Genomic DNA, 121,896 nt, shown 5'->3' on the forward strand with positions numbered 1-121,896 from the left:
GTGGCTCTACTGGTTCAGAGTGATTGTCCTCATATTTGAAGGCCATGAAATAGTCAGTCTTAAAAGTTCTGTTATTGTTAAACATGTTAAGATTTCATATGCTATTACTGTGAAGATATTTGCTTAATGGATGAAGTCTACTTGGACTTTTTGTTACAATAATGCATATTTAGTCACTGATGTAGAACAATTAACATTTGCTACCTACAGCAGCTACTGAGGCAGCCTCAGGCCTGAGTATCATTTAAATGTAACTCAACAGAGAAAAAAGCAAAGTAACTGAACTTATTGGTGTGACATCCAGAGTGTGTGCATTAACTTACTAACAGCAGTCCTGATATACACAAGTATCCTTCTGACTGCCTGATCCTAGATAGTAGTGCAGTTGTCAAAAATATTTAAACCAAGTGTATGAAACTTGCAGACATCAAACACTGGGCTCTATAATGGAATACATTTAATGGATAGATTCACATTTTTTCAAGCCTGTCTTAAAACAATATTCAGGAGACAAAATGAACATTGATCTTGCAGTCATCAGTCCTTCATACTGGCCAATAGAAAATCCCTTCATAATGCACTTACATTGCAAGTGATGGGGGCCAAAATCTGCAATCTTCAATCTTTGCCCAAATGTATTTAAAAGTTTATTTTAAGATAATATGAAGCTTTAGCCATCTGAGTTAGTTCAGTTAAGTGGGTGTTTTTCAAAGTATTTTTAGTGTAAAATCTTCCACACACAATGAACTGTGGTATAACCAAAAAATGGAAATTTGGCACTAAAAAGACTGTAACTTTGAAGAATATCCAATTCTCTACATAATAGCCTCAGTTAAACAATTTAAAAACATTTTGTAACAAACAAGGATTGTAGATTTTTCCCCCCCATCACATAAAAGCATTAGGAAGAGATGTGTTAATGGCCTGTATGAACAGGATAAATTATTAAAGCTAAAAAATTATTTTGATGTTCAGTTGGGCTCCTGAATATTGTTTTAAGACAAAAAATTGTGAACCTATGCTTTAATGTTCCCCTCACTTTTCCCCATTATGTGACTCTCATAATATTAAAACTAACATATAAAAAACAATAAGATAAAATAAATTATTACAGAAAAAAATAACTAGCTGTGATTTGAATGTGTATGTATTGTAGCCCTCTTAAGGAAAATAAATTGTATCCCATGCATGGAGAAGCACCTGAAAGTAGTGCAGAACCATCAAAAACCTTCCCTATCAAGATAATTGTTGCTGGTGTTTGCTTTACTGTGATGATACCTGCACAGTAATTGAAAATGTGCACAAACTCCCCACATGGAACAAGCACATCTAGCAGCTCAACCTTTAAAAAAACAAAACAAAAGAGAAGTTGTGTCAAAGTTAAGCTATCTTGTTTAGTTATGGTCCCTTGTAACACCTATAAAGTAGATCCCCTGACCTGAATGACTAACCTTGTTCCCCTATGGCCAGCACAGAGTCATGACATGGGTCCCATTCAGTCACCTCACTGTGTCAGCTCACTTTTTTTTTTCCTTTTTTTTTTTTTTTTGTGTTTTTCTTTTTGTTTTTGTTTTGTTTTTTGGCATAGAGCTCATGTTTAAATCGGAGCCATGACTGAACTGCTATTTAAATCTGTAAACTAATTAAAACTACAATAATGCATTAAAATAAAATAAAAATCATTAAATAATATAGTAGGAAAATAAATATCATTCCAACAAGGCTTTGTTTTTTTTAAATAGTCACTCAATCTTGACACTGGAAGCCAGCGTGTATGTCACATTATTCACCTCAGAGAATGATGATCATCAGTCCAAGAAGATGGCTGCTCTCAGTCTCATTGGTGAACGTGCTAATCAGCTACTGCACATACACCACTGCTTCACACTCAGTTAAGAAAATGGATACAGATCCCACTAAACATGGTCCCACATATACTGTAGAGCTCAACAGTCTTATGCATTACAAGTGTCTGGATACAAGATATGTAAAATTGACTTTTTTACTGATAGATAGACTTGGCCATGTCCTGGACAATCGTCATGTGCAGGATGATAATTTTAAACACATTTCAGTCGATGACCATGGCTACATCTGCCATCAAAAAGGAAAAAACAATTAGAAGTGCTATAGCTATACACTATTTTGGTATTTCATGAATAGCATTCAGGGCAGTTTGAAGTTTTTTGGTCAGTTTAAGGTAACCTTTCAAAGGTTATCATGAAACCTATACAGACCTCCCTCCTTATGAGCGCTCTATTTTAGAGGGCTAACTATGGCTGTCTCAGATAACTTAGTATACAGTACATTTAAGTGTTATGTTAGTGTCAGAAAATAGATATGAAACTCATTTCCACATCTCATGCTCAGAATTAGACTGGACAATTTGACATCTACCGATAATTTCCCATTCCTATCAATGAATGAATACAACTCCGACAACTAATGTCTATTAATGAACAAATGTCAGGATTGTGGTTTTGTCTTTTAAAGTACTGACTTGTGCTCTATGGCTGTTTTTTTGTTTTTGTTTGACTTCTTCAGGATTCATCTCAGTTGGAGGAGGTGAAGAGGAGCGAACAGGACCATGTTGCACAGATGCAACCGCCACATGTTCAACACTAACTGCGAGTGGACATGTTTGAAATAAGTCGATGGAAGGGGGGTTCTCTCAAGCCTAAAGTGTAGGATATACAATATAACAACAATCAAACTCTGATATCAACTCTATGGGCGTTCCGGCATTCCCTAGAGGTGCATGTTTCTGTAACTTCCAGTCTAGTGGAGGAATGGATTTTGTCACCCCTAGGGAATAGAGGAGCTTTCATGATTTGTGTGTGGAGTGTCTGAATCTGAGTGGAAGTTAGGAGCTGTCACTGGCAGAGCGCTTTTTGCCAAAATGACTGGCAGAGTCTCTGTTTCGCAGATTAGGCTGGATCTTGTACATATGGGGACCCATGGACCAGCGCCAGCTCCCACGGCCCTCCACTCCAGTTGGGATGGCGGCAGCTGCAGCCACAGCAGTGGATGGGCAGGGCTTGTTCTGCAGCAGCTGAATAAGCATGGTCATCTCTGGGCCCAGCCGCGACACCATGCTGGTCCTAACGCGGTCCACCGTGTCCTCATCACAGTCCATCAGGCTCTGTAGCAGCTTCCCATAGAACCTAAAACAACAAAAAGCATTACAGAATGTCTTTTTAATTTCTAATAGACATAAAAAACAAAAAGTGCGGCACGCCAAAATATATTCCTGCTGTACTGTCTAATGTTTCGAATCCTCAGATTGCATCTCCCTGTGCAGTATCTGCACACGTGCTGTGCAGTCTGATGTCATCCATATGGGAGTGACCATTCCTACTCCAGTCACTACTAAGCCTCCACCCTCCTTCCCCTTTGTATCCACTCCCAAACTGCAATCCTACATGTATTACAACAACAATAGGAACAAAACATGCAAACTTGATATTCCTGTTTAATTTTCTTTCACTATTTAATTAATGTCTAAAGCAGATGGTAACCAAAACACACAGAAATAAATACAAATTGAGCCATCTGTTATGCTACATTAATCAGGGTCAAAAGATCATCAGCTGAACAACACAACAGTATTGTATATTTGCAACACCAACAGCACTTGGTGTCATTTTTAAAAAGATCCAAACACATCTAAGAATCTCTGTCACATCAAATTTAATTTAATAGCAAATATTTGAACAGCTTGATTGACTATTTCCAGAGATCTGTTGAACATCACAAGGTTTAAACTCTGTAATGACTGATATTTTTCTTCAGAGGGCCAGCGAGCAAGCCATTCGCAATGTTCAATACTGTAACAATAACCCTAATCAATTTGTTTTTAAAGTATTAAAGCATATACAGAAGAGGACATGCTCACCTATTGGGGAAGTGACTTGGTAGCTGTGCCACTTCACCAATAGCATCTGGATTAGATCGGGCAACAGTGCAGATATCCAGCTTGCTGTAACACTCCTCTTGGACTTCAGATATCATTCTTTGGAAGGTGGAGCAGCGGCGGATGGTGGAGAATGCCTTCGAGGTGATGCCATTGGCAATGCACTTAAGGCTCTCCTTCACAAATGCTTTACCCTGTAAAAAACACAAAAAAACAGCAGTGCTTCACACATTCTTGTCCTGACAGTTACACCCAAATAATCCTGTGCAGTCCATGTTCATGTAGAAAATGCAAAGAAAATAGCATATGTGGTGAAAAGAGTTATAGTGTATACCTGAGTGTCAAATTTAGCAGCACTGTATAGGAAGGACTTGCAGATGTCATGCATGCCATCTGTGTCACAAGTTGAGTTTTCCAGGCAGGCGAAGGCTCCGCAGCCAACTTGGAGGGCACTGTTGAGACAGCGCGCCACATCTGCTGTGGGCACAGAGAATGAACCATCAGCAGGGGAGCCAACAGTGGGTTCACTGGGAATCACTGCACACTCACTGAGCTCATTACACAAGGGTTGCCAGGGTTTCAGCTAAAAAATGCAGCGAACAAAGGAGAATTTTCATACTTTGGTGATTCACAAAAGACATACAGCCACTCGGGGCAAATAGTGACTTGACTGGAGATTGGACACCTTACAACTCTGAGAGTCTCAGACACTGTTTGGCATTACTTTGCTTTTCTCTTGGCATGGACCTATATTCCACTGTTCCACGATTCTTTTCAGCAGAGCTTGGAAGAACAGAACCAGAAATACCAAAGAGTTTCCTGAAATTGTTGGCGTGCCTGTTGACACCCATAAACATACACGTGTACTGCTGGCACACACACACTCTCACACACACACACAAAAATGCACGCTGCCACCAGACTGTCTTCAGTTATTTTACACAAGTCGTCAATGTCATGCTGAATTTGAGGACTCTGCCTCCAAATCACATAATATTCTTGACTATAAACTACACACATGTCACAGTCCAGTTACGTATGGAGGCCTGATGCATGTATACATAATGAAATACACATTCAGAACATGCCGCCATATTTATTTCAGGAGCACCACATGAGCATCTCACACACACACACACACACACACACACACACTCATATCTCTTGTTAAACCTATGAAACAGCTACCCTGCAACAACATTCAGTCAATTTGCCAAACATTGATCTTGGCCATAAGGAAAGGAGCTCTAAGTCCATGCAACCGACTTGAAATTTTACACTAAGACAGAGCTATAAAACATAATCTGAAGATCAGTGTATCAGATAGTTGGCTTTTCTTATTCTTCATCCAACAATCCACTGAGATGGGAAGCAGCCTGACTCAAATCCTTTCTAATAACCATTAAATAACCATTAAGAAATGTCACTGAGAAGCCTGGGCCTACTTGGCAGACTTTGAATCTGGGGCCCCATGTTGACCTGCAGATAAAGTCTGTCTGCCATTGGGGACCAGAGATTGTTCTCAAAATACAGCGAGTGAGCTGCAAATGATGAAGCAATTCCTGCAGAAGGGAATCAGCATCCCAGTTACCTACAACCTTTCATCACTGGAGCATACCTTTGTGTAAAAAAAAAGGGGGAAAGTCAACATTTGAATGAAGCCATGCAGATTTATGCTCAGCAGTTACATTTCTTGATGGGTATTATAAGTGGTTTTGACTCGGGCCCTGCACAGTGGATCATTTGATGAATAGGGGATGTGATGTCAACTAATAGGGTTACATTAATTTGTCCAAAAGGCACAGCTTCAGTGATAAAACAGTGCAGTGGCTTCTCCTGAGGCATATTGAGAGAAAGAAAAAAAGGTGTAGCCCACTTCTTTTACTGACTTGAAGGCTTACACAGGAACTGAATCTTTATATGTTTTATGCACTCAATACCACCTTTACTAAGTCCTTATAATGCTTAATAGTGAGACCTATGCAGCAGGCAAACCATGAGAAAGAGACTATCAGCATGACACAGCCTGCACTCTCAGGTGTCAGCAGCAAGCACCGTGCTCATCTGTTGCCGGCAGGACACCGGCAAAAACCACAGCGTTAATCCCGCAGCCTTCTCCGTGAATCAACGCGCTCGTTTGGACAGAAAAGGCTGCATAGGCCAAAAAAATGTATATATTATGAGAAAAGAAATGTCCACATAGTAAGCGAGCAAGGTACGGCTGTGCATTGTGGAGATCGTGTGTAGAAAAAATAAAAAAGCAAGCAGTGCACTCTGAGATATGCAGATGGAGGCAGCGTGTTACTTACAAGGGCTATTGGCAGTAAAGCGTGCTCTCCTGGGCGAATAAGACTCGTTTTGATCCAGTTCATATGCAGATGCGTTCAGCACCATCAGGAGAAAAAGTCCGGTCCTCAAAGGCATCGTCCTCTCAACACAGATGATACAACTAAATGTAAAGAGACGGCTCCTGGTTTGTGTGTAATTCATAAAGAATCGCGCTCCAAAAAGCTTCTGCAGCGCCGAAACAGAATAAATGTGAGCTATGACAAGACAGGCTGCCAGCAATGTCTCTACATTGGACTCCTCGCTATCCTTTAGACTTGTATGACAGATAGCGGCGATGGCAAGTCTGCACGGGTTTATATAGGAGCGCTGAACATTACGAGCTCTCCGTTTGGACCAATGAGAACACAGCATTCAGGACGGTGGTCCTGGTCTCTCCACTACTAATTGATAAAATCATTTAGCAGCTGCCAACACTGTAGATCATAGAGCTCAACATCAAGGTTTGAAGCATTATTTACTGTAATGACCCTAACTAACACTTTCCCCCCTCTATTTCAATCATTTTCCTTTTCAACACCTCATCTTTTAGTTATTTGCAGCGTGTGTTATAGATTAAACATTAGAGGGTATTGCTATGAAATAAAATAAGAAAATAAAATGTTCCCCTTTTGTTATTTCAGTCCTTCCTCAATATGTGAACTAAACTGTCATCGGGTGATCCCTGACTTAACGCTTTCAGGGTATGGATCAAATTGCTGGGGGGGCACTGGCAGCTTCATTACCACAGACACTCAGAAAACAACCATGCTGGAATAGAAATACCTGGCTTCAAGGTTTATATCCATTATTTTGTGAACATTTGATTAAACACAACTTTGCACCTTGTGGGCCTCACATAAACTAAAATCATTGAATGAACATGAACAATGCCAGAAGGTTTTGTAATGAAGGCTCTGTGTATTGTCTTACACTGAATAAATAAATAGGATTTACCATGACTAGCTGTTGTTTTTTTTCTGGTTTTGACTATCCACTTTATCAAAATGCCACCACAACTCCATGTTGTCCCATATGCAGGTTGACATGTAACGATGCTTGCACAATAGGCAAAATCAACAAATGTAAAAACCCCAACGTGTGTTTTAGTCAAATGTGGTACGCACTTTGCCAGACTTAAACAGCTTTGTCTAAATATCAAGCCAGAATATTCAAATGACATGTCTTTTTTATCACTCTGGCATTTTCCTGATCCGTGCTTAATGATGACAGCACTGTTGCTTTAACTTAGGAAATCGACTACATATGGAGATAAACTACCTGCAATGTTGACACAAAATGCGGATAATGATTGCTGTTGACCTAATTCCTCATTCTCCTCTTCCCAAGACTGTAAAATGTTGGCTCCAAGTCCACCAACTTGCAGCTGCACGTGCCGGCACACAGAGGATGATGTGTGGGACTCTAAGCTATCATTTATCACCGAGGCCTCACGCCTCTTCACCCAGTGCAGTGCTCAACCATTGCAGACAGAATCAGACATGAGAAATGGAAGCTAAATTGTCCCAATAATAAGGCTTTGAAGAAGAAAGTGTTTTACAGTGACATGATAATCCTTTGCTTGACTTTGACACACAGAGGAAACCTATTTATTTGTGTGTAGTTTTAACAGGGTTAACCGACAAACGTAGCACATGTTCTCGAAATTGTTTCATTTCTTCTTGTTGTCAGATAGCTTGGCAGGTGTCTATGTATGCCAAGCATAGATCAGCCCACTGCCACCCCACAATGACTTTTCTTTTCCTGTGCTATTTCAGCAAGCAGAGAGAGCCTCTTCATATCTCTCTGCTCTGCTCTGGTTGTCTTTGGCAATCATTGTGCTCTGACCCTAATTTCTCCCAGAGCATTGTCAGGAGTTGGGCATGATGTCAAGCTGCTGGCACCTTATATCTGCTGGGGAATTCAAATATGGGCCCCTGCCAGCTGCACCACTAGCCTCTGAAATGGAAAGATAATATGAAATATAACAGCCTAATGAATGAGCTATTATCTACTGTCACAATCAATCACTATCAACATCCTAGTCTTTGGAGGGCATATGTTTACATGATATTCACATCATTTTTGAGAATTGAGAAATTTTAAACTTTATTTGAATATCGATGCCTCCGTCAAAAGAGACCAGGTATAGGCGAGGTTTCCAAAAAGAGACGGAACTGTTCAATGTCAGTCTTTACTTTTCAAATGTTCTTTATTCACTATAAAGGAGTTTCCAGGAGTGTCAACTGGTTTTCCTCCCTTTAAATTAGGTGTGGAAAACAGCATGTCAGAGGCCAGCCTGCTTGCTTATTAGTTATGTTCATGATATTCACGCTTTCCATGAATATGATGCTGCTCTTGCATTTACTGCTTCCCTATGTTTTTTACTAAAGTGGTGGATGTTCAGTGTGCCTCAGCTGAAACCCAAGATGTGAATTGAAGGTTTATTCATGAGTTTGAAAGTTGTTCTCGTCCTTGTTAGCACATCACTGCAGACTCTTTCCTTTTTGGAGCTGAGCCATACCGCAAACACATTTGAGAAGACCACTTCTGCGTCCTTTCGGGGAAGGATAATGAATTCCTTTGTCAGGTAGAAGAAGGTGATTCACCTTGTTTTAGAAATATAACAGACAACATTGGCATGGCAGTGAAGATAGAGGGCAGAGTTCACTGAAAGGACAAATCTGCTACACAGAATGAACATACAGCAAGAAGGCCTGCTGCAACGTGGGCGTTTTGCATTCATTTACATTGAGGTGGATGAACTGATTTTCTGATTAGAGGTCACTTTGCATCTCGGTTGAATTTTGCCCTGGGCTTATTGCTGTTTGCCTGACAGCAACTTCCTCCATAATTATAAGATTATAAGTTTGCTCATTATTAGCCAGAGATGTGAAATTAGTCTTAATAAATGGGAGGTTGCTCTTTTATCAAGCACAAGCAAATTCATCACAAATACCACTAATATCTGCTCACAAATGTTTGAACAAATTTATTTAACTAATTATGTAAAATCACTTGTAAGATGTCACCTGAAGGACAGTGCTAGTCTACCTGCGTCCACAAGAGGGACTTTTTGACAGATGTTACTGGCTTACATGAGCTATTACTGTAAAGCAGCATCTTCAAACCCTGGTGTTTTCATACACTTTGAGAAGTGTATGAAAACAATGCCAGACATCCTTTAGGGTTACTTACAACTAAGTGATCCACATGTACAATGAGTCAATGATGATTTATTATAAAGATTTAGATTCTGTTGCTTAACATTTGGTCAGGCAATCATGTATTTTGCCTTCTGGCAACAGATGCTTGTGGTGCTCACATGATAATAACACTTCATTTTTGAGGAAATTTTTTGTCAGTGCTATCAACAGGAGGAGAGCAGCTCTGTGCAGTGATGACAGACTCAGACAGCATGAGCAACTCCTTATTACACACAAGCCCTAAACAGTAACATCAGCTGTCAGAAAACTGATAGACACATAGGGGAAAAAGAGAGACAATGTCACTTTTAAATGTAATTTTCACATCATTAAATAAACACTAATCTATAAGGCTCTTGGGAGGCCAGTTAAATGCCAGTGCTTTTCCTAAATTGAATCATCTCATGCAAATGTTGCTGAAACCACTGTTATAATGTGTATTGTAAAAGATAAATCTATTGAAATAGCAGAAGTGGAGCAACCAAACTGAGATTTGGTGTCTGTGGGAATGCTCAACAGCTAAACCCATTTACTATTGTCAGTGGCATTCACTACTTGGAAAGGCTGAAATTAGCAGACCCCACTGTGTATAGAGCCCTCATTTTGTTACGGCCCTGTGGAGGGCATTATTCACAGAAAAACTACAATTTTGACCAACAAAATACTCACATCACCAGAATAATTCCCCAGTAAAGGAAGGTGTATTGTTTCACTTTGTTTTCTTCACAGTATTGAATTCTTTGTCTGTAATATCTGAACGGATGGCCTTTTCCCTCAAACAGATGTCTGCATGACTTGAACATAGCGCAAAAACTCAGGGGACCTGCATTCCTGAATGTGTATCCAATACAAGTAGCATAGCAGCGCTATACATCTGGAGGCTGGAATGAAAACACATTGCAGCTCTGCAGCATGAAACATTAGGACCAAAACATTACATTAAGAAGTGAATCACTGCAAACGTTTTCATGTTTTCAAGGCGCTGTTGAGCGATAGAGTAGACAGGTGACTCTGCTCTGAGAATTAAGAGTGTGGGAGCCAGTTTTACTGACAAAATGTACCTTCTAAAGCTGCTGCCAGTAGAAACTGCAACTTGCTGGTAGTTTTTATATGAGTTGTAGGGACTCTAAAGAAGCACATAGTCACCTCTCCTCACTTTGAAAATGTGTGCTCACTTGGTGAAGGACTTGCTTATGTTTGCAACTGCAGCTGAAGTGGCAAAACGTTTTGTTTTGTAGGTAGTGATTTTATTCAAAAAAGACATAACTAGTAATATCTGGACAATACATACAACCATACTGTTTAATTTAATAAGAATTCATAAAATGAATCAGTTAACACCATGTTGTTCTTGTTTTCTGCTGCTATCAGATATTTTTTGAATGATGTTTTTAAACACACTTACATTGGGGAAATGTATATTGTGATATTTACCAGACTCCTTATTGAGTTACATTGAGTTTGGGTCCTGCCAAGTTTCCTACCACAGTTCTGTCATCCACAGCTTTCAGCATGTCATCTCTTAACATTGGTAAGAGATGGTGAGGTCAGGTGTCCCGGAGCAACATTCAGAATCCATTGGTGCTGCTCTGTTGCTGACCCTTCTCCTCGACCTCCCTGTAAGGCAACTGAAATGACTGATTTCTCCTCGGGTACTTAAAAGGATGTTGCTCACCAACAGTCAGCAGTTCAAACCTATTTTACAAGGGCAAAAAAAAAGTGCGGTTTTGATATTGTGTCTGCTTGTTGTGTGTGTTGCTCTAGTTTTGTGTTACAAGCAGCAAAATCTGATTGGAAACATTCTTAATGGGAATGCTTTTGAAGTAAGACGGTGGAAAAAAGTATTGTCCACTTGCGTGAGACATGCTGTTAAAGATACATTTGAAATGCATTAATTTATCAGACCCACACTATTTCCCAAAGGGTACAGCTGCTCAGAGCTCTGTGAAACACTAACTGTACAATATCATTCCCAGAGTTTCTCTCCTAATCATGCAGTGACGCTAAATGAAACTTGAGCTAAATGTTCATGTAATTTGAGTCTTTTAGTTAACAAAGTTCATGACAGTTCACCAGAGCCTTTACATTCACTCTTTTAAATTTCTGCCATCTGGGGTTTTTTGTGTGGGTAATATCCTCTGGTACACAGGTGTGTTTTGCTACAACTGTTTCCAGCAGCAGTAACCATAATTTTATAAGGAAAAAAAGATGACTGACACCTTTACGTATTCAAACTCTGTCAACAGATTGTTTAAGGAAACTTGCATCAGAGAAGTAGACGGTATCTGGCAAGTGGCCTCTGGAATGTGCACTTTCAAAATCCAATAAAATACAAAAGGCAGATTTCGAGATTTGCAACTTTTTTAGTGATTTATTCTTTGTGTCAGAACTTTTTAAATCCAATGTCATGGCTCTTCAGTTGAACATCTAATGCTGGAAAAGTCCAATGTTTAACATGTCTGTTGCCAAAATTATCTGCCAGAATTATACAGTAGATTTTTGTTTTGTTTTTATGCAGTGTTTTAATGGTATCTAAGTAATGTACAATATGGGATTTTTCATAAATTTTTCCAGATCTAATACAAGCTGGTTCAATAAGGCAATAAAAGTTCTGTAATACCTCAATAAATGTCATAGAATGTTTTATTTTTCATTGTGTGGATTTTAGAGAATTAGTGCAATTCGTCTTTACACTCCTCCACCAGAGCACACACTTAAATAAACATACACACACCAAGGAAAAAAAAAACAATACTGTGTCTGTACCTAAGTCCGTATGTATGCAGCATGCAGTAGTACCTAGGCTATGTTCCCCTCACCCAGCCATCTGGTTTCATTTCAGACCCATCTGGATCTGTCTCCAGCCCAGGCATCTCAGGAATACATTTTGGAGGGGTGCCCACATCCGTTCACACAGACAAGTGTTTTCAATTACTCAATTTTAAATGTCTCTAAAACCCAAGTGATTGAGCTTTTTTTTTTAGGCGGCAGTGGTGGTAAACACTACTTAAAAAGAGTTGCTTCAAAGGGGAACCAGTATGTAAGACTGAGTTACACCTTGATGACTGGTAGGAGCATGTCACCGCTCAGCTCTGCAAGCTGAAACCCTGCCACAGCCCCCAGACTCCTGGATCACAACACATACTTGTTTGCTGATTTCAGTGCACTGGGTGAGCTACAGCAAATATCCTCTCAGCCAATGTGAAGCAACTAGAGAGCTGAGATGTGATGAGAACCATGCAAAGAGCTCATCTCATATTTTAACTGACAGGACTGCTCCACCAGTTCCCACACCAAAAGGAACGAGTTAGCTTTATGTGTAGCTGAGGTTTGTGTCATGAAAAACAGAGGAGATTTTAGGTTTACAGCAATTAATCACATTTATGCAGGCCTTGGGCTCACATTAAATGATATTGATGCAATTCTGATGTATGTAACATCAGTTACTCATTTCTCACAATTTGCAATTTATGGCCACTGCTCTTTCCAACTGAAATCCATTGCATTAATAGACATAAGCCAACTGCATTTTCTGTCACTGACAAATATGTTTCTCATTTTCTGTACGAGTTTATGTGTGTATGTGTGTATATAATGTGTGATCTATCATAGGCTAGATTGGGGGACGAATCTCAGACTTTGGACAATTTGATTGTGGACAACTTGCACAACTTGAGTCCCCAATTGGGAAAAAGCTGATTTCTGGGTGAGTGGTTAAAGTTAGGCTAAGTTGTAGGGTTAGGCAAGTACTGGTAATAGTTAGGATTAGGGTAAGACTCCAGGAAATGGATGTTAGTGTACAGTATGTAATGTCCCCAAAAGTGACCATGGGCTGATATAGGTGTGTGTGTGTGTGTGTGTGTGTGTGTGTGTGTGTGTGTGTGTGTGTGTGTGAGAGAGAGAGAGAGAGAGAGAGAGAGAGAGAGAGAGAGAGAGAAAGAGAGAGAGAGAGAGAGAGAGTGCATGCATGTGTATGTGTGTGTTACATTCCCACACATTAATCCATCTCCATGACTTCTGCTGTGTCAAAGTGACACTTGTACCTGAGTCTATTTTAGATTGGACCACCAGCACATTTTAATGACTTCTATGACTAAACCAGTGGAGACCTTCCTCAAGATGCCCATGGGTATGTACTCATACAGCTACAGTATTTCACATGGCTCTGTGATAAGGTCTATAGTGTTGCACTTATACATTGTCACAAGCAGTGGCAGTTAATCCAAAGGAAATGCTGCCCCTTTTTTCAATTTGCATGCTAATACCATTCCTGATTTAATCTGATATGAGCTTCACAGTGGTAGCCCTCATATAAGTTCCCCATAAGGCATCCAGTCCCCATCACATCTATCTTGTATTAGTGCTGCAGCAGCTTTCAGCGTCCTATTCATGTTGTAAGGCCTCCTTCAGACCGACAATAGTACTGCTTCACAAAAAGTCCTCGTTCAATGAAATTACTGCATTGTCATAGAGAGGGGCCTGTAAAAAAGAGAAAAAGAAAAAAAATACAGATTAGTCCAGGGAAAAAAAGTTGTTCCTGGTTCAACTTTTTGCTGCAGCACAGTGCAATGTCATCTAGCAATGCACTTTGCTTGCCGATCACTTGGACAAATAGCAGCACTTTCAAGACCTAGATGCACATAAAAGACTGAACTCTGTTGCATCGTCAATATATACAATAAGAAGCTGAATTAGGTTCTATCAGGAGTCTACAGCCATGCTAGCAGCTCTGTGAGACTGTATTTATGCATGTTTACCATGTATCAGCATGTTAAAGTTGCCAATGACAATAGCACTTCACACAAGCTCAAACTGAAGCTGTGTGTTATAGTTCTGCAGGTGCTTGGTCATAAACTAAGGTCAGCTATTGGACAAATAAAAATGTAGTGATCTGATGATAGCACTAGAAGAGAAGTTAAATGACCACTGCATTTATTAATAATTCATCCTGAGGGGAACATGAATGTGTATACCAAATTTTATGGCAATCCATCCAATAATTGTTGAGACATTTCACTCTAAACCACAAACCCCCTGGTGGTGCCAGAGGAGAAGTCAGAATTCATCCTCTTTGGCCCAATCATGTCAGTACAAAATGTAACTGCAATCCATTCAATAGTTGTTGAGATATTTCCATTTGGATCAAAGTGGTGGACTTGACTGCCATCCTTACAGACATGCCGCTAGCATTTTACCACTATTATGAAGGTATTTCCAGACTCCCAAATGACTCTTCGAACCAGCTGGGTGAAGAAAGACATTTATTTCCTAATCCAAACAGAGATGGTCGCCAGAAATGTCATAGTTTATGACCTGTTTCAATTTGTGTGAGAATAAAATTTTATTATCACATATATTTGTCTATAATGATTTACTTTCCATTATGCAATATTTCTTACAAAATAGCTAAAATATTTGTCATTATGTCATACAAAACAATGAAGAGTACATGTAATTTTTTTTTTGACATGAGCAGTAAAAAGAGGGAAATGGGTTAAAATCATTATTATGGTGCAGTTGACATTTTTTCATCCATGTTGTTGAAGAGTCTTTGAGGTTTCTGGAAACACATTCAGAACAGTGTTAAGTGTTATTAAATGACCATGAGGGTTTGTTATAGATAACTTCTCACAAAAACAGATGCTTAACTCTTTGACCCAATTGTAATGAAAGTACACAAGAGACACAAACTGAGAGTAGGTCGGTTTGAATGGAGCCTAACTGAATTATATGTAATATGGTAGCAATATGTAGGGCTGGTATAGCTGTATGAAGCTTTTCGGCATACAATGTACAGTATGATAAAGAGTTTGTACATTTCTGTTTGCAGTCAGTGGATAAACTGATGTCCACTGAGAACCAATTGTATGGTGAAAACAAAAGATAAAACACGGTTTATTGCATTACGTTTTCTAGCTCTTGTTGTCTAGTGTTTTAGTGAGTGTGTACATGCATGTGTATGTGTGTGTGTGTGTGTGTGTGTGTGTGTGTGTGTTGACAAAAAAGTAAATAAACTCTTAAAAATCCCCACATTTACCAGCAAGCCATAATTCTCACTATTACACTAATTCCCATGTTGTTAAATGTGTTTTATACACAGTTTTTTTTCTAATGACCAGAACTGAGAAGAGCCTGAAATCTGGAGGATCATTGTGGTTTTGATTTATGATGCTGGAGTGTTTCTCAATGGTCTTGCGGTATTCATCACATCTATGCGTAATACCTAATCAGGGTTATGTACATAGCACTCCATCAAGAACCCCTCAACATTGCTCAGAGAATGTTGACTTGGTAATTGAATTTGAGCATAGCTTATGATGGGAACATAAGCCAGATGCCAGGATGTTTATGGCGTTGTTGCTTTGTGGGCAGCAGTGTACACAACCTCGTTCTCTCGCCACAGCCAGATTTTCCATGCCCAGTGCATCCTTATGGTTAACAACATCTCGCACAATTTATAGTAATGAAATTGGTGTTCGCAGCGACATGCATCATGTACATAAATTACTGCACTGTGCTAGATGCTGGCAAAGAAAACATGACTGATTATTGTTCTTGCTCAAATTAACTTCTACTGACAAATTAAAAGAAAAACCTAAATAAATGAGTGAAGACAAGTAATGGATGCAGATACATGAGGGTCATCAAATGTCAAAATCTTTAAAATCAATGTGTCTCAATTCAAATTAGCAATGTGTTAGATAGCCATCACCATCATCAAAACATTAATACACCAAATGATGGATTATCTTTTGGCAGAAAGGTGTTCATCCTGCCAGTAGAGTTAAACAGGCTCGTACAATCTCTGCCAAGGAGAGGTGAAGCTGCTCTGGAGGCTTCTGGTGACCCAACACCTTGCTAATTTGTCAACCACCCACCTCACGATTTACATTCAGTGCCAACGTTCGGTGCCAATACAGGAAGTAGTGTGTCCTTTATATAACAAGATGGAAAGTAAGGGTGTGGAGGCTGAGGATGGTGGAGTTTCCATTCTGTCATAGATCTGCAATTTATGTTGGCCTTTTCATGAACCAAAACCTCAATTGAAGCTGCAAACCACAGATATCGGACAAATCTGAAATTTCAAAAATGTTAGTATTAGACATAAATAAAACATTTTCTTGAATGAATGCTGGGGTTTTGCAGAACGTGCAGTAACTGCATTCTTGTCAGTAAGGTTGGTTATGGTTTCACTATTAAAAAGTTGATTAACCAACTGTGGAAATTGGGAAGTAACTCTTGCATAAGCAACTTGTATTAAAGACAGAATTATCCACTGAAGGGGATAAATACAGTCTTTTAAAAAGTTGGTAAAAGGTCTTTATTTATAGGAGCTGTAACTGATTTAACTACACTTGTGGTACTCTTATGAACACCCAAAAGCTTTGTGCTTCTCCTTTGTGTTTATCTTCAAGTCAGTTCATGTCAAGTGATATGCCATGTGTAGGTTTCTTTTAATATGAACTAATACAAAATAATGCATACAGCCTGCTGTGTCAAATACACTGATGTTATGAAATGTATTTGATGAAAACATACATAACAGCACCTCAAAGATACTGTAGGTATTCTCCTGCCAACCATCATGACAACCACAAATCAAGCCAACATTACTGCAGTTTAATTACAGACATTACATGTGATTAGACCGTAATAAGTGAGGGTCTCTGGTGATCGATAAAAGAATCAAAGTAATCAAATGTTTAACAAATTTTCCAGCCACAAATGAACTGGACGCAAAACACACAGGAACCACTTACAACTTCTAACCCTTGGCTCTAAATACAGCATCGACTGATCATGCACACAACTCTTCAGGTTGTGAGGCCAAACCTTGTCCTCGGCACCCAGTTGTGTGTTATTTATCTGTTGCCTTTAACAATTCTTTGACACTTCTCTGTTTACAATATGTATCTGAGTTGTTTGAGCTAAATGTGTGGGTTTCACTTTCCCAATGTTCAATTAAGATTCATTACATAACTTGTTTTGGATTATGCCTAAGTGCTTATGAGAGGAAAATTTCATAGTACATAGAACAATGCTGGTAATGTCAAAAGGACAATTATTCAACAACATGAGTCCAATTTCTACACTGCCACAATGATCTAGCTCTGTACGGCACAGCCTTGACCTGCCTTTGCAAAACTGAGCTTGAAATGAAAAAAAGTGAAAAAACGAAGCATCTTACCAAGCCACAGCCCACTAGTCTCATGGCAGACACCCTAACCACACAACCACTGCGATGGATAATGGAGAAAGCAATAGGATTTGTAGTAAATGCGCTGTGCATCCTCACTGAAACACAGCGCCTCGGCAGCTTGGCCGATCACTGTGAGTGAACGCAGATGGGAGAGATGCCCAGCAGTGGAAAACGGGGGGATAAACTAGCTTAATGAAAGCATCATGGCACAGTGAAAAGCCAGTCTAAGCCATCAGTGAGAATGCCCCGGGGGTAGAAAGATGGGCTGGTGTGCGTGCTGGGGGCTGGAAGCGTGCCTAGATCCAGGAGCTCTGTTGGCCCTCTGTGGGCTCATGGCAGTCCACTCCCTCACTACACAGCCCCTCCTGGGTGCAGCCAGAAAGCTGATATGCCATGTTGCAGGTTAGGCCCCGAGGTACAAAGTACCATATCAGAAAAATTAGATGCCTAGTTGAGAATGGCAAAGGCCCAAGTTTGTCTTTTACAGATGGAGCTACATCTGCATTTGGTGACCTAGATGGTGACAGGAGAAGAAGCTCTGAGGACTCATGTTTTAATCTTCATTAGCGAATAGACACACTACCTTTGTTCTTCTAGTGTTACAGGATTGATGTTTGCCATCAGCTGTAAAGCAAAGGACTTCATCAGATTTATTTCCCAGCTGTTCAAGGTTGTGGGCAGCAATCGTAGCTTCCAGGCATATTGTAAATCATGCTTGAGTTGAACTGAATGTTTTAAATGTCACCTTTGGAAACAGTTGGGTGCCTCATGTAAGCTCTTCTGTTTTGTGGACTCTGTGTTTGTTTAAACTGCACAAATTGATATTTATTAATAATGGGTCAAAAGAGTAATGTGTTAGGGATTGCTTGTAATAATATCCCCACCCGACACTAAAGTTTTACTCAGCTCTAAGAAGAATTGGGGCATTTTTCAACACATTCACCATTCACCATCTTTACTACTTAAGTTCACTCCCCTCTCATCAGCATTGCATGCTGCAGTTGTTTTCTGCTACTTGCCCAGCACCAAACCACAACCAGTTAGCAGCTAACAGGTGAGAATGCGGGGGGGGGGAATGTTTATAGAATGTATTCAATTTCAGATATATGTGACAGAAACTGTACCGTCTACTTAGCCTTCATCCAGCCAGCCCACTCCTTTCTCCTCAGTCCACTCATCAATTTTTTCAGGGGAGTTATATAATTTTCATTCACAGTCATAGATAAAGATCTTATTCAGTGGAAAAGTAAAATAATTAAACATCTATTTGTTCCGTCAACAGGCTTTTAATTCAGTATTCTCAGCTTTAAGTTATTTTTTTCTTCTTCTTCTTTTGCTTCTCTCATTGACTTTCATTCCTGTGACTATAAATAAAGTCTATCAATAGAGACCATTTTTCCTCTCTACAAGGTGAGAGCAACCTTCATGATGAAGTTATCTTCTCCAAGGTTCTGCTATACAATGCTACCTATTCACTGCTAGCCGCTGCCTGTCTCTGAAACATGTCTATCGGCTCAGCTTACCTCATCATCCATCAATATACACAAGAAAGCACAAGACTGTATGGTTTAACCTGAATTTTGATCTCAAATCACCCTCACAAAATATATACATGTCTTGTAATCTAACTTCCCATCACACAACCAGAGGCTCTCCAGCAGCATAGACACACTGATCATGTGTTCATATGAATGGACACATACAGTGTCTTAATTTGTGGTTCAGGGAAGGGACAGAAGAGCATTGTCTTGAAAGCACAGAGTGAATGTAATTCAGTTCAACAAAACATCTGTTTTGTAAGAGTCATATGTGCAGAAAATATTAACATTGTCCCTTTATATATCTATGGGCAAACTTGACTATTATTCCAAAAAGCTGCAGGCTGAATTCCTGCAAGAGCCAACTTTGTGTCCATCGACGACCACATGTCCTGTCAAAATGTCTTTTGGAGCCAGACAGTGCTTTTTTCACTCTTAGTAAATCACTCTGTATAAGCTAAGTCAGCTAGAAGTCTAAAATGTAATAGTGGCTGTCTGTGGTAAGTATGGGGAGTTTTTCAGTGTCTATTCAGTGTCAACTGTACAGACAGAAAGGCCACTTACAACTTCCAAATATATCTTCATGAATCTGTGTGCAACTGGCAAAGACGGTGAAGTTGGCATGCACTTTCCATCGATCCATCAAGAACTGGATAAAACTGTGAGAGCTGGGGAAGTGCAAACAAGGCACGACTGGGTCACAGCCTCTCTTCTTTGTCTCTGTTAGCAGGAGGGCGGATATGACCACACAAAAAGGAGATAAGGCAAATAAATTAAAAGGTGACACAAAGAGAAAGGAAAGACAAGCTTAGTTATTATTTGTCTCATCACTCATCTCTACCAAAACAATTATTCTTAATGAGATTATGCATGGTGATAAAAGTAAAGCACATATTGCTGCAAAGATTAGTGTCAGTTTTACAGTTGGACTTAGAGAAGTCTACACAGCATTGATGTCTTAAGTTAATGAAGTGAACATGTTAGAAAGTTGCCTATTTATACAACCAACAGACAGAGAAATGGGTGATAATTCTTTGCTAATTCATCACTATAACTGACACTTCATTTTATACAGAGACAGAGTCTGCAACCATGCTGGCAGCTGATGTTAACATGCCAATATGCTCAAAATGTTGACGCTAGGGGTCAATTTATGGTGGATTAGAACTGCTTGGAACATGGTGTTGTTGGACAATGTAGGAGATCCAAAATGTTTACAGTTCCAAAAGGCCACGCTCAAAGGCAGAGTAAAAAGCCAACCCTCATAGAGAGGGAGGAGACATGATATCATTATCAACAGCCCATATTATAGGCAGTCTCTCCTGGAAGGTATCCATTGTGTTGCACTATGCTGGTCACATTAAAAGTGAATAAAATGGTTGTGTCATGGATGTAAAAAGAGAGCTTTTAAAACCCTGACAACTTTTTCACTTGCACACAGCAGGTGAATCATTGTGTGAGGTGGGTATGAATGTTGGATTGTCAGTTTTTGGAAACTTGCAGCAAAGGGCTGAGTGATATTCTCATCCCCAGTGTACCTAAAAATATTGACTAGTACTGCTAGTACTAGCACTAAGGTTTCAGAGGAAGTTTTTAGACTTCTAACAACATGCAGAGGGAAATGAAGCACATACAGTCGTAATTAGTGAACCAAGGGACTTCACCATTTAGAGATCTTTATTTTTCAGCTTGTACCATGTCCACCAGACATGCTTGATCAGGAAGTTAAAACCATGAGTCCGACCGCCATGGCACATGTTCACAACATCGTCCTTTCAGTAGACCTGTTTTGTAAAGTTTTCATCCTGTTTATTCCTTAATGTTCACAATCATTAGATGAAGAAGAAAGTGGACAAGAAAGGTATTTTCTTGTGTGGCGGGTGCATATGTATGAGTCAAAAGGAAGTAAATGAGTGGTGTTTTTATGACTCCTTTTTTTTGTAGCACTTTGGTCTTGTGAGTTTATACAATATAAACCACATCGAACACTCGCGGTGAGTGGGACGACAAACGAAAACAAGAGGGGTCCTTGTAACGTTTCATGTAAGCATTCTTGGCTAATCCATGCTCACTTCCCTGAGACATTTTAAATTTCAGCTGCCCAGTTGGAGAGCTCTTGAAAGGACTGGAGCTATGATGCATTAATTGGCACTTATAGCTCAGAAGTAACTTTAGAGTACTCCAACAGTCATAGATTTGGGGCTGTTATGTGAGTGTGGGCTAGGAATAGGCAAGTGTGTCCTTTCTGTACTATCAAACAGCATATCAAACAGCCAAAATGATTTGATGAGTTGGTTTAAATCTCATGGTGCAAATGATGATCTTAACTCTGACCAAACTCTGAATGTGTTGAAAGCTTTGGTTAATTATTAGAGTTCAACAGACCCCACCAGTAATGTTCACAGCCTTCTCTCCTGGTATTTGTTAGTGAGTGTTTGCATTCCTGTCTAGGATGACAGATAAACCAGCTTTGCTTGCATGGAAAGTAGAATTGAAGAATGGCTTTGTGCACGGGGGGAATGCATAAACCGCAGTGTCTGCAAATGTCCTCAATGGACCCCGGTGAGGTCTTTCGGGTCCCTGCTGTTTCAAGATGTTATGGTTTACATATACAGCTGGCAGCATGGTGGGCCATCATTCATAGTTATATTTGATTTGAAGCAAGTGGATTTTCTTCACGTTATTTATGTATGGCTTTTTATGTGCTTGGTTGGAGGCTCTGGTTATTATGGTATAATGATAATAATCCCCTAACTTTCCTTTCAAACCACAAGAGGTTTATTCTGTAGTAACACAGCAAATATCATGATGGTTAAACATTTGTACTAGACCAGACAGGCAATAGAAACATTTTGTAATGAACTCAAATTGATTTCAATTTGATTTTTTAAAAGATTTTTTTATTGTACACCAGCATGTAGAACTGCATGTGGAACAAAGCACAAAGTTTGACCAGGCGGTCATCTTCCTGCTTCTCTTTAAATATAATTAGTGCTGGTGATAAGTAAGCGTCTCTGCTTTTCTCTGTTTCATATCGCTGTGCTGAATACCTTTGGGTTTTAAACTGTTAGTAAAACAAAATATGACATTTGAAGACATCACCCTGCTGTCAGTGAAATTGTAGTGGGAAGTTTTCCTTTTTTCTGATTTTATAGACAAAAATGTATCAAGAAAATAATTGGTGCTAATGCAAATACAGATTTACCACAAAGTTTATACTACAAATCAGATTCCTTATTCCCAGAGTATAATACTTGAATTTGTAACAAAATCTTCCTTGTATATTTATTGGCTGCATGGATTTGAAAGCAAATGCTACAAAATTAGCTGATGTCTCACAATCTGAAAGCAAAACCCAAGACCAACAGTATTTGAAGATAATAGTCATGCCTGTCTACATTTGTCTGTCTCTTTTGAAATACTGCATTGTATCACTGTGAAAAGTGACTTTGTAAACGCTAATGGGAAAGTATTTAATTCAAATAGCATATAATAAGCTTTTGATTGGTAGCCCAGGCAAATTAGTGGTACAGTTGTTTCAGCTTGGCCTTCTCTTTAGTGGTTGCAACACTGTTGAGTTCAGGAAAAGTAAAGCAAAAAATAATTTTTAACTTCAGTAAATTACATTGCTGATGAACATCCACTCGTAAAACTTTTAATGAAAGTGAAAGTTAATGAAAAAAAAAAAAAAAAAGAAATTCAATTAAGTCTAACAGCATAAAACAAGTATAAAATGAAATAATGCGACATGAGGAGTAGTGTAATGTTTATTTTTTTGTGAATTAAAACAGATCTCTGGGTTATATTTCTTCTTCTTATCTTCTTCCTTTCATGTCTGTAGGAGACATGATCATTCAAAAGAGGATTAACTGAAAACTTAACTGCACAATTTAGAGAAAGCGGTTTTATGTGGAAAAGGAGAGGTGTGCTCTTAGTAACGCATCCAACAACACTGGCGGTGGCTTTGTTGGGGGTGAATATTTTCCATTAAGAAATTCATGAGCTTGTAAACAGCTCAGGTCCTGGGAAGCATAGTTACATCTGGGATGATAACCAGCCTGTTTGGAGAATTACTACTCATTTTGTTCACATCATACCCTTCTCAGTTTTTCCTGTGCAATAATAACTTCCAGCTCATTTACAATATGCCTGACATGAATCCTGTAGGAAAGTCTGTAGAGGCTCCAGGCCCAATGTTCACCTCCCTTTCAAACACTTAAAGTTCATTTAGATCTTTTACAGTAGATTTTAGCTGACGTGTGTGTTGGTGAGATTTTGCATGCTCATGTCAGCCTTTGTTTTAGTGCTTTGCAATCCTCTGTGTGCACGTGAGCTGGTGTGAGCATGCAGGTGCACACTGTGCTGTGTGCTGGTGAAGATGAGTCAGTACCAAGTCACTTAGCAGCTTTATAGAGGATGTTTGTAAACTTTAAAGGGCCACCTGTGAGCAGGCCATAAAGCTGCCATTGTGCAGCCGTGTGTGAGCTGAGTCACATCATTTTGCCATGCTCCGCTTGTGTTTCTCATGTCTTCTTTGGCTTCAGCTCTTTGAGGTGACACTGCTAACTGTGACTGATGCATCATAGTGAAAAAAAATCCCCTCCTCTCTGGTGGCGTCATCTCAGCTCGCACGCAATAGATTTTACATTTGAAACATAAAATAAGACAATCAGAATTTTGAATCAGGGATAGAATAATTACCAAGGTCATTCAGTGCTAATGTACAATGTGTACTATAACTAAGGCATAAAACAATGCTAATTAACAAAATAACAAAAAAAAAGTTGTCCAATAAACAGCTTAAATAGGTTTTACCACAGCCATAATGCTTACAGTCTGAACTGTAGTGAAATACATTGTAGGTTCATTAGAATATAGCTCTACAAGGCATGATAACACAATGTCTTACTCTGGATCCAAAACAACTCTGCATTGCAGAGTAATTACTTATTCTAGTGGATATTTTTATACTATATTTTATTTCTTTTTTTATACCTTTAATTGGGTGCAAAAGTCTGGCATTCATTTTCTGTTCCCTCATCGCCATGTGTGGTGCCAGAGGTTTTTAAGTTAACCTTCCTGGTTATTTTGCTTAATATGAGGCCTGCTGTTATTCACTTAAGTGCGTCGTCTCATGCACTTAATTTGCGTTTTCTGGAAAATCTGAGTTTTATGATCGAAAATAAAGATGAGTTTTGCTAAAAAAATCTAAAACATTAAAAAAGAAGAAGGAGGGGCACTCATTGCAAACCTGTAGGTGAGAAAATAAAAAAGTGGCAATGAATGAACCCTTCAAAATGCACATTAAATGGCAATGTATCACATTGTTATGTTTGAGAGCATTGCAGACAAATGTGCACAAATACCAAGAAAATCGAGCCATGAACGACTGCCCTCTCCAGCACTCAGCATCATTAACACCAATTATTCACAACTTGAACAGGAAGCTGTGCAGCTTCCTTTTCACTTGACTTCATTTCCTCCTGTTGCTGTTACTGTATTGTTTATACTGTGTTTCTTCCTCTACGTACTCTGTTCACATGTAGATTCATACAAGCATCCGAGTTGCCTCTCCAGGATAGAGCCTATCCATCATGAACACTTCAAACAACTTGCCTCTCTGTCTGAACTAAATAGTCTTTCCCTTTTACACTTAAGTTGGTTCCCATGTGTTAGGGAAGCAGCTCAATCCACACTTGCTCATAGTGGGACTCATCAGCATCTCAGAGTCCTCTCTTCGATGTTCCCAGGATGCACAGCTGCTTTTCTGTGCTATGCTTGTTGGAAACACTATCTTTGTACAGATAATATTAGCTACATCCCCTGTTTACTCAATGCTGAAGTGAACCATTGTATGTGGAGCAGTCAGGGTCCCTGGTGGCTCAGAGTCAAGCTACAGCAGTGTAAAGGACGCAGGATTCCCTCAAAGATGAAGGATTACACAGTGTTACATGCACAGTTATGAATGGCTGGAGAGTGACTGCAGAGAAGGGCTGAGATCCATGAGAAATACATAATAAGACAGACACTTCACTTTTTTTGTCAAAAATCAAGTAATTTACTTTATTGACTAGCTCTCTGACTGAGCATACAGTTGGTATAAGCTAAATAAATGAGTTGTGTAAATGAACAAGACTCACAAAATTAATCTAAGGATTGGTATTAGTGACTCAACACATTGATGGATTTGCCTTCCATTAAATAACATGACCTCTCAAGGCCAATATCTACTCAGCAAACTTGATTATAAAGTAGTCCGTCAGCTTCAAAAAAAAATTGAATAACGAGCGATTGATTGCAAATGTATAGCAATATTTATTGATACTGGCAACAGAAAGATTTTTGGCGATTAGACTCCATTGATGTGAAGTATCCTTATGAAGCGTAGGCCTGCATGAACATAGGAGATAGGACAGGATGCTGGTGGTGGTGGTCATAAACAACATGTGCTGATTGATTGGCTAGAGGAGCGCAGGCAAAAAGACCTTTGCGCAGGTATGGTGACGTCAGAGTTGTGAATGCAGGGATTTTGACAGCGTGGGAAAGCGGAAGTGACTGCAAGAAATAGAACAGGAGGAAATGGCAGACATTTACCCGTAGTGGAATAAAGGTTAGGGAAGTGATCTTCCGTCTTGAACTTTCGCCAAAGCTGCATCACGGGCATCGTCTCAACTTTTCAACAGCAACAAACTTCACTCCTGCAACATTTTATTGATCAGTAAATTACGTCTTTATCATAATCATGATGTTGTAGACTTTCAAGGTAGATTAATGTGTCAGGTGCTAATGTTTCCTTTAACCACAAGAAGGAAATCCTGACTGCTTTTGTTGAGTTGTTTGGCAGGGAGCAACGAGGAGCTGTTAATTTGAGCATTCACCACTTTCACAATTGTGGCCCGATATGAAAGTGTGTACGCACATACAGTTGGGAGCTTACTTTATCTTGGTCAAACATGGTTTCCAAGAAAACCACAATGAGATATTTGTGGGAAATATCCTTCCCTGTTGCTGCTTTGTGACTCAATATGAATGAGGTGGAAGTAGTACAAGGCAACAGGGAACGGTGCTTTCCTCTGAGTGCAAAAGTTTGGTGTGTGTTCTTGTTGAGTCACAGATCCTTTTCCAAACCAAACTGGACTGGGGCCACATTACGTCTTTAAACTGCTGTACAAATGAGATTCATAGCCTTGCGAAAATCTTTGTACATGCCCCCACCCACCTTGCAGTTCTGTATCACCTCAGTGTTGGAGTGAACTCCAGAGCAATGTTTCCATTTTAAAGAAGCATTAACCTTTGACACTAAATGGAGAGTGTTGCTCTATCACCTTCCGTACACTCAAGCTCAACAACATCCTTTGTGATAGCCGAGGAACTGAATGCTTTGCTTGGCATCATGTCATACACAGAGATATTTTTAGGCTGTCCTGTATGAATTAGGCAGTGTTCAGTGTTCTCTCTGTGGGGCAGTTCAGATCTACCTGATGCTAGGGTTGCTATTAGTCCTTCTAATAAAGGCCAGATTGTGGGAAAACTGGTAGTTAATGTGACCCGGCTGTGGCTTGCTGACAGACGTTCCCACCAGCAGTGTAGGACAGAGGCTGCTCCATTTTCCTATCCACAGGAAAAATGCTATCAGCTCCCTCAGTGCTGCAGATGCTTTTACTTGCATTATTTTCCCTTGAGAGATTTAATAGCCTTCTATCTTACTCTTGACATCAGCTGCGAGACTCAATGAGTTCATTTTCAATATGAGTCCATTCACTGGGTCCGTGGCAGAATGGCAAGAGCAAATGCAACTCAGATATGGACACAAAAAGCCATATGTCATATGTCTAGATACCACTGAAAAGTGTTTTATCATGCAGATTATCTCCAAGGTCTCAGGCTTTTAGAGCCCATGTACACTCTTGATTAGCATCAAAGTTTGCAGTTACTTTAACTGTGTCTACTAAGCAACAAGAACCCACAGCTCACTTCAATGGATCTGGGTTGATATGATTGTCTGGAGGTGGAGTTCCGCTACATGAAAGAAGTGACAAACAGGGTCCATCATCACCACCCCAGACTTCCTTGCTTGTACATGTTGGTGCTTGCTTGAACGGTATATACTGTGCCTGGACTGTCTCCTTGGGGTCTGGGTGTTATCTCACACATGATGTTCTCACAGCTCACATTAGACAGAAAAATATTATGGAGAAAATTATCCATAATATGAGAAAAGGTAGAGGGTGTCCACTTTTCAGGGCTTGGTAGGCTGCTTGGTTTTTTGTTTCAACAGTGTTAAACATATAAAGATAGAAAGCCACATTTTAAATAACAATTTTATAAACATCTATAAAAACTATATATACCAGTAGGTTGCTGGTTGTACAGATTAATCCATGCTTGATGCAGATTAATACAGTAATTTACCAGCATGCCACAGTCTATACCCCCTAACCCCTTTATGCTGTATCACAGTTCACTTACAATTATTACAGGTGACAGTTGAACCCGTCATTGTATCCTCTATGAGAAAGTCAGATGGCAGTAACTTACCACTCCAAGAGAACAATGCTACCTTTATTTTTTATTTATAAAGCCATGCTAAATGAGCTACCACTATTTTTATCATCATCCTTAACAATTAGAAATATTAAATAACACACTTGTTCACAAGGATGCATTACCTTGGATATCCCTGATATGAATACAGAACTGGGAAAAACACTCATCTACTATGCTCCTCATAGGTAGAATTTTAAAAAAAGAAAAAAGACAGCTACTGCTTCTTTCAGGTTGAATTCGTGCATACTACTTGTATTATTTTTACAGCGGGGGTGATTTTTTTTTAATGGCCAAAAAGACCAGAGATCTAAAATGTGCTAGAAGTGCTAGAATCCAGCAGGCGAAATGTGGGTGGTACATTGTTGTTTATTTGATAGACTCAATAAACCAGAATGCAACACAGCACAAGACGTTAAAAGTAACGTTTACATAAACTCTCTGTTGTAAATAAAGCCAGTGTGAAAGTTGTGAAAGAAATGTGTGATTATGTGAATAAACTGAAGGAAACACACTCCACATAATAAAGCTAAATAGCATATAAATGACTTTTTCTTATGACCAGTTCCACACGTTGCATTACTTTTGATACATTTTATGCCGCTCTATGCAGACTCCCACACTCTCTCTCTCTCAAACATCAGATCCTTTCCACTTAAATCACATTACAAAGCCTCTAATTGGCATCCAGCTTTGTACACTAAAACTTCAGACACGACAGGAGCATGGTGGAACATGCCTGTCCTCTGTTAATGGAACAAGCTTGTCTGCATGAGACCATTTAATTCAAGCTGCTGCGTGATAATTTCTTCTGAGTCTGCTTGGTGCCAGGCCAGCAGGTGAGGACTACACAGCCAGAGCATCCTGCCCTATTATCCAGAGGACCTTGACTCTGGTTCCCACAACTTTTTTTTCTGAATACTCTAATTTGACTCATTGTTAGAGCTCACCTCCAATATACAGGTATGGACTTATTTTCACTTTTCACTAACTTTTCTATTTCTGATTTCACAAAGTGTATCTCAGAGAGTTAAAGGTGTTCTACAGTATGTGCTTCATAGAAATGAAGGGAATGTTGTCTTTTTGGCTTTCTGACTACGCTGTCTAAACTGAAAGAGGGAAAATAACAAGACATTTCAAACTTCATAGACACTGCAGCACTAATAAACACAAATCAAAATGGTTACTTATGCTTTTGAAATGATTTTTATTTCAACAAAAAAGATGTAACAACTGTGTGTTTCATCTACGTATTTTATTGTATCACACTCAAATCTTTTTACTTTTTAAAGGACAAAGGGAAGGATAAAGATGAGGCAAAGACCGTCAACAAGGAACAAACAAACCACACCACTTGTACATTATACAATATGTGCTGAGCTAAGAGGGAGCCAAAAAGTCACAGAACCTCATAAACAACTCTCAGCATACTGCCACAGTGCTGATGCTCTTTAGTGGAGCTGAGGCACAAGCTTCCCTCCTAGTGGGACAATGTGCTTGAGGATAATCAGCTCAATAAAAGTACATCTGCCTTTTACACTGCATACTGGGGCTGCACAGGGACACAATGTCCTGTTGTTGTTGTTGTTGTTGTTTTTAATGTTTTGCTCATCTTGAAAAATTATTTCACGCTGGAGGATCAACATTAATCTATCCCTCTGTCCACAAGGATTTTCTCCTCCTCAAAGCAACACATTTATTGGTCATAGCCTGGTTTATTAAATCAGAATGCCAACTTTCTGAGTTTTGTAAGTTATTTTCATGTTCCCAGCTCTGTCTCTGTTACCGAACTAAAGCTCTGCAATGATGAAACTTAAATATGCGTGGAAATATGGAAGAAGTAAGGTCAATATGTTTTGCATTAAAATGCAACAAAAAGTAACAAACAGAAAAACAGAATAAATAGAATATGAGAAAACAAAAAAGAAGACAAGGAGATTTAGAAAAAAAAACATCTAGTAGTGTTTAGAGTTTTTAGAGCCTCTTGATGCAACTTGTGGCCTTCTACTTATTTTCATGTTACACAACTTTACATTTACATTACTTTACATTTACATTACATATAGGTCGCATGATGATAAGTTAACTCTACCCAGCAACCCAAGTCATTTCCAATGTAAATAATTAACCTTTAAGCTTAAAATGATAATTGCAAAATCTGTCATAGATATGACATCACTATCAATGTAAAATAAATACTGGATGGATAACTTTTACAACTGTTGTTATTACAGTGTCTTCAGGCTACATGGGTTAGGGTTAGGGTTAGGGTTGATTGTTCCTAGCTTCGGTATTTCTAAATTATTTTTAAGTTTGACTTGATGGAAGATTTGGGTGTTTCAAATAAGTCACAATGAAATGTGCAGTTACTACAGTCTGTTCAGGGCAATTACTTTTTATAGACATCTCTTGCTTAAAGACTGGTGTTGAAAAGTGAAGATTCAGCCCCTGCTGCAGAGGATTTACTCACTGTGTGTGTGTGTGTGTGTGTGTGTGTGTGTGTGTGTGTGTGTGTGTGTGTGCGCGCGTGTGTGTGAGTGAGTGACTGAGTGAGTGAGTGAGTGAATGAGAGAGAGAGAGCGAGGGAGAGAGAGAGAGACCTGTGAGTGCAGACAGGTGTGCTGGAGTCAGAAACACACCAGCTGCACCTCATCTCAATAATCAAGACCTCTACAAACAGCCCTGCCACTTCTACTCTGCCTGGTCGTAGCTTCTGCACCAGTCTTTCCTGGGGCAGCCAAGTACTAGCATCCAAGCCTGTTAGCGCCCAGAAGCCAAGCTATCCTGTTTTTCCCGAGCCTGTGACTGCAGTCTCTTCCACATTTCGTCCTGCATCCCACCCTTCATTTGGGTCGGTTAGGCTTAGGTTTGTGAGGCTGCTACCTACCTATTCGGAGCTGGTTAGTTCGCTGTCTAATCCTTACTGAACCCCCAGGAGCCAAATGTGGATCAGCTAAAGAGTCACCCTGATATCCAGCGGTCACCACTTGAAGAGAATGACTTTGCCATTTTCACAGGGTACTGTGGTGCCCATGGCTCCCGAGGCCACACAGCCCCAGCAGACATTCCAGCTTCCTGCGCCTGTGCTGCAGCAGTCCCAGCCCCCTTGTTCCTGCAGCTGTCTCCTGTTCCAGAGCTTCAGCAGTCCTCTGTGGCTGTGCTTCAGCAGCCTACTGTTTCCCTGGCTGCACCAGCTCACCTGAATGTCTCCCAGGTGCCAGACTCCAGTTATGCAATCCAGCTGCCAGCTCCTCCAGAGCGGCCCTGCATGTCTGGTCATCCAACATCGACCATCTATCCTGTCTTCCAGTTGCCCTGCCCTGTCTTCCAGTCATGGTTTCCAACCCCTGCTTCCTGGATCCCGCCCCTTTTGCTTCCTCAAACCTCAGCTCCTGGTTCCAACCTTCCACCCCAAGTTCCAGCACCAGTTTCCCAGTTACCAGTCCAAGCTTTCTCAGGCCAGCATTCCTTTTCCCTGGCCTTCTAAATAAATACCTTGTTGCTGTTATGTTCCTGATTTCCCGCCCTGAGTGTCTGCACTTGGGTTCACCTGCTCCACCCCACATTAGTGTGCATGTGTGTTTTGTCAAAAAACTCTTTTCACTTTCACGTCTGTTGCTGATGTCAATACATATCTCTGAATAAGGAAAGGAAGAAATACCAAACTCTGTAATTTGTCAACTAATTTTGTACCATCAAACCTTTTTTAAAGTTATTGAATTAGCTCTGGCCAGACACACTGTCTTGACACAGAAGATAATAATTTTACTGAATTATTTTTGGAAAAAAGCTGTAACTATTAGCATGTAACACTGCAGATGTCAGGAGTAGGACTGAAAATGACACTCCATAGTCCAGAGTTACAGATATTTAAATGAAAATGAATGTATCAAAAGAAGAAGTCCCAAGTCTGACAGTGATTTATGTTGGTAAAAAAGAAAAGTTGGACCTATGACCAGTCACGCAGAGGATGTTGGATCTCTGCAGCCCTAAAGCATTTTTTTCTATCAGACTTGCCCACTTTGTTCATTGCGGTCCTATGTGTCAGCCCTATAATGGTTAATATAAATATCTGAGCACAAAGGCTCTCTCAGAGTATTTAAAACAACCCCAGATATTTGATTATACAGCAGCAGACCAGATTATATAATTACACAACAGAAATGGGAAAGAACTTTTCACTTGACTACTGTATATTTGCACTTCACAGTAGTAATCCAGATGACACCACATATGAGGTTCCCAGAGCTGAAACAATATTTTTGGTGTTTCCTGAGTTTTGCAGTGAAAAATATTTTAGTTCTCAGAAACTAATTTTATTCGTGAAAACACTGAACAAGTACATTTGGCAAGTACCTATTTATATCAGGGACTTGTCATCTCCAACATGACGCTCACAAGTTACCATTAGCTCGCTACACGTGTCTGAGAGGCTTGCTAAAGGTTCAAAGAATATGTCCCTGTACATATAATTGATAATACAAAGTCATTTGGTAAACCTGTTCAAATTTCTATCCAATCAAATTCATATCCCACCTCCTATTGACACAAAATGAGTTGTGCTACAGTCAAGCTTGGTTACGTCAGTGACATTGTAACATTAGGTGACGTTAACAGGCTTGCAAGCACATACCAGATTTGACAATGACCAAAGAAAAAAAGACACAAAAAATAGACAATTTTTTATGAGGATTTGGGAAATAAAGTTTTTTTTTTTGTAAGAATGTGAATAACAAGTCTGTCTCATTTGTGGTTTGGACGTTCATCAAAGTGTAATCAAGGCTTTCATGGAATCAATGGAGGATACCACCCTGTTGTCTGATCCTGAGTGGCTACTTGATCTTGTGCTGCTGATGGATGTAAAAACTAAATCACTGGAGCCTACAGTTACATGGTAAAGATTAAAAATATATGATATGATCAGTGCTGTTAAGGTGTTCAAAAGCAAAATTGGTTATTTTACATTCACCAAGTGAAAATATCCTAAGTAATCCTAAGGCTTTGTTCACACCGCAGGTAAAAGTGACCTGAATCCAATTTGTACGCTCAAATGACCCATATCTGATTTGTTTCTGACAAAGGCTGCGTTCACACTGCAAGCCAAAATCCAATTTTTAGCCAATCTAGATTGGAACCAGATGGCTCTTATGAAGTCTGAACAGTCATAAATCACATGAAATCCGATTTTTGCAAACCAAATGGAAACCACTTTTAGGAGGTAGTTTCAAATTGCATTTGGACAGATGTGTCTGAGTCTGAACAGCTCCAAACACTCAAATTGGATTTGATCGTCCGTGATGTCTCTCTACGTCTCTACTCTACGTCACTCTATACAACACCAGACCCACGCTTATTCCAGTTGTTGTTGCTATAGCTGATATCACTGGAGGCAATGGAGGATGTCGAAAACATCAGTCTTTGAACAGAGGACGAAACCAAATTCTTAATCTTTGGGGAGATGGCTCCGTTCAAGCGAAGCTCGAGGGTTTGTTGTTGCTGTCGCTGTCGCAATTATATGACATCACACAATACACGCTAGATGACGCCTCCGCTCTGACTGATGGTCATTAATGTGGCCCAGTCTGAACAGAGCCAAATCCCATTTGGACATTTGCTAAAAACAGTGTGGACAGTCAGGCCTAAAAATTTGGATTTGAGAAGGAATCAGATTTGTATCAGATTTGCCCGCAGTGTGAACGCAGCCAATGTGAACAGCACAAGTTGCATTGAATCTGACATTTCCAAATCCGATTCAGGCCACTTTCAAATATGGTACGGAATCGGATACATATTGGACTTTCCGCAATCTGAACAGTCAGGTCTCATATAAAGTGACTTTGACGTTATTCTAGAGCAACACACAGCTAATGCTCTACATAAAGACATCATCAATCAATCAATCAATCTTTATTTGTATAGCGCCAAATCACAACAAAGTTATCTCAAGGCACTTTACACATAGAGCAGGTTCTAAACCGAACTCTTCAGGTTTTAACTTTAAAGAGACCCAACATTCCCACATGAGCAACAGTGGCGAGAAAAAACTCCCTTTTAACAGGAAGAAACCTCAGGCAGAACCAGACTCAGAAGTGGGCGGACATCTGCCTCGACCGGTTGGGGTAGAGAGGAGAGAAAGGAAGGATAGAGGAGAGAGGCACAATGCATCATTAAAGTATTAATTTTCTTTCTCCTCTTCCTTCTTTTTAACATCACTCGCTCACAAATTTGCCTGCTGCTGCCACACACTGTTTTTAACATTAGACCATAAATGAGACTACCAGTAACTTCACCAGCTGTTGCTGTTGCCATGCTCGCTTCCGTTCTGTGTTCGTAAACACTGTTCTGTGCGTGACGTCATTAATGATCAACTGAGCATGCGGGTCACTTCAGGAGGCCACATTTAATATGTGTAATATGAACAGCCAGGATTTGAGCAATAAATCGGAATTGAGCATTAAGGCCTGCGGTGTGAACGTAGCCTAAGTGTCAACAATGTTTGAAAGCCATGCAGGTGCAGCTGATGTTTTGAATGTACACAAGTATTATTATACCTACTGTTGAAACTTGAGTGTTTGCCGATAAATTCAGTTACTTTGAGAAACTTGAGCCCAGTGTGACATTTATTGCCAACTTCTCTATGAAGGTGGACATAGGTGAACTATTCTGTGTCAATCCTACGAAGTCCGAAATTATGTGCAAATCTCAACAGCATTCACAGCATTTCTGGAACCTACCAGAACCATAGAAACTTTACCAAGCTCTGAAAATGTCTGGTTTGCCTGGGTCTACCTATCGTTGAGAAGCAGCTTTCTCTGACATGAATGTCGTAAAATTTGAGTTTAGAACAAGACTGACAGAACATTGAAATGACCACATGCAATTATACTTATACTCGTAAATAAGAACAAGTAAAATAAGTAATAACATTATTTTGTTTGCTATGACATTAATATACAAGTTTAATAGTGTGAGCTTGACACACTGAAAATATAAAGAAATGCATACAGAAAAGAACACACATGATGCTGAATTGAAAGGTTTTGATACAAATGTAATTTGTTGACACAAATGTAACTTATTGGGCTGGTTTGGGTGGACATCAGCTATGTGAATAAATGTTACTAATAATATAAAACAAAAGTAGCTCTCGGCCACTTTCATTTTGTCAAATTATCTCTAAGAGGAAAAAAGGTTGGAGACCCCTGATTTATATGTTATGCATTAAGCCCACTGCGGAAACTAACAATATTGGCCACCCCAATTTTGTAAATTACATGGCAGAAAGTACAAGGTCTTAAATCTAAATTTGGTTGTTTTTGGCTTGGGTGAACATGTTTTGGCAGAACAAATTGTAATAGTTTGTTTTATGAATACAGTTTTCAGGACATGGTGCCTTGGGAGAAGAGAAGAGCAAGTAAGCTCAGGCTGTGTGGGCGGTGAAGGGCCGACCTCAGGATGGGGCAGAAGGTCTGAATGTGCTCCAACATTAACCACTATACAGTCTATTTGAACTGATACTGTAAATATATATTATGGATGCATGATATTGGATTTTTTTTTTTTAATATCCGATATGACGATATTTTCCAACTCGTTTTGGCTGATTGATTATGCCAATGCCAATATATGCCCATACTTTTTCCCACCTATTTGCAGAGAACATCAAATCTCTCATGTAGCCAAATGGACATATTATTACTGTATGTCGGTTCTTATCATCATGGCTCACTGGCAGATGCAGACATAAAATACAATGCTTTAGGCATTCATTAGGCAACCCCCCCCCCCCCCAAAACTTAAGTTAGGTTACATGTTAAACCTGCCATATTTATTTTTATGTAACATTTTTCAAACAACATTAAGATTCTTTAACAGGATGGATGATGCTCTTTCTGAAACTATCCTGACAATAGCCACAATCAGGGAAAATCTGACCTATTTCACAAGTTGCCAAAGAAGTAAATAAATGCAATCCATGTCCACAGGGATCGTGTGAAAGTAAGTACACTGTTCAAATGTACAGAAATTAAACCCTACTGAAAAAACATAAATAGACACAGTTTACTCTTTTTTCACATTGTTGAATGAAGGAGCCTAAATAAGTGGGTTACTTATGCTTTACAGACTGTAGACAACAGCTTGTAACTTAAGTAAAGCCACATCCGAAAATTGAAAAACGCCTACAACCAGGCATTGTGTAGCGTGGCCCAATGTGTTCCATACATCTACAGAAACCGACATCTTTAACAAACAAAAAATGGCTGGTTGTCCAAAGCAATACACTCCATGAGCTTCTGAGTGATGCCTTTGGCCCTGTGGTGAGGTGGTTATATTTTTGGCATTATTAAAGGACTGGAAAAGAGGCTTCTTACAGTTTTTTGTTTTTTTTTCGCTGGTGACTGTTGCTCTTTGTTCCTCACAAAATCATCATAATGATTGGGAAGACAGCTCTTAAGATGGGCAATTAAATTTGTAGTTTTGAAGGAATGCACTTTGGCTCTTCCTTGCATGACCGATGCTGAGCAATCATTGCAATCAGCAACTTTGCTCTCCATTTCGGACACTATAAATATTCAGCATGAAACAGTGATTGATTATTTCTGTTCTGCTGTTTTGTATTTTGGTTTGTAAAATATATAAAGCATAACAAATTTTGCTTTGTCTGTGAACTGAAATGGCTGCTAAATTTGATGTATTTAGCATTGATACTTTAGAGAACACACAGTGCAATGTGGTGAATATCCATTTATAGAGGTGCCACTGCCATATTTGTAGCATATTTGTGCCAATTCCTCAGAATTTCTGTTATGTGTGGAATAGGACTGAGTATCTTTTTGGTTTATTATTTTTTGCTAAATGTTTCTTTTGTAAATTTGAAAGCCTTGCCTTTAGTGAAAACCGAGATTTCTTATAAGTTACTCTCCATAATTGGGGAAAACTAAAGATTCCAACTAGCAGAAAAGAAAAGAAAGTCCTCATGAAACATCATTTGAAGTTGTGTGTTCTATTAATCCACGTTTCAAATCTTAGCTACCAGGAGTGGGATTTATTTTTCTTTTCGACCAACTCTAAATTTGGACAGCAACAGTGTGTACAGTACAGTAAAATAAATACAGCAGTGGTGAAAAGTGGCCATGCGGCAGATCCCAGGGGACAGAGATAGCCGTGTCTGACAGTACAAAGGACCAAGGAGATTTCCACAGGGTGCTGGTGTGTTGGACCTGTGGAGACAGACCAGACAAGGAGGGACCAAGGCTTGTGGCCGGAGAGGACAACCAAGCTTACCAGACGGAGCAGACATCACCCAGGAACGTTAGTTGAACTCCTGCAACAAACCTATCCTTTGCCTGTGCAATACACACAACTTGAAAGACTGCATTGTGGAAAACGGGTGGAAAACATCAACCCAAGGTGAAGACAGTACAGCTGAGTATGGACAGGGGAAAGGAAATAACCAGCACACTGGGTCTGAGGATAAAGTAGAACAAGTTGATGTACAACAGCAGATTAGCAAATTAGATTTAAAAAACAACAAGAAATCATGACCACTATATCCTCATTGAACACTGTGCCTCATGTGTGTTTGTGCCTAGAGAGCAACACATTCCACCATTAAGTGAGGATACTGATATAAGTAGAATTAACTGAAGAGGAAGAATGAGTTCTGTTGCTAGAAACAAGTCCCTAACCCCCCTAACCGTAACCCCACCTGAACAACGTGATTTTGTGATATCACACAGACAAAGCACGTTTACACAAAGATGAGGAAACTCACCAAGTAAGTGACTTGTTTTGCTATCTCGGACAAGCTTTTAGAGATGAATGCAGAGTCTCTCAGCTGCTACAGAACTTCCTTACCTGCTGACAAAAGGAAGAAGAGGACAAATGTGACTTCTCACATGCCATATCACAAGCACTAAGCTCAGTAGTGAAACATCATCTCTGCTCAGTTGCTAATGATAAAGTGGCATTAAGGGATCAGTTTGCAGAGGTGGTAGGAGTTCCTTCATTGAGATGAGAGCTTTGTAAATAAGTCAGAGCTGCTGTATAGCGGGGGAAAGCGGTCATCCCCACGTCCTTCCCCTACCTGTGAACGTCTGCTCACCAACTGGTACGACATCCTGGATGAGTAGGACTTTCCCCCACTGACAGCTTCAGCAGCAGTGTGTGGCCTCTGCTCCGTCAATCCCTCTGGCCGCTCCCTCAGAACCAGCTGGTGTACATGCCCCCCAGGCTGTAAGCACATCTTCTCACCGCTAGCCTCTACTCCACAGTACATCTCTGATTTTCAGGGATTCCGTCATAAGACATATGAAATCAAAAACTGCAGTGATCCATTGAATACCTGGTGCTAAAACTTTAGATGTAATGCATTAGATCTTGGCCAGCAAACACCCATATGTCCACTGTGTTATTATTGATGTTTGTATGAATGACACCACTAAGCAACAGTTTTAAAACAGGATTTTGATGCTCTTTTTAACAAACTCAAAAAATGGGAAGTCTGTCTTCTTCTCAGGCCCTCTCCCTTCGTTGGGCCCGGGGTACAGGACATGGTAGTCAGATGTTCTCTCTGCACACAATTTACATTCATCATCTATCGACAACTTTAATCTTTTTTTGGGAACAAGCCTCCTTTTTCAGCCAACATGATATCCAGCCCAGCTTTCATAGCACACATGCACTTTCAGCACACATTTTCCATGTAGTAACTACTGCCTCACATCACTGACTAACTGCTCTTTGCTCCACAACAGTTCTGTATTACAGACCAGTCACTGATTACTCCTTTGATGAATGACTCTTCATCAAAGGAGATGGTGATTCTTCGCACCAGTGACCTCTTCACCTCCTGTCCATACCACAAGATCCCTCTGCAACCCATGGATCGCGAGTCCAACTCATTTTTGTCATATTCCCTTGGGTTTTAAAAGTCTAATAGTAATAGATGATAGCCGGCTTGACGATCGCAGAAGTGGTGTTTAAAAACAATGAAATAGATAATAATGACTTGGACTGTTTGCTTACCACAGAAGGAAGGAAATCAAAGGGTCATAAATTCCGATTCAGAACAAAACTATTCCTACAGTATGTTCTCACTTATAAATAGCATGGCTTGCTGGTCTGGAGGTTATGACTCAAATTCATTTTAGCATGCAAAGTTTTTTATATTGCATCACCTGGGAATTGTTCAGATGAACGTGTAGAGAATTATATCTTAAATAGGTTACTTTAAAGTCTGAGCTTAAACTCATGCTGATGTTTGTCTTGGTAATTATAGTGTTTTTGATGTGATTGGCTTAGAAAGGGAGGAGGAATTATTTTTTTTTTTTTATCATCATCTTAAAAAAAACTCTGCAATTAATTCAATCTCACCCAGCCATTCAAACAGATTTTTTTTAAATGTCAATAAAGGCCAAAAGTTCAGATATTATTTTAACCAACAGACCTCAACGTTATAAATCTAGTGGTGTTTTTCCTCTCAAATACAGTGATCACTGCCAAACAGCATGCGTCCATGACACAAAATTACAGATCCAAACCACGCATTGCTGTCAAAAGGAATTTCAAACATGTATTTTTGTTTGATTTGGACTATAGTGATATTGAACATGATGGTAATATCCACATTTAGCCTTAGGTTGTTTTGGAAAAATATTTAATTCCACTGCAGACAAGTTTGCACAAGTTTGAAATGTACATGAAAGGCAGTGCTGCCTGGCACAAAGCACAAACAATTAAATCATCTTGATTGGCAACATTTTCATCAACAATGTAATAGGTGTCTCACTGTTATTTGAAATGCCAAATTATTTCAAATGTTAAATCATTATCACATAATCCACTTTATTGTACTTATTGAAAACTTTAATTGTTCAGGTTGTTTAAAATGCTGGATTTCCTCCCACTCTCTCTGAAACAGTGCACCTTTCTGGGCAAACAAATGAGGCACTAAAAAAATTTCATTGAAGTCTTTTACGAACCTTGAAGTGTTTAATGCTCTTTGTTCTATTGACACAAAAAGCCCACTGGGTCTGAACAGTTAGACTAGAGGCTTTTATTATTAGCAGCTCCATCGCTAGTTGAATGCTTAACTTATATTTTTAATCTGACTATGTCAACAGAGAGCATCCCTGACCTTTGAAAGACTCATCCTGCCTTTGCATAAAAGTAGGATGTGCCAGTTTGTCACCATTTCTGTGACGTGTTATCTGTACTGGAAGAGTGCTGAGTTCCTTTTTTGTTTATTATTTTTTGCTAAACGTTTCATTTGTAAATTTGAAAGTCTGGCCTTCAGCCAAAGACAAAATTTCTTATAAACTACTCTCCACAATTGAGGAAAACTGAAGATCTCATAAAGTACTGTACCAGACGATGGGTCATCTCAACATGAAATAGCATTTGAAGTTGTGTGTTCAGTTTATCTCAACTTCATTAGAAATTCTCTCAAAACAATTAACAAATTGTGCATTGATATTCGTTTCCAACAGCATATCTATCAAATATTCAAATACTCTTTAGTTATCTTAGAAAAAAAAACACCTGATGATCATTTTATTTAGTAAAACCATTTCCCAATTCCTGGGAAATTTAATGACGGGAAACTGGAATAAATATGATTATTTAAAAATAAAAAAACACAGAACATTGGTGAAATATATTCAGAAAATGTAGGTAGACAGTTTACTCACATAAAACATGCAGCACATATGTGTGTTCGCATGCTGTGATCTGGTAAAACACAACACAGCCTATCAATTAGTATAAGTAGTATAACACACTATGATTAAAAAATGCAAGCATGTTGTACTGTGTCTGACCTTGTGGTTTGCCTATGTGGTATGCCCTGATAAAGACATGTTATGTTGACTTCGTGTGATCATTTGCGCTTGCAGCCTTGCAAGCAGAGCAGCCGTAGAATAGACTTAAGTTAACTGAATGGCTTAGAAATCTGCAAATGAGGATTAGGGTTACGCTTCTTTTCCATGATTAAAAATGTCTTATTTTTGGGAAAAATATAAATTCCTATTACTTACTTATTTTACATAAGCCTTTTGCTCCTCTGGGGAGCACAGGCCATTGACAAATAACCTCCACCTCACTTGGTTGTTGGCGGTTCTTTCAATATTTCCCCAGTTGAGCATACTCCCATACATTTCACATGACACGTGTAATGTAATAAAACACGTAATAATCTTAATCTCAAAAATTCAATAAAACAGCAACAAAATGTAGGTAATTGACTATGTAGGAAATAAAGTAAAGAAGAAGAAAAAAAATCAGCTTGATGTGAGGTTAAAAAGAAGATATATGTTTGGCCAATATCTGATTCTCACTTCAAATGCTTCCAAGTCTACGTTTTAGTTCAGCCAACCAGAATTTGGCCAAAAAACCCCAGACAACAATTGTTCTCACAGGGGGTTAAGCACAACTTCCAGCTTCATGTTCCCTGTAAAACAATCATACTTCAATGAAATATGAAGATGATGTCAGTAGACAGATGAGTGGACAGACAAAGACAGATGAAATTTGGGAAAAGCAGGATTTCTGGGAGGCTATGACAATCTGGCATCTGTTTGCCAACACTGTTCAACCTGAAAACTAGAGCAGGAAAGGAAAAGTTGCTACCTGTCATATAGTAGTAATAAAGATTCATGAGGACACATAAACGTTTTGTTACTCATTTGCATAGCAGTATTATCATTCTCTGAAAAGAGATGACAAAACAGGATCATGTAGTCTTCTGACCTATTTGAAAACATTCTTCATCAGAGAGTAACAGCACAAAACTGTGCATATTTCTTCTTGTCTGCAGTGCAGGGCCTCATGTCCGTGGTCTCCCCAGGCCTGTAAGTTGCACCTGACCGCTCCTCCCATCTGCCTGACCCCATCTGTCTCCAGCTTGTCCCCCGGTTGGAGCAGCCCACCCTCTGCCTGCCTCGGCTCTGCATGCGAACAAGTCCGGATCTCGCCTGGGAGGAAGTTGAATGTTTTTACTGGGAAGTTTGGGATTAGACAACCATTGCAGGATTTTCATTCCATCTCTCGGTAGCTGCACTCCAAAGGAAGCCCCCTTTTTTCTTACATAAGTAAGCCATGGCCAGTGTGGATTAATGAGCTTTATCCCATACAGAAAAAGCAAACTAGACTGTGCGTCCAAAAACTGCAGAACAAAGTGTCCATGGGTCTGACTCTTTTTTCTTTTTTTTTTTGGGGTGGGGGTGGAGGGGGGAAGCAGCAGACTCTTGTCTCTGCTGCTCTGTGATTAACTGCCATGAAATATTTTGTAATGTATCATTTCACAGCTTGGAAGCATTTCTTAATCAGTGGAATCTGATCCATCATTCCATCTCCATCTTGTTCACATAACCTTGTTTCATTTTTGTTACAGAGTTGGCTTATCACTCAACCTGTGATAAATGCTGTAGGGTCTGTGTTGGTGTTCATGGGAACATCGCAGTGCAGATATCATCTCCAGTTCCTGAGGTTATTGGTATTATCTCATAATCCACCCCTGATTTCATTCATGACCTCCTTATCATGCAACGTGGCTATTTGTAGCATGGAATACATGTGAGTGTGTGCACATAGGCCTATGAGAAAAAATGAGAGATGGACATTTCTCTTTTCCATGTAGGAGATCCCCCTGGGGAACTTCCTGTATTTTTGTAACCCGGATGAGAAGCTGTTGATAACATGAGTGTGTGGGCGCCGGCAGGGAAGGTGACATTAGCGACAACTCAGAGGAAGAGGAAGTCAATCAGCAGAGTGAGAGGGGGGCGGACAATAGCTATGTGGCATGAGAGGAAAGCCAAGTGGGGAAAGTAGGAGTGAACACACACACTAACTATCTGTCTGTAGGTCAGACGCAGGGCTGGTGGCAGGGAATACTGTCCGGTGCCTGCACGTGCATGCATCTGTATTCATTTGGACATGGCGTGTGGCTGCTCATTTAATTGTGTGTGCATTTGCATGTGTATATGTCTGTGTGCATACATGTGTGGGAGTGTGTATGTGTGTGTGTGTGTGTGGGATCGCACAATTGACTGTTTTGCACCTGGCTGGGCCAGTAGTGAGTCAGCAGTGGTGAGAGGTTGAGCTGTATTCCCCGTCACACAGAGCAAAGTTGTGTTAACCTTTTAGACAAAAGGCTTTGACGTGTGTGGGCTTCTGCTAATCCTGTGAGGAAAGCCATCTGAATGTCATGTATTCTTCTGGCTGCCATCAAAATCTGATTTAAAATGTGTTTAGTTAAAGTCTCTTGGGAAACCATTCAGCAATTCTAACCAAGTTGTAAGGGCATTTTGGTCACTGCGAGTCTTCCTGCAAAGTTCTGCTCTAATAGCTCATTCCCATTTTTACTGGGCACCTTTCACTCACAGTTCAATTAGAGGGACCCACAGCACACAGGAATTTATTCAGTCACGGCTTGTGCTTCTGAAGTGATCTGCTGCTCTTTGTCTCACATTCATTCAAGATGACTGAAATTTGTGCTCATTAAATCATTTCTATGGGATATACAACAACAAAATAATACTCTAAACAAACCTTACAACAGCAAATTATAAACACACTTATGAGTCATATTTATCTGAAATTTGAACATCTCTCCTAACTTCTCAGATCATCATTTTCGACACCATGTAGAGTTTAGGAAGATACGACTGACAGTGTAAAAAAATCTGAATGTCCTCACATATTTTGAAAATATCTGTTGGACTTAGATTCATTGCCAGCAACTACAGTCCCTCATTTGTGGTGGCAACATTTCCTTTTTGGTTATTAACCTTATTATATTATTTCACAGTTTATATGAAAGAGAAAAAAGTTAAATGTTTATGTTCTATTGTATTAAGTGCATTTATTTGAAAAAACAAAACATTACTGGAATGGCATGAGTTCAATAAGACTGCTTTGTAGGAAAATAATTTACTTTTTCAAATTCATTATATTTAATTTCAGGCACAACACTGTAACTCATAGTGTCCATCAGATCCAAAGCTGGGAGAATCTCTGCATCGGACTACACAGACTGATTCAGTATTGAGATCACAGGGGGCAAAATGTCACAAGCATTTCCCCTGGAAGAGGAAGAATAAGTGCCTTCCTGTCAGTCAGTGAAATCATCTGGGCTGGTTCATCAACACAACAGTAATTCTACACCTCAAAAAGCAGCCTTTCAAGCTGGCTATGATGTCATGACAGCTTTCTTTCTTTTTTTCATGTGGGCATGCAATTTCAGTCGAGTCATTGGGGGAGGAAGTGATAAAGTTGCTGTAAGATGACTACATCAAAAGCCTTTAACCTGCTCCAACAGACCACACAAGTGATGCACACAGAGAAAAAAAAAGTTTTGAAAGACAGTTTAGGTGAATGACAAGCCTGATGTCTTGTTTGACAGTGACTAGTAGAAAGAAAAGTGATGCCTGAAACACCACAACACTGCCAGTGTTTCGAAAGGCTTCTATGGAAACCTTCCTAAAGGTACTATATAGGAGGGATGATTCACACCAGTCTGGAGGTGATCAAGGCATTAGGAGAGTTGTTATGAACACTACTGTATAGACCCTTGCCCCTGGGTTAAACTTTTATGTTCAATGCCTTTACTCAGACCACTAAAGGTATAGTATGTAAGAGGGAGGATCTGGGGACTGACTATAGAGGCCCTCAATAGAAAGAGAGACGAGAGGACAATGTAGATTAAATTTCAGTTTAAAGCATACGATTCAAGAACTTTGTCATTTTGCAAGTACAATGGAATTCCTCTTTAAAAAGGTAATAACAGGTAATTATTAGGATGGGTTCACAGTTTTCTTAAATTTTCTTAAAACAATATTCAGGTGCCCATATTAACATTTGAACAGGTTTTGCTCACTGTAGTCATTGCTCCTGTACATGCTGACCATTAGAAAAGTCAATCTGAATGTGTTAACAATGTAATTGGTGTGGGGGCAAAAGTTTACCTGAAGATAATATTATGTGACTTCAGGGTTCCTGTTCGCTAAAGCAGAATAATCACACCAAAAACAGAGAATTTGACACTAAGACAATAACTTGTAAAGTGCATTATAAAGAGATGTCTTAATGGTCAGTATGAAAAGGAAGGATGGTTACAGTTTCAGTGATTCATTTTGGCACCTGACCGTTGTTTTTAGACAGAAATTGTGAACCTGTCTTTTTAAGATTTATAGAGTTTATATTTAACACAATATCACTGAGGGTGTGCCAAAACTGAAATTAATCACAAAGATGTGTCTGACCTGTGGGTGTGTATTAGATATTTGACAAAGACAATGAAGTCAATATGAGAAGAAAGTGGAAAGACGCCCAGAGTCACCTACTGCACTGTACAAGCAGCCTATAATTCCCAGCTACGCCCGGGATGTGCACGCCAAAGATAATCAATCCCTAGCTGCTGCCATTGAAGCTGCTCACTCACAGGGTGAGAAAAGGTCCTGGCTTTGCTTGGCTTGAGGTAAGCAGCATCATAAATTCAATTTTGAAATAACAGTATCCAGGATATCCTGTGGTTAACCACCAAGGCACAGATATCCGATTGACTAACCAAAAGGAGAACCCACGCCTGTAATCCTGTCTGCTCTGATAGATGGAATATGGATGTTTGAGTAGTTTTCATGAAAACAAGAGTGAGTCCAGATGCCCTTTGCCATGAGGAAAATACTTATTTAGCTTGCTGACTTGTTTCTTGATGCACTTTACTTGGCAAATTTGCACTTTGCACTCTGAACTGGTTGATTCCTTTGGAACACTTAAGCCAAACTATGATACAATATTAAAAACTGACACCTTACACATACTCACACCACTGTCAGTACAAAACAAATGATTTGCTTTGAACAGCTTGACGTGTGTCAGTGGGTGTGTGCATGCATTTGTGCGTGTGTCATGTCCTGCAGTGAAACCAGCCACTGCTGTGAGCTGAGGTGAAACTTCAGCGGCCCTGCAGGCCCAGCCCCGACTACACAATGAAGACATCCTTAGAGATGGCCTGTGTTTACCGTCGGGTTGTCAGGGAGTCCTCCACACTCAGGCAATAAGGAAGGGGATTATTTGCTTTGGCTGTGGAAGAAGGCTCTAATCAGATCACTGTGACATGTGAACACACTGTTTGTCCTCCTCGCCACCCAACTCTCTCCATTCCATCCTTGCGTACTTTCTGTTCACCTTTCAACTTCTCACCTTGGGTCTTCCTGTCAAGTTCTACAAACAGTTTCTCAAGTTGTGAAACATGTCTTAGAGAGTGGTGTATGGCAATCCAATGTAAAAGGCAACAATGAATGTCACAGATAGATAAATGCACTTTTAATGTATTTCCTGGACATCAATTAGGAAAACAAAAACATAAAACAAACATCTTTTACACTGAAATCTTAAACGTGTAATTGTTTTCTTCCTACAGCATTCACTGTCCCATTGTCTTCCCTGCTACCCAAGAGGACAAGATAAAGTAGATTGCTCAGGTTGGGGGAATCATGTCTAATTGCCACAACGCCTGCTTTATCTGATCTTACACGTCTGTTATTGTAATGAAACACCGGTGGAGACGAGCCAGGAAAGGTGAAGATTACGCAGCATGAACCATTCATGGCACAATCCATCCCTTCATTGCTCTGGGTTTTCCACACTCTCAGTCCAGGAAGTATAGTGTGGCATGTGAGGGCTGGATGTGGGCTGGAGGATGGCAAGAGTGCTGAGGTAACCACTCTGATAAGTGATGCATCTCTGTGCTGCATTGTGCATTGTGCTTCGGCATGACAACCCCATTGTGAAGATGAATAAAGGCTGATTATTTTGTGAGATGGAAAGCTCAGGTTCCAGCCCGCCGATATTTTAGTGTGATGACTCCAGGATAACTGCTGATACGGATTTCAACAAATCTTTAAATGACTGTAACTGATGATGGATATATTTCATCAGGCCCGTTTTGTTTGTAAAAAAAAACAAAAAACAAATCAATGGCCTTGGTGCACACAGGTATTGCCAACTGCTTTAGCATTTTAAAAGCAAACCCTGTGAAATCTACCCTTTGTCTGCTGATTAGTGCCCTCCCATGGTGCCATTGGGTATTGCAGTATTTAATAATTTTGTGACAGCTGGAAACTTCACATTTACCTTTACTTAACAAAAAAAAGTCTAAAATTGCCAGGTTAACCTGGTAAAAAGATAAATGCTGCTACATTTTTAGGTTAAAGTAGACAACCCGTCTTTGTTGTTACTATATTACAACTGAACTGAATTTCCAAATAATTTTCCAAAAAGTAAAGGGGGTTTAGTAAGTGGTTTGTGGTAGTTTAGTGGTTGAATTTAATGGAAAGTAGCAGCAATGGTTTGAATTTTGGTTTGGACTGAATGGTGGGTATCACTCATGTCTATGAGGCTGAGGTTTGTTTACAGACACAACAAAGCTAGATGTAACGCAAGCAACCGAGGTCTCTCATTCTCATTTTGTCAAGAGGCATCCTTTAAATGACATAATGGTGTGCTAAGTAATTGGACGTGATTTACTGTTTGTTTTATGTGATGTAGCTGACTCTCCACTGTATATCCTTGGTGATGACCAAGGCTGCTGTGCTTCAATTCTTTGCTTGTCTAAGTCAGGAAGGTGTCCTTTGTTTGGTCCCTCACAGTCTTCAGGAAGGTCATAAGGCCTGAGCCGCCAGTGCCCCTATTCTCTAGTGCTGTGGGTGCTCTGCTGATCATCGCTCCCTCTGATTCTTGGCTCTGGTTACGGAGTTGTCGGGCTCGAGCAGCAGGAATTGTGATGAAGCGGCCGACAATATTGATATGATAGCTGCGCAAAGCCACCAATCTTGTGACACATTGCTGAAAGGCCTGGCTTAGCCGCTCACTGGCCTGCTGCTGGACAAAAATCCTCAGGGAAGGTTGCAGTGAGATATCCTGGATCATTTGCTTGTGAGCAGGTGGCATGTAGTCCCTCATGCGGGTTAGAAAGGCACCTACATAAGAGCAGTATCATCACAGTGAGTCTTTCTCATTCATTTCTTGCATTGGTAAGATCTATCAAAGGGAAATAATACTCATCTTACCACTTTTTTGTTCATGTCTGACTCCCAGAAGTTCATCAAAGCAGTGTAGAAGGGTACTCTGTGCAGCACTTCCTCCTGAATACTCCATTGGTTCTGTCTGTACCCCCTCATAAACCAGCCCCTTTGGCATGCAGGGGTTGTCTTTCCACCTGTGCATGTGTATACAGGCACACACACAAACACACACACACACACACACACACACACACACACACACACACACACACACACACACACAAATTACAAAAGCTTGCTCTACTGTAATGTAACAATATTTACAAAAGAAGATTTATGTACCCAGACAGATAGATCCTCATGATGCCATAGAAGACTGATGGCTCCACGTACGCTTTAAAAAACGAATATGCATCAAGATGTTGGTTAATAGGATGAGCATGCATACATTAGAACTGTATGTTTGAGCCACTACCATGCATCAGTTTGAATGCCTCTGTCATGTCCTGTATAGACTGGCTGATGTCCTCTAGGGCTTTGGCCACAGAGTCAGTATCGCCACACCTGACACCATTGATCACAATGGGTATGCTCTGTAACACAAGTTCAGTTTCAATGATTGTATTTCAATTGCCTCATTTAGTTAAAGTTTGAAGACATTGAAAACATTGTCACCCGAAGTGCAGGAACTGCTGCTAGCTCCACCAGCAGAGTGACCATGAAGAAACCTCGAGCACTGTCTCCACCTGGGAGGTTGACCAGCAGCTCCAGGTTCCTGCATGATGCAAGTAAACCTTTTAGTTTACCTTTGACACAACAGACTGAAGCATATATTGTAATGCTATAGTTAATTATGGGCAGATTAAAATGAAAACAGACTTACTCCATGTCAAAAGGCCTGGCATATGAGATATAAGATGGACATGAAAAAGAAAGAGGTCACATTTATTGTTTGTCATGAATGCAACCAAACCACATGAAGAAGGTTTTTAGTTTCACCCTTCTGGGTCCTTTTTCTTCCAGTTAGCCAATACAGCATCTGCATGGGTAAGAATTGGGGGAAGTCCTAAACGCTGTGACACCTCCCAGTATGGAACAGCCAAAGTATGTGGCAGCATCTTGGAGGAAGATTATGAAAATTAGAAAATATGTCAGTTATGCTATTTGAATGAAGAGCAAAGATGACTGCAACCCAACTGTGGGGCTGTGAGTAAAGTGAGAAGCCATCTAGATGCACGTATTGTATGCCTACCCGCCATGAGCTGATCATTTGATTCAAATCAGTCTTTCATAAAAAATAGTTGTTTGCCTCAAATTATGTAATGTTTATTGAAAATGTGTTTCATGGTCTGTGAGGGATTGATAGAGTAAATATCACAAAAACAGAGATACCTCAACTGTGTCATTGTCTCCCTCCTGCCAGACGTAGCCCATGGTCATAACACTGAGGGCCAGGTGGGCCAGCCGTAACTCCTGGTGACTCTGCAGAAATTGGCTGCTCAGCAGCGGCATCTGGACAGAGGGAGTTACAACACTAAACCATGGCTCCATAAACATAGTGAATTGTTCTTGTTGGTGTATTGTTCCCACTTACCTTGTTGATAAGGGAGCGCAACTCTTGAGAGTGCACCAGCTCTGGGACTTGCAGTGCAATGTCCATCCATGGCTGGTAGTAAGGTGGAAGCTCTTCCTTTGAATGTGAAGTTGAACTGATGATTAAACATCATCATAAAAACAGTGTGTAAATGTTGTTAGTCTTTTTGTTAGTCTGACTTGACAAAAGGTTTAAACAAAATGTGCTTTTGTCAACACATGCTGTCCTCAGAATAAAGTTCAATACAAAACAAACATGTGCAATGCCAAATTTCTTCAGTCAGTTTGCCTCAATCAATACAATCAGGCACATGAGTTCACAGTTTTATAACTGCTAACTATGAGCACAATTTTTAGTTTTTAGAATAAGAATATCATGTAGACACTGTTTCCTAACAATCAGATATTTCATTATGACTACCTGAGCATAGTGTAGAAATGTAAAAACTGCGTACACAAAAAGAAGGGGAAAAAAAGCTTGAAAACCTGTCAGTTAGGCTTTTCCACTTACCAGAGGCTCAGGAAGGATGAAGCCGAGCTCCTCAGAGACATGGTATGAGTCCAGAGAGAAAATAGTTTTGGAGTCTGTTGAAGCAGCAGCCATAGAAAAAAGTGACAGGAACTCACAGACAGCAACACTTCTCGGACTATCTGAATGCTTCATAAGACCCCGACCAGTGTGGACTCTGGCACAGAGTTCACTTTAAAGTTGTTGTCAACAGTGGTTGTTTACACAACATTCATCCCTCACTTCTGTTATTGCACAAGTGTTCCAAATCAGTTCTGTACCTGCATTTCACTTTGTGAATCATTAAGTAGAAAACTTCTGCTATATTTTCAACATTTCCACAAGCACTCATAATGATTAACTACTGTTATATCTGACCAACCACTGCTGTTTTATAGTGCTGTGCAGAGGATTTCTACATTTTCTCTTTACATTCAAAAGCATTTCAAATGTAATTTATGTGCTTGTGGAAAAGCTATTATGGTAGATGATATGCTTTGCATGTTTTGCATCTGAAATACTGCACTGTCATTTCATCACTTTTTCAATTTATCAGTCAGGTACAGTATGTAAGGGATAAGGAATGTGAAACAAAGTTGTGTTAATTAAGACAGATTAAAATGATTCAATTGTTTTTGTGAAATTCTGTAGTAGAGGAAAAACTGCCTGTGGACAGCTTCAATGAAAAGAGGCTGAATGACGAAACATTAAAACAAACTTGAACTTGAGCAAGAACAAATTCTAAAGGCCAACATTGAGTTTTCACTCATCTTTATTTATTATTATAGAACTTATGTTTTATAGTTTTATCAAGATTTTGCTAGATTCTTCTCATGCAAGCAGCCAACTTACAGTCATAAAGCTTTCACATATGATAGCTTCTCTTTTTTTCATTGTTTGGTTGATTTACTGCTTTAATAGAAGACTATTGCTTACAAGACAGTTACTATAACAACATATTATGGTATTAAAGTATTGCATGTGTGTGTATGTTTTTGTACAATGATTAACATCTGATAAGTATCCATTTTATTTTGACCAAGATTCTTCTATTTTCTTGCACTGTTTTTATATGGCGAGTAATACAGCGAGGTTTAAGGATATCTAGACTGTCAGCCTCACCTGGTGGTGCAGACTGGACATTACAGGAGTTAAATAAAAGGGGTACAATTTGGATCTTTATCATTCAGGACCTTTGAGGAGAACAAAAAGTGCATTTTCCTGTGTGAAATTGTTGATGAGATTTGAAAAAGCTGAAATGTGCATCCACACAGACACATCCAATAAAAATACCCAAGATAAAAATCTGTCAAAGCATCCGCATAGATGAATGCTTATGTGAATCAATATAACGAGTCGAGGCATTTTTTACACAACAACTGCACTGCAGCTTTGGCATTAATGTGTTCTAAAATCCCAAAGTATAAAGGTCAGCTGTAATTTGATCCCCCTGGTCTCAAAGTTAAGATGTACAAACACTGGATTGCATTGTTAGACTGTGTGAATGACATAGTTCAGAGCAGCACAGTCACAGTGGTAAAAGATAAACATGCAGCCACAAACTCTTGAGAATAACTCTTGCATTTTATTGTGGATTTAGCTGTACCTAATCTGCATGAAGTGAGGCTGTGAGGACAGAAGAGTAAAAACAAACTTTGCTGAAAAAAACTCTTTCTCAGTAGGCCTCATATCGGCTGTGCACCATGGCTATCAGTACATATGAATGGTAAGTAGCCTTTTAATTATTACAGACCAATCCTGATCAAGAATTGCATTTTCCCAGGTTGATTTATCACTCTAGTGATTTAAATTCCCCCAACTGCAACTGCTGCCCAACATGAACTAATCTGGCTGCCAATAAAAGCCAGTGCTGTGTGTGTCAACAATGTTAAAGGTGAGAAATTAGCCATTCTCCTTATCATTTACATCAGACCTGTAATCTTCTAACAGCTGATGTGTGATGACCAAGATAAATGTGGATCTACATTTCAGTTAAGGTTTACTTTTATTGGAGTCAAATACATTAACATTGTTTCTGGTTTCACATATGGAGCAAAAAGCTGCAAACACAGCAGCATCATTAGCCAAAACAAGGATTATATATTGATAATATGCAGGAAATATCATTAATAGATCATAGAAAAATTGGTCTGTGCATTGACCTTGTGATACTCCAGTGTTGCGAGGAAAAGAATATATTTACTGCATGCATGTTGACTGCAATTTGTGAAATTTGTTTGAATCTACAGCATCTTTTATACACTTTACTTTACTTTACTTTACTTTACTGTACAGATCATCAAGGCTAACTCCACTCATTTTACACTTAAAGGTAAGTTAACATTGCACAGGGAGTGCAACACAGCCTGTTAAAAAAATTATATTGGTGTGGGGTAAGACAACATACTTATAACAGCACAGGAGAGAGTTTTAAATACATTTGCATTTGTTTAAAGGCATTTCTTGCTGTTGATTGCATCATGGGAGTTGTGGGATACTTACATTTCTGTGCTACTGCCGCTTTGATTTTTGTCACCCAACTTCAAGAACTTGAAAAAAACAGCAAAAGAAAAAAGAAAAGTAGTGACACATTGAGGAAAGGAAGTCATGATGAACAGTTTAGTCTAAAGCACATTTTAATCACAGTTGATAATCTCTGTGAAGCTCATTATGACTCAGAAATTTCTGTTTTTCCAGTACTGTTGATAATACAGAAGTGAAATCATAAAAACAGTTTTTGTTACTAATTGTGTGCCTGCAATCTTTACCCTTGTTATCCTCATGTATATGTCATTAATGCAACATATGTGTGTATAGGCTAGTGTATACATGCACAAATTAATCACTAATTTCTCCCTGCAGGATCTGAGCCCCACCTGTCTTACATGCATCCCACTAGGGTGCAACACTATCAGTTATCTCTTTGGGAAGCTGATCATTCATGCTTAATTCTGTGGGGCAACACTGTGCACATCTTAAACAGGATGACTGTTAAACTGCGTTTTGTCACAACATAAACATCATGAGTAAATCAGTCTTTTATTAAAAAACAGATTTTTAAAAGCATGTGCTAGACTGGAGGCCAGTGTGTCTGGGCTGCTTAGGAGCTGTGAAATGAGATTTATGCGACTTTAAAGTGGACCAGTGTTTTGTAATGAATGGGTTTTTTTGGTCTGTGCGCCTGCCTATTATTAGCTACGGAGGCCTTACAGTAAGTGGAGGTGGTTCTATGACGGTCAGGGCTGCAGCTCTGTGCCGCACCGACAGGCTTTAGATCAGCCTTCCTGCTTTTTGGCAAATGCAATCGGACTTATCGCGCGGATCCAGAGGACTTTTCCTACAACATCTGCGGTCGGCCGCCAATTTTCAATGCTTGTTCACCTTGCCCTGAAGATGAAGTTAAATACGAGCTGCTGTCAGGTGCAAGCCGCATCCGATGGAGCCCTGCTTTTTATCTCGTTCATCGACCAACCCGATGCAGCACTTCCTTATGTTGCGGTAAGGGGGGAGGAATGACACATTTCCTGCAAGGGAATCAAACTGGCTTTTATTTCCTTAACGGCTGTTTTTGCGCTGAACACGGACCCAGATAAACAGGCTCCAGAGTCAGTGACGGGGTGTTACATAACGCGTAATGCAGCAGAGCCTCATGACTAGTGTCTCGGTGGTGGAGGGACTGTTCGGTCCTCCTGGTAGGATATGCACAATTTCATCATCTTTGTTGTGTATGATAACTGAGGCTGCAAGGCTATATACATATATATTTGTGATTTAATGGGAGGATAGTCTGACGGGGTTGTATGGATTATATATGCGTATAATATCTGATATAACAAATGATTCATTAATTCGGGAGTTGCGCAGTGTAGTCTGTAACAGGAAAGGGCATACGAATGAGCAACATTAGATGCGGTTTGTCTCTATAGTACACAGGCCCAGCCTAAGGTCAGACTCTCAAATGTTTTTATCTGTCTTAATATAGATGACACCCAGCCTATAGGGACGCCGATTGTGCAGTCAATGAAAGGCAGATTTTGTGAATGGCTACAAACTGCAAGTGACCGTTAGAAAAAACAAAACTGATTTTTACAGCATAGCATACAAAAAACTATGCAAATGTGACAGGTCTATTGAAGATAAATAGTGCTTTTCTGATTGTGAGACCTTTTGTGGTGTTTAATGTTTGGTTTAGTGAAAGATGGACAGATGGAGTCCTTTGAGGGATGGATGGGGGATTGGGGAGGGTCCAGTCAGGTACATGAAGTCCAAGAGTAGCTGACCTAATTCAGAGGAAGCTGAGAGTCTAAATATAAATTACTTTTCTAAATAAAGGTGGCGCCCACTCCTCTGTTTCCTAAAAGACAGAACTCTTTGGGGTAAGACACAGATAGTGATCTGGTCATTGAACACAGTGTTTGATGTACTGTGTGTTGTACTGGCAAATGTAACAATGGACTACAACACTTGGCACTATATTCTCATAGTACAGTAATTATTATAATCATTTTAATGTGCAACTCTTTTTTTTAATCCTTCATTGTAGAATACATGTGATGATTGTCTGATATAGGCTGTAACACACAGAGACACATGCTACAGTTACCTTGGAAACCAGTCAGGGTGCCTAAATCATGAGCCACCATTTTCAAGAGACAGAAATAGTCTATTTACCTATTCCCTCCATTTCATTTTTTGTGTGTTTCATTTGTGGATGACAGATTTCTAGTACTTGATATATATGAAAGCTATGATGTTACAAGACAACCTTAAAGGGAAGGTTGTTTGGATTGTAATAGATTGTAAGAGGAACAGTAAACAGAAAAAGGTATTTTAGGCTGGCAGTGGTTGACGGAATTACAAACATATTTGGGTGGGATAGTATCAGCCTCTATGAACCCATGGTAGACAGTTTATTTTTTCAATAAATTCTGATCTTTTCCCTTTCAAAAGTAATTTTACAGATATATGATTCTGCAGCTCTGCATCTGTGGCCCGTTTTTGCTTGCTTGTCGCTTTAAATTTTTTTTCCTACATCAAGAACAGGGACAGGGAACTTGTGAATGGGTACAGCGAAGTCACAAGACCATCCATTGATAGCTCTGTAGACAGAACGAGCAGTGCATAGGAGAAGTCACAGTGTCTAATATCCACATTGATCCATGTTCCTGAGCTGTTCAGGACGATAGTTTAGGATTTCAGGTACTGATGTGGCTTCCTGTGCTTCTTTGTGTTTCGGCAGGTCCCAGTTGACAGATTCTGATATGGACTATGAGAGGCCAAACGTTGAAACTATCAAGTGTGTGGTAGTGGGAGACAATGCTGTTGGAAAGACCCGCCTTATCTGCGCTCGGGCCTGCAATGCCACGCTGACTCAGTACCAGTTACTTGCTACACATGTGCCCACAGTCTGGGCAATCGACCAGTACAGAGTTTGCCAGGAGGTGAGTGTGCAACTCTGCCACTCATTGAAGATGTGTGCATGTTTTAAAAATGTGAAAAGATGTTTTTGAGATTTTTCATATCAACGAAGCAAAATCTGTACATGAATAAATCAACATATTGTCATTATTTTAACTTTTTGCTTTGCATTTATTCACTAGTGATGATTAAATGTTCTCTCTTATTAGGTATTAGAGCGCTCCAGAGATGTGGTGGATGATGTTAGTGTGTCCCTTCGCCTCTGGGATACTTTCGGAGACCATCATAAGGACCGTCGTTTTGCATACGGCAGGTGAGATACCATAAAATTATGTGGCAGTATACTAATATTTTGTCTAGTGTGATCTAATATTAAGGGAATATGTCCTGGTGTTTACTTTAGGTCTGATGTGGTGGTACTGTGCTTTTCAATCGCCAACCCCAACTCTCTGTACCATGTGAAGACCATGTGGTACCCTGAGATCAAGCACTTCTGCCCCCGTGCTCCTGTTATCCTGGTGGGCTGTCAGCTGGACCTGCGCTATGCAGACCTGGAGGCAGTGAACAGAGCACGGAGACCATTAGCGAGGTATGAGGATTTGATAGATTCAGGTGGAAATAAAAGGTTGTGACTGGAGACTTACTCCAATGATAATTTTCTGCCTTTGATACATTTTGCCTTTTTTTCAGACCTATTAAATCCAATGAGATTCTTCCTCCAGAGAGAGGCCGGGAGGTGGCCAAAGAGCTGGGAGTGCCATATTACGAAACCAGTGTTGTGGCTCAATTTGGAGTCAAGGACGTCTTTGATAATGCTATCCGAGCCGCGCTCATATCACGCCGCCACCTGCAGTTTTGGAAATCTCACCTCAGAAATGTACAGCGGCCTCTCCTTCAGGCACCCTTCCTGCCCCCGAAACCTCCTCCGCCTATAATCACTGTGCCTCCTCCCCCATCTACCACGGAGGAGCATCCAGTCGGTCTTCTAGAGGACCCACACTGTGCTGATGTCATCCTGGTTCTGCAGGAGCGACAGAAAATCTTTGCACACAAGATATATTTGGCAACATCCTCTTCAAAGTTCTATGACCTCTTTATTATGGACACACAAAGTGAGGAGACTGAGAGGCCTTCTCGTGGTCCTCTCTCTGGCCGAGAGCTGCTGATGCGTGCTGCTAGCTTTGATGTTTGCGAGAGCAGCGATGATGGAGACAGGGCAAACCTGAGAGCCTGCACTAGTGATGGTACCTTGAAAGACTCTGAGGGTGGTCGACGGGGCAGATTGCTTTCCGCGTGGAGTCGAGCTTTTATGAGCATCCAGGAGGAGCTGGTGGATGATCCAGTAACATACAGCCCCAGGCCCATGACTGTAGTGCACATGGACCAGTCCATGCAGCTGGGTCCTTTTCGAGCAGTACTTCGCTACCTGTACACAGGTCAGCTGGACGAGAATGAGAAAGAGCTAATGCACATTGCACACATTGCTGAGCTGCTGGAGGTCTTTGACCTGCGAATGATGGTTGCAAACATACTCAACAATGAAGCCTTCATGAACCAAGAAATCACCAAAGCCTTCCATGTACGCCGCACAAACAGAGTCAAAGAGTGCTTGGCCAAAGGCACCTTTTCTGGTACATATATATTGTGTTGTTCTGTTTGAAGTAGAGGAGATGGAGATGTAAATTAGTAATTATCAATACACAAAATTGAAAGAACTTTAAATAAGTGTCTGTGTTGCAGATGTTGTATTCAAGCTAGATGATGGGACGATAATGGCCCACAAACCTTTACTCATCTCTAGTTGTGACTGGATGGCAGCTATGTTTGGCGGGCCTTTTGTGGAGAGCTGCACCAAAGAGGTGAGTCAACCTGCATCACAGGGTTGTTGTGAAATGAAATAAGACCCACAGAGCTCATGTACGGACAAAGGGCTATATATTTATTCCACAATGCTCCTATTTTCGTGTGGCATTCTTATCATCAGTCGATTTATAAAACAGCTGCCTTTAAAATGTAATTATTGTATAATTACACGATGCACACCAGTGCAGCAAAGATCAATACACACACTGATCTAAGTAGAGCAATGAACTATGTGATCTGTGTGCAAAGTATAATTTAATTAGAGGATTGTAAATCTGTGGTAATACAATTACTCTGGCTTCTGTGATCCTAACATACTTGGGTTCATGAGCTTAGTTCCTGTTTTTCTGGCTCAACAGTAATATTACCGGAAAATAATAAAGTGGGGTCAAAAAGTCTGAGACTATTTTTCCATGGGAAAGTGGTCAGACTTTTGGACCTCACTGTATGTGTGATACTTTTTTTTGCTTCTTAGTAAAAAGTACTCCCTCAGGTAGAATTTGAGATCCAAAGACTGTCGAGTAAAACAGTTTTTAGTTTGTGGTTGCTAAATGAGAATTGAAAATGAATATGTAAACAATATACCTTTTTATTCTATTTTCAGGACGTTGTAATTGAAAAATAGATTTCACCTCACCTTTTTACTTAAGTCATGACTGTGTGCTATTTCTAAGGTGCTGTTCCCCAACACAACTCGCAGCTGCATGAGGGCTGTGCTAGAATATCTCTATACAGGGCGGTTTTGTTCTCGGTCTGACCTGGATGCAATGGAGCTTATTGTTCTTGCCAATCGACTTTGCCTCCCCCACCTGGTTGCACTTACAGGTATTACATTTGTCATAGCTATTACCCTTTTCAGTAGATAAACCACAGGAGCATTGTGTTACATAAGACCATTGTGTGTGTTTACAAGTTAATGCCTAGAGTGACTAGCTTTTATGTCTCTTTCAGAACTCTACACAGTAACAGTATTGACGGAGGCGGCGATGATGGGAGCTGACATTGATGGAGATGTTCTGCTGTATTTGGATATGGCCCAGGTACTGTGACCTATCAATCATTTCAAAACAGGAGCAGCAAAAGCACTTATGTAATGCTTTGGCAAATTGGATTTTTATTTATGAGGTCATCTCTCAGGGAGAACTGCTCTGGAGGCAAAAATAATCTTCACACCTAGACGGTCAAGCCAAAGAAACATTTTGTCAGAGTGCAAGTCAGCTAATTGGCAAAATAAATGGCAAAGGATCTCTGTTGCTGTGGACATTCAGGACATCTCAGCACTTTAGTTTATATCATCCTTCAGACGCATATGTGCTTCTTGTTCAGCTATATCTCATATGCAATGCTGGTGGTATTTTGCTGTAGTGTGCTTCACTAAAGCATAAAAACAAAGGGCCTTATTTACTAAAATCCCAAATAAAGGTTACTAAATTGTGTGTGCAATGCAAAAGATCTATTAAGAATGATGCAAATAAGAACAGGTGCAGACAGCATTATTTAAATGAGGGTTTTTCATGAAGAGTTTGGACGGGCAGAAAGCCCTGCAAGCGCAAAATGAAATCTGATCACATGGAATGCAATTAGAGGTTCTGGTGGAAGAGGTTAACAAATATATTGAGTTATAGCAAAGAAATATTACTAGAGAAAATGCTAAATGGTAGAAATGGGAATCTCATAACATGGGTCAAAAAAATCAGTTCTCTGCATTTCTGTCATTGTGCCTCCTCACCACAGTGACAGCAGTCATCTGTGCGCTGTGCGTAGCCAGTTGATACCTGCCCTTCAAAAGGTATTATTTATAGATGCAGTTACCGTCAGCAGCATTTCCTTTGATTTTGGTAAATCACAATGTTTGTGCTGAATAACATATTTGCATTTTCTCCTCCCTGTATTTTGCACACTGGGGTTAAAACGCTAACCTAACCCTAACCCTAACCCTAAATGGACAGCACGCAAGCCTCAGTGCGCCGTGTTAGTAGCCTGGCTAATGCCAGACACTACCGCAATTGAGGTAGGGTCTGGCGTGGAGCCATTCATTTCCTTGTATTTGAGGCAGGATCAATGAATGTCGATCAAATGCTTCTGTACGGTACTGGACAAACTTACAGCCAATCATATCAATGATACACAATGACGTATTCAGAGCCAGTAGGGAGCAGCGTGAACACATCCTTTTTATGAAGGACAAATCATGTAGCACAAGTTTTTGTTCTATTTTCAAAGTGAACCTTCTAATTTATTTAGCACACAATGTACTGCTGCTTCAAATGTTTGCTGCACCTCCGTGGCCGCCATGCTGGATGTAAACAGAGTCGCTCTACGGTTGCCATTGTCTTGAGACCGCCTCCCCGTTCTGTGATTGGTTCCCTATCTCAGGTTTTCTCTCAGATTTTGTCTTGGTGACCATGCAAACTTGAGGTGAAGTGGAATGTCGCTGAAAAGAGAGCATTAGTAGATCAGCTTGCACTTTTTTTGCGGGTGATGTCAAGTTTGCACACGTTTTTACACACGCAAATCTTTAGTGAATCAGGCCCAAAGTGTAAACTAAAATGGTAGGGGCCTGAAGGTGGCTCTTGCATTTTTACCTAATCTTGAGGACCTGTCTTGGGAAGGGGCCTGGTGTCCAGGGCCCACCAGCCAGTTAATCTGGTCATATGCAACTTTGTCAATCTATACAGCTTTAGCTGTACTTGGTCTGTTGCCATACTAATGTTAGCATGCTAATATTAACATCAACAATAACAATAGTAGAAACATAGTAAGCTAAATCAGTGGAGCAATTAAAGTACAGCTGATATTTACAATAAGGACCACTGTGATAAATGACTACAACTGAAAACATGAAAACATCGTCTGAACTGCACTGCTTGTCAAGTACAAAAAATAATTCAAAATGCAAAAATGAATATATCTTGTATCTTGACAGTTCCATGGTGCTCAGCAGCTGACTGGCTGGTGCCTTCACCACATCTGCACCAACTACAACAGCGTTTGCCGCAAGTTCCCCCGAGACATGAAGGCCAAATCTACAGGTAACACACATGTGATCTGGCAGCACACCAGCACAAACAACAGAGAGGTGACCGTTGGTACCCTCTCACTTATACTCAACACCTGCCTGGTAGACTATATGGAAACAAAGCTATTTGAGTGCAGTGCTACAGTGCAGTTTATGAAGCCACAGATTTATGTGTCTTGTGTGGCCATTTGAGTACAGTATGACACAAAACATCTTTAATAGGCTTTAAGGAAAGTTGGCCAGTTAAAATTAAATCGGTAAAAGCAGATTAAGTTTACTGGACCTACTCTGCCTCAGTAAGACTTATATTTAGTTTTAAGCTCTTCATAAGCAAACATGTTTATTTCATTATATAGTCAAGGACTCTTGAAGTTAATGGTTACTGCCTACACTGTATTTATCAAAAATAATTTGATTTCACACTTTGCTGTGTCCATATTTAATCTTTTTAATGGACATACAGGGATGGAAAACATTGGATTAGTAATATAAGAAGATTTTTGAGATTTTTGTATTATCTGGTTCTTGGGGGGGGGGGGATTCAGTAATGAGGAGGGAAGGAAGGCAATTACATAAAATGGCTACTTAGCACACATTTTCTCTATCAATAGTTTTTAATGTTATACATGGAATTGATGTTTTTCTTTTACATTATAGAATGACTTATATGGAGTGGTTTGACCGTGTTGGAAGTGTGTTCATTTTTGGTGGAAAGTCACTGTACATTAGAAGATCGCTACCACTGGTTATACAAGCTGCCTACCATTACCTCTAAAGCTAATTAATTAACTCATAATATGCCATTTTTAAAATGTATAGTATTATTTCTTGTCGAGTCTCATTACTCCTTGTCTTGTAACCTCTCTGTGATGACAAGACTCCAGCAAATCAATACGCCTGGCCAAAAACAACTTGTAACCTTTGGACAGAAGCAGCCTAGCTGTTTTTCACTGTCTTTCTATTCATTGTGCTAAGATAAGCTAACCAACTGCTGGTAGTAGTTTCACATTTTCCGTTCAAACGACAGAAGTATAAACCTTGTTGTCTCAAAACTATTCTTGCAAAGATATATGTTTAAGATGTCCTTCACGAGCAAGGAACACATCACCAACGAGATACGTTTTAACAGATTTATTGACAGAATTTGAATGAATTGTGTATTCTTGATGCGGAACGATTCTTGATACGGTGATTCTTGATGCGGTGTGGGGAGGTCGGATGAAGGATCCGCCGCTGCGCCCGGGCAGTGACGAACCCCCAAAAAACCTCCAATTATTTGAGACGTGCTCGTGCGGATCTTAGATCGTTGAGTCTGAGCAGATATAGCTGTGATACGTTAATGACCGTTAATAGTGAGAGTCCAAGATACAAGCAAGACGGCACGGGTCGAAGTGTGATGGTGACACAGTGAATTCTGAGCATCCAAGGAAACTGAAGATGCTATATGGAATATGGAATATGGAATATGAACCTCGCTTTGAGGGTCAGGGCGATGTGAGGAGTTTGGTATCCTCAGCGAATGGTGTGTAAGCAAGTGGACAGCAGATTGGCGGTAAGAGAAAGCCGTTTGGCTGGTTCTTGGCTGACGAGACCAGCGAGAAGTGACTTACTTGGGGATGGTTTATGGCTGGGCTGGGATTACCTGTGATTAGTTTGGAGAAAAACTAGTACCGCTGAGGTAGGATTTGATAGTAGGTGTTTTATGTTCATGGCAGAATGAGCATAGGTGATGTAGCAGATGACGGTGGTGAGATAGAACGAGGGGGAAATGATGTTGTGTCGGTCATGAAAGTGTTGGAACTTATTCCAAGCTGTCCAGTAGGAGGAGAGTGTAGAAGATAAGCTGTTAATATTGTAGTTTGGAATTCGAAGATCAGTAGTATTAAAGATGGATTTACAGATTGAAGTCAGTGCAGAATATGGAGGAACTGGAGTCGGCAGCGGTTTGGCGTGCAGAGCCAGTTTCTGAACTTCTGGAACATAAAATGAGAGTCAGCGATGGTATTATGGTTGCCTGGGACGTAGGCCGCACGGAGGATATTGGTTAGTGATGGAGTGCCACGTGAGCGACGCATGAATGGCGTGATTGAAAAGGAGTTGGAGCGACCTTGGTTAATGATTTCAACGACTGAGATTATCATAGTGTATAAGAATGGATTAACTAGACTATTCGTGTCCCCATAGAACAGCGGTGGCTACTACGGGGGTAGATTTCGAAGAGGCGGAGGAAGCGACCTGGCAATTGTCCATGAGTTCTGGGGGCCATTCTGATGCTAACCATCTACCGTTGTAGAAATCCCCAAAATCAGCAGAAGGAGCGGCATCAGTGTAGCTGGATGTCAAGGGAGTTAGTCAGCTGATCATCATAAAAGAAGGCGATACCGTTCCGGCTAGAGAGGAGATGGAACCACAAGCGAAGCTCGGCGAGACAGGATTGGTTCCGTGACAAGGAAGACAGAAGCGACAGGACGATACGATAGAGCGTCGATAATGAAATAGTTATGGTGGTGAAATAGGACGACATATATATGTTACTTTGAACGTGTGACAGGGGCATTGATAATGAAATGGTAGAAGTGATGAGATAGGATGAAGTGTAGGTTACGTTAAACATGTGAAAGGGGCATTGATAATGAAATGGTCGAAGTGACGAGAGAGAACGACCGGTAGTTTACGTTAAACGTGTGAAAGGGGGTGGTCTCAGCTGGCCATTTGGCGGAGAACGATGCATGGCTCTGTCTGATGAAGTTGCGGGAGTAGCACTTGGGGGAAATGACATCCCGGTGTCACTGCCCGGGAGAAATGAGCTGCAGGGATCAGTGTAGTCAAATATGGGTTATCCTGGTACCTTGATGATGAAACAGCGGGGCGCTGGAAGCCCGGGGGCAGATGTTCCGGTTGAAGCAGAGTGCTGGCAGCTCTCGGTGCCAGGAGCCTTGACTAGAGCAGGCTTCTGTGGCAACTAGAGCAGGATGTCCACGATAAAAGCTGCCTGCTGTCAAACTAGGCGAGCCAAGGTTGGGTTGAGTAAACGGCGGGGTCACTGACATCAAACATCCTGGCCGAATTGAAGTGGTGCAGATGTAGTGAAAAACAGCAGGGGTCATTGGCATCCTGGTGCTGATGTTCTGGCCTAAGCCGAGTGCTGTGATTGGAATGAAGGGACGGCAAGGGTTGTAGGCATCCCGGTGCCCGATGTTCCCGTTGGAACGAAGTGCTGTGGTTGGACAAATTAACAGCATGGGTTGCAGGCATCCCGGTGCCTGATGTCCATAACTAAGCAAAGTGCTACTGTTAGATTTAAGGAAATAGCATGGGTCGTAGGCATCCCGGTGCCTGAAGTACACGACTAAGTGAAGTGCTGCTGTTGGATTTAGAAAACAGCATGGTCGCAGACATCCCGGTGCCTGATGTCCCTGTCTAAGCGAAGCGCTGGGGTCGTAGTGAGGAAACGCCATGGTTGCTGGTATCACTGTGCCCGATGTTCCGTCTAAGCGGTACACTGTGGATCGAGTAAAGAAAACCGCATGTGTCGCAGGCATCCCGGAGCCTGATGTCCCTGTCTAAACGAAATGCTGTGGCTGGAGTAAAGAAAACCACATAGGTCGCAGGCATCCCGGTGCCTGATGTAGACGACTAAGCGAAGTGCTGCTGTTGGATTTAGAAAACAGCATGGTCGCAGGCATCCCGGTGCCTGATGTCCCTGTCTAAACGAAGCGCTGCGGTCGTATTGAGGAAATGGCATGGTTGCTGGTATCACTGTGACTGATGTTCCGTCTAAACAGAACACTGTGGCTGGAGTAAAGAAAACCGCATGGGTCGCAGGCATCCCGGTGCCTGATGTCCCGGTCTAAACGAAATGCTGTGGCTGGAGTAAGAAACCGCATGGGTCGCAGGCATACCGGTGCCTGATGTCCCTGTCTAAACGAAATGCTGTGGCTGGAGTAAGAAACCGCATGGGTCGCAGGCATCCTGGTGCCTGATGTCCCTGTCTAGGAGCGGCGCTGCGGTTGGAGTGAGGAGACGGCAGGGGGTTTATGACTCAGACAATATAGAATCAATTTCAGGTTAGTGGTATTTGTGATAAATTGTGTTAGTAGCTTGCGATCCAGCTTTTAACGTGGACGATACAGAGTGATTTCGGTTAGTATTGTGATAACTGTGTTAGTAACGTGCAATACGATGCGTTTAATGGCAGATGATGCCTAAAATGACGATTGACTCGATATACTGGCAACGTGCAACCTGGTGTTTGTAATGTTCAAGCACGTGTAACGGTGTGCAATGGCAAAGTGACGTTAGAGTATCTGCGCGAGAAGCTTCCAGCTGGTATATGGAAAAGACAATGTGGAAGTAACTTTAAATTAATTATGAATCTTTACTACAAAGTAGTGGAGATGGATAACGTATGATGCAGGACTGATGCCGTTGGTATAATGCCATAGACTGTATAGAAGAAATGGACGTAACAATGTGACGTCACTCACTGGTTTGTGGACTGCTGCTCGGGAGCCACTTTAATTTAATTTAAATGTATTTATTTATTTATATTTATTAATTAATTTATTTATTTATTTTCCTTCTTTTTCTTTTATGACACCAAAACGATAATACTGACAAGTCTGAGTAGAATGAGTAGCGCAATACTACCTGGCCCCTGCCGGGGGGCGCTGTGGCCGTGGGGCTACGGGGCCCTGTGACGTCACGCGTGCCGAACCGGGTGGTGATTGGCTTAGACGAAAACCCGGAAGGCGGGAGCGCCGGTTGCTGTTGTTGATGCTGAGTAAACGATGAAGCTTTAGTTTAATGTGGCTGAGGTTGATAGGGAATGCATCCTATGCAGGAATCGTTGGCAGTTCGGTCGCTGATGTCGGGGTCCGTTTGTGGATGTAAAGGCGGCCGGACGGAGAGTGCGAGTACGGTGTGGTGGAGAGTTATCTGGACTGTTGAAGCGGTTGAGGAGGGGAGAGTTGAAGCTGCTGCTCCAGCGGCTTTGTGCGTTGCTTCCCTGGTTTTTGCCCTCGCTAGTGGAGGAGAGGAAGCCGGAGATCTACCGGGAGTGTCACATCAGTGTGGGCTGAAGAGCCTGCAAGGCCGGTATGTGCCTGCGAGGCCGGCATGTGCCCCGCGGGGCGCTCGGCTGCGGTCTGCTGCTGTGTGACGAGAGGAGAACCGGTTTCCCACGAATCTTCAGTCAAGTCGGACGGGTTGATCTGCAGTTCGTTATCCGTGGTGAGTTCACTCTTGGAGTAGTAATCGTAGCATTTGTTCAAGTTTTGTTGATGCGATGCGGGAAGTACGATCTGTTTCTGCGATGACCATGAAAGCTTGACTGAGACTGCCTGCACGTGAAACTCGAAAGCGAGAGTGAACGAGGGGGAAGCTGTTAGGTCTGTTTATATAGGAGCCGGAAGGGGTGTAATTGGTGTGTGTTCCCGCTCCCGAAACTGCGCTTATCAAGCTTCGATTCATAATGTATTGTTTGGACAGAAAATATTATAGGATCAAAAAGCAAATATCACCAAAGTCAGTCTCATTAACTGATATGGACTGTAATTTCTGACCAGATCAGTGTTGAAAAACATTGAAAGCAGTTTATATTCATTGCACAGGACAGTTCTAGGTTATGTGGCTGTGACTCTTTTTTTCTAATCCTTAAATGTTTTTTGTGATACAGAGAACCAAGAATACTTTGAGAAACATCGCTGGCCACCAGTGTGGTACCTGAAGGAGGATGACCACTACCAAAGAGCACGCAAAGAGCGTGACAAGGAGGACTACCTGTACCAGAGACGACAATGTAAACGCAAGTGGCTCTTCTGGAACCTTCCTTCCTCCCCAAACTCAAACTCTCCTTCTTCTGGTTCATCTGCGGTCATCTGAGAAAGTGGTAAGGCCAAGTCCACCCTGGAGATCAGTGTGGGTGTGAATTCTAAAAGGTACAAAAGAAGAAGTACACCCCAATTATTCAGGCACACAGTTTCTCCTCTTGTTTGTTTGTCTCTGCAGTCAAACAGCACTCCTCCAGGTTTGCAAGGTCAGCTCAATCTGATAGTTAAAGTAACATGTTTTGTTCTTTAGATGTTCAGGTTGGTGTAAATGAGACTCAAACCTCAGTGATATGAACCTCACTAACAAATGGCACAGTGTAACTGGCGCAAATAACAACTCATATTGTTATATATTCCACCACCTGGGTTAAGTTTTTAAAATAGGACTCTGCTGGCACAGAACTTTCCATCTATGATCATAATTCTCATCATTCAACCTTAACTGATAACCAAGTGCTGCTTATCAGCTGCAACCAGCAAATCATCACAGAACTCAAGTCTCAGAGATATAACACTTTGCCCTTAAGTGTTTGTACAATCTACCAAACTATTTGTACAGTATGAGCTCATCAACACGATGTAACAATAGTGTAGCCTGCCAGGATTCAATTGTTAAAGTCATATACACTAATCATGCTGATTATGATTGCGTCTACAAAAATGAAACCACTGGCAAGTTCAGCTCCTGTTTGTTTTTGTACAGTCATTCTATTTTTGAATGTTTGTGTACAGCTTGCACAGCTAAAAGTGATGTGAGTCAGGACACACTCAATATTTACGTATTGTGATCTTGTGATTTGTGGCCTCTTGTCACAAAAGGGCTTTAGCTTACATGAATGCATTCAGTGTCCCGAGACACAAGAGATCCCAAATCAAAGAAAATATCTGTATTTTCTGTAAAATGCCAGCAAAAACACATTTCTTTTATTACTTATGTGTTGCTTGATGAGGCACACATGTATCTAGAGTCCTTCAATTTTACATTGACTGGTTTCATCAGCTTGATCACTGTCACCCTGGAAAACAACACATTATCACAGATTGATGTATTCTATAACCAACAGCAACTTTCTGGAGCTGAAATGACTGCGTGTACACTACTATTCCTCTGTGATCTGTCACTGGTGGTGATTTGGCCTTTAGAGATTTATCTTAGTTGATCAGAGGACACTCCCTGACTGTCTGCAGTTGGCTATGTAAGACTTGTACATGCAGAAGGCTTCCTCATGCCTGGGTGAAGTCATCCGTATTCTTCTACACATCTCTAGCACTTTCTGGACTCTTCTCCACAGAGACACACAAGAACGTTCAGTAGCAGCATCCTGGCACATGGCTCTAAAGACAGTATAGTGCCATGACACACTGCGACAAAATTTAAAGGAACTGGGGAAGGAAAAAAAACATATGTTTCAAAAGAGTTGGGAAGAGGTTTAGATCAAATCATTTCCTTGATTTGTTTTGCACACCTCACAGTATATGTTCAAGATTGTCATCTACTGTTGTTGTTGTTGTACTTGATTGTAGGATGGACTGCAGCATTGTGTGTATTTGTAAGCATGGTGCTCAGTGAAGACTGGTAGTATTGTAAATTGTACAATATAGCAGATGAACTGCAAGTAACTTGCATTACTCGAATGTACAGTTACCCAATATTGTGCACTGCAGGCAGTGAGCAGAGTAGTACAGTATTACTGAGTAATACATAGACTTGACTAATCTGACTTGCATTTAGTTACTGTGCAGCTACACACTGTTGTTGAAAAGAACCTGAATATTCATTGTGCTGGCCTCCAGTTACATCTATTATATACTGTAGTATACATGCAGATTACAGGCAGTTCAAATGGACAGTTGATTAATAGTAAAATAGGATTACAGTTCAAAGTAAAGTAGACACATTTATATAAATAGCATTACGAAGATTTATGGTACATCCATAAAACATCTCATTACTTTATCAAAACAGTAAAATAGGATTGCAGCACTTTTGCAGCGTATGTATAAGAAAGGCTTGCTTTAATCCTGCATATGATTGGTTATTTTTTTCCATACAGTTTTATTACAGATATTTAGAGCCCAACAAATAGCTAGAATGATTAAGTGGTATGATTCAGTTCAGTGACAAAGCCAATTTCTTGCTTGTATTAACTTTTGACCTAATAACTACACTGCATGAGCAGGGCTTGCCAACATAGATGAAGTTTATTCATCGTCATTTAAAGTGTAAAATATAGATACGCGGTGGTTCTGGTGCTCTAAGCAGTAGCTTTAAATTATTCTCAATTACATTCACCTTTGTCCTGTGTGAAACAAACATAGGAGCTGTCATTTTGAGCATCTTATTTGTTCAAAACTTTTGGCATACATGGTCAGACATTAGGGCCTTCAAGAGCATTGTACTCTTTGGTCACCTTCAGAGTATGTTTCTGGATGTTTTCATTTATTGACTATCTGACTAATAAGTAATAATGTCTATTTGTGACTCCACAGAGTTTCTCATAGTAACAGTTTAACAGCAGGAGTGTCTATATTGTTTTGATTTGCCTTGATGGTGTGATTGATGAACATAGACATGCATCTCATTCCTCAGTGCATTGCATCTATCAATGAATCTTCTGCTGATGTTTCACATCAACAACACCTCATGCCTTAATGTACAGTGTAGTGTATGGTATCGAATTTAAAGTAGTGTTACTGTGGTTACTAGTTTGTTTGCTAAATGTTAAGTTACCATGGTGCCCTCTAGGCTGTGCGTGTATTTGTAAATATGATCCATAATTTGGATGTAAAGCAATCGGCGTGCGTTTTGAGGAGTCCAATGAGTGTGCTTAAGTAGGGTTTATGTCCTTATAAAGCTGTAAACATGAAACTAATTGAAGACTCTGACCATCAAAGCCACAGTAGAGTAGACTAACTTAATGACAAATCATCAATTTGTGACATTAACCATCAAATGAATGCAGGGATTTCAAATTTGTTTAATTATTTTAAAGTTGCTGTTTGCTAATTAGCTCCAATTTTGGAGTCTGTATAATTACAAAATGCTGAGACAGTGTGGCCATAGCAAGTTAGGTTGTAACTTAAAATTGTAAATATAAATCGTATGATGACTTGCAATTCAAACTAGCAATTGATATGAGCTACTGCATAGTTTAACGTAGATACTGTTTTTTGTACTATGCATACTGAAATGTCTGACTTTTAAACTACAAACTTGCACTGCTTTGTAGCACCAGGTTCTATTCAAATCGCATTAGAGGGTATATCAACATCATTAGACAAGTAGACAACATCAGGTAAATAAAAAAAAATTTAAAAAATTTAAAAGATTAGATCATAAATTACAAAGGAGTTGTCACTGGGGCCCTTCTCCATATGTTTGGGTGCTAATATCACCGCTGCAGAGAAGCACAAACCAAAGGGAGCTTTAGCAGCACCAGGACATATATATGCTGCACAATCACTACTGCATAGTTTAAGAGGCCTTGTTCAGAAATGGTTGAAAATTAAATTAAAAAAAAAAAAAAAAAAAAGGAAAACAAACTTGAATGTTTTCTCAGTGTTTAAAGCCTAGATGACATTTTCCTTAGTCATCAGGTATTTTTGTTCTCAAGAGCTGTTTTTATTGTTTAGGAGCTGTAAATATGAAATTCTGTAGCATGTGTTCTTGAAAAATGTGTAAATAATATTTACTAAATAAAAAAGGAGCAACGTGCAGTTTGTGTATCGCGCCAGTGTGTTATTTTAAAAAGACCTTTTGGTTATGTCACATGAAACTTTTGCAGCCCTCATGCGTCAGTAGGATCCTGCAGTGCGCAGAGGAGGCGGCAGCTCAACCACAGACAGAGCTGCAGCAAAACACTACACAAATACACAACTTCTGAACCATGGTAATGTATGAAACATGAATATAGCTACCGATATGTCAATGTATGCAGTTTAATGTAATGTCAGTTCTTGGTAAGTTGTTACCTTGTCGACAAAAATATTTAAACTGCATAAATATAAATAAGCTAAAGCGAGCGACGGAAACTTGAGCTATTGTTTACTTTAAAAATATGTTTCTCGAGTGTAGTTATGAAATACAGTTTGTTAACAGGAAATACCTTTCTGAGACGTTGTAGGCTACTGCAGTGTCCTAACAATTGCAGGCTACCTATTAGCCATTAAGGAAATAAAATGACGCATTAGCAGCAAGCGAGATACTTTCTTCAGTGTAGCGAGTTGAGTTGAGTTGGCTGATTAATGGATGGATATTTAAAAGTAAACCTGGACTCGTTATGTGCAACGCTGCTGATGTGTCACCTAGTATCTAGTCTGAGCGGAGTCAGGTGTCAAACTGGCAGTGCAGGTGGAATATGTTTTACATGCCTTTACGCTCGCCATGACAGCACATAGCAACACTTTTCTTTTTAAAAGAAAAAAAGTCTAAAGTAAGAGTAGGCTACCTCAAAGTTATGGTTAAGCACTTAAGTAACATTGACTTCACATTTAAATTCCGTTTTAAAACAGCAGTCAGGTGCCAATATGAACACAAAAAGAGGTTGTCCTTGCTATTCATACTGGCTATTGAAAGATTCCCCTTCAGGGTAAGTGATGGGGGCCAAAATCTGTGTAAAAATGTATTTAAAAGTATCTGATCGTGATATGAAGCTTCTAGTTGAAGTAAATCAAGTAGATATCTTTAAACATTATGGGTTTTTCAGTACCAGAGTCCTTCTTGTTACTACCACTTCAGCTCAACAGGGAAACACTGTCTGAGGAAATACAAAAAGAAAAAACAAAAAGGAGCTGTTAGATTGTATGTCTGCTTTTATGTTGTCTCATGTGTTTGGTGAGCTGAAGACAAATTTCCACCTTGGTGGACAATAAAGCTTTATTCTATTTTATTCTATTCTAAAATTGATGCTAAAAATACTGTAAGTTTGTCAGATATCCACTTTATATGACCTAACTCAGATTGCTGAAGCCTTCAGATAAAGTTTCAGTTAAACTTTAAATACATTTTGGCACAAAAAATGTGGACACACTTTGGATTTTGACCTCTGTCACTTACAATGAAAGCACATTTAAGGAAGATCTGAACTGTCCATAAGGCAGTTTTAAATAATGAGAGACTATTACCTGATTTAAACAGACATACTTTCATTTTAACAGTTATAGTGTAATTGGCTGATTTTGGACAGATGTTGCTTTGAAAAAGATAATAATATTTAAAAATCGAACATATTGAAAAATAATCGTCTCAGTTACTACTGAAATGAAGTACTCCTAGCTTCTAACCCAACACTACTGTTCTTCAGGCAGGACTGGCACCATTTCTGGTGTTATGTGCCTGTGTTTTGGGGTTTTACCATGTGGAAGCAGCACCGGATGCCCTGAGCTTTCTGGATTCCTCTTTTTGTCAGTAAGTAAGCCACACTGCCTCAGAGAGGTATTAGTGCACAAATAAATCATACACAAAAATAAAAATGGCAAATACAGAAAGACTGAAACTTGAATCATCACTAAAGCTAACTCTGTATTGCACTTAATCACTTTTGCTAATGAACTCAGAACTTTTCACGTATAAATCCACAGACTTATATGAAGTCCAGTTTATTCATCATGAATAGTACCCAACCTGTGAAAACATGTTATATAATGTCTTCTATGTCTGTAGTGTTTTTGGAGCTTGATATGAGAGAGTAAAAGTCCAGATCTTTCTGCCTCTATTGCTTTGGTTTTTAAATTCTATTTTTTTTATTTTTAGTCAATCAAAAAATCACAGGAGTGCCCCCTTTTAAAGAAGCTGACTGTAACCTCTAATCTTAATCCCAGGGTTTGAGTTTATTGACTTTGCCTTCAACACAGCATTCAGTACAGAATTGCATAGATTGAGTCTTTTACTTCTCTTCAATTAAGTGGTGGTCTAGAGGTGATCTATCCAGAGCTGGACATCAACAATTGCGTCATAATTCCAAAGCACATGAAACTCAGAGAGAAGGTCAGCACTGTTTGGAAATCCCCACAGATTTACTTCTCTGCAGCACACAAGGTAAGAGGTGCGTGTGTTTGTTGAATATCACAATAATCAAAAACAGTTCTGATAGACCTGTATTTTTTGTTTTCACGTTTGTAGGGATATTATTCCCCACTACTCTGGGTTATTAAAGGGGAGAGAATTAACAATTTTAACTTAATACTGTCACAGGACATATATAAGTTGATATCCATTGGTACACGTGTTTCATTTTATTCCTTCTCTGGTATATAAACAGAGGCATATTTATCATACCTGAGAAAAAGACATCTGAAATGTGTCTTTTTGGGACATTTCTGTGAATTTTGTCTCTGTGTACTCAAACATGCATGTCTTTATTTTTAACACTAGAGTGCAGTAGTGGATAAAATAAGTAGCATCTCTATATCAACAGAACATTAGTTATTGTTGCAAGAAAACAAAACTACATGTTCACAACATTTTGCAAAATTGATGAATATAATCAAAAAATTCAATATCATTTTAAATATCAGTTGTCTCGTTTTGAGCATCTGTGGTACCCTCTTCTATTATTATTATTTACCTGTATTGAGATACAGTAATAATCCCTGTCACCAGAGAGTGGTGCTAGCACTTCATATTTGTAAGACCTTCAATAAGCAATTGTGTTAAACCAAGGTACATTAATGTTGTGTCTTTACTTGTAGTTTTTATTGTTCATAATGTCAGATAACATAAATTATGAAGTTGGTAATACTGTCACTGCTTTTCAGTAACAAGTGCCTAATTTTGACTGGTAAATACTCAAATCTGTATTTCATACTAGTGATAATTCAGACTGTAAATCTCCATTCTCAATTATATGTCATTAAAATTTTTAGACTAAATTGCAGCAGACAACAGACAAAGCTGTGTATACTTTAAAGTACCCATGTATGAACCTATACCCGCAATGATAACTAAGTATAGCATGACTTATTTATGTAGCATTCCTAAGCATAACCCCAAAACAAAGCAGGATACAATAAACATATACATCTAAAATCTAAAGTAATTGCTGAAAAGTTTAACTTCTGTACTAGGCTAGTTTCAAATTGAATTTAAAAATTAAAGAATATCAGTGTCACAATGATATTTGTCAATGATAAAACTAAGGACATGATTATAGAAGAGGATGGAATTAATATTTATGCCCTGTAAATACCCTTTATACCACATAAACTGAAAAGGTAAACAAGTTTGAAAATGGGTTGATATTATATGAAATATGCTTGAATGTCATATATTATGAGAAAATACTTACTGTTGCCATGCCATGTATAAAATGATTACAGATTCATTCAGATTATCTGTGTATTGTTCATTTGTTGGATCTTGGTCTGTGTAGTTTTCCTTTGTTGAGCAACAGATTGAGAGAGACGCAGCTCCCAAGCCACAGAACCCCTGCTGAAGTTGACAATGAAATTACATCTCGCGTACACCAAATCCTATATCTGTAAATTGAAAACTTAAATTGAAAGCCACCTCGATTTAGGAGGTAGTTTATGAATTCCACAGCTAAGCAGTCTAGCTTGAACATGATCTATCACCCTTCTCTTGCCCAAACTCCATTTGATCTATGGCCGTATTATCTGTAACGCTGTCTTACATGATTCTCTTTTATTGCCAGAATCAGTGTCAGACAGCAAAACAGATTACATGTTAGATTAAATCAATACAAACTTTATTTACTGGGCTTTGAAATGTAATTCTCCATTTCTTCTGACACTTAAGCAAATACACTCTGTTGAAGGCTCAGATTGTTGCCTGTGGTTCTGTGGTTGGTCTGCCAGTCCACCACGCTTTCTGTCACTGTGCCATGCTGCCAGCACTGCTGCTATTCTCTGCCACTCAGCCCTTGTACCCATGAGCAGCAATACAAAATAGTGGCCGCTCAGGCTAAAATCCACCCACTGTAACACCCACTTCATTACTGGGACGGGATGCATGCCTGCTGAGTAATTGTAATGGAGCGCAATGGGCAGTGGTCCCATAAACCCGCCTCTAAATAGGTACTCATGACCAAAAACAAAAGCAAAGGGCCACAGAAACTGCAGATATCTGTGTCCAAACTTCAGAGCAACGATTTACCACTTGGACAAATGTGTTATCAAAATATGTGGCCATTTTTAGAAATCCTAATGATACTCAAAAGCATCTACAGTTTGATGTATTGGCTAATGCACTGAAATAGAACAACTTGACTTGGCTACAGAGTTGATCTCATAAGCAAAATTTGTGCATGGTGTTTATCAAGGTTGTTAGTGGACCAGACCTGACCTAATCCTTTAATGGTGAAAATGTTTAGAAATCATTTTAATAGGTTGGTATGCATGTATACAAAATTCATAGGAAGTCTGCTCTCCTTTACTTTAGGTTTAATGACTATATTTAACTCTGAATGGGTGAAACTGTTGCATCATTTCCTGTGGAAGATGATTATGAAAACCAATACCATGACTGTACAATATACACCAAGAAAGTAGGAGATAGAAAGTTTTGTACTTGAAAATAAAGGTCATGTTGTACAGCAGTGTGTACCACAATTCTGCCTAAATATTATTATTATATATTTGTATATTATAATAATATTATTTTCTAAAACCCCAAAGTTATTGATGCCCTTATACAAGAGTAGAGCAGCAAATACTGTTCTACATATGTTTAAATGAGACCTATAACTGTTTAAAATGTAGTTGTAATTGTAATATCCAAACATTATTTAACACAATCGCCTTATAATTAGTGTCTTTATGGAGGATGTCATATTTAAGAATTGCTTCTGTTTTGTATCATAATACTGATAGACATAAGGATACTGCAGTATGTAAACACCTTATTCAGTTTTCTTCTCATGTGTACAAGTTATGTAGAATTCAATAATGGTAAACAATGCAATTATGGTCCATACATGCTGAAATGTGAAAGTGTGACAGATGATAAATGTTATCAAAGCTCTTGACTTCCATTACTGAACATTAAATGTTGTAGTTAAATCCAGCAAAGCGATAAAAGTGTCTAGGCCATCAGAAACCAAACTGAGTTCATCCTTAACACTTGAGGTAACTCAGTCAGTTTAGAAATGACAGTTCTGATGAATGTGGATGAGTTAAAGAAAAACCTGCACTTTCAGACACTCAGACATTTAGATCATTTTAGAATCAGGTAAACAGGGATTTGAATGACCAGATTTCTCATGTTTACATGTTCCATCTACACATCATACCCCAAATATGATCAAATATACACAGATTCATGTTAATGTTCTCATAGAAGCTTCCGTTAACTGTAATCAAGAATAAATGTCAAAACAATCACAATAATTTGTAGAAGCCACGAATAAACGTGAATTCCGAAGTGACAGCATTTATTTGTTTTAACCTGCCTGTTGTAGTATTTGACATGCACACTGTAGAAATGACTTTTCGTGCCTGTGTGACAGCAGGATAATAATGATCCCAATTAGTTTGTTTTTCCAAACCACCTCCTATTTTTGATCACTAGTGACAGCATTAAATGAATATCTTTGATAACTGATCTAGACAAAGAGATTTTCTCATGTTTTAGATAGGCACAGGACAGAGTTAAGGGGGCAAAGCTGTAATTAGATCTGAATTCACAAGATACATAATAATTAAGCAGAAGACACCAGTAAAAATCACATTCATAAATCTCTGCCATGGCAATATTGTGCTACCTTACACAATCTTGTGCATTAGACTGTACTGATATACTGTTGATTATTGGTATTAAATATAATAATGTTAAATAGAAATGCAGATTAATAGTGTAATTTATGATGAAAAAAGTTTCTAAATGTCAAATGTGTGACAACTTGTCCTGTTACAAATCGTCTCTCTTGGTGTTCCAGTTGAACATCAGTATTTATTGCAAATCCTAAAATGCTTTTAGGAAATTGTGTTTCACAGAGAAGAAGAGCTGTGCGGGTTCCTGATGTTCACAGAAGCTCTTTGGAGAACCAGCAAACTTGGCTGGAAGACAAAAAACCTGTCAGATCAAGCTTTGCCTGCAGAGAATAATACAAGAATAGTGACAATTTGGAAGTCTCCAAAAATAAAATAACCAAAACACTCTGAATTGAAAAAGATGAAAAAAGTGTATATTTGGCTGTGTGGCTTATCCAGATGAGCTTTTGGCACGACCAAAAAATGTTGAGGTGAGCTTTCATCTTCAAACCTGTGTAAAATGTGATGTGTGTTTAAGTGAGCTTTAAATGTACTTTACAAACAGCCTGATTACAATTATTAATTAGTTTGAACATATTTTTATTATAAGACAGTTTCATTTAGTGATGCTTATAGTCTGACTTTAATTGATGGCAGTTTTGAGATGTTTACATATTTTACCTGGACACCAGTGCAACGTTTAGCACAATTAAGGCACCTCTGTGGAAAGTGAAGTCTGTAGTCTTTTCTTTAATTAACAAACTGATCACTTTATTATATAGAGGGGTGAGAGTAGCGTCTTAAACGCATCCTGCATGCTTACCTTTAACTTCTCAGTTAAGATCACTGACATTAACATACTCTACATATTATTTTAAATAATTATGTGCCTCTGTTTTTTGATACAAGCTTGCTCATCCTCCCATTATGTAGTAGGTGTAAACAGCAGAGGCCACAGGAGCTATCTTTACCTCATAGTTACTCCAAAAAGTGGAGACAGTTTTGGATTTGTTTTCTTTTTTTTCTTCTTTTTTTTTTCTTCCAGTAAGGACCATAGCCACAGGGCACATTCTTAGACATGGGGGATTTTAAAGCCTTGTTTTTGGGTAGACATTTCTTGCATCTGGTGGATGGAATGAGGGTTTAAACCATTACTGCGATTAGAGCTGCCTCACTATGATCTCTTGAGCTTGCTTACTGCTGCTAATAGCTGTTTCCTCTCTATTTCCCTCTATCTTTTTCTTTTTCGCTTTCTCTCTCTCTGTGAATGATTTTTATGCTTTGCTAAAACATGTGGGGGCGTTGAGAGAGGATTTAAATGCAACGATCCCCCTCCTCTTTTTTTGGTGAATCTCAGCGTTCTTTTCTGCAAGCCTCTGATGACGACAGGGCAGCTTTAAGCCTGGCAGTGCCCACGGCAGGCTGCCGTCTCAGCGCTGCCCACTCTCCTCTGTGTTGGCATGCTGGAGAAAGCGAGGGTGGGGTTCCTCTCTAGCAGACCCTGTCATTCCTAGGAAAGCCTACATGTCCACCCATGCAGGATTCCTGATAGGTCTTCATGTTGGGGATTTGAGAGCACAAAGATAGGGATTTTATTTTCAGTAGGCGATGGTCTTCGTTGTATGTATATTGTGTATATTTAGATCAACAGACAAGGCACTTTCTTGAGCCTTTATACTGTATGACAGCGAGGGTCAACAAGTGAAGCATGTACTGTAATATCCATCTAATTGCATATTCTGTGTCATCAGGTGGGTGTTTTTGGCTCTGCTGGATTAAATCAGTGTGTTTGGCCGAGATTCAGGGAGTTTATTTCCTTAGCTAATGTTCCCCTTTGTCATTATAACACCCCGTTAAGCTGACCCGTGTCCCGCTCTATTCAGTCATTGCCCATTACTACACAACATATATGATTAATGCCAGCTTCTGAAGAGGAAAGAATTACAACCCTCTGCTACTCGGAGTGCTGGATTGATTATGCATATTCAGTAGAATGAAGAGAAGCAATAAAGCATCTAAGCCACCTTTCCACACAGAAGAATAATTAGCAGCTTGTACTGCATGTCTGTGACTTGTGGACCACTACAGGTGCAAGCAAAAGTATTCATGCAGACTGTTGTGGCTCAAGGTTTCAGAGGCCAGAACCCAGGCCAAAGGGATATGTGCTAATGTTTCTTGTGCATAAGTGAGCTTGCACATGAGTATTTTTTATTCTTTCCTATTTTTCAGCTCAGCTTTCTCAACCATTTCCTTTCTTCTTCATCTTCAAAATCATCTGTGTTTCCTCCCATCACATTCATTTATATACTGACACAGTCTGTTATATTTTTTTGAAGCTACCCTTTTGTACCCTGTTGTTCAAGATGTATGTAACATTTGGTCTCAGAGCGTAGGCAGCAATACTTTTACTCTGTGGCTGTGAGTAAAATATGATTTCAATTACCATGAAAATGTATTGTATTATCAATGGGAGGATAAGAACAGATTAAGGAAGCTCTGGGATGCTCTTATAGATGACAATGGTCAGGTTTTTTATGTGAGCAGTGGTATTGGAGAAAATTCACAGTTTGACAAAAGCTCTGAGAAAAGGAGGTGGTTCCACATGTAAAACCAACCCAACAGGACCCTGATGTGTTTATGATTTGTATTTGTCATTTCTCAGTATTGAGTGGACATTATTTCCAAAAGGTTCTTACATACAGACTAATATTGAATGGACTGGATGATCCTGACATGTTGGAAAACTGCAGCCAACCATTCTTGGAAAATATAATATGCAAAGGTTACTTTCCACATGTTGGAATTGTGTGCAAATTCCCAGCATTAGACCACACATGACAATTATGAAATTCATTAATTAGATTTAAATTTGCGAACGAAAAGTTCAGTAAAGAGGCAATAGCAAAGACTTAGAGTAGCAGCCCGTCTTTAATAAAAATACCACCTGAACCTGTGCCTCCTGATTATTATTCAGTATTCACACAGAAATTCTATCTTGTCAGTTCATATACATTGACGGTGAGATCTGTTTAAACAGAGATTCATAATCTGCATGGGAAGTGCATCTGCTGCTGTGGATACTTAGACAAACATACAAGATTAAATTTCTATTTATATGAGCCACAGAAACCTAACATTTGCCTGGGAATCATTGTAAGATCTGGAGACGACTCAGTCGTACTTTTGCACAGTAAGAAACTACAGTACATTTTCTTAATGTGATCTGTCCAGAGGGGAGATGCATGTGTCCTCATGCCAACTGAAAATGTCACCTTAAAAAATATCAAACTTCTCTATGCAGTTTTAATTTTGTCTTCTGATTTTTGTATTTTGTATGAAGTTTCGGCCTCCGTTTTGAACATTACACCTTTTCTGTATGTGAGGATGTTTCTTAACGACTGTTGTGACTGTTAGACTGTAGAAAAATTTATCTCAACTTTTGTAAATTTAGACACTTCTCAGAACTTTGCGGACAAGATTACTGTGGTGCTTATGCTTAAAACTGAGGTAATTGACTTTCTTTTCTTTGACAGCCTCTTTTCTTTTAGAACTAAGTAATCACAAAGTTTAAAGTGATGATGTGAAGTTTACTTAAGACCCAGATGCTTGGCTTAGTGGCATTTTGCCCAAGATGTTGTGTGCTTCTCATTTGTGGTCCGGCATAGGGTTTAGTTACAGTTGTGTCCCAATCCTCTGATTCACCTTCTTTAAGAACAGCTTCAGGGCTGCTCATAATGCTTAACTCTCCATAATGCCATCCCCTTCATCTCCCCAGTGGTCTTATTGTCTTAACTCTGGAAGAGTTGTGAGAAAGTGTATGGAAAAAACAGGTTAATACACGTTTGGCACAGTAAAAGTAAAGTATCATTTCAAAGATACACTATTCAAGTTTTTCTTTGGGGAATGATTCCCGTTTCTTCCAACTTGTTCAGTTACCTTTGACTGATGTTCCCTTTGACTATATTTTTTAGGTTAGTTTTTTTCTGTATTTCAAGATGTAATAGCTGTGATTCAATTTGCTTTTGACATTAAAAGAATAGTAGCAGCAGTCAGGTCCATTGATTTGTTGATTGATCTGAGAACAGGAGATGATAAAACTGCCTTCCTTGTCATTTTCCTGATCCTGTAGTTTGGAAGCAGAGAAAATGTTATGCAAATGATTTGTTAATCCCTTTACATTATTTGTTCCATTTCTCCCTTTCGTTTCACACTCAATTTCTAGCACAGTGAGCTGACAGGCGGACACCCTCAGATTGCTAATTCTTAAGATAAAAAAAGTCAGCCGATCCATCTTGCATTCAGGATATACTGTACCTGCTTCAATTACATTTTTTGATTTACCTGAAAAATGTACAAAAAGGTCCTGAAACCCTTTCAAGTAGCTCACTTCAGGGATCTTAAACTTTAACCTCCTTCGCATTCTCTTTGTCTATTTTCTTACATGCTTTCACCAGCAGATTAGCAGTCTCTCAAGAAAAACATTGACCTGCACAATTAAGGCTATAATATAAGTATAAGCAGGATAAGACAGCTGAGTCTAAGCTGAGAGAGCAGTGGCACATGAAAATGTGACCAGTGTTTTTTTCCATAGTTTTGTTGTCCCAAAGGTTGGTGTTAAAAATAATAAGAAAGAGGTGGGATGGTCTTAGATTCAAGAAGCTTAAAATGTAAAATCTCAAATAAGCCCAATTTTCCCTAGCCAATCGCGTTGCATTTTGGTGGGCTTGTGTTGATCGTCTCAACTGACTCACACACCGCCCCTCCCCAAATAAAAACACTAGAGATTTACGTGGCTTTTCAAAAAATGTATCTAGACATTTATCCAGCTTAATCTTCTTAACATATTAAAGTGATTTGCTTTACCCTGAAGTGGCTGAAGCTACGAGCTCACCGCCCCTCATGGCATTAAGACCTGAGAGGCATTGTGGACATCTTCCGCTCCTGAATAAGAGAGGTGGGCAGAAGTCAACCTGCTTCTCAGCTGTGAAGCTGTGAAGCTGTGACTGTCCCCGTTGTGCATCCATTTTTTTTTTTGTTCTGTTATTAGTCCAACTGTTGCACTCAGTCAGTGTTCTTAGGCACATTGCTCTGCCAGAACTGCCCACACTGTGGTGTGGAGGTTTGGAGCTCTCAGCTTTTGAGCTGAACTGAAAGAGCTCTCTCACAGAGTAGGTGTTGGCAGGATGCTTTGTTTCTTTCTCTGAATGTCATGAAAGGTATGGATAATGAGAAAACTGAAGCTGTTCTGCCCCTACAAATGTAGTTTGGGCTGTTTAAATTGTTTAACACATGTAATAGCACCACCCTGTGGTAATATAGGTACTTGGTTGTGTCTTATTAACTTTTTCACTTCCTGTGTGAGCCAGACTAGTAATCAGGAAACTGCAACTAAACTCACAGTTTCACAAGATTTTCAGTAAACTTCATGAAAATAAACACCTTTGCTGTGGAGTTTTTGTTTAGCTGTCTGGATAGCTAGCATCACAGTGAAAAGACTGCAGCACAGTCATTGTGTGGAGTTACACAATCCCAAGAGCTAAGTGGCTAGCACAAAGGCATTCAGATAGCCTCCGTGCTAACTTAACTCTCCTTCTGATGTTAAAAACATACAAGGTCATAATGCAAGAATTTGACAACACAAACAAAGGAAATACAGATTTATTTGTAAGCTTACAGAAATTTCATTAATTGTCCATCTTCAAGGCTAACATAGTGGTTGCAATAGCAAAAGCTGAAGTGGCGAATATAACACCAGTGACTTTGCTAAATATCATCACAGCCACCTAATGACCTCAGGACTCACTGCATAGGATGACCAGCCAATGAACTAATGGGCAGGGAAAACATCATTCCAATGTGCTTTTGCTGGCTTAGACCTGTCTGGTGGAGAAGTTATCGGCCTGCTCATCAAGAATCTAGGAAAAAAATTCAGCAGAACAAGTAAAAAGAATCAACATCCGCTCTGACGTTGACCTCTGGGAGTGGAGATACCTACCCTGAATGCAGCCCGTTATCATACCAACCATAAACACATCACTGACAAAATACCACCCTTTGAACCGGACGCCAACACGCATATTGGGCAGAGATATCCTGGGGCTGCACAAGGTCCATGAGCAGGTTAGTGGTCCAGACAATGCACAGTTTGCTCAAAGGCTGGGTCATCATCGGTTATGTATGCTTATGAAACATCAGCTACAAAACATCCATCCTAGAGAATGGTTGTGCAAACCATCTACAGTTGCGCAACAGGAAAATCGAAGTGAAGCACCAACACAATCTAGCACCGACCTCCACATGGAGCTCAACAATGCTTGTTGAAGAAAGCCTGGGCCAAACCATCTTCACTCAATGATGTGATGATGATCACAGATGGAGGCAAAGTTCTACCAGGACAGCTCCAACAGCGGGATTGGACCTCTACCTTTCTGGTTGTTGAGACAAGGTCTGCTCAACAATAGGAAACACATGACCACCTTGCGGCGCACACTCAAAAACTGACCGCAGAAGTCCCACTTCCTAGAGCTCATGGAAAACATGCTCAGCAGAGAGCACACAGCGGTTGCTCTTCCTCTGCAACAAGAACAAGACAGTTCTTCATTTCCCTTCTTGCTAAGGTCTGTAAACACAGTTCATTTGGCAATATATAATATATTAATATAACCAGCATATATTTTACTATAGCTGAATAGCTATGTGCTGGTTCCATATTTACATGCTATCTGCTTGTTGATGAAAATCAACTCCTTTGCTGTGAAGTTATTAGGAAGTGTTTAACTGGCTTGATAGCTATTGCTATCAGCTGGGGAGCCCTACACAAAAATATATATAGCATGATTTATCTGAATGCCAACTTCATGCCTGACTGCAGATTTGGGAATTTTCAGATAGATGATGTGCTTAACCTTTTCTTCAGACTCAACACAAATCTGAGAATCAGTAGTGACGGTTACAATGTGTTTTTCTTAAAACACTTTCACAGGCCGGGCAGCGAAAAGGTCTTGGTCAAATTCAAGTACTGCTAATGTTCTTATTTGGCATAATGCTCTATAGATGTGCTTCAGGGCATACATTTTGCCTGATTGCATCAGTAGAACTGTAAGTTTAAACTAGGGGACACTCATTGGAGCTGAAGCCTAAGTCCATTCATTGTCATCATGGTATTTAGCTTAATGTCTGTCAAAGTTAAATCAGAGATGATGGGGTCAAGGAAATGTGGCCATGCTACAAGCATAATTTATTTCAACTGCATTGGAGTGTGGGGGTTTGCCTGAAAGATAGAGGTAGAGGCATTTTTAAATGAGTATTTATATAAATTGAAATTTAATTTTTATTGTTTTTCTTTCATGCATAAATAATTGAATGTAAAATGGAATATGTTTTTTGTTATGGACTGCTGTCCTGGCTATCTATTTAAGACACCATCATTCTCAGAAGCGGAAGCAAATGCAGTGTATCACCTTTTGTGACATCAAAAGCACTTGGTTTGATGATGAAACTTCTTCTTTAGAATATATTGAAATACAACTTAAATTAGCAATGCATATTGGTTTGGTTTAGTTTTCTGTGGAGACATAAATGCATGTGAAGCTTGTTTGCCACCTAGTTGTTTATGGCATTTTTTTTTTGCAGTCTTTGATTACATTGTGGCTGCATTTTTCTCTTCATGAGAAGGTGTCTACATCTGTCCACTGTGGCTCTACTTAAAGAGTAACTTATTACCCCCTGAAAACATTGTCTTTGCTGGCCTCCTGTGGTTTAACTTCTCACCTCATTACAGGGATGTATAAGTGTATTTCAGGACCCCGTGACATCACTGTTAGTTGTGGTTAGGGTGCCATTTGCCGAGTGGGATTGGTGATAATTATCTTCTATTTAATATTGAAGCTCACTGCATGGTGTGTATAGAGCTGAATTGCAAGAATGACATTGGGAGTATTGTCACAAATGAAGGATGAATTACAATTTTTTTAAATGGATTAAAATATTGCTGCAAATGAATATGAATAAATGTTTTTTTTTTTTTTTTAAACAACTCAGATTTTCTCACAAATTGTACACTGGTCCCAGGTACCACAAAGCCCATTTGTGACCATACCAAGCATTGACAGATGAGAAACTGCAACGATAAGCATGTGTTGCTGTAAGTTTGAAAATAACAATTTAATATGCTAATTGCTGATTCATTTATTTCTGACCAAATAAACAATCTAAACCAGAGCTGAAACTAATGAAATAATTAATCTAATGTACCACTAAATCCTCCACAGTTTATTGTTGGTAATGTATCAAACCTCAGAAGAATAAGTCTTTGTCAGAGTCATTGATTCTGTATCACTTAGTTTGCTGTAACATACAGATAGTTTGCAATAAGTGTATTTGCTGTTAACAAGACAGTATATTTTTAATTTAGGTTACGACAAATACCATTAACAACCTGCTGACAAAAGTGTGACAACACACAGCAATTATTTACTGCTGAGAACATTTATGCTGGTCCCATATGGGTTGTGCCATTGTTATTTCACTATGATGTGTTTCTATAAGTGTGTCCACTTATTGGATACCTCATGAAATGAAATTCTGTGTTTTGCTGTATCTCCTCTCTTACTCAAACTGTCAGGTATTTGACCTCTTGCACTTGGACTGAATGTCTGACAGGTGTTAAAATCATACACTAAGGCTGTCCATACAAAATGTTGTTGAACAGCTCTACACAGACGAGCACTTCAAACAAACTATGAGTGGTTGCTTCTTTTCATATCACAGAGAATAGAAGAAATTGATTGGAACTGGGAGGCTTAGGACTGGATTTTCCTCAACCATAATATTTTTCTTTAACAACTGCAGCTTAAATTTAGATTTTTTTCTGGCTTTGTTTTTTATTTCTTTGTCCAAATCCTATCGAATGGTGCTTCAGGTTTTTCCTTGAGTAAAAAGTTGATATTGTTGTGGGGAGGGAGAAAGGACTTTTTCATGTGTGCAGGAATGTAGATTTCTTCCCCCCGTGAAATCCTAATTGTGCCTTGGAGGGCTGGTAGGGTATCTCTGCTCGGCTCAGCTCAACAGGATTTGTGTCTGTGTATGTTAGAGTATGTCTCTTAGCTTGAATGCGGATATAACCCTTTCATTGCACAAGCTGCTGATTTTTCATATTTGCCGATAGGCTGATCCTGTGCATCCATAGCTTTTTGTGGAAAACATTGAAAGTTTTTGTTTGGGGAGCTTTCATATTTACATTTTTTTCTTAAATATTTGATATTTGTTAAGAGTTAATGAAAACAACACATGGACCTTTGTCTGTGGATCAACCATATTTGAAAATTAAGCTCTTGAGAACAGGTCTTATCAATAGTGTATGGTCAGATTGGCGATAGCCAGAGAATATATCTCAGGTCAAAACTATGTCTGTCCCGTGTGCTTCTTGAATTATTGCTGTGCATTTATCTATGCAAATCCAGGATAAGATCCTATCTGCCTGCAGCGACATATCCCCCTGGATTTGGTCTATATGAGTAAGGCAGGTTATGGTTGACAGTCAAAAAGGAATTGCAACAACATATACGGGAAGATTATTGCTGTAGTCATTAATTGTTGCTTGAAAGGGGATTAGGATTACCAGTCGTATAGAACACTCTTAACACCTGTCCTTCCTCATATCTAACAATATTACTTCAGTTTTCCTTATTTCAGTATCAGTTCAAGTTGGCAAAATAAAAAAGGCTGATTTATTCAAATGAATCATCAACGCTGGAAATGATTCAATATGTGCCACATTCAGATGGGTGATATATTATTCCCTTGGGGAGAGGCAAAGATGGAGCTGTGGAGCTGTTTTATTTGTGCTGTCTTTATCAGTGTGTCAGGCAGAAAGGCTGAGCTTGTTCTCTATGAATGGACGAGCCCTTGAACCATAAACCTGTACCTCCTCTGATAACAGTTTCTGCATTGTGATATAAGTGCCATTCTCTGTGATGTCCTCTCTGACAGCGCTAAATATATCAACATACACAAAATGATCTGTCAGACGAATTATTTTATTCCAACCAGTTCTCCAAAACTAAGGATTTTCAGTCGTGCATGCACACTGTGTGTTTTTGAAGACACATTGTGGATTTTGTTAAGGATTCAAAGCAAAGCACAGTATTGTGGTTGCATTTTACCAAGCGTTGCTATTCATGCGTTTAATGTTTTGCCTTTAGGTGAACATTACATTTCTGTTTTTTCATACTTTTTGCTGCATATCGTTTAATGCTATTTCTGCTGCTGAGACCTCAGAGAGCACTGACGTCTGACGTTTGCCTCATCTTCTAAGGTGATAAGAGTGCTCCCTGAATTGCTCAGAGCCTGTGTGATGACATGGCCCTGATTGTCAGACGGGTGGGCTGGTGACACTGGAACACAGACGGTGCTTGTCTGTTTGAAATATTCTGTTTCAAGCTTCCAAGCCCTGGGCAGTCCTTTCTCCCAGTCTCCCAACACCCAGCTTCGCCCACTGAAACAAGAGTCTTCCATACTGGAAAATCCAGCCCTGTCAACTGGCAGTCTGGACTACGTTCAGCCAACACGCCAAGCACCCCCCACCACCACTTCTACCCCTTAATAGGCACTAGAGTTTGCCACCCCATGTAGATGCCTTTTGGTCGCCATCCATGGATGGCGTCAATAGCATCTTCCTACACAACAGTGACTGAACGGAGGGCACACGAAAATGTGGGAATAATTTACACTTTCTCACTGTACTACCATCAGAAACCATAATTAATCATGATAGAAAAAATGTGGAAGCCATCTTGGCTGGTGAAACACACAGTGCCTGTGAACAGCCCTGACACCTTTAACAGCTCTGATGGCCAAATAGGAATGGGTGTCAGAGTGCTTACAACTAAGCTCCCTTCATGGCAGCATGTATCCCATCATCTTCAGAATTGTGTCGGCTGCATGATGGTTCTCCGTGAAGTGTAAATGTTGTAAGCTTTTTATATATTTTTTAAATAAAGTGCTGTTGCAGGCATTATATAGTCTGAAAACCTCACAATGTGACACCAAGTTTCAAATAGATGTAATAATGGTATTTCACTCATCAAAAAAATCGAGGAATTGGTTTCCAGAAGAATGATATAGTTGCCAAAATGAAATGTGATGACCCAGATAATGTTAATTTTTAAAAAAACATATTTTTCAAAATGCAAACATTCTGCCTTCAGTTGCACACACACATACCAAACCATGCTGACTTTTTTCCTTGCTTCCTTTAGTGCTTTCAGAATCAAAATAGTTGATTTAGATTTCGGTAACCTGGTGAAGTAATTAGAACATGCTTGTCAATACGTTTTATAGGCTGCACTGGGTGGTAAAATAGCAGATCTATGACTTTTAGTATGTGACATGCTTGACAGAGTAATTACAGATATGAGTCCAGCACTGTAATTTGCCCTGTTTGACTGTGTTGTGCTCTCATCAGCCAAACTACATGACAAAAATATTTCCCTCTTGCCTCATTTAGCATGGGATGAAGCTAAAGTTCATATCACAGCACCTAGCTGCATGTTACTTCAGAGTACCTGTTCGTGGTAGTTACTGTATTTGAGCATGTGCATTTGCAGAAATGCTTTCATGGCAGTGAGTAGGTGTATGTGTGTAAAGCCACCACTAGAAAGTGTTGAAAGCCTCAGCTAGCAAGATCGCATCCAGGGTGACTAATAAGCTTAACATGAGCACGGCTGTGTTCGCAAGCATGGTGCGGTGAAAGAAGTCTTCAATGTTGAGAGAAATGCAGAAATGGTTCCCTGGGCTGCTACTAATTCCTACACCCCCCTCAAGCTCCAATCAGACTGTGAACTATCTTACTGTTAGCTATGGCTTCATAGTAGTTCCAAACCGCAAAAGTACAAGGCTTACCAACAGAGTTCAGGACAGAATGCATTTAAACAGTTTTAGAGTTTATCAGAGAGCTGCTCATTTTTGTATTTTAGAACCCAAAATATAATGCATTGTTCAAGAATTTGCAAGTGACACACAGACATTTATATTCAATGTGCCGAATCTATAGGCTAAAATTTAGATTGCATTGTCACCTTGCATTGTTACCTTCTGTCATCTGTTCATTTGATTAAAATACAGCATTGTAATACTTTGTTGTATGTTCAAACAGAAAAAGTGTTAATGTGATTATGTAATTATGTAAACTTGTGTTTCATATTCCACTGTGACTCCTCTTAAACCACTGCCTCATAGCTTACTCCTGTTTGGCTACCAAGTAGGGATGTAATAGCTGTGTGTCTTTAGGCCTAGAATATACGTTTGTATCCACATGTGACTTTCCTTTGACCATGTGGCTCCTCGAAGTGTGGATTTATAAGCCACTTCACACTCCACTCCTGTGTGGGAGGGAGGCTGAGTTAAAAATAGGCAGGTTTGGAGGTAGTGAGCAGCCCGCACTGTGTGAGGCGCTTAAGAACACACTGAGGAGTATTGGCATTCTCTTTGCATATCATTTATATGTGTCAATAATCAATCTAAATGTTAAACCAGTGACTGTAGTTGTTATTGGCGCTTTTGAGATCTCAAAAAACATCTTATATAATAGTCTCAGTTGCACCAAGGCGGCAAGAAGCACTGAGTTCATGTATTATACAATAAATAATACAGCATTCTCTGATGAATTAGACTGAAGACATCAAGTTGCTTCAGTTACAAAATCTTTAGCTCATTGACTCTACGTGCCTGTGCATTGTGTGTGAATTTACACTGTACATAATGGCTGCATTTCTTTAAAGCCACTATATCTGATATTTTTAGTTGCTTGGGGGCAATGGAAGCAAACTGTGAACACAACATTATCGCCACCTTTTAAGTTAAACATATTTGCATACAGTTCCTAATTACACATCCAGCAGTTACAGAGCAGTCATTTCTTTGAAGTCATGTTTCTTGCCACCTGGCTTGGCTCCGTTTCATTCTCCTCCAACTCATTAGTGAAATATCTGGCTTTTTTTGCTGTTAACTGCTCCATTACATTTACCAACTAGTTCTTAACTTTGTCATCCAGTGCTGGGCAAGTAGCATACAGCAGGTTTTCAACATTTGCCTGTTGCTGCTCGATTGAACAAACAGTTAAGTTATGGTCCAGATAACAAAAACAATGACCTGAAGGAAGCTATAAAACTCAGTAGCGCTGACTCAGCAGACTGAGCGAAACCTTTCACATTACACATAGTAATTTGATGCATTCTCATATAGATTTATTATTGCAGCTTTATACCATCTTAAAGGGGTATTCAAGCAATAAAGTATTGTACTGTCATAAAATTGGGGACACGCAAGAGACAAATTTATTTTTATTATTCTCAAAATTGGAGCCGAAATGTACAAACCTTTATTCACTGGTGTATGGAAAGCTCCAAAAACATTTTTTGGATTCTACATCCATAATGTAACTGGATTGAATCTTTCATTGCACCCTTCTTCAAAATCCATGCCCCCAGGTTGTAACGCAGACCTTTTGTTAAAAATGTCAAGTCTCCAAGCCCAAGCCCATTTCAGTAGTAAATTGACTTTGACATGTTAAATTGGTAGAGCATCATCTCCCATTACACATATATTGTTACTGGAGGCCTGAAAAGCTGCAGGCCATGGACAGGTATGAGCTATTGTACAGTACAATTCGTATAGTGCAAAACATGATGCCTGGAGGGGCAATGTGTATGTTCACAGTGCCGGAATGAAAAACCTGCCTACTGTCGCCTATAACCTGACACAATTCAAGGTAACTTTGTTTTTTTGTATTGTTGTCCCTGCAGTCATTACCTAAAGTAAAGATTTTATTCTGAGTACTGTCACAATCTATGTTTTTTCCTTACCCAGTTAGATTACCACTCTGCCCTTTGTGACTGCTTGTGAAGGAGGTTTTATAATGCTGCTTGTCTTGAGGAACAATGAGGTTTTATAGCTTTTGCACATTAAGGGGGATGGGCTGTTATTAATGAAAATGAGGCCCCCCTCACCTGTGAGGTTGGTGACCTCAAAGTGAGTGCCGCAGCCCCCCTTCTATCTCCATTTCATTTTTGGGTGTGCATCCCTCATTCTTCGGTCAGGATTCAATTACTGCTGTCTGGCTGACCTTTGACCTCGCCTTCAGCAGAATGAACCCCATCTTCTGACCCCCATAGTGGTACCACTGTTAACCTTCCCAATCTCTCGCTCTTCTGCCCTCTCACTGTTGTCCTGGCTCCAAAAAACCCTATTTCTGTATCCACACGATTTGTGAATTCACTTGATACTAGATCATATATTCTGTTTAATGTCAAATATTTTTAAAAACAGTTTGGCAACAAAGACAATGAATTGTATGTCTTCATCATCTCAAGCCCTGTTTTAGAGTTTATATTTTTCTATATTTACAGATCGATCTTTCAACCTTGCTCTAAGCTGCAGTCGATGGTTGTTAAGCCATCACCATCTCTTAATCACAACACAGATACCTGTTAATTACCAAACGAGTTCAAGTGTTTTTGCTACTTAAACTGGGATTTGAGATTGATACGTTGCTTTGCTCTGGGTCGAGCAGTGAGCAGAGTTGACCATTTAATGAAACGTTGTGGGTTCTGTGCACAGAGGCTGAAGGAGATGAGGAACAGGGAGGATAAAGCCGTGGGTATATTAATAGGCAGCTGCACGGACGACACTGTTTGGTATTGGGTCAGGGATAAAGCATGAACTTGTAAACTCACAGAGGGACCTCTCCTCCTTCCCTCCCTCCCTCCCTCTCGCTAACTCACTCTCGCCCTTCATAGTGTCATCAGTTAGAAGAGCTGGGCTCGATAGCCCAGGCAGCTCTACGAGAGCAGCGATTAGACATCTCTCTGATTCTCATCCCCAGCAGAGTTCACTCAAAGGTAAGCCAGTAGTTTACATACTCAGAGATACTGGTCTTCCTCTGCCTTTGTTCTTCGCATTCTTTTGTTTTGCAAACTGTATCTATTCGATGCTATTGGCATGGAGTGGGAGTTTCATGCCATGAAAATAAAAGTGTTTAAAAATGAATTTCAACAAACTACACCTGGAATTTTATAACATAATAAGGAAGAGGCATTGAGTTTGTCCCTTGACAATCTCTATAGGTGTCAAAGAAAAGAGCGCTCACCCTGTTCCTCTCTAACACTGACCAGTAGCTGTGACAAAGACGCCCAGTCGGCTTCAGGGTTTATTCCAGCTGCCTGGCGTCTAAGGTGTGGTCCCAGTACGCCGTTTTGCTGTGATCACAGCAGGCAGTGGGAGGTTAATCCCAAGAGAATGCAGGCTCAATCTCTCTCAGCCTCCAGCCTGCACCCAGGGCCCTCACATCCCCTGCTTTATAATGGCCCAATGAAGCTCTGTGGTCTTTGGCTGACACCTACCCAGATTTCACTTCTGCTCTGCACCCTGGGATTAGTGTGACATTTTTAAAGTCTCGTAGATACTAAGTAACATTACAGAGCATAACAGATTGAGCACACTGACCTTCCACCTCTTGTACAATATAAAATGAAGTAGATAAAAGAGATTAAACACAGAATCATTAAACAATTTGTCTAATCAAATAGATTTGTGTATACCCCAAAATATAGAAAATTATCTGTCATTAGTAATGTATTTGATTATTTGCAGTGTAAAAGCAAATAATTACATTTCAAATTATCTTCAAGGCTCAAAAGTTTACTAATTAGTATTAGTGATTAATACTTATAAGGTAGAGCTTCAGCATATTTTTGGGAAATGTGTGCCTTATGAGAGCTATGAGAATTAGCTCTGTTAAAACATGTTTTGATATACATTTAGTTTGTTCAAGCCCTGATGAATTATTTCAGATGGCAGAATATGCATCTGTTTTTCCCTGGAGTCTTTCACACATATCTGTGCGTAATTAATGTGGATTTTGACAGATGGAGAGAAAAATGTCCTTGTAAGAGAGAAGGGTACATGCCACAATGTGTGAAGTGCAAGCATGGAGGGAGCCTCTTGTATTATTTGATAAGTCAACCACTAAATATGTGCAGAAATCATTGAAATTCAGTGCCCACCATAAATACACCGTGCAGTTGTTGTTACAGTTGGAAATTAATGTGAAATGTTCTTAATGTTGTTCTAAATTTGGCTTTAGAAAAGCTAATTCTGTCCTGTACAGTGTTTCTCCATACATGGTAACTTTCGTGAAATATCCAATAAAGTGCTATGTCTTTCAGTGATAATTGTGACTGGAGGTCATTTTTAATTTAAATACTTAAGTTGCCTTTGAGTGTGTGTGTGTGTGTGTGTGTGTGTGTGTGTGTGTGTGTGTGTGTGTGTGTGTGTGTGCAAGAGTGCGTGCATGCATATGATTGTGTGTGTGTGTGTGTTGTTTGAAGCCATGTTATTTCTGAATGCATCAGACTTAAATATTAGTGTAACTACATTATCACAGTGTCTTTGCCTGGTAGCAAATATGTACAAATGAGGATTACAACTCTTGAGAAGGCAACAGGTCATGGTTGGTAAGCTGCCCGGGGGGGTCACTGATATAGAGTCACTTTTGACAGGCTGTGGAGGAGGCTCTATTGTTGCTGGTGTGTCTGGATGTTACCTGCAGGCACTATCACTGAGACTACAGTATTATCCTATTATTAGGCTTAGTTGTTTACGCTTATTACTGCTTGTCAGGTAGGCAGAGAATCCTTCTGAAAATGAGCATCTGCAGAAAAATACATGACTACTTCTTTATCACATTCAAGTACATCGGCTTAGGATAATTTTTCGAGGCCTTTAAGAATGTCTTGATAGGACACAACAAACAAAAATTTAAGCAAGCTTTATGTTTACACAGGAGTATTTCATTCTATGAAATGTTTCATTGCACCACAATTTTGTTTGGCAGCGTGAGTATGTAGGAAAAGCTGCATCTGTTTTATATGTATTAAAGCTGATAACATTATGTTTCAATAGTACTTATACAGTAAGAGGACATTGTGGATTGAAACAGCTTCGATTAATGTCTCTGTTTGTAGAGAAAGTGAACAAAATAAAAAAAGCCCATCATATGGTCTGGCAGATTTTGGGCACAGGACCAGGGATGACAAATGTGCTCTCGCAATAATTCAATCTGCTCTCATAATTCTCTAACTTTTAGGGACAGACAGAATGAAATTTTTCCGGCAATTAAGCCGCCAAGTCAGCGTCCAATAACTGTGATCAAGTGCTAGTTAAGATGCTTTTTCTCTCACTTTATCTATTGACAGATTGAGGGATATAAAGATACTGGATAAGTGGCAGAAAGTTACTGTGAATATGTTAACGAGAGGAAGTGGTATTGGATCCAAAACATTGTCATTTTATTGATGTCACAGTAATGATAGCATGTTTAAGGAATAATATACAAGAAGGAGAGATGTACTTTTGCTATAAAGTGAGTGTAGTGCAGTAGGTGATTATCATGACTGGATTTCTAATATGTGTTGTTGCCTTATATAAACAGTTTCACTTCATGCTTTATTTTAACAACATTGTCTCATGTTAACATTTTTTTCTCCAAGTAACATTTTAGCTTTGACAGCTGAAGTAAGACTGTTATAATTATGTGTCAAGCCACAAAAGGCAAACCCAGCCTTCTGGTATCAACTGGCTTTGTGAGCCTTGTGACAAGACAAACTGAAACATACAACCACAAAATGTGAATAAGATAAAATTCACACTTTTTGCAGGTACAATAAGTTTAAACTAACAAAGCAATAATATTGTGAAACATCTGTTTTGAAATATTTAAACTAAGTATTGTGGTATTGCAGTCATGGCTGTCATGCCGTGGGCAAAGTAAAGTACAAACAGCACATTGCTGCATTGAGAAAGTGAAGGGGATCACCTACTGCTGTTACTGGTACTGCCTCTGGGCCAATCACAATGTATGTGGTACTCTAGTAAACGTTATAACATATGACTCTCCTGTTTGCAGAAAAAGATGTATGTTCTGGTGATGGTTGATCCTGATGCTCCAAGTCGCACAAAACCAACATCTGCTTACTGGAGGCACTGGCTGGTCGTGAACATACAGGTACAGTAAGTCTGCAGTAACCTCTGCGCACTTTAAAACAGCCTCATGTGTTTTGGTGATAGGGACACGGGCAGCATTTGTTATTGGATTAGGAACTCATGTGGTACAAATTTATGAAGTACTGGTTGGATATTTTGTTCTTGAAAATTGTGCATTTTCATAATCTCAGGGTCTCACTTGGCATGTTTTGTGTTTACATCTGCACTGGGGCCGATCGCAAGGCTGAAAAATTATGAATGGTTTTTAAGCCTAACTTGGTGAAAATAGGATGCCAAGTTCAAAAATGTTAATTTTTCATATCATGTATCTTGTGCAATAAATGCCTGTGACAAAAGTGTGGGAGTAAGTCTTTCTAAATGGCTGTGAAAGTTTGCAAGGCCCTGTCAGCAGCAATTTCCCTCTGCTGCAGAGAGCCTGGGACGTGTCAATGCAGGCGTGTGAGACTGAGATTGAGGAGAGCAGCATGCGAGGCGCACACTCTTTCTCCCATAGAGCTCCAGTCCCTCAGCTCCCCCTCCAGTGGAGAGATCTTGGCAGAGTGTCCTCCCTTCATCTGTTCCCCCAGGCAGAGCAGCTCCCCCAATGATCCACACTTCTCCATATTTTACACCCCCGAAATGGGCACAGCTCCGATCCCCTTATTTCTCTTCATATTTCACTCCTTTTTATCCATTCGTTTGTGTGTTTTCACATTCTTGCATTCTAACGCCAAATGCGTGTTGAGTTGTTGATTGCCTCAAATATTTGGAGGTTTGCAGACATTTTATAATCCCGCGGGAACCGGGAGATCAACCCAGTAGATTAAGACTAGTGGTCTGAAAAACAACCACACAAAGACGCTTCAGCGATGTATCATTGCTCCCGTTTCATTTTATAAGGCGTAGTTGTACACTAAGTAAATGCCACATTGATTCAAAGATCCAAATGTGATGTATCTGGGATATATACTTCAGTAAACCAACAATAGTCATAAACTCATTTTTTTCTGATTCAGCTCATCTGTGCTGTACTCAAGAGAAGATTTATGCAACCACAGTCCTGCTGTCTTTTAAAAAAACATGAATAATTACCTCTTATGACTTCCATACGTCAACATTATACAAAAAACAAGTAATTTCCACTTTGTAAAAAAAATTACCTTTGCTTCTTATTTTTAAGCCCATAAAGTCTGTCTGGCCGCTTGACCAGCTGTGAATAAACAAATGTAACAAATGCTCAGACAGACCACATTCTCTCCAGCAATTCAATTTCCTGTCACTTGTGTGGGTGTTGACCTGCGTTGCCCATGTACGGATTGGCCAATGTGACGGGATGTTTTTCTGATTGTGACTGGTGGTTGGTCAGAAGGGTTAATGAGCCTTTTGAGTGATGCCAACCCATAGTGGGAGGTGTTTAATTGACCAGGGTGGGAAGGTCAGATCACACAACCTGAGTTTTGTTTTTTCAAGTGTCAAGGTGAAAGTATTGGATTTTGTTTCAGTGCAGTTGTGATTTTGATAGCAATGTAGGTCAATTTATGAATTACTGCATATATGTAATTCTGAAAGAAAAAAATTAGTGAACAAATATGACTTTGATATGATTTGTTCATTTTCTATAATTTTGTTCCGTCTGTTTATAGGGTAAAGAGACTGATAAGTGTTGTAGACTAACATGCATTACATCACTTTTTCTGATAATGCGTTTGGTAGATTGTGTTGTAAAGATAAATAGTTTCTGCATCTGAGGTCAAGTGTCATGCTATCAAATGTCAAATGGATCAGTGTTGTGATCCTCACTCGTCAAACAATATGAGCTGCTGTAGCAAAATAGCTTTCATACCTATATATATATATATATATATATATATATATATATATTCATTAGTCCAAGGTCATGTAGTGTTGCCATTGTTTCCATAATTAGTGTGTATTCGTTATCCGTAGCCACAGTTATGAGGGTAAAAGGCTTCCTTAAGTCAGCCTAGAGTGAAGTGAGGTCAGGCTGAACTGAGCAACACAGCACTGCAGATTTACTCTGATTCTTCAGCTGAGGTCTCATTAGGGAAACAATGGTAACAGAACAAGGACACACTAGATTTTCCTGTGCATTACAGACGCATCCCTCACCTTGCTTTGAGCTACATTATGTAGCTCTGGCTCTTCACTTATCAAAACGTGCTGAGGATCTCCTCTCTGTGTCTCAGCTATGCCAAACCGCCTTGAACTATGATGAGAGCTATTTGAGGGCCTAATATTTATTGCCACATAACATGGCAGTATTTATCCAGTGTAGAGCCATATGTGAAGCAGAATTTAACCAGAAGTGAAAGATCTCATTGTGTCACTGTTATGTTCAGGCACATTACTTTACTAGCTATAGAAACAGGTAGGTTTAATGGTGTGTCTGAAGAGAATAGAATTTGTTTGTTATGTGGTTTAGGTGTGATCGAATATGTGTGATGATTTGCCTTAATTTCTGATCACTTCTTTTGGATGGATGATTTTCTTTTTTTAATGACTTTGACATCTTTTAGCCGACATTGTAGACTGAGCTGGATTCATGTTGCCTCTACTGGCATACAGTTGGCAAGGGCACAAGGTGAGCATGGCCCTGATGGCATTTTTAAATAGTAAAGCAAATATGGACCAGTTTTTCATTTTTAGAAGCTATAAAATCCCTGTTAAATTGAATTTGCAGAAATGATCATAACATTTTAAAAAACAATAATTTTTATTATCGATGAATCTGTTGATTATTTTATTGATAGTTGTTTGATCTTTAAAATGTCACCAAGCTCAAGATCCAACTTGAAATGTCTTCTTTTGTCCACAACTCAAAGATATTCAGTTTACCATCATGGAAGACTAAAGAAATATTCACCTTTAAGAAGCTGGAAGAATTGCATTTATTCTTAAAAAAATGACTTAAAGCAATTAATTGATTATCAATGAATGCGACTAATCAACTAATTGACTAATCATTGCAGCTTGAAATACATATCAGTATACTTTGTGGGTGAATTATTGATTGACAATCATTTTGAGTGTCTGAATGAGTGTGTGAATGATTAATAAGCTTAAAGCAAATAACAAATAACAAATACCCACTTTTGTAATGAACTTAAGCAGGTAAAAGACCACTAAAACTACCACTTCATGAAGGAACCTTTAGTTACACATTTTATTTGCAGAGCATGGGACAGAAAGCAAAGTTCTTTGTTTGCATTGTAATGTTACTATGTAAGAACTTGTGAATTTGACTGGCATCTTGTCAATCCACAAGGGTTGGCCGCTTGTATGTGCTTGACACTATAAATGACTAACTCACTCAGTAACTAACTAACTTTAGATTTAGATAAAACAAATATTTAGAAATATGCAGAATAAGCATGAGTACAATTGTCATATTTTAATGTTTACGTCAGGTGTCAAATCTTTTACTTAATTGCCTGTATCACTTGTCACATCATTACTTTTGACTGCCAAGAACAATTTACTCCAACAGTTAAGTGTAAACCGTCTTCTCCCTCCAGCTGTCCGGTTTCTTTCAGAACTCACATTATTAGATACTATATATGCATTTTCATCACAACTGCCCACTTTCAATGATCCCACGAGCTGCAGAAACAGTAATTTAGAATCTTCTGCAACACACTCTGTGTTTTACATCAATTATGGACAATTACCAAAATAACCATCAACAGATTGTCGTCTCGCTCTCGAAGTCGAATTCCAGATTGTGAGCCTCTCCCTCCCTCTCTCTGCTTTCCCAGAGTCTAAATCAATGCAGATGTTCCGGTATGGTCTCGCAGCGATAATTACTGTAACAAGCAAATCATTAGTATCTGAATAGAGGCAGCTTATATAAATACAGCACTGGGTGTTACTTTTACTTGTTAATACTTATTCTCTCATTATAGTTTTGGCGGTTTGTGAGTCAACATGATGCAATATGAACTTAAAAAACAGTGGTACGCTTAATGCTCTTTCCTGCTCTGAGAAAAGCCAAGGTGTTCATTATCGCTGTAAAATCCCATTTAAACAGAGATGTATAGCCTTAGGTTTTTATGGATTTTCTCTTACTTTTTATTATGTATGAAGTTTCTCTGCTAGGTTTGTCTCTGTGAAAGGTGTTAGTTTTGTAACATATCTAACTTTTTCTATACTTATGCTGTGCAGAAAAGTTAACATCAAGGTGATTATTGAATTTTCTTTGTGCAATTTTTTTTTAATGAAATGATTGGATAAAAAATCAATTGTGCAAATGTTTATATTCCATATATAGACCAGAAGCATGTTGTTGTTATTGTTGTTGTTGTCGTTCAATTGAACTGAATAGCAATTTAATTACAGACAAGTTACATTTTAAACATGGCAAGAAATTCATGACCTGTTCAGGCTGTGGTCTTTCAGTTATAATAGTCCTAGATTCAGTTCAGAAAGGTCTGTGGCTTGTAAGCATCATATGTTTCTTAACTTCCTCTCTCTGGCTAATTGAAGGCCAGTTGGACTGTTCAGCACGCAGCATGCTGTGCTCATTATTATGGTGCATGAGGGATATGCATGCTTTAACATCCATCTCTGTTGTATCGGCTCCCAAAGGAGGACAGGGCCTGTGTTCTGCTGCTGGTCCGGCAAATACAAACAGTGAAGTATTGTGACTGTATCAGACCAGCTGGCTTTGTGTTTGTGAATTGTGCGGCCTGCAGAGATCGTCTGCTCCACACCTCAAGATGTCCTTTAACTGCAAACTATTAGGCGTGTAACACATTATTGCATTTTGCTTAATGGTTTGCTGTTAAAGGATAACAGGGGTGTTATTCTGTCCTTTTTTTATTGTCAACAATTCCTGTGAACAAAAAACGAATTTACTGCACAAATGGCGTAACTATGTAATGAAGGAATATCTCATCCTATCAAAAAATAAGGCTCTTTTAGTTGTGGGGAGATGACAGTGGGGTTTCATTGCAAAGAGGCATTAGGTTGTCAGACTATGGGTATGCAAACAATGTATTGTTCATTTTTCTCTTTTCCAGAGATTTATTGATAACATTAAACTGATTTAGTAACACCTGGCTTATCTTTAAAAAGTGTAGCCAGAAGTCAGTAAGACAAGTCCTCATAGTCAGACACATTTCTACATCTACACTGAGTGTCTAGATTATATTTCTTACACTTGTGAAATTACAGTTAATATGAAGTTTTGCAAAAAAACTATCTCATTGTAAAGCATTAGTGTCTGAACAGCAGCAAATGATAGTACTGAGTGATTGAAATTACATTTTTAACCTCTACAGTAGCCTCAGAGTTTGTTTTAGCAAAATACCTATCCAATATTGCAAATAAACATACATAATTGCATTGTTCTTTATCCTGTAATTATCTCTACTGTGGCATGTTATGATTTAAGCGTTTATTTTTGACAGACAGCTGCCCCCATATGGAAGCCAAAAACAATTTCCCAGAGGCCAGGCGAACCATAGCTAGCTTCATTGTGAGAACAAAGAGCCATTGGTATTATTCATAATTAAACTCTTATTGTGTACTCTGCTGAATATTTCCATTCTTCTGCCTCTCTCCTGTTCACTCTCGTTTCCCCTCTCGGTACTTTGCACCTCGTGCTGGGAACATCTGTCTGGCGTCAGAGTGGAGCCTGGCTGTGCAGATTGGAGCAGGTAGAGGAGCACATTGTAGCCCAGCTAATGATGAGAGTGTCTGCCCTCTCTCTTGGAGGAGACGCAAGCTGCTGCTTCACGCTCGCTCACTCCACTCATACGCCCAGGGAAACAGATTTCCAAACATATGCAGTATGTTTTTAATCCAGTTGAGCACTTCATTTCCCAGCAAACACAAATAACCTTACGGGACATCCATATCTTATGACAAGGGGGTGGGCGCAAAGGAATTGAACAATTTTCCTTTTTAATGTGATTTTTTTCCCTCCAAAGTTGCTAAACATGCTCATAACCCAGGTTAACAGTTTGCTTGTTTATGGTTTCACAAACTTTTACACAGAAGTACCTCCTGGCTCCAAGTCATATGAAGCAACTTTATCCAATCTAAACTCCACTCGGTGCACCTGTTGTCATCCTTTGTTTAAACTTAAACTGACAGCATAAACACATGTTCTTTGTGTGAAGTGTCTTAAAGAATTTGAACAGATTGTTGTCAATAATACATATATATGTGAAAAGTAAGTAAACTAAGCATCTGTGTACGTGACAAAGAGTTATGCCAAAACTAAAAGAATGTTTTTTTTAGGTTTGGAAGATGTGAGCTGAAACAGTAAATGATCATTAAGCCCATACAACGTATATTTTATATTCTAGCTGAAATCAGCGGTTTGACCCTGATAAAGTTTAGATGCAGGTCATTCACCCTTTTTCATAACAATCAAAACCCTCCCTTGGTGTAAGTCAACAATAGCCCTTAACATGGAAGCCCAGCTGGAGGTGCTTAACATTTAGAGCGGTACTCATCCTGCTGTCAGCTACAGCCAGACAAATGTCAGAGGTGACACTACATGGAGTTCAGCTTTTGGAAGTCATTCGTTCACTAAATTTCCTCAAACTCTCCCTCTAGCCTCTCAGCTGGATTGCTAGTGTTAGTTAAATTGGCTTTTGTAGCTTTTTAGTTGTACTCTTTAATATGTATGTTGTATGTTCATCTGCATTCGTGGATATGTGTGAATGATGAAAAGAGAGAGCAGAAATTAGTGATTTGTCAGGTGACTTCATACCTGGACATGCTGTCACTGTGGTCGTGTCTCTATTGCTCTGCTACATCAGGACCCCTCTGGTCTTGTGTACAAACACCCTGTTATAATATTATCGATCTTCTCTTACTTGCAGCTTATTAACAAACAGGTTCTTCTTCAGTGTGGGCTGCTGCTCTCAATGTTCTCCGCCACCTAAAGGGAGAATTACATAAGAATCCTCCGCTCAATTGTCAGCTCCATCCCCCGTCCACATACAACAAACACACACACACATACACACACACACACACACACACACACACACACACACACACATACACACACACACGCATACACTCTCAGTACTGTAGCTGATAACCTACCAAGCCATCTCTATAACAACTGACCTCCCTGCTATGGTTGCCGTGGTGAGATGGTTGAGGAGGTTTCACTGCATGAAGAACGTGAGCTGCTATGGTTTCAGAAGTCGTGAATGCTGTTTGGACAGCGAGGGAATAATCATCCATAAATTATGGATTTTACAAGTTGCTTAACAGTGTTTTCTACAAAAGCCAAATTCTTGTTGAATATGCCACATAAATGTTTTCTCTTTTGTCTCCACTGAAAGAAATGTATTAATCTCTCACACATTTATTCAAGAAAGTAGGCCTACTGTGTGTTAGTGTGCAACCTTCATTTTACCCTACATACTGTCCTGGATATATCACGATTACTCTCCAAGAAAATAAGGACAACCTGGAAAGCCCTCTTTGATCCAGTCTGTCACACCATAGCCTAGTGGGGGAAAACAAAGAACAGATTGGACCTTCTCCATGCAAATGCAGTTTAAAAACCAGTAGCTCTGCACGCATAAAGGCGCTTCTTTTAATATGTGCCCCCTTTCTTCACACCCACGACCATTGTGTATAAAATCCAGTTTTTCCTGAAAAGATTTCTAGTCGCAGCCGCAGACAATGTTCCCCCACACAAGCTGTCGTCTTTGTCATCCCCCCCCCCCCTTTCCACCCTCCCCTCCACTTCAGTCAGTAAAGCAGGATCTTTGGCAGTCGGCCCCGCGTGTGAATTTTTGTGTTTCAGGGTACAGGTGGGGGGCTTGTCGTAGTCTGCCTACCTGTTCCCCGGTAAACTGGTCAGTTTTGACAGACATGGACAAGGGGAGGAAAAAAAAAGTGGGCATGAGAAGCGGGGGGGTAAATGAACAAATGTCAGGGTTAGCGGGGGGTGACTAGGGCCGCGGCTGACGAAACTGCTTCCTCTTAGGGGTGTCTCTTGATAGGGTACAGTGAAGGGGAGTGAGACATGCTGATAAAAACAACTCACTAACAATTATGCTCACCTAAAATAGCCCTTACTTAAGTATATAGCATGCTTGCCAGTTAATTGTACACAAAAACAAAGACTTCATAAAAGACCTCCTGCAGCCAATGTATTTTCTGGTATTTTGGCATGATAATTAAGTGTGACAGCTATGAATGCAAAATTGGCAGATATATTAGTGGCCTGTCTAACTCTACGTACTGATTAGGATTGTTTGTATTCCAAAAGTTATACTAAACTATAAAATTAGAAAACCGCAGTATAGCACAAAGAACTACATTGTATAATTAGAACTAGTATGACAGCTCACATTGTGTGCAATAAAATTAAGTGCACTGACATACAGTACTAGAAAGAGTGCAGCTGTAGTCTGGTTTAATAAATATACTAAAGTGTTTGACAATTATAGATTGAATCATGGGACAGACTCTATTTTACTGATATTGAATATATTATGCCTATCTTTGTGATTAGTACCAACAATTATGATCGTTGCACTGCAGAGATTGGTCCATTCTGTGCAGATTACAGCCCATATCTGTTCCTAACCAAACAGCATGGCATTTAATGACAGCATTTCTAATATTCTCAGGAGATCATGCTTTTCATAATGGCAAGTGAAAAGCCACTGTCAATACAATATGTTGAGTAGAAGCCGATATTTTATCCGTTATACACTCGAATAATTTGTGTATGACTGCTGCATTTCCTCTGAATTGTTCTCTGGATTTCAACTTGTTCTTATTGATATGCTGTAGGACTAACAACCATGAAATCTACTAAGACCTCTGATCTGTACTATTGACCATTATCATAGCCAAGAGGTTTGTTACAATGTGGTATTTTTATGCTACAGTTGGTGAGAAACCTGTTTACATTCCAGGGTGCCGTATAGTTCACTTCTCTCTGCAGCTCAGTCGGATTCCAAAGCACTGTATAGATTTCTTTCAGCTGATGAAATTAAAAAGACAGCAGTGTGTGTGTGGTGTGCCTTCCAGCAACGCGATTTGCCTGCGAGTTCACGATACGGGTTGAGAGGGGAGTTCCTTTGGGGGGGATTAAATAGCTCCCTCTCTTCCTTCCCTCCTCCCCTACCCTCCATACTTGCAGAACACAAACAGCTTGCAGGGCTGTACAGTGCTTGTACAACATGTTTGCCACAGTGCTGCTCACAGGTAACAATAAGCCAAGGTCAAAGGTTAAGAGGGATTGTGGAGCTCAGATTCTTGTGTGTTCCTCTGGCAAACATTGTGCATACAGGCACAGGAAACAGTGCCCATAGTATCGCTGGCAGAAAGAAAGAGTGAAAGACAGAGAGCATGGGTTGGCTTGGAAGAGAGGGGGTATCAAAACAAATGAGACTGCAGCCGGTTGCATCAAAATATATTAGACTGGTCTATAAGGTTAGGACAGTGTTAATTTTGAGCTCTTTCCATTGGAGCAATCACACCACCTAGCAGATGACAGTCCTCTCCAGAGAAACCACTTGTCATTTGTTCAACCTGTTTAAAATGCTCCATTTAAATGTTATCTTCTTATCAGACAGTTAAAGGAAAGAGTTTGGAAAATGTCCTCCTACAGTCAGTGTAGGTTTATTCCAGTTTTAATTACCCAACATCCGATCTTTTAATCAAACCAAAGAAATCCATTTCAAATAAAAGTCCTGCAAAGTCATATGTAAGTAAATAGTATAAAGGTGTAAGCAAACATTGTGGAGCAGAATGGCCCCAGTCAGAGTTAAATCATTATATGAGAGGGTTGCTATTATTACTGATGCAACATAGAAGGAGCATTTTAATTGTGTAGCTGGTCATGGTGGAGCTAATTTGAACAATTTTATATGCTGTTGGGCAGTTAAATCTATAAAAGTGCAGCGTATTTTATAAATAGTGGCTGATTTAAAAAATCATAATCAGAAAAATAACTGGTAAGAATAGCTAAAAATGTAATATTTAAGTATAAAATAGCAGGCAATGAAAATACTAAGTAAAGTACAAGGACCTTACAATTCTATCCAAGTAAAAGGTACCATTCAACACTCCCTAAATTATCCTTCTCTTAATAAGGGTCACAGATCAGAAAATAACAAAATATTGGTATCATTGATAAGAGGACAATCTGGACCAAGTTATTTTGATCTGCAATTGTATCAATTGCAGACCACTGGAAATACATTTAAAAAGCATATATTGTTAGATTCTTCTGGAAAGATTTCCTTGTTTTTTTAAAAATGGAAAAGATTCAGAAAAATACCCAGATCTATGCAAATTAGTCTTATTTTGTGTAGTCAAAAACTAGATCACGTTGTGCAACTGATTAGCTGGATGTCTATCTGAACTCTGACTGCTAGACTTAAGCCATGGTGAAAGTCTACCTTTGTGATACCAGATTTCTGCCTCCGCCAGGCTCTTTGAATGGGAAGGAGATTATCCATTTAATCTCTTAATCATGCATACTGTGTGTACATAGTTGGTCCTGTGCCTAAAACCTCTGTCCTGATCAGATGTATCATAGCCACCTTTTCCAATGTTTCCCTCTAACCCACAGACTAATTCAGGTTAGCTCTGACACTTTTACACATGCTCCTCTCCAACTGTCAGTATATTATACCCTTGGTGCCCTGTTAAAATGAAAACCAGAGTAACAGTGCATAAAATGGAATGTGGAAATATGTAGATTTTAAAACACAGCTTTTAAAAATCCCTCATAACCACAAATGTATTCAGAATAAAGGCATTTGTTTCATAACATGAATTAGATTACTGTACATTTTGCACAGTATATGTTCCCCAAAAGTAGGAATTAATAATGAAGATGCTTTTTGGCCTGAAATTGCTATTCAAACAATTATGTACTTAGTTTCTTCCAACAAATGCATTCCACATTATTGTTTTGCCACATAGCAAAGCACCCAAAAGACTAAAACCTTTCATTCCAGCAAAGGCCGCTATTGGTCACCATCAATAAAAGCATAAAAGCATTTATTTCCCACGTTTGTCAAATTAACAGCATACTCCATCTCCCATAGGACTTGTAAGGTTCATTAACCTTTCTGTGAAGTGGGACAGGTTTCCAGCAGTTACCATAACCTCTGTCTCGCTCCTGCCTCAATTATAATAGAAGAATTAAACATCCAACGATTCAAAACAGCAATGCTGCCTCTTAAATCCCTTTGTACCAGCTCTCAGTTGTTAATGACTAAAGACACTGAATGAACTATAGAGTTATCAACAGATATAACAGTGGACAGAAGCAAATCAAATGGCTTCTCTTAACAGTGGGGATTACTGATTACTTACTATACATGGACAGTTATTGTTTGATGGCCATAATTTAATGTTTCTAAAATAATGATTTTTAAAAATGGCATGTTGTCATATATGTTGTTGTCAACACAATGTGGGGTTAATGGAAAATACAACTGTCATTATCAGCTGTGTAGAAACACTAATGGCTGATTATTAGTTTATTAATCTTAGCAAATTTTGAAATATTTCACCAAAATGTTCCTGTCTGGTTGTTCCCTGGCCACCGTCTTTCCAAAGTCAAAAGTATGTACTGACCTTGAACAAATTAAGTGGTCAATTACACGCCTGTTGATCTCTTCTAATTTTTTAATAATTAGATTAATTGTGTGGGCATATAGTTCGTTCTCTTGTCCACCTACTCCTACTCCTCCTTCATCCTCCTCCTCTTCCTCTTACTTCTTTTTCTCCTCCTCCTCCGTGCCCAGGCCCACAACGTTTCTATAGTCATTTATTTTGTGTCACCATTCACACTTCAAAAACTTGTTTAATTCTATGGCATTGACTGTCTAATAAGCTTAATCTTCCTCACCCACCCCCTTACATCTCCCCCGTCCTCTCATGTATTAATCAAAATCCCGGCACGTGCCTGGATGTATTTGTAGGCATACAGCTCTATTATAATCTATCCGTTTTCTATCTCAATGGATTTCTACTCTCACCATCGGCAACCGCTGTAGCCATGGAGCAGTGAGGCCTTGTGTTTCTGTGTGTGTCGTATGATGCTACTTGTAGGCAAGCTCATGCTGGGATTTTCCAATGCCACCCCCGTCAGTGGGAAGCCCTACATGGGGACATGTCAGCGCCTTGTTTGCTTGTTGTGCTGATGAAGCTGGGGGTGGGGCGAGTGGGCAGCTTTGTTCAGGTTCCAGGATTCCCTTCAAATGAGTCAGCCAGCCCCCACTCAAACCGACTGTTACCTTGGGAACTCAGGCTTGGGCTTCCCTCAACAGTACTAAAGTACAGACTCATCAGCACCCATACTCACTAACATACACACACAGTAGCTGTAAAGGAAGCAGGACCCAGGTTGGATGAATTTAGTTGATTAATATGCTCTCACTTTGGCCTGTACTGCCCTGTTAGGCCCAATCTGCTCTATGAGAATGAGATGACCAAATCAGCAAGGCTACATTGTTAAGGAGCGTTTGTAATGTATGCAAATTGGACTGAATAGATGAGGGTGATAATGAGTTTGGGTGGCTAGTTTCTTAAGTCAGTGATTTGAGTAATAGTATGCTTCCCTACTAATGAGCATGACCGAAGGAGTGTAGGTTTGATACATCACAAGTGTGTCGGCTGATGTCAGCGATGGCTTGAGTTCAGTTAATAACTGGACTGTTTATGTTTCCAACTCAGTTCATTACCAAAGCCAAATGAGTTTCCTTTACTAAAGCCATTAGTCTAACAGGCAATTGTTAAGTGGGTTAATTTGTTGATGCATTGAAGCAGATCAAGGGTGACTCCCCCACTGGCTTTCACCCTGTCCTGCTGAGGCCAATCCACCCTGCTGAGCTGATCACCATTAGATTGCTCTACCAACCAATCACCCCAGACTCAAGACCATAGGCTTTTAATAACACAGGCTAATTTTACCACTACTGGACACACCAGAAAAAAGTATTATCAAGCTTTTGTTTGATTTAATATGGAACATAATTATAAATGACATTTTGTTGTTTATTTTGATGATAAAGAACTTGAACGAAAAGACAAGAAAACATTTTATTAAAAAATCTGTGCACAAATTAGAATTTAACCAATAAAATATTACTTATATAATATTCACTAATATTCACTTTTTTTTTTTGATGGAGATGTGGGGAGCAACTACATCACTGCTAGTACTTTGCAGAACATGAATACAAAAATAATACATATATTCAGCATAAACAGTCATGGACATCTACCAGCTGCTCAACCATGATATAAATGCCACAAAAACAAAGGCTACTTCCAGGTTATGCATCACATGGCTGTGGCAAGGTCTGTTTGTATGCCACCTTTGTATATCCGACAGGTGGAAGGTAGCCGTCTCCATCTGGCCAGCTTTTGAATTTCAGAGAGTTCGACTGAGGGCCATTGTATATAGAAACCATGTGAAAAGCAACTCTAGGAAGCCTGTTACCATGTAAACTCGGCACAGACCTCCTATAGCCACTAGTAGAACATATTCTAGGCCATCACAAGATGACATTGGTTGTACAGTATTCCACAATGCTCCCTATAGAAAAGCTCCTGGTTCACTGAGTGAGACATGATTTTGTGGCTGGTATCACTGAAGCCTGCAGAGTTACTTGGTTATACAGATTTCACTTCAGTTTGACAAACTTATGTTGAACCTTTTAGAAGTTGATTAGTTCCACTGAGGTTTTTGAGGATTACCCATGGACTAGAGCTCGGAGAGTGTGTTCTACTAAGTGGCCAGCTGGAAGTCTGGGAGAGAGTCAGTTGTGTCCAGGCCTGAATCTGCTGATAGATGGACTCCTGACCTGCAGGAATGTGGCAATCAGAGTTGTAAGGGCTAACAATGTGTCATTTTTAGGATCTCACAAAGTGGAGTTGTGTTGTGGTTGTGCCTACCTTCTTTCTGGCCACCGCTTTCAAAGCATAGTCACTTTGTTATGCAGTTTAAGTAGAGGTGGAGCAGACATGTAGGATGACCAGTCCTACAGACCAACAGTTGAAGACTGTGCCAGTCCACACTTCTACAGACAGTGGCCTGTTGTTGGTGCCACTGTGAGCCATTGTTAAGGGTTGCCTGTCGAGAGTTTAGTCACCAGGAGACATGTTTGCGCTGTCCTGACAAAGAAGGAAAAGAGAAAGCACAGGTAGGGAAAACTCCATCTTTACCATCTACCTGTAACATAGCATCAACAACCGAGAAAATGTACAGGTTGTAACTGATTTACAGACAGAAGTTGTTGCTACCTATATACTTCATATTTGTGTCATTTCATTTGCTACCACTTTCAAAGGAGCCACCCTCTGAATTGGGGTATAGCATCCAAATGATATGCCTTGTGATAAAGTAGTGCAGTATCTAGATTATATACCACCTCACTTAGTGATTACAGGGATAAGCCCCAGCCCCATGAAACCCTGAACGGGTGAAGTGGATATGACAGCGGATTGATAGATTTATGGATAGATGGTGTTGATATAACATTACTAAATCATTTGTCAGTAAATTGAAGCAGGTGAGGTTATTGAATCCAAAAGTCAAGTGATCTTTTCACTTAAAGGCGTCTGGTGACTTGGTAATTTTAAATGTAGAACTGGCAGACTATATTGTTTAACTAAAAAAGGAAATCTTCTATTGATAGTGTTATTAGAAAACAAGAAATGTGATTGCTACCAACAGAAATTCCATGAAAACTTCATCAAGATTACGAAGCCTCCCAGATGAGTAGTAACGTGATTCTCTCACTTTGGGGTAAAAAAAAAGTGCTTAACCTGTAAACGGTGAGGCTCCTTGTGAGACAGACTTTTAATTCACAATAACCCTCCAAATGAATGGGCTGATTAGTGAGGCGAAGATGAGGAGGCAGTCATAAACACTTGGCTTGAGTAGAATAGGCAGGGGGGGGGGCGGGGGGGATGGGTGGCTGTGGCGGTACAAGTCCAGCCTCAGAAATAGAGCTGTGAACACCATCTGTCATGCTCTCTCTCCCCGTCTGTTAGCCTGACTGCAAGTAAAAGGGAGAATGATGCTCTCAGAACTGCATTAGAAGGACGTGGGTGCTGATTGTCGTAGGTGTGGGTTTACAGGGTGTGCTAGGGAGGGGGAGGGAAGTGGTGGATATACAAGGAGGTGCATGAGTAACTCTTGCTGACAAAGGGAAGCACTCACCCACACAGAGAAGTAGAAGGGTTTTTGGGCAAGTGGGTATTCCTGGTAAAACCGCACCCCTGCACCCACCCACCACCTCCTCACGAACTCCTTCCTATTGGCTCTTGTCAGAGGATTCCTAGCAGAAGTTATATAGACACAGATTATACAAACACACTGCTCATCTGCTCCTAATAGCACTTGTATTATAGTAAACATGTACAATGTTTAGCAGGTTTACCTTTTAGACCCACCAGATGTGCATCAGTATCATCAATGATCATTATCAATCATTTCCTGATGGCTGTAGAGGTGGTATCAACTCTAAGCTAACTCTAGAGGAAAACATGGATCATTATGTGGATTCTGATAAATGAGTTGATCTGGAGCAGCATAGGATGTGCTCAGTTGGAACAGAGAGCCCGAGTTGTTGCGCTGAATATTGTTGGTTGGAGTGTCAGGCTATTACGTGACCCACAAAAAAAGCTCTGCTGCATAGCTTTTTCCAGATTTTCAGAATTATTCATTGCTCATAACGTGTAGGTTGTTCAGGATCCTTTAGTCTTTTTTCTGAGTCAGAGTGTGAAATGCAGTCTTTTAAACATGAAGGCAAGCTGGGACAGGATGAACAACAGGGAGAGGCAGTATGAATTATCGGTCACACCACAGCTGGATTCAGGTTATTTAGGTCTGATTTCTTCAGAGGAAACAAGCTCTTACATTAAAAATTGAACAGAGAAAAATATTCCAATGATGAAATCTTGAAATAGTTCCTTTTACATTTGGGGCAAGTATTTGTTGATATATTTAACGTATAAATTCTTATGTTAATTTTGGTATTGAAATCAACAATGCTGTTTTCCACAGTTGTCTCCCACATGGAGGTCAAAGGTCAGGGTCAGTAGTACAACAGCTTGTAGGTCCTGTCTCCTGGACCATTCAGCAGGGCACATGTTTCTGTTATGTCCTCTCTTCAAACCAGGAGTTGTCCCTACTCACTGCCCCCCCTGCTGCCACAAATATATCACTAGACCTCTGGCCAGGCTCAGCAGTGTTATTCATTAAATTGAAATACACTCAGTCACAGTTAGTTTGAACTACAATCAACCAACAAAAAATCTGGCAGTGAAAAATGTTCTGATCATATTGATTGGATTCATGTTTTCATTTCATATACAGGGTGACGTACTGTAGGAGAAAGATCCATGCTATAGTTTCTCTCCCTCTGTTGTTTGCTGCTCACTGTTTCTTGATATATTATATCAAAAAAATGATCTCTTAAAAATGATATTATATATTTAAATATTTAAACACCTGTATGCATCAGAGTTAAAATAATAATAATAAACTGCCATTATGATGCTTTTAGTTTTTACATCTGTGTCAGTTTCTGCCTCTCCCACACTGCTTAGTGTATGATTCACTATCACAGCAACAAGAACGGGTATTCCCCTAGTGTGAGGCTGCAAGGAAATGTTGTCACATTTTGGTTGACAAAATAAATCTTGAATATATTACATGAACTCAATCCAGGTAGTTTATCTCACATGGTGTTCTTGTTTTGTTGCCATTTGAATTAAATCAAATCAGCAACAAAGGAAATTGTCCCTCAACAAAAGAGATTAAATTGTAACTTTATGGTAACCATAGATTAAAGATTACTTAAAAACTCCAAATTTACATGCTGTTACATGTTCCACTTCTTCAGAAATCTTTTTCCTAATGGATAAATTGCAATTATAGCTTGCTTGCCACTGAATCAACTATTTAAAGTACTAAGCTTTTGCTTCTCAGTTGTAAAATGATATTGTCATTTTCTCCATGCCGTAGAATTCTGTACTAGTGTTCGCATGTAAGCTACTTTTATGTCTATCACACAAGAAAGGCTGGTAGAGCACAATCAATTTGTGCATTTAGTACAATGTTGTTGAGGGTGTCATATTGTCATACTGTATGCTAAATATGCTATATGTCTTCTTAATTATGTATTATTGTATGCATTTAGCTCAAAGAGTGTTTGATACTCATGGCCAACTAAATTCAAAACTGTAATTATGTCTACATATGAAATTATAAAGCAACTCTGGTAATATGTTAATTGTTACATGCATAGATAATGAAGCCATGTCGAATCATATTCATCTTTCTGCTGTTGAAATGACACCATTTGTAAATATCCAGAGGTTGGAGCACTGACACAGTAGATGTGATTACTCTGGGTTTTTGTGATAAAGATAAACATTTTAATATTGTTTTTATATTAAAGGGCTTCCAATTTAAACAAATTGCTTAAAGAGACAACTTGGAAATTAACACGAATTAACTGCATGTTTCGCATTTGGATTCTGAGTAAACATACTGTACAGATACAATAGTCAATACTACTGTTTTCTCTGACATCTGCCTCTGCAAATGTAACTTTTATCTGCAGCTTGAGGCCAGCACAGATTTTCCAAAAATATAACTGTATGTAGTTGGTCAGCATAGATTTTGTACTGCAAAAGAGGTACGCTGTTTATTCTCAGTGTACACATTTGAAGACATTTCATTAGAACAAGGGCCCAACACACTTCTTTACACCAGATTTTCCTCTAAATCCTGCACTACATGTTCAGTAAATCACATTTTATCTACAAGTATATGTTACCTTGAAAACTATTTTTAAGTATAATATCTATATATATATATATATATATATATATGTATATACAATGTAGAGTAGAGTTAATATTGTATTTGCTTGTATTGGGGAGCTTTACAGTTTCTGGTGTGTCAAGTCTCAGTGCTTTTAACTTTTCTAACCCTGAGCTCAGCGCATCATCCTCACCGAGGATATCATTGATCAAAGATTAACTTCATCAATGCACAATGTGGCTTTTGATTCCCCCTTACAAAGCTGTAATAGATTTACTATATGAAAAACTCTGTGGTGCAAACATGCACATTTATCTTAAATACTAAAATATAAAATTAAAGTATCACAAAACTAGTTGAAATTACTTAAATTGGATACTTATGTGGGCGCATGTTCACCAGCTCATTGGTGGGTATAACAGACATTGTGTGAGTCTAATAATCATATTACATCCCTAGTTTATGACATCATCATTCAGAGATTTTGCACGGGGGGGGGGTTAATAAGAAAATCATTCAACTGGATTGAGAAGCATTAGGTGAATTTAATTAGGGCAAACTGCAATGAATTCCAACCTGTCAAGTGGTGTTTTAATAATTTGAGTCATCATTTCAATTTTCAGTATATTACCCCTTTGAGATCTATTTTTGTCAACAAATGTAACCATAGAACTTAATCATTATTAGAATTGTACACTTGCATACCTATGTATACCTAATTAAATAAAAATAAGTATTACAAAAATGAAATAACACCTATTAAAGACCATATTATAAGCTTAAATTGTTGTTAATAAATACAGTTAACGCAGCAAGTGGCTGTCAATCATTTAGTGGTGAGAACTTTTCACACTTTGTGCCCCGCCCCCACAGCAGGGTCCCTGAGGGCGGCCGCCCACCATGTGAGACTGTCCTGTAGATTACTGTAAGCAAGTCGTCACTCCCTGTTGAACATCAGGGGTCAGCGACCTCACGCCTATAAAGGCTGCTCTGGAAAAGATTATTATTATTACCTTATTGTTATTATTTATATATGTTTGTATGAATTTTGACTCATCTTTTATTATTTAGCTGAATTTCAATATTGCCTTCATTTGCTGTTGTTTTTACTCGATGTATTGTAATGAAATTAAAAGGGCAGAGGGTGCCATGGAGAGTGAGCGAGAGCCGAGCATTAAAATGTGGGAAAAATGTTGAACGCTCAAATGTTGACTACCTGTTGCTATGGCAATGGGTTTGGATCCTGCAGGCTGCAGGACTCTTGCTATTTCTAAATAAAGCTTTTTTTCTCACTGATCAGCAGATGAAGATACTCACAGTTGAAACTAATCTTCTGAATTTTATCAGCCTGTGTAAACACTGGTGCTGTGCACTCTAATACTTACTGCTTAACCTCCAAAACAGCAGTTACAGGATTATAGATAAAATGATGCACAATAAGGAACACATGCTTCACTACTGCTACATTTTTGTACACAAAGAATAGAATAAATATATATATATATATATATATATATATATATGCTACTGTAATATGGATGAATGAATCATTACACAGTTATACATCTCAATCATTAAGACAGATTTTTGTTTGTGACATTAAATGATCAATATGAACAATAGATAACTCCACACATCATTTCATCACCTGCCAAGTGACAGTTGAAGTATTTTCATAAACAAAGTCTTCCTGGTCCTCCAATCTCCTTTTCCTTTGGTGCACATCATAATCGTGTAACTAATCAAATCTACAAAAAACAATTGTTGCTGAGTTGGTTATGTCTACATACAATAGAAATGCAGCTTCAGTGTTTCAATCCTACTATAATGTGTAATTTATTGGTGTCCATTATCTACTAAACTGAAAACTCTGCTGAAGGAGAGGAGAGAAAATGCTCCTTGTCCTGCACGTCTATTGTCCTTTCGTGCTGTCTAGTAACACAGTACCTTTGTCACCCTGCGGGGGGAGCCTGTGTGTGGAGAAACAGGGCAGAAATAGGTGCTGGGACCAGATATTTGATGCCTATGATGGGGACTTCCATGCTTACCTCAAGTGGGTTTTGGGCCATTTCACAGACAACATATTTAGCCCTTTTCCACCCACTCAAGGATGCAGCCGTCTTGCAGTAAGCAGCCAAGTCTATTAAATAAACATTCCTGTGTGCAATTTGCAGTGTGAAGTGCCTGACTGTGTAGCCTACTTCCTGGGGATGAGGGAGTTTAACCTGACAAATATACAGTAGAAAATACTTATGAAAAATAACTTCACTGCACATCGGGTTACATGATGTCTGTTTCTAGGCAACAAGAAGTTAATATACAATTAATAATATGGGAAATTGCTACCTGGAAAACCACTAACTGGTTTAATTTGCTTGGCAGCTGTTTTTTGTCTGGTTATCTTTTTTTTCATTTGATAGTAATATCACAGATCATTCATATTTTTAATTTGACATATTTAAACATTTTATTGTGAACTTCTGGTAGTTGATTTTTTTTTAATTACTAGTGATAAGTGATGTTTTTCCCCAATTATCACCTAAATGTTGATGTCTATCAGATCTATGGAGGATACAATCCTTTCCTATGATGAAATATAATGTAGTCAAAATTTAGCAATCAGGTTTGACTAACAAAACTGCCTCTGAACAAAATTGGCATTGGCATTAAATGAGCTAAGGAAGTGCAGAATATAGTAGTTGGCTGTGGGAACACAGAACTAAGGGAGTAGTGACCAGATAAGTGACCTTTAACAGAGGTTTGGTCTTAAAAATGGATTATATTGTATTGTAGATATGTCAGCTTTAGTCTAAAAGTTCATCTCCTGAATGTTTTTCCTCACTGACTGTGTCTGAATTAACAGGGAAGTACACTCAAGAAAGGACATATGCAAGGGACAACCCTCACTGGTAAGTAGGGTTTTCAGCTGACCATTCATTTTTTGGATATACAGCTTCTATTTGTTTATTGTAAAATCCAGATGTATGAAGGGGATCTTGAGCCACTTATGTTTAGAAACCTTGTACAATGAAAAAGACTGGGACATCAAACAAGGGTGGCATGATAATTATGCATTTAGCATTTTTTGCCATGTGGCTGCATTCATCAATCTTAGCTCTCCTGACTCTGATTCTTTGTTTATCCCTGCAGACTATCATCCTCCAACTCCACCACAGAAGTCCGGTTTTCACCGCTACCAGTTCATGTTGTTTAAGCAGCCGCCAGACACACCAGTGTCACTCACGGAGCAGGAGAAGTCAGTCCGTGGTAATGACCAGCACTCACCAGCACCTTGAGTTCACAACACTACTGGCCTCTGCGGCATCATCTATCATATACCAACACTGATCAACACAGCTGCCAGCAGTTTGTTGTTGAATCAGCAATAGAAATATTAACCAAAGGTTTGAAACTCAAGGCCCAAACATTTCCTCTCAAATTAACCACATTATATGTTTAAACTGTAGTTTTTGTGGCTTTAGGTTTAGTGTTTTAGGAACTGTATATGTATGAACTCCCTGCAATAACCTTTACAGGCTACTACAGGTATTTTTGTAAGCATGCACTAATAGATTATTCCATTCCCTGACATTTTGCGTTATTTTACCACACTGTAAAATGAGTGGGCTTAATCTCATATTAGGTGATAACAAATGCATCAGTTGCACTATTTAAGCTGATATTGTTAGTGATATTATGTTCCACAACACTCACTGTCAACACTATTGAACCAGTTTTAACCCCAGGTTTCAGTCTGTGGCTTTGTTTGGTCCAGACAGATGTCAATGCACATAATGCAGAAAAAAATCATGAGCGTTTATAATTGTAGCATTTCAAGTTGCTTTAGGAAGATTGTTTTCTCTAAGTGCTTGAACTTAACAAAGGGAATGTTAATGAGGTTAGTGAGTGAGTCTGTTGCAGTGTTAATGCCTGCAGGGTCACGACAAGTATTGTTGGCACCCACGCACACCTGCACGAGCCTTGCTGACCACATCTCGTTAACCTCCACCAAACCTGAAAGCCTCATCAGCCAATACACATGAACATATCTAGTTTTTAAATGTGTTCAATTTTAAACCACTAAGATCATTTAGACATTTTTGTTGCGCGTCTCTCAAAAGACGACCTCGCTTGTTTGTCTTGCAGTGTGCAGAGTTATTGTTTTGTATACTTCAGGTTTTCTTTACTTTTCCTCCCCCCTGAAGTCTCTGGGAAGGTGGGCAACTGCACATGGATGTACAATACCTCACAGGAGGCGTGTCTGACTGTCTGCTCTACTCGGGTCACAGCCGGTGATTTGAGGGGGGGATCAGGGCGTTTTGAGACTTCAAGCAATGCAGCCGTGAATGAGTGGAGCTGCCAGTCTGTGCTGTTTGAAGTTTTGACAGCTGTGTCAGCAAACAATCCAGGCATATTAGGCTGAGGTCTGTTTGATGTTGAAACCTCTGGAAAAAGAAATGTCAAAAGAGATGTACTTTTTTTGTATTTTGTGTATCCAAACTCACATTTGGGGAGGTTGAGATGAACACTTATCACATTGTTAAGGTATTCATTGTGTCAAAGGTAGTTACGCTGAAGAGAAATAATAGCGTGAATAATAGCCTGCTATTTAGAATATTTTAATATTTTTTGTGTGAAGTAAACTGGAGCAGACTCATTTTCTGCTACCAGCTCCAATAGTTGCCCCCACATTATGAAGCGATTGAACTGAGTGGATCCACCCATCCTTAATCTACTGGATGAGTTTAACTCCCGCTGTAGCACTTCCTCTCTCCGGCAAACTGTTCTTTCTATTCAAGGGAAATGAAATTAAGAAATTCACTTTCAGATAATCAAATGTTTCATCGGATGGGTCAATTCTGGAGAGGATAACTGCTTTAGTAAAATGGGTAATGGAAATATGTAGTGCGTGACATATTAAGGATGAACGCCTAGTCATGGTTTATTAATAGAAAAATGTTTGATTTTACAGCAATTATTTGCTCATCTGAATTCATTGGTGTACCTGCTGTATTATTACCGGCCTCCATTTGGCCATGAGCATGGTATTCCTGCACTGACAAGAGGAACGGAGGGAATCCCATGTCTCCCCACCTCCTCCGTTAAGTATGTTCACTTATTAGCGTCTGTCCTCCCTCCATGTGGTGTGACACAGAGAGCATTTTTCATAGCCCATGACATTAATTGATGTGATTTGCAAAGGGAGAGCATTTAGTCGTGGGTGGGAGACTCCTAATGATCGTTTTCCACTTCCAGTAGGACAGTCATTGACTCAATTTTATCGCAAATTTGTTGTCTTTTTTCTTTCATCTCTGACCATCACTTAAGTAATAAAGGGGTGAACAATGAGAGGTGGAGCAGGGCTGTTGTGAGGAACCGTGGGAGTCTGCTGTGCCTCCTGTGTTAAGGTTATGAATGTGGGTCAGTGAACTGATGGAGACAGCTGGTTTGTTACACAAGGAGCTACAGGGGGGCTGTGCTCTTGGCACCGGGCACAGGGGCGTGATCATAGGGAATCCCCATCGCTCTGGCTCAGGAAGGCTGTCCCTGACTGTAGGCTGCCCCCGTGCCAGGGTGGGGGGCAGGCGTGGGCACACAGGCCCTCGTGATACTTGTCAGCCACTTGGCAAGTCCTCAATATGTCCTGCTACTGTTTTGTGCTGGCGAGTCAGTTTGTCAAGGCAAACAGTGTTACAGTGCCGGGGAGGGAAACACTGAGGCCTTTAGAGTGGTCGTCTTGTGTTCTTTCGGCTTATACAGTAGTTTGCACATACACAGACAGTTCACACATCCAGCTCTCTGTCTCCTCACTGGGACCCCAACAGATACTGTGGAATGGTCCCAAACAGTAATGTGGCCTTTGCATGAAAAGCAGCATCTCTATACTGGCTGCAGATTACAGTAAAAGTTGAAAATGAAAAATTGATCAAAGTCATCCTTCTTGTCCAAATCCTCCTGTATTTTTTGTGTTAAATTATGGAGGAGAGGATGAACATGATGATCACACTGCGTGAATGAATGGATCACAGTGGAGTTAGCTGCTGGATGGTGCACGCTGCTCATCTTGCTTCCTAGAGTCCCTACTGCCAGCTCAGCACACTCCACAGTAATTGAAGCCATTTGCAATGTTGCAGTGTGGTAATGGGCAGATCCATGTCTACCACCCACCCACAGCCTCTACCATTAATCAGAGCTGCTTTGAGTCAAGAGAGCCAGGATTTGGTTGCTACAGAAGGCCTGACTTTCAGCCAGGAGTCGGCTGACTTAAAGGAACACTTTGACGTTTGAAATTTTGGCTTGTTGTTTCTCTCTCTCTCTCTCTCTCTCTCTCTCTCTCTCTCTCTCTCTCTCTCTCTGTCTCTCTCTCTCTCTCTCTCTCTCTCTCTCTCTTTAACAGTCTAGTGAGATTTGGGGTAAAGTTTCTAAATTTTTCTTCAACTCCACTCACTGAGCTTAATTGTACTAGAATTTACCACTGGCATCAATAATCAAAGTGGAGCCGAAATGGTTCGTCAATCAGTCAATTAGTCAATTAGTCTGTAATAAACACACAACCTGCAACTATTTTGATAATCAGTGAATCCTTTAAATAGTTCTTCAAGCATAATTGTCAAATTTTCCCAAATTCCAGCATTTCAGTTGTGATGATTAGCTTTCTCCTATGTGATTATGAACTACAAATCTTTAGGTTCAAAATCTTACCCTAACCCTAATAAAACAAGAAATATTGGGGGTTTTAATAGATAGATGGATTACAGAAACATGGAAGAGAGAGATGCAAGAAAGGTCCTGGGCAGGACTCAGACCAGGGACATTGTGGCTCATAGTGGGCGTCATAACTCCTACGAGGAAACTTGGAATTTGATGATGTTTCCTTGGACTTCAGGAAATTGTGATGGCATTGCATTTTTCACTGTATTCTCTTTAGTCTTTAATGGCCAAATTCTTAACCAATTAATCAAGCAAATAATCAGATTGAAACAGGTGAATTGATAATGAAACTAATCATTAGTTGCTGTTCAAGTTGAAATAGACTAATCAAATTGCAAATTCATAGATAATTAAAATAATTGATGGATAGAGCCCTAGTTATAACCCTAAATGAGTGTATGCTTCCTCTATTCACACAAAGTTCTGTTTCTTCTAATTTACTAGGACAACCACTACAAACAAGCTAGAGTGTCAGATGATAAATATGACAATTTATTATGCAGTGAGGTGCAATTTAGTGTGAGCTTCAATACAAGACCATCAACATTAAAACACATCACACAACTCTTCTCCAACGTACCACTGCCATTCATTCATGACAAAAATGAGAGGTGGTGAGTAAAGCATGGTGCATGACAAAAGAATTGTGCATTTTAAGGTAAAGAATAGTAACCAAATATCTTCAACATGTGACTTATCCTTTAAGACTGAATATGGAGTCCCCAGCAAGGTGACAACAGTTGGTAACAATGTAGGCTGCTATACTAACAGCAGGCTGTGAGCTGAGATCGTCAGCCAAACGTGACACCATTCCTCAGCCCAGGTTCCAACACAGCAAGTATCTGCTGCTGAAGCCTTTTTTGCGCAAGGCACATCTCTGCTCCGAGGCCACTGTTCCCTGATTTACCCCTCACTTTTAAAGGCCACAAAGAGAATTTAAGATTGCATTACTGTTACTATGAATATTATGTGAAAAGCTCAGTGCAGCTGTTACCCTGACATGGCTTCTCTTACTCTACTGCGATGAACAGGATCGCTTGGTTTTGAGTATTTTTGAGACACTATAAGAGGTTTAGCAGGGACACCGCCCACACCACTAAATGTAGCAGTTCTGTGTCACCTCACAGCAGTCCTGATCTCCCTGCCATACCCAGACTAGAGAGACAAGGTGGAAACAAAAAAGGAGGCAGGAAGACTTTAACATCGCCCTCAGGTCCCACACTATCTGTCCTTTCCATGAGCAGGCAGATGGGAGAGGCGGAAACACGTCTCCACACTGCAGACAGACACCAGCCTATTTTAAGGTCACTTGTAAGTCTAGGCATTTGCAGGGTACCAGCCAGCGTGATACCACCAGATATTGTGAATTTGCCTCTTTTTGGACTGCGCCCAATGATTGCACAGCTTTAGACAGGATTATGTGTGTAAAGCCTTACAAGCAGTGCCTCATTTTGACTCACCGTTTGATCGTCATTCTACAATAAGATGATCTTCAGTGTGACATTTTCTGTTAGAGGAAATGTTGCCTAACATTGTGGCAGGTTCTCCATACGAAATGAAAAAAAATAAAGTTGAACTATTTGCATGCGACTGTCATAAAAACCAAATCTGTCGCATGACTTAACTATTTCCCACTATTCAGTGAAAAATGTGTTGTGCCCGTACCTCACACTGAAGCTTTCTTTAAAGTGCTACCTCTAAAGGGATGAGGGACCTTATTCTGGACATGCAGGGGAGTTTGAGGATCTGCAGAGGCGGTGCATTATCCCCCACTGAAGCACAGGCCAGAGGGGCCAAAGGGGCCAAGCCCTATCATACAGATAGGTCACTTGACTCCGTTGCCCTCGCTTGATTATTGGAGCATTTTCTGCAGGCAGTACTCATTCACAGAGAGGACCAGGGCAGATTCAGGTACTCATCTGCTCATCTTCCAGTTATTATTCATCATCCTCCCCAGCTGAGCTCAGAACCTGACCTGACCTCATGGCAAACCCAGACACACAGTGGTGTCAGTCTCATTAGCTAAACATGTAGGGAGGAACATGAAGGGTGTATGAGCTGAAAATAGTTGGGTTATAATTTTGTAATACTGTCATTTTTTGTTTTAAACTTTTGATTTCTATAAAGATGAACACAGAAAGTTAAAAGAAATCTGCTTTAAAATGCGATGGCTGTTGTCTGAAAAACAATATTTATTCTGGAAATGGTCTGATAGCTTTAAATAAGACATGTCTGAAATGTAAATGAATCCTTCTTATTTGTTTCTGCATTGTTGGGAAGTGAGTGCACTTGATGTGCGTGGCACTGGCAGAGTGTAACTCTCCTCCCAGATCTCGTCAATGATGCCGGAGGATACAAACTGTGGCTCCCTGATGGTGAAAACAGCCACAGCAAAGGCCTGTAAAGCAGCTGCAGCAAGAGGTCAAAAGCAGTAATGTTTCTATCCAGGCAGAGTCAGACTCGACCTCTAACTGTGAGACCATTCTCTCAACAGATCTGGGCCCTTTCAATAGTTGGCTTTCTTTTCAAAAGATTATTTTTCCTACGCTATACTTGAGCAGCTGTTAATGTAATTACTCCACACGGAAATACCAGAATGTCAGCGATTCCCTGGATTAAGGAGCAAGACATTATCTTACGTACACCCAAACATGTGAAGATGCAGGCAGACAGATATTTAAGTCTCTCCAGAATCTGTTGAAATTTGTAAGTTTAAAGCATGCAGGGTTTTGTTGCCTTGGAATGATAATTACAAATTTGTCTTCTTTTTTTTTCTTTTTTCATAAATGGAGGGGAAACTGCAGGGATTCAGCGGTTGTCAAAATCTAAGAAGTGATATTGTCATACCAGCCGGATGGCCGTCTGGTGTTTGTTTAAAAGGGGAGGGAAGAAAAAAAAACAGTCCAGGCGATTGAATCATATCTTCTTGCCAATACGTCCTTGCGTTCCCACCTCCATCATTACAGCAACATGTTTTATTTTCAGCAGTGCTGTTCTCAGTGACTCACGTCCCAGAGCCATGTGCTGCTCAGTTAGGCCTCAGATCCTTTAAACATGGACTGATCGGTCATGAGAAATGCTCTTGTAATGTAATATAGATTGAACTAAGACTGTACTCAATTTAAGCAGGATATCATTAGGATAAAATACTTTTTGTCTAAAAGACATGTTAAGTTATTTTGATCCATCTGCACAACAAGCTTGTATCAGATTGAAAATTAATATATGTGCTTGTGTCATCCTGCTGTCACAGGTAAATGGGATCTAGAGGCCTTCATCAAAAGGTTCCATCTGGGAGCACCTGTGGCCTCTCTGCAGTTTCTTACCCAAAACTACAAAGACTGAAGGATGCTCAGACACCAAAGAGATGTCTTGGAAGAAGAATCTTTCAATACAATAATATATAAGCTGTTTTTCCACTCACTATGAATAAATTCCTCAAAGCTTGCACCAGGTCAGCTCTCTATGTCTCTATCTTATCACGTAGTTAGAAAGAGATTTCCTCTTTGTGTTACACCAGCTTCTGGGTTTTGATGTTGCGCTGTATCTCTGTCACGTGATCTGTAACCAAGGATTTGGGAGATAAATTTTGAGCTCACTGGGGATTTCTTATTAGTTTCCGAACACTGTCTACAAGAGAAGGAAGA

At 39.7% G+C, this 121,896-nt stretch overlaps 5 protein-coding genes across 5 annotated transcripts; 3 read left to right on the forward strand and 2 right to left on the reverse strand.

The window, feature by feature from the left end:
* Positions 1 to 2,863: 2,863 nt before the first annotated feature.
* stc1 (stanniocalcin 1) lies at positions 2,864 to 6,403 on the reverse strand. Its single transcript, XM_053325639.1, has 4 exons — positions 6,223 to 6,403; positions 4,248 to 4,390; positions 3,896 to 4,107; positions 2,864 to 3,164 (listed from the first exon to the last, which is right to left on the reverse strand). The coding sequence occupies exons 1-4, from the start codon at positions 6,401 to 6,403 to the stop codon at positions 2,864 to 2,866; spliced, it is 837 nt and encodes a 278-aa protein (XP_053181614.1).
* Positions 6,404 to 46,035: 39,632 nt separating this feature from the next.
* Positions 46,036 to 50,105, reverse strand: ido1 (indoleamine 2,3-dioxygenase 1). The gene is made up of 10 exons (XM_053324584.1): positions 49,855 to 50,105; positions 49,345 to 49,440; positions 49,143 to 49,262; positions 48,750 to 48,868; positions 48,634 to 48,648; positions 48,426 to 48,525; positions 48,226 to 48,343; positions 48,093 to 48,144; positions 47,796 to 47,944; positions 46,036 to 47,705 (listed from the first exon to the last, which is right to left on the reverse strand). Exons 1-10 carry the CDS (start codon positions 50,005 to 50,007, stop codon positions 47,338 to 47,340), a joined length of 1,290 nt encoding a protein of 429 aa, XP_053180559.1. The 5' UTR covers positions 50,008 to 50,105; the 3' UTR covers positions 46,036 to 47,337.
* Positions 50,106 to 53,161: 3,056 nt separating this feature from the next.
* Positions 53,162 to 55,586, forward strand: LOC128364094 (rho-related BTB domain-containing protein 2-like). Its single transcript, XM_053324587.1, has 3 exons — positions 53,162 to 53,349; positions 55,091 to 55,292; positions 55,479 to 55,586. Exons 1-3 carry the CDS (start codon positions 53,288 to 53,290, stop codon positions 55,584 to 55,586), a joined length of 372 nt encoding a protein of 123 aa, XP_053180562.1. The 5' UTR covers positions 53,162 to 53,287.
* On the forward strand, positions 55,479 to 67,356 carry LOC128364093 (rho-related BTB domain-containing protein 2-like). Its single transcript, XM_053324586.1, has 8 exons — positions 55,479 to 55,582; positions 55,673 to 55,858; positions 55,960 to 56,900; positions 57,010 to 57,128; positions 57,807 to 57,957; positions 58,084 to 58,172; positions 60,059 to 60,164; positions 65,829 to 67,356. Exons 2-8 carry the CDS (start codon positions 55,737 to 55,739, stop codon positions 66,032 to 66,034), a joined length of 1,734 nt encoding a protein of 577 aa, XP_053180561.1. The 5' UTR covers positions 55,479 to 55,582; positions 55,673 to 55,736; the 3' UTR covers positions 66,035 to 67,356.
* Positions 67,357 to 69,852: 2,496 nt separating this feature from the next.
* On the forward strand, positions 69,853 to 121,679 carry LOC128364092 (phosphatidylethanolamine-binding protein 4). Its single transcript, XM_053324585.1, has 6 exons — positions 69,853 to 69,872; positions 71,290 to 71,389; positions 93,653 to 93,751; positions 114,402 to 114,447; positions 114,689 to 114,803; positions 121,492 to 121,679. The coding sequence occupies exons 2-6, from the start codon at positions 71,312 to 71,314 to the stop codon at positions 121,592 to 121,594; spliced, it is 441 nt and encodes a 146-aa protein (XP_053180560.1). The 5' UTR covers positions 69,853 to 69,872; positions 71,290 to 71,311; the 3' UTR covers positions 121,595 to 121,679.
* The last annotated feature ends 217 nt before the right edge of the window (positions 121,680 to 121,896 follow it).

This window comes from Scomber japonicus, chromosome 9 (assembly GCF_027409825.1).
Source record: "Scomber japonicus isolate fScoJap1 chromosome 9, fScoJap1.pri, whole genome shotgun sequence".
Lineage (NCBI taxonomy): Eukaryota > Metazoa > Chordata > Actinopteri > Scombriformes > Scombridae > Scomber > Scomber japonicus.

Excerpts from the sequence above, each read along its gene's own strand:
- LOC128364092 (XM_053324585.1), top strand. The coding sequence starts at position 71,312 with ATGTGCCTGTGTTTTGGGGTTTTACCATGTGGAAGCAGCACCGGATGC. Across the intron at positions 93,752-114,401 it reads GGCTGGTCGTGAACATACAG|GGAAGTACACTCAAGAAAGG; the intron begins GTACAGTAAGTC and ends CTGAATTAACAG. Across the intron at positions 114,804-121,491 it reads GAGCAGGAGAAGTCAGTCCG|TGCTGTCACAGGTAAATGGG; the intron begins TGGTAATGACCA and ends CTTGTGTCATCC.
- LOC128364094 (XM_053324587.1), top strand. The coding sequence starts at position 53,288 with ATGGAGCCCTGCTTTTTATCTCGTTCATCGACCAACCCGATGCAGCAC. Across the intron at positions 53,350-55,090 it reads CAGCACTTCCTTATGTTGCG|GTCCCAGTTGACAGATTCTG; the intron begins GTAAGGGGGGAG and ends GTGTTTCGGCAG. Across the intron at positions 55,293-55,478 it reads AGTACAGAGTTTGCCAGGAG|GTATTAGAGCGCTCCAGAGA; the intron begins GTGAGTGTGCAA and ends CTCTCTTATTAG.
- LOC128364093 (XM_053324586.1), top strand. The coding sequence starts at position 55,737 with ATGTGGTACCCTGAGATCAAGCACTTCTGCCCCCGTGCTCCTGTTATC. Across the intron at positions 55,859-55,959 it reads GCACGGAGACCATTAGCGAG|ACCTATTAAATCCAATGAGA; the intron begins GTATGAGGATTT and ends CCTTTTTTTCAG. Across the intron at positions 57,129-57,806 it reads TGGAGAGCTGCACCAAAGAG|GTGCTGTTCCCCAACACAAC; the intron begins GTGAGTCAACCT and ends GCTATTTCTAAG.
- ido1 (XM_053324584.1), bottom strand. The coding sequence starts at position 50,007 with ATGAAGCATTCAGATAGTCCGAGAAGTGTTGCTGTCTGTGAGTTCCTG. Across the intron at positions 49,263-49,344 it reads TGCGCTCCCTTATCAACAAG|ATGCCGCTGCTGAGCAGCCA; the intron begins GTAAGTGGGAAC and ends CCCTCTGTCCAG. Across the intron at positions 47,945-48,092 it reads ATGAGGATCTATCTGTCTGG|GTGGAAAGACAACCCCTGCA; the intron begins GTACATAAATCT and ends ACACATGCACAG.
- stc1 (XM_053325639.1), bottom strand. The coding sequence starts at position 6,403 with ATGAATTACACACAAACCAGGAGCCGTCTCTTTACATTTAGTTGTATC. Across the intron at positions 4,108-4,247 it reads CTGCTAAATTTGACACTCAG|GGTAAAGCATTTGTGAAGGA; the intron begins GTATACACTATA and ends TGTTTTTTACAG. Across the intron at positions 3,165-3,895 it reads CCAAGTCACTTCCCCAATAG|GTTCTATGGGAAGCTGCTAC; the intron begins GTGAGCATGTCC and ends TTGTTGTTTTAG.